The 144,179-nt window shown below is 32.8% G+C and overlaps 3 protein-coding genes and 1 long non-coding RNA gene across 14 annotated transcripts in view; 1 reads left to right on the top strand and 3 right to left on the bottom strand.

Annotated features, from left to right (window-relative positions):
• LOC134722045 (dynein axonemal heavy chain 5-like) overlaps positions 1-24,126 on the top strand; it is a 112,564-nt gene extending 88,438 nt beyond the window's left edge. For all 11 annotated transcript variants that reach the window (XM_063585471.1, XM_063585468.1, XM_063585469.1 and 8 more), the window contains 23 exons: positions 405-474; positions 876-1,129; positions 1,495-1,648; positions 2,414-2,578; positions 4,680-4,906; positions 5,632-6,199; positions 6,525-6,740; positions 7,342-7,479; positions 7,808-7,935; positions 9,879-10,047; positions 10,855-11,010; positions 11,479-11,817; positions 12,130-12,234; positions 16,662-16,915; positions 17,207-17,397; positions 17,923-18,044; positions 18,356-18,677; positions 19,224-19,450; positions 20,053-20,325; positions 20,864-21,126; positions 21,382-21,751; positions 22,080-22,232; positions 22,705-24,126. In XM_063585471.1, coding sequence (XP_063441541.1) covers positions 405-474; positions 876-1,129; positions 1,495-1,648; positions 2,414-2,578; positions 4,680-4,906; positions 5,632-6,199; positions 6,525-6,740; positions 7,342-7,479; positions 7,808-7,935; positions 9,879-10,047; positions 10,855-11,010; positions 11,479-11,817; positions 12,130-12,234; positions 16,662-16,915; positions 17,207-17,397; positions 17,923-18,044; positions 18,356-18,677; positions 19,224-19,450; positions 20,053-20,325; positions 20,864-21,126; positions 21,382-21,751; positions 22,080-22,232; positions 22,705-23,091 — 5,251 coding nt within the window. In that variant the 3' untranslated portion in view covers positions 23,092-24,126. The remainder of the gene's footprint in view (positions 1-404; positions 475-875; positions 1,130-1,494; positions 1,649-2,413; positions 2,579-4,679; positions 4,907-5,631; positions 6,200-6,524; positions 6,741-7,341; positions 7,480-7,807; positions 7,936-9,878; positions 10,048-10,854; positions 11,011-11,478; positions 11,818-12,129; positions 12,235-16,661; positions 16,916-17,206; positions 17,398-17,922; positions 18,045-18,355; positions 18,678-19,223; positions 19,451-20,052; positions 20,326-20,863; positions 21,127-21,381; positions 21,752-22,079; positions 22,233-22,704) is intronic.
• A 25,783-nt stretch (positions 24,127-49,909) lies between these two features.
• LOC134723067 (fibrocystin-L-like) lies at positions 49,910-115,166 on the bottom strand. The gene is made up of 40 exons (XM_063586705.1): positions 114,950-115,166; positions 112,973-113,100; positions 112,569-112,735; positions 111,501-111,755; positions 110,133-110,287; positions 109,317-109,436; positions 108,458-108,563; positions 107,778-108,041; positions 107,365-107,489; positions 106,350-106,476; positions 102,422-102,605; positions 101,675-101,928; positions 100,841-101,029; positions 99,961-100,137; positions 97,907-99,379; positions 96,067-96,216; positions 95,327-95,504; positions 94,630-94,786; positions 94,223-94,379; positions 91,149-91,228; positions 90,452-90,581; positions 89,541-89,909; positions 86,458-87,932; positions 84,470-84,638; positions 81,715-81,963; positions 79,190-79,459; positions 78,532-78,786; positions 76,707-76,850; positions 75,821-76,060; positions 73,938-74,564; positions 73,293-73,455; positions 72,013-72,254; positions 58,161-58,421; positions 57,288-57,839; positions 56,622-56,923; positions 55,274-55,648; positions 52,514-52,901; positions 51,934-52,121; positions 51,480-51,606; positions 49,910-50,291 (listed from the first exon to the last, which is right to left on the bottom strand). The coding sequence occupies exons 1-40, from the start codon at positions 115,157-115,159 to the stop codon at positions 50,089-50,091; spliced, it is 11,385 nt and encodes a 3,794-aa protein (XP_063442775.1). The 5' UTR covers positions 115,160-115,166; the 3' UTR covers positions 49,910-50,088.
• Positions 115,167-115,267: 101 nt separating this feature from the next.
• On the bottom strand, positions 115,268-121,512 carry LOC134723066 (uncharacterized). The gene is made up of 7 exons (XM_063586703.1): positions 121,501-121,512; positions 119,852-119,922; positions 119,439-119,578; positions 118,343-118,486; positions 117,263-117,418; positions 116,103-116,269; positions 115,268-115,285 (listed from the first exon to the last, which is right to left on the bottom strand). The coding sequence occupies exons 1-7, from the start codon at positions 121,510-121,512 to the stop codon at positions 115,268-115,270; spliced, it is 708 nt and encodes a 235-aa protein (XP_063442773.1).
• Positions 121,513-134,497: 12,985 nt separating this feature from the next.
• On the bottom strand, positions 134,498-136,376 carry LOC134723821 (uncharacterized). The gene is made up of 3 exons (XR_010108185.1): positions 136,271-136,376; positions 135,896-135,946; positions 134,498-134,570 (listed from the first exon to the last, which is right to left on the bottom strand). It is a non-coding gene; the product is annotated as an uncharacterized LOC134723821 (long non-coding RNA).
• Between the last annotated feature and the right edge of the window lie 7,803 nt (positions 136,377-144,179).

The following is a 144,179-nucleotide window of genomic DNA, read 5'->3' as shown; positions in this document are numbered from 1 at the left end:
ATTCCTATGTTGTCTTTTCCCAGTCACAAACTTATGCTAACATCTATATTTCAGTTACCATCATTTAATTTTTATTTTTGTGATTTTTCGAAAAATACTGATTGAATATTTTTCTCTAACATACAAACTTCAACATAATATTTTTTTTCTCTAGAAATGGCAATTTGAAATTTTAAAGTCAAATAGATTTTTTTTCTACATAAAATTAATATGACATCATAAATTTTTGTTTTAACTAATGAATATTTAGTAGAAGTAATACTTAGATTATAATTAAAATATATTATCATCAAATCAGCTTAATATATAGATATTTGTTAAAAAATAATGTTAAAAAAAAATGTATCAAAAAAATATATTTGATGATACAATGTATATGTAATTGTATATGTTTTAAAACACAGGGACGCACCAGAACCAACAGGTGATGAACCAGATGATTGTGATTTTGAAATGCCAAAGATCTATGAGCCAGTAAGTAGTTTGTCAACTGGTTAACAATAAATAAAAAAAATATTTTAGATTCCTTTATTATTTTTTCATGGGTCAAAATTTTGTGAAATAAGGAAAATAATATTTACATTGATATTTGATTCCATGGTTCTGCAAAAGCTAATACAAAACTTGTACGTCAATGACAATTTGATTTTAGTGAACCTGGAATTCCATGAAAATGTTCTGTCATATTGTCAGTAAATTCATGAAAGAAAAAAAGAATTTATTTCAATACATGTACGACAACAGTACTAGAATAATTTTTACAGTCAGGCTATGAGTAATCGCCTGGAGCTGTTAATTTTGTTTTTTGCCATTAGATACTTTTTATTTGTGTTAGCTTTTACGCATGTAGATTGACATTTTAAACTTTTCTTCAGATTGAGTCGTTTGAAGTTCTAGAAGAGCGGTTACATGGTTTCCTACAGCAGTACAATGAAGGCATCAGAGGATCAGGTATGGACCTTGTCTTCTTCAAGGATGCAATGATACATTTGGTGAAGATTTCTCGTATCATCAGAACACCTCGTGGTAATGCCTTACTGGTCGGTGTTGGTGGATCCGGTAAACAATCGTTGACACGGTTGGCATCATTCATTGCAGGATACAAGACGTTCCAGGTCACACTTTCAAGGTTGGTACAATTAAATTTCTAAAAAAGTAAGAATTTTATTTCACAGTCTTAATTGATAGTATACAATAAAATAAAATCATATTGCATAAATATATCAAATAGAATATTTTCAATTGAGAGAAAAAAAATATTCATTACCTTTTAAGTTTTCTAAACTTGCTCAGTGAAAAACTATCCTAGGTTATTCAAGGTCATTTATAATTCTTAATCTGTCAAGTCTATATACAGCTTTGTTTGTTGTTAGACTGCTTGTGCCAAAATACGATTAAATTGAAATAAAATGTACTGCTTTTGGTGAACAATTAGTCACTTATCAATTATTTCAATGTATTATGACTATTCTAATCTTACTTTATACATTTTAGATCCTACAATGTATCTAACTTCCTTGACGACTTGAAGTTTCTGTACAGGACATCAGGACAACAGGGAAAAGGAATCACTTTCCTGTTTACTGATCAGGAAATTAAAGATGAAGGTTTCCTGGAATATCTCAACAATGTGCTGTCCTCTGGTGTGGTAAGTTAGTGGAATAAATAGATTGATTTATTGTTGTTTAATGTCACTATAGTGTTAAAAAGTAAAATCACAAAAATACTGAACTCAGAGGAAAATCAATTTGGAAAGTCCATAATCACATGGCAAAATCAAAAAACAAAACGCATCAAAAACGAATGGACAAGAACTGTCATATTCCTGACTTGGTACAGGCATTCTCAAATGTAGAAAATGGTGGATTAAACCTGGTTCTATAGCGCTAACCCTCTCACTTTAATAACAGTCTCATCAAATTCCGCTACATTTACATGATGCGTTAAATAAACAGTCACAATTAATAAAATAGTCAAAATATGGGTACATCAGTCATCATCGTATAACAATTTAACAGGACACAAAAACATCTACTAATTAGGTGTAGGAAGATATGGTGTGAGTTTAGATGGTGTTATCAAAAATATTAGAAGAAAATTTGGCATGGTAACATATAACAAACAAAAAGAAACCTACTTATAATGAGTCAAAGGCCATTTTATTTCTACAGAACAGAGTAAATTAATTATTACTGTACATAAAACCCAACATCCATCCAGCAATTTTAATTTATAGTCATTAAAGCAATGAATATGGGAGAATATATCAGTGAGACAGCATCCATCAACATAGTGGGCCAAAATATTCTTCTTAATAGTTTTGTTTAGAGAAACTGACATATTTTTTAAACCCTCTGAAATGTTGCATGTTTCAAATAAGGATTTATGTTTTATTAAAATCTTTGAATTGTAGGTAGCTAACTTGTTTGCCAGAGATGAAATGGATGAAATTCTTGGTGAACTGATCCCAGTGATGAAGAAGGAGTTCCCTCGACGACCACCGTCCAATGAGAACTTGTATGAGTACTATATGTCACGAGTCCGTAACAACCTTCATGTTGTTCTTTGTTTCTCACCTGTAAGTTCACACACAAACATATTTATTGCCAGTCACCTTTTTCTAGATGTGTTTTATATCTGAAATAACTATATGTTATCTTTAAAAAATAAAATTTATTTGTACAAGGCTTAAAAACAGGTAGAGTACGAGACTTTGCTGTGCAATTCTATCCTGTTTTGAACAGAGTACGAATAAAATTTATTTTTCTAAATAATTAATGGTTATTCTTTTATACTGCAACTCTTACAACTGTTCGAAATGAAATATTTTATATAAAACCTATCACTTTTGACTTTGAAGTGGCTAATGTGAAATTTATATGAATCTGTATTCTTTATTGATCTCACAGATAAAACCATGAAACTGCATTGTCAATGTCATAAACAAAACATTATGTGGTCAGTGGTTGTTTATCATGATTGAATGAATACATGGTCAATGCATTTTACTACGCAAATAACCACAGTTGCAGTATAAAAGACGTTTAAGCCTTTTTTTTCATAGATGTGTTTACTTAGATGTGTTTCATATATATTGTCCTTAAATTCAGAGTGATAAATATCTCTAATTAGGTTTTACAATCACAAATTCCTAATTACACTGGTTGATAAATGAACATTTTCTGATGTTTTAGAAAGTAAATACAAGAACTTTACTTATAATTATTTAAAATTTAACTTCTTTTTACAGTTTCTGATTAGTGTTAAAAAAAAGTTGTTGCATTAAGATACAATTCAATTTGTCGTTAGACTGTTTTGATATATTTTCAACCTAGAACATTTCACTTTTACTTCATAAGATCTTTTAAATCTTGATTTTTATGATACTGTGGATTCATTATTTTCGTGGGTATCAATTTTCGTGGATTGCTGAAAAGTTGCATATTTGTGGATATTGGATTACTTGGTTTTGTCAATCTTTGTATACAAAGCCTAATATAAGATGATATTCGTTGAACATTTGATTTCGTGGTTCCACTTTACCCACGAAATCCACAAAAATTGGTATCCAACGAATAATAATGAATCCACAGTATATAACTTTAGTAACAAAAAGTTGAGTTTCTACAACTTTTTATGAAAATTTCAAGTGTGACTTAACATTTTTTTATTTTAATTCATGTTCACACAAAAAAAACCTACAGATTTTGCATAGTATTTCATAATAGAAACTGTTAGTTTTGGTTGTCATTGGTAACTGTTTATTGAACAGATAGCTACTGATGCTGTAAGTCTTAGTTAGGTCATAATCAATATTATTATTGAATGCAAGCATGTCAAGGGCAGTCATTAAAGTGCATTTATGATACAGATGTAATAAAGCTTGCAGGATATTATCATTATAATGATAACTATAGCAGGGTTTCCAAGATCTGTTCAAGTATATTGATAGTACACAATAAACATATTTTGTAAAAATATATTCAGCATCCTGTCAGATATAGATGTCTGCTCGTCTCTTATTTTTTTATTGCTAACAATTTAATGATCAGAAGAATATAAAATGTTAGTAAAGCAAATAAGAAGACACTCACTTTTATTGATAAATTACAGACCAAAACCAGCCATATGTGGACCGATAAAATACATTAAGATTTGATTTAAATATATATGAGCCCCATTCTATCTTTTAAGGGTAGATCACCAAGGCTTTCACACATTGGTTGACAGTAGTTGAAACTTGATTTCAATTACAATACAAATGGACACACCACTTATGTTTAGACTAGATACATGTATATGTAATGTACATTAATGATGAGTGTACTTATGTATATTCATGTTCATGTAAACAAAATAAGCATGTGATAGTATTCATGTAGATAGTTCATTTAAGGAGAAAGCATGAATGTTATGTTCGTTTCCATATTTATGACATGTTTTAAAGGAGAATACTATAGTTTAAAATGTGAGAATCTATAGAAATAGAATTATAATGATTTTGATTCAACTACTTTTCAAATGGTGACATCATGGAAACTTTATTCTTTTATAAGTTTTCTGTAATGATAACATTACCATAATGAGCCATATTAAGCTAAAATTTGAAACTGTTCTGTAAATGTTTAGCCGAATTAACATAAGAATTTCTATTTAATTTCGATTAATATTTTACGCAGGTTGGAGAGAAATTCCGAGCCAGATCATTGAAGTTCCCTGGACTGATTTCCGGTTGTACTATGGACTGGTTCCAGCGATGGCCTAGAGATGCTTTGATTGCTGTAGCTGATCATTTCCTATCTAAGTTTGATATTGAGTGTACAGCAGAAATCAAGAAACAGGTTATTCATACCATGGGTATCATACATGATGGAGTAGCAGAAAGTTGTATCGATTATTTCCAAAGGTAAGTTAACACTTTTCACCATGTGATTTTTGTATTGGTTTATGTTAATTGTCATGAATCAGTATTGAAGCATTATAGTTTTTACAATCATTTTGAAAGCAGGAGTCTTGAAAGTAAACATATATGTACAAACAGGAAAGAAGATTGTAATTTTCTTCATTATGAATGTACCGGTATTGTTGAAGCCAGCATCCTCATTTTGAGTTATTTGTCATCATCTTCAATCTGACCCCATTAATACCAGAAGGACAATTTAATATAAAAGAAATATGAACCCTTTATTTATTTAAGGCCAAAATATGACACTGACTTTCAAGTCCTGATTAGTTGACCAAAATTGCATGAACAAATTCCAGAACCCTTGGTTTAAGGCCATCAATTAAATATCAAATATGAACCCTGTGGTGGGCTTAAAGTCAGATTGAGAAAAATAGTTGGGATTTATTATTATTGGTGGGGTACCAGTTTTCAACAATTTCTGGGGTGTAGGTAAAACACATTTTTGTTAATGAAGACAAAATTTCTTTACGATTGTAAAAGTTTTTCTTGTTTCACAAAAAAGTATTATAAACAAAAATATCTATAGTAAAATATACGTTATCTGATGACATGCTTGAATGAAAGTGAGAGGTTTAGCTAGCTATTAAACCAGGTATAAGCTTTTGATCCATTATGATTTTCCCTTGAAGTTGGTATTTTTGTTATTTTGATTTTTACATTACTAGGTACCGACGTTCAACCCATGTGACACCTAAATCATACTTGTCTTTCATCAATGGCTACAAAACTATCTATGCTGATAAGAAGAAAGAAATTGGAGACCTAGCTCAAAGAATGAACACTGGATTAGAAAAACTGATTGAAGCTTCTCAACAAGTGTCTGTTCTAGCCGAGGAACTGGCTGAAAAAGAAAAAGAACTGGCTGTTGCATCAGAAAAGGCTGATCAAGTACTAAAGGAAGTGACCACTAAAGCTCAGGCAGCTGAAAAGGTCAAAGAACAAGTTCAAAAGGTCAAGGATAAGGCTCAGGCCATCGTAGATGTGATTGAAAAGGACAAAGCTATTGCCTATGCTAAATTAGAACTTGCTCGTCCTGCTCTAGAGGAGGCAGAGGCTGCCCTCAACACCATTAAACCAGCTGATATTGCCACTGTCAGGAAACTTGGCAAGCCTCCACATTTAATTATGAGAATTATGGATGCTGTGTTACTGTTATTCCAAAAGAGGCTGAATATTGTTGAGGCAGACCCAGAAAGACCATGTGTAAAACCATCATGGGGTGAATCACTTAAGGTGGGTAAAATTGAAAAACTTATTGAAAATTACTGTTAAAAGTTCTAGAACTACATGTTTTTAAATAAGTTTTGTTGAATGTCTTATATTAACTTTCTATAAAAGCACCAGATCCATACCATACTTACTAAAAGAAGCTAATAAATAGATTTTTTTTTTTTAATCATCTGCTATTTAACACATAGACATTATCATTATTGCAAAACGGCACATCATATGCCAAAAAATACGTTGAAAGGGAGACAAATCACAAGTCTTTATATGAGTGTTTCATATTCTATCTCTATATAACTGTTAGTTATGTATTCTGATTTTATATATTCAGATTTTGGCTGGTACAAATTTCCTGTCAATTTTGATTGCCTTCCCTAAAGACTCCATTAATGACGAGACAGTAGAACTGTTAGACCCATACTTGTCCATGGAGGATTACAACTTTGATAATGCAAAGAAGGTCTGTGGTAATGTGGCTGGTCTCTGCTCATGGACCAAAGCTATGGTGGCTTTCTTCTCAATCAACAAAGAAGTCTTGCCATTGAAGGTCAGTATACATTATAATCAACTTATAGCCAGCAAACAAAGGGCTTCCATTGTTATTTTTACTACCCTACTTGTATAAAAATAATTGTGTTTCTTATCCACTTACAGAGAAAATTCAAAATATTTATCTACAAATGATGTTAGTTAAGTACAAAAATGTTACAAAGCTAAAAAAGAAGACAATATGAAGATAAACAGAATGTTGGGAAAACAATTAAATACATAAAATATCCTTTTCTTGATAATTTGTTCGTCCACTAACTTTGAAATTTTAATGCCCAATCTAGAGAGGCATTATGTTTTCTTAAACTAGTTGACTGCAGATTGTACAACAGTCTTACCGTTTAGAGGGTTATTTTCTTGGGTGTAAAATATCATGAATTTCATTGAATAAGGTATACAAAATATTTGGCAGATTCAAAACTTTTATCAATAAGTTTGTACGACACTTTTAATATTGCAGAATTTATTTTGACAATTTTGTTTTATCGGCGAAAATTTACACCCACGAAAAAATCCTGTTATACAAAATTATGTAGGGGGAGATAACTAAACTATAGAATCTGAATAACATAAACAGTAATTTGTTTTTTTATTGGCAGGCTAATTTAGCTGTACAAGAAGCCAGACTGAACATTGCCATGGGAGATTTACAGACGGCACAGGCTCAATTAGATGAGAAAGAAGCTGAATTGGCTAAAGTCAGGGCTTTATATGACCAAGCTATGGCAGAAAAACAGGTATGGACCCTTTTCAACTCACCAATGTATGTTCAGTATATTAGAACTGAAAAGATCAATATATGAGCTTTGTTTAACAGACAAATGAACACATCAGCCTTCAACATTGAGCATTACATGTATATGTAAGAGTTAACATAGGCTATACATTATACTTTTAAGAAGTTACATAAAGATATAACTTATGTAAGCTGAGTTGTCTTTATTCTTTTTAAAAAGTCTGATAAAACTGGTGACTCAGAATCATATTGTATATAAAAATTCTGTATTACCAGTGCTAATGTTTTTCACTATAATGAAATTAATTTGATTTTGTTTTTGTTAACAGAGGTTGATAGATGATGCTGATACCTGTAGGAGAAAGATGAATGCAGCTTCTACTCTTATTAGTGGTCTGGGTGGTGAGAGAGAAAGATGGACAGAACAAAGTAAAGAATTCAGAGCACAAATTGGCAGGTAGGTCAAGCAATTAGTGGATTTATAAATATATATTCATGATGAAAAGAAAAAAGTCATTGGTATAGGGATTAATACATGTTTATTCATATTCAAATTTATTTCAGTACCAAATTACTTAATTTTCAATCAGAACTTAGCCACAAGTATAAATAGCATATATCAGTTGTTCAAATGAAATATCAGGGAAATATTATTTATGCAGTCTGATTTTTCTTAAAACCGGTTTCTTTTTGTTTTTTGAAGCAAACTCAGTATCTAAAAAAAACTTCAGCATATCTATATTGGAAAGTAACATTATTTGTAAATCATTATTAACTGAAATATGATATAGCTTAAGGACACAACTTTCTCCAATACAACAATCAAGTAAAGAAGTCAGAGATTAAAATGGCTTCTCAATTTCTTTATTAATATTTTCTTTATAATATTTAACGTTTATATCTAAAATAATTTCCTATCTATTGCTTTGAATATGATAAGAATATCTAATGCTGGGTCAAGGTAAGTTGGAAGCATTGAAACAAAAAGAGATTTTTTATATTTGAAAAATATAAATGTTGTTGAAATTTAAATATTTTTTATATATTTTTTTTTTTATCTATGTAGATTTAGCAGGATACACACACAAATTTAAAAACTACTTACTACATTTATAAAAAAAAAAGAAAACTGTTTTTGTATGACACTTGAATTTGTCTTTTTGTATAAACAGCAGGTTTATAATACTCATAGTAAAAAACTGCATTTAATTTCATGACTGACATACCACAAACATTTGACCTTCATTTTGATCTGACTTAGAGAAACTCTACATGTGACTCTCTTAAAATAATGTACCTGTATTGTAGTATGAAAAATAAGAAATTTTTATTTTCATATATTTGTGCAACATTCTCCTTGAAAAAAACTAGTTAATAGTCTATCATATGATGTATCTTTGAAACAGAGGTGGGAGTCAGTATCGTAGGCATTTTTAATTGTTTTAGTCAGAAGCATGAAAGAAATAAAGTTATTAAATTGACTTGAGGAAATTTAAGGAAAAAATATTGTTTTATTTTATATGGACATCAGTCATATTAGGGAATATAGATTCAATATTGAGAGACAGTTAGCAAAAAATCATAGACATCTCAATGTTAACCTACAGTCTCCCAAAAATTGGAAAACTGTTATCTTTTATACGTCTTAATAAGTTGGTAAACAATTCAACTTCTTTAGCAACTCCTTAAAAGTACAAGGCATATAATTTTTTGACAAAAATCTGCGAACCGAAACAAAAACACTTACAAAATTCCTGACTTTCAAACAGGCACAAAAAAATTATTTAGAATAAGCAGAATGCTAGCTTAGAAGACAACAGAGTATATATGTGCAAAAACAGAATGTAAATTTATTAATCAATTATGATTGTTTTCAAATACTTTGTGTACTGTCACTGGAAATTTTGAGAACAATTTTCTAAACAGATATTTTTTTTTTTTTTTATTTTGAAATTCAATTACACACATAATCTAGATTACAATCATTTACATCAAAACCACAAATTTTAAATACTATATCTATGAATATTTAAAATGGACTATTAAAAAACTGTTTACAAATCACAACAGCACTAGATAGTATAGTCTTTTTTTTTCAATTTCTTACACCAAAAATGAATTTATTATGATGCAAAACATGAATTTTATTTTTTGAGGTTTTTAACTGCAAAATTAATTTTATTAGGTTGTCTTACTTAAAATGAATGATAGGTATTTATAAAAATGTATATTTTTTTCCTTTGTATGTACAATGTATATCAATATTAAACCAAATTCTTATATGCATTATTCTTGTTATAACTGTGTTTAGGATTTACTGATGTGGCATAAATAGACAAGCACTTATCAGACCATCTAAATAAACTATTATTTTAAAAACTGGGTTTATTTTATTTTTAGATTGGTTGGTGACATTCTGATCAGTACGGCTTTCCTCTCTTATTCTGGACCTTTTAACCAGGACTTCAGAAGTGTGCTGAATAAAAACTGGTTCAAGGAACTCAAGACTAGGAAAATACCACATACACCTAATCTTAACGTGATAGATATGTTGACAGACCCAACAACGGTTAGTATATATGAGATGTTAATGTCGGTAATAAATTGTTTTTGCTAAGATTCATTAATTATACTCCTGCTTTAAAAAAGTGGGGGTTTACTGTTTAACCTTTGTCTGTCTGTCTGTCAGTCCAACCAACTGTCCCACAAATATTTTTCAACGCATCTACATAAGGATTTATAAAGTTTGGTTTCAGGGTTTAGATAAGTCAGCTATACTGTGTGATGTGTTTCTAGATTCATCACTGAACAACTTCCTGGGCGGGCTATAGTATCATTAGTGAGCAGTAGCTGAGGGTTTAACTTGTTTCAACATGTATATGACTACACATTAACTGACAACTAATATTTACAATAAGACCAAAATCAACCTGTTCATTTATAAATAAAAAGAATTGAAGAATTTATTGCATGCCTTTATTATTGCTATTTTGTCATTTTAGACTAAATTGCGAAATTTTATCTTTGCTATATTGAAAAAAAATCCTGTTTAATACAGAAAAAAAACAGAAAACATAATGCCCCTCTACTATTGTAGGTGGGGCATAATAAATCCAAATTGAATTTCAATTATTGAATTTTAACCCTGTCTCATTTTTTGCAATAATAAAAACTTTTTATTATTTCTGAATTTACAGTATTTTTGTAATTTCAGAGTCCAGATAAGGTCTTTTATCATGGATCCTCCTTTATCTTATTATCACTATGTGTAAAAGGAACACTTTAAACAGTCAAGTGGATTTGCATACTTTTATGATTTCATGTACAATAAGCAATTTATTTTTTATATTTATTTTTCTGTTATATACAAATGTAGATAGCAGAGTGGAATTTGGAAGGATTACCAAATGATGATTTGTCAACACAGAATGGTATCATTGTTGTTAAAGCAGCAAGATACCCATTATTGATAGATCCTCAGGGACAGGGTAAAAACTGGATCAAAAACAGAGAAGCAAAGAAAGAATTACAGGCAAGTGTCATACACGATTACATAAGAAAATATTATATAAAAAAAACATAAATGTTGCATCATAAATGGTTTTCACAACATATAATTCAAGTATTCTTAATAAGAAGCTGTGGTATGATTCCCAATGGAGCAACTCTCCACAAGAGACAAAATGACACAGAAATTAACAACAATAGGTCACTCTACAGCCTTCAACAAGTGCATTTTTCAATGTATATTTGTTGATTGGATGTCTCAACAAGATTTAACTTGAAAAAATGAGAAGTAGCTGAACTAACATTTTACCAGGAAATATCTTTGATATAAATTACATTTCATTATAATGAAAAAAAGAAAAGTTGATTTTTTTTTAATTTCTGTAATGTGTATGTTATTTTCTGGATTACAATATCTCTTTTAATCGAAACAAAAGATGTAAATTCCTTTTCAAATTACCTCCCTTAACCACAAATACTAATACTTTTTCAGATTACCTCCCTTAATCACAAATACTTCAGGAATCATTTGGAAGATAGTATGTCTCTAGGTAGACCTCTGATTATTGAAGATGTCGGAGAAGATTTAGATCCTGCTCTAGATAACGTATTAGAAAAGAACTTTATCAAAGTCGGGTCAACATTGAAGGTTAAGGTCGGGGACAAAGAATGTGATATCATGAAAGGTTTTACACTGTACGTCACAACGAAACTTGGAAATCCAGCATACACCCCAGAAATCTCCGCTAGGACATCTATTATTGATTTCACTGTAACTATGAAAGGATTGGAAGATCAGTTACTTGGACGTGTCATCTTGGCAGAAAAAGCTGTAAGTTTAGATCATTAATTATTTATCCTGATTGTTTACATTTAAAATGACTTGTATTTTGAAAATATTTCTTTCTAGCTTTTGAAAATCGTGGCAAATTTTCCTTTACTGCTTTAGTGAGGTTGAATTGATACATGATGCCTCTGTCTTAATTTATTTATAAACACATCAGGTAAAGTACTTTTAATTGTTGTCATCAAAACTAAATATAGTTGGGTAAAGAAAGTAACAAATTTAACTTGTGGAAATGAGTTGGAAAGATGTATTTATGTAAAAACATTGATATAATAATTGACTTTGTCTTGTTGACAGGAACTGGAGTCTGAGAGAGTTAAGTTATTGGAGGATGTAACAGCTAACAAGAGAAAGATGAAGGAGTTAGAAGACAATCTATTGTACAGATTGACCAGTGTACAGGTCAGTGGTCAAAATACTTGTAGACAATCAATGTTTTCAAGCCAGAAAGCTAGATATAATTCTTGCAGTGCTTTTATGAATTTTACTAATAAATTGTCAAACACAAAAAAAGGACATATTGTGATTCCTTTAACCCTTAGACTGCTACGCGCGACTATTGTCGTTCCGATTTAGCAGTCCGCCACTGCTACGCGCGACTATTGTCGTTTACGTAACTTGTTTATTTATGCGGTTACCATGGACAGGGAGGTTTCTGTAATCATAAAAGGACAGCACTAACGACTTTAACGGGTTTTGATTGGTTAATAATCAATGGCGTTTGAGTTTCTCTTGACTTTACAACAGTAAGCATCAATAAAAACAAAAATATTTTGTTGTTGAAAAATGAGTCGTAATGGCGGATATTGACTGGAGTCTAACAAAGTCATGATTTTTTTAATGATGGCGATCGTGAAGATGATTTTGAGGGATTTGGTCCTGAAGATTTAGAAGATATAAATCATGATATACTTGCTAACTTGCCAATATTTGACTTTTCACCTGATAATGACTGAGATTTCCCAGACGATCTCGGAAATGGATGGTCACGTCAGGACACTGATGTTTTAAATGCCCCGTTTACCGGAGAATCAAAACTTAACCATGTCATGCAAAGTAATGAACCGTTGGATTTCTTAAAATTATTTATAACTGATGACTTTATATGAACTTGTTTTTCAAACTAATAAATATGCCGAGGTAAAAGCCAATGATGATGAAAGTTTGAAAGAAAATAGCCGGATAAAAAAATGGCAAGTTGTTACGCTAGATGAGATGAAGGTGTTTTTGTCATTAATAATAGCCATGGGACTTGTTAAAAAAAGTGATATCCAACAATATTGGTCAAACACAGAAGTCATGGACACTCCTTTCTTCCGTAATTATATGAGTAGAGATATATTTCTTGCTATCCACAGTAACTTGCACCTGGTGGATAACGAGAGACAGGTACAAAGGGGACATGTAGGGTTTGACCCCTTTATTCAAAATTCGTCCGTTTATAACATTGATAATGGAGAGGTTTCCCCAAGTTTATACCCCTGAAAAGGAACTAAGATTTGATGAGGGTACTGGTGGCTGGAAAGGCAATTTGAGATTCAAAGTTTACAATCCAGCAAAGCCGACAAAATTTGGTATAAAACTCTATGAAGTGTGCGAGGCTAGTAGCGGTTATTGTATTGGGTTTGATGTGTATACTGGTTGTTCTGAAATTGGTGAACAGGCTGACCTTGTTCTTGGTGAGAATAACTGCAATACAACTACTAAAGTGGTTATTGGTTTGATGAGCCGCTGTGGACTTTTGGACAATGGTCACCATGTGTACATGGACAATTACTATGTGTCACCAGAACTTTTTACAGAACTTGAAGTATTAAATACTTATGCCTGTGGCACATTAGGAAAAAAACGCTTGGGGGTACCCGACGCCCTTAAAAAAACAAATCTGAAGCTGAAACGTGGTGAGGTTATATTTAGACGGAAGGAAGGTCTTCTTGCTGTGAAATTTCACGATAAGCGAGATGTACACATGCTTTCAACTATTCATCCTGCTACAGTCAGTTTTCTAAACAAAAATGAAAGAAGGACAAACAATCCAATTGTCAAACCAACATGTATAGTAGACTACTGCTTTTACATGGGAGGAGTAGATCTATCTGATCAGATCAATCAATACGCAAAACCTAGACTACTGCTCTTACATGGGAGGAGTAGATCTATCTGATCAGATCAATCAATACGCAAAACCTAGACTACTGCTTTTACATGGGAGGAGTAGATCTATCTGATCAGATCAATCAATACGCAAAACCTAGACTACTGCTTTTACATGGGAGGAGTAGATCTATCTGATCAGATCAATCAATACGCAAAACCTAGACTACTGCTTTTACATGGGAGGAGTAGATCTATCTGATCAGATCAATCAATACGCAAAACCTAGACTACTGCTTTTACATGGGAGGAGTAGATCTATCTGATCAGATCAATCAATACGCAAAACCTAGACTACTGCTCTTACATGGGAGGAGTAGATCTATCTGATCAGATCAATCAATACGCAAAACCTAGACTACTGCTTTTACATGGGAGGAGTAGATCTATCTGATCAGATCAATCAATACGCAAAACCTAGACTACTGCTCTTACATGGGAGGAGTAGATCTATCTGATCAGATCAATCAATACGCAAAACCTAGACTACTGCTCTTACATGGGAGGAGTAGATCTATCTGATCAGATCAATCAATACGCAAAACCTAGACTACTGCTCTTACATGGGAGGAGTAGATCTATCTGATCAGATCAATCAATACGCAAAACCTAGACTACTGCTCTTACATGGGAGGAGTAGATCTATCTGATCAGATCAATCAATACGCAAAACCTAGACTGCTGCTCTTACATGGGAGGAGTAGATCTATCTGATCAGATCAATCAATACGCAAAACCTAGACTACTGATTTTACATGGGAGGAGTAGATCTATCTGATCAGATCAATCAATACGCAAAACCTAGACTACTGATTTTACATGGGAGGAGTAGATCTATCTGATCAGATCAATCAATACGCAAAACCTAGACTACTGCTTTTACATGGGAGGAGTAGATCTATCTGATCAGATCAATCAATACGCAAAACCTAGACTACTGCTTTTACATGGGAGGAGTAGATCTATCTGATCAGATCAATCAATACGCAAAACCTAGACTACTGCTTTTACATGGGAGGAGTAGATCTATCTGATCAGATCAATCAATACGCAAAACCTAGACTACTGCTTTTACATGGGAGGAGTAGATCTATCTGATCAGATCAATCAATACGCAAAACCTAGACTACTGCTTTTACATGGGAGGAGTAGATCTATCTGATCAGATCAATCAATACGCAAAACCTAGACTACTGCTTTTACATGGGAGGAGTAGATCTATCTGATCAGATCAATCAATACGCAAAACCTAGACTACTGCTTTTACATGGGAGGAGTAGATCTATCTGATCAGATCAATCAATACGCAGATCAATCAATACGCAAAACCTAGACTACTGCTCTTACATGGGAGGAGTAGATCTATCTGATCAGATCAATCAATACGTAAAACCAGCAAGTGGTATAAAAAACTCTTCTTTTACCTGTTGAACTTGTGCGTCATAAATTCATACATCTTGTACAAGAAATATGTACCAGTAAACAAAACAAAGAAAGAGCATAACACTTTTAGAACATTAATAGTTACTGCTCTTATTCAGGAGGCTGTGACTGCTCCCCGACCACAAATTGAGATGGGTAGAAAAATCTTGGGAGAAAAACCAACGTGATTACTTGATCGTCATTTTCCTAATCATATACCTGCAAAGGTTGGAGCGAAACGCGCACATCCCGCTAGAGACTGTGTAGCTTGTAACTATAAAAAGTCTTTGAGACAAGCATGCATAAGAAAGCAAACAATATTCTGGTGTCCTACATGCAAAGTTGCATTGTGTGTGCCTAATTGTTTCCAGGTGTACCACACGCGACAGAACTATCGCGCAATCCTCTTACCTGCAGGAGAAAATTCCACGGACTCTGAATAAACAGTTAACTTACCTAGTATTACTGTTCTTGATCAGTAATTTTGATCATTAGTAACATAAATTAATTTTACAAAGTATTGTGTTATATTTCTACTGTTTTATTTACATTTTAAAGTGTTATTTGTCCTTAACAAGTTTTTTTGACTTACCTGTGCCATACCTGCAGTATTACCTGTGACGTTTACGAGTTTTTTTGCAAAATATTTTTTGCCAAATATCTATACTTACAAATGTTCTTGTTTTACAAAGTTTAATGTTTATTGAATTGTTAAATTATATTAAATTATAAAACTTTACCTTTGTAAACCTTTATTTGCACCTGCACAGGTAAAAAATAACCGAAAACACAAACAAACACAAGAAATGCAAAATTCAGAACCTAACAATGTTTTTTCATATAAGTTTTATTTATGTACAGTCAATATTCACAGAGATATACCAATTTAAAGTAAACAAGACAATATCATAAAAATATCATTTTTTATTCAGCATTGCACAATAACACAATAGAAATCAATGCACCAGTATAAGGGTTAATGATTGCAAACTTAAAAAACTCAATTTCAGAATATTTTAGGAAAAAAAATTGACATATTCTCTATATTTTGTTACATGCCATCTTGTAAATGGTGTTTTCACATCTTGGGTATTAAGAAAAAAAAATGCTTTGTATCAGTAACAATTTAGAGCAAACTGCGTTTAATATGAATTGCTGTATTAAAAAGAATAAAATTAAAATAATTCATGTTTGAAATTACATTTCTGCAATTTTTAAAGGCTATGTGAAATTCAATTTTCATTTGATTTTAGGGTTCATTGGTTGATGATGAAGATTTGATTAATGTGTTGAGAGATACAAAAATAACAGCACAAGATGTCAGCCAGAAACTTCAAACAGCTGCAGAGACTGAAATCAAAATCACAACGGCTAGAGAGGAGTTCAGACCGTGTGCCTCTCGTGGTAGTATCCTATACTTCTTGATTGTGGAGATGAGTCTTGTCAACTGCATGTACCAGACAGCTCTCAAACAGTTCTTACATCTCTTTGATTTGTCCATGTCCAGGTAAGAGTTCTAAGGATTCCAAAAGTATTTATTACAAAGTGTGAAGTTTTAATTATGGGAATATGACACAGTTCATACATACTGCTGATTTTTCCTGTTGACATTGATTCAATTTTAATATTTACTATTCAAATATACTTGAAAAATGTACTTTCATGACTACTTTTCACGTCACTTCATTTTCTTCTTTCAGGATAAATACTAGAATTTTCAGACTTTCAATATTCAAGAAAATAGAACTTTTAGACTAAAAATAGACTTTATTTATAAATGTAATTATTTTTTGTACAGGTCTCAGAAATCACCAATCACACAGAAGAGAATAACAAACATCATAGAGTTCATGACATTTGAAGTGTTCAAGTATTCCGTCAGAGGACTGTATGAGTGTGACAAAATGACCTTCACCTTATTGTTGGCCTTGAAGATTGACCTTGCTTTGGGAAAGATCAAGCACGATGAGTTTATGACCTTGATCAAGGGTAAATTTATATTTTTATCATAAAATAACTTAACAAATTAAAGTTTTCCTTTCATATCTGTATATATATTTAGACAATAAAAAACAAATGATAGATATACATAAAAAACTTGCTGGTAAACTTATTACAGTAATGACTTCTTTTTTTCTGATTGTTTTTATAATTTGAAAATATTGATATTAAAATAAGGATATTTAGATAAATACTAGAGATATCAAATGTTGTGGGAACACATTCAAGAACAGACTTTATTTTTCTTTCACATTCTTTGTGTGTAATGTTCAATCTCTGTGAACAGAAGATGAAAGTGTATCTTTTCTTCGCTTAAACATTCTCAGTGAATAATCATATATTTGAATAGCCATGCACAAATTATCTATAATTTTAAAGCAAGATCCATATGATTGTATAATACTTCATTTCATTGACCAAATCAGGACTTTAATGTTCTTATTTCTCTCCTGTTTATTAGTTGATGATATAATGAATAAATAAGTTCTGTAATGATGTTTGTATATGTTTAAGGTGGTGCCTCCTTGGATTTGAATGTAGTACAACCCAAACCACATAAATGGATTGTAGACCTGACCTGGTTAAACTTGGTAGAGCTCAGCAATTTACATCAGTTTTCTGGTATTACTGAACAAGTAGGTTTTGTTTTATATGAATTGAAGGAGATGTTGGTATTTGACAGTGAGACAGCAATCTAATTACAAAAAAAACACAATAGCAATCAAATGTCAGCATGTGACAATTGACAAATATAAAAAAGATCGATATTTTTAACATTGATTGATTAAAGATGAATTTGATGGGTTGTATGTTCAACCTTTATTGTACGTTAAGTTTGTCAAATCTTTAATCAAAGTTGTAAAAAAAAAAGTATCCATGACTTATGAAAGAGATTACATAGCCTATCATGACCATCAAGATAATATTTTGTATATTTTTGTAACAGGTAACAAGAAATGAGAAGCAATGGAAACAGTGGTTTGACAAAGAGGCTCCTGAGGATGAGATCATTCCCGATGGCTACAACAACTCCCTGGACGTGTTCAGACGTCTGTTGTTAGTACGAAGTTGGTGTCCAGATCGTGTCATGGCCCAGGCCAGGAAGTATATTGCTGACACTCTTGGTGATAAGTATGCTGAAGGTGTGATTTTAGATTTGGAGAAGATGTGGTATGAGAGTACACCTAGAACAGCAATGGTCTGTTTGCTATCCATGGGATCAGATCCTACCAATAACATTGAAGGCTTGGCAAAGAAACATAAACTTGGTAAGCTGGTTTTATTTCTTGGATCAATAAGTGTACTAAGACATTGCTATTTTACTAGGGTTTATTTTGTAATTTTGTGACTTGGACAGTTTATGTTGAAAAATGGATATGGCGTAAATTCAATAAGACAGACCTAGTGGAAATTAAAAAAAAAGTGGTGCATTTTGGCTGAGTTTGTTGATTTTTTTATTATTTTTATACAACAAAGTACTGTTTGTGTCATTAAAACAATTGTTTTCTTGCACACATAAAACTTTTTAAAAGTCCAAGTTTCCAAGTTATATTGATATTTGCTATTTGTCATACCACACAAGTTTAAATACTAAGAAAATTTTAATTTTATTTTTCAAAAGTGAGTTCTACAATGAAAAATATGAATATAACTGGAAGTGGTAGACTATTATTTATCCCAATTATTAAAGTGTATATTTGGATATATTTTAGGTTTTTTAGGGACATCAATATTAATGTATTTTTTAGTTTAGCTTGTTATGTGTGAAATCTGTAATGAAGGCAATGGATATTAATGTTTTATATTCTTTCCAGACTACCATTACATATCTATGGGTCAAGGTCAGGAGGTACATGCACGTCGTCTGATGCAACAGATGATAGCAAATGGAGGCTGGTTATTGCTGCAGAATTGTCATTTGTCATTAGACTATATCTACGAAATCTTCGACCAGATTGTTGAAACAGAACACATGCATGAAGATTTCCGTCTTTGGGTGACAACAGAAGTCCATCTTAAATTCCCAATCAATTTCTTACAGGTAATATTAAACAAACATTCTAGCTGATAGTTCTTATAAAAAAAAATAGTTTTTTCATATTTATAAAAGTCCTATAACTTGACTTAAGCATTTAAGTGGTAAGAATCAAAATATTTATACATAATGCAATTAGTACAAGTTAAATATCTTTGAATTTTAAAGGTCTAAACCAAATTATAATCTTTTAATACTTTGAAAGCCAGACATGTCCATTTCCACTTGAAAACTTAGGAAGATTTTTTCAAGAGATTTTTTTATACATTGTTATGAACAGTTGCATGCATTATAAGCGTAGCAGAATTTGAAATATAAATTTAGGACAGAGTAGTGAAATTATCTCCCTTAATAAAAAATCACAATCGTTAAGTTTCAGGTTGTATCATCATTCAGTTGATTTATGATAATTTTAATGTTTCTATCATCAAAGTAATCACAATATATCAGTATGAAGATAATGATGTTTTACTGCTAATTAAATCCCTCAAATTGAAAACACACAATAAATTGAAGGTGTCTTGAAAATATGAGTTTGAATAGTTCACCAATGAAAAGTCAGATCTGCCTGCATGTATGTTGAATTTGCATTTTTTTTTTTATTTAAGATATCAATCAAATTCACCAATGAACCTCCACAAGGTGTGAAAGCTGGATTAAAACGAACCTATGCAGCAGTTACTCAGGATTTCCTTGATATTTCTAACATGACACAATGGAAACCTATGTTGTATGGAGTGTCCTTTATGCACACTATAGTCCAGGAACGTAGGAAGTTTGGACCCCTTGGTTGGAACATTCCCTATGAGTTTAATGCTTCAGATTTCAATGCTAGTGTACAGTTTGTACAGAATCATTTGGATGACATGGATATCAAAAAGGTCAGTATAGTGTAAATTCAGAAATTATGACCAGTTTTTTATTAATGCAAGTAATGTGAATGGATAAAGATCCCAATAAGAAGAACTATGATATCTGCTGCTTTATTTTTAATACAGATTTTCCTGAAATCGCAACAATTAATCACACATCTTCAAAAATGGTGATAATAATTGCAGGCAATAATTTCTGAGCTTGGTTAAATTTATACTTTAAACTGAAACTGCTTTGTTGGTATTCTATGAGAAATATAATTTTATGACACAGCTGTGGAATCCAGACTGAATGTTTTTCCCCAGAGGAATACAGTTTTGACAGGTTTCAGCCATGTTTCATAAGGAACAAAATTTTGACATTCCCCTATTCTCAGGTTATAGGCTTTAAACATTTTAATTGTAGTCCTTTTGATAGTTGCATAGAATAGGGTGTTTAAAATAAGTAGCAAAAAATAAAGGGATTTATAATCAAACAAAAACAGGTTTAAATAGTTGATAGATATGTTCTATGATACTAATAGACTATTATTTCTTATTATTTTAGGGAGTAAACTGGAGTTGTGTACGATACATGTTTGGTGAAATCCAATATGGTGGTCGTGTAACTGATGACTTTGACAAACGCCTTCTGAACACGTTCTGTAAAGTTTGGTTTGGAGAGAACATGTTTAGTCCAGCTTTTGTCTTCTACAAGGGATATAACATTCCTAAATGTAATAAGATAGCTGAGTGGCATGAATACATTAACGCACTAGCTCCATCAGATACACCAGAGGTCTTTGGTCTTCATCCTAATGCTGATATTACGTAAGTTTATACATACTTGACCTCAGATTTTAGATCAGTTTATGCATGACATTTTGTTTTAGGTGGGAAAAGAAAAAAAACAAGAAAAAAACAATGGAGTCTTATTTGATAACTGAGTTGATGTTAGAGACTGTGTTATAGGTATAATGTATGTATTTCATTAAAGTTAGCTATATACTGCTAATTCTGCTGCTTACATACTTTTGCTAAAAATAAAGAAAAAAATTAATGATGTTGGTTTTGATTGTTTGACAGATACCAGAGTAAGACAGCTAAAGGTATCTTAGACACCATCTTAGAGATCCAACCTAAAGACAGTAGTTCTGGTGGTGGTGAGACACGTGAGGCTATCGTAAACAGACTTTGTGATGACATGTTAGAGAAACTTCCCAATGATTATATTCCCCATGAAGTCAAGGCACGTCTTGTCAAGATGGGAATCTTACAGCCAATGAATATCTTCCTTCGTCAAGAAATAGACAGAATGCAGAAAGTTATCTCCCTTGTCCGTAACACGCTTCACGATTTGAAACTAGCCATTGACGGAACCATTATCATGAGTGAGAATCTGAGAGATGCTTTAGATTCTATGTATGACGCTAGGATACCAAAAGCATGGGCAAAGGTGAGACAATTAATTTATTTGTAAAATTCAACATGTATTTCTACACTCTTATGTAAAAGCATGATAACAATATTGGTAAAAAATAATTATCTTTTTTCAATGGTATAAAGAAATCTTCAATCGAAGTTTGGGTATCACTTGTGTAAATATTTTTTTTTCAAGGCTTAACATTTATTGAAATTGTGATTGAATTTAGCATTGAACAGTTTTGTTTAAGATATATTTCCAACTATCCTGCATTTTAATGAACATGTTTTTTTAAGGAACTGAATGATAGACTATAATGTATTGAAATATTTGTAATACAATCTATTACTTTCTTTTTTAGATATCTTGGGATTCTAGTACTCTAGGATTTTGGTTTACAGAAATGATAGACCGTAACACACAGTTCCATTCCTGGTGTTTTGACGGTCGCCCCAACTGTTTCTGGATGACTGGTTTCTTCAATGCACAAGGATTCCTCACAGCTATGAGACAGGTTAGTTCATCTTTTTCATTTCTTTTAATCTTGTATATAATCTACCAACTTCATTAGTAAAAGTTTAATAACAAATTTTGAAAAAAAAATGAGAATGGAAATAAGGAATATGTCAAAGAGACAACAACCGGACCAAAGAGCAAACAACAACCGAAGGCCACCAATGCATTGTTACAATTTGGCTGTTACATATACTTTATTAATGTGAAGAAATGTTAATACCCATATATCAGAACCTCATATTATTCTCATAATAATAATATAAGAAATAGTAAAGAGCAATACCACACGACAGAGCTGATGGCTAGTTTAATTACCATTTATATAAAAATATATTTCATAAACAGAATACTAAATATCTTTATAATGTCCTCAAAAATGAAAATAATTTCATTCTAGATCTCAAAATCAACCAATTGAAATTATATTAAACTTGTTTTACAAGATAACTTTTTATTATTTCTTTTTACAGGAAGTGACTCGAGCACATAAAGGTTGGGCTTTGGATACTGTCATCATCCACAATGATGTCACACGCAACATGAAAGACGATATCAATACACCACCAAACGAAGGTGTATTTGTGTATGGATTGTACCTAGAGGGCGCAGGATGGGATAGACGAGGATGCAAATTAATTGAACCCAAACCAAAGATTCTGTTTGAGTCGATGCCGGTCATTCATATTTATGCCATTAACAGTACCGGTGGAGGAGACAGTAGAATGTACCAGTGTCCGATCTACAAGAAGCCAAGACGTACTGATCTGACTTACATTGCAACCGTAGTTTTGAAGACCACACAAAACCCTGATCACTGGGTTCTACGTGGGGTTGCTTTACTCTGTGACATTAAGTAGACTATGGGACTACAAAATAGACATTTTTTTTATCATATATTTATATTTCTATATTAACTGTAGATTGCTATCATAATGTATTTCATATTTGTTTTTAAATTGATTGATTGTTTGGAAAGATTATTTTTAAATTGATACATATTTCCAATTTAAAGAAGAGTATATTGATATGTGCTGCATGTGTACAACTTCACTGAACGAACTTGTTTGTGATAATAATATCATATTATGTTGAAATTTAAAAAAAAATCAATATCTATTCTGATTTTCTTTAAAACAATTACTTAAAAATTATCAGATGAAAAGTACCCTTATTATGTTATGATAAACTTTATAGTTGAATTTTAGGGTTAAAGGTGACAAAATGTCAAGTGGCTGATAGAGTTAGAACACTTTTGAAAGGGAGGTAATTACCAGGTGTGGAAATACAAAATCAAATATTTTTGCCTTGCTTATATTAGTATTGACTGTGATAGATGCTATTTTTAGATATCCGTCCTTTATATATTAAAAATTTCTATTTATATACATGTATCTTTCTTACGAGAGATTTGTCCTTAATCCGTCTGTTTTAAGTATTCATCCAATATTCTGATTGCATGATTGAAGAAGGTATTTTTACATTTATGTTTACTCAATATTTATTTCTCTATTTTTTGAGAAATACTTTATACATTGCTTTTTTCGGCTAATGTGATAAATGATTAAGATACTCCTGATATACCATTTAAATATATTGATAAAAGAAATTTTTCTTTATGATTTTTTTTTGAAATATTATTTGAAACACCATTGTCCAGTTGAAAGATTATTTATACACAAAAATATATAAAGATTTTCTTTTTGAATATGTAGTTCTCCTTGAAATGATAGGGTTGTGATATGAAAACTTTATTCATTATTTCTTCATTTATAAATACCCAGGTGATTTTTGCTTGTGGTAAACATTTTTCTTCCTTTTACATTATGCTGTTATTCTATTTATCTTTAGTTGTTCATAGAAACAAGTTGTTAGAGAATAAAATATTAAATTTATTGTATAGTTATTTTATTTGCAGACGGTGCAGAAAACATCCTCCCCCCCCCCCCCCAAAAAAAAAAACAACAAACAAAACAAAACAAAAACAAACAAACAAACAACCCACAACAATATAAATTTGATAAAAATGTAACAAAAAATAAATTGATGGATTGTTGATGTTCAATGCCACTTTCCACACTATTTGCTATATCATGGTGGACACTGTTTATTGATGGAGGAAGCTTGAGTGCCCCTAGATAACCACCAGCCATAGTAAGAAAACTGACCTCAATGTCAATTAAGATTGGAGTTGATAACAAGTGCAGTTTTTGTACTCACAACCTCAGTGTTGACAGGATAGTGGTTCAGTAGATTAACTTCTTAAACAACTTAACCACCATGGCCCAACAAAATACAAAAACAATATTAGGCACAAACCTATTACTATATGTAAAATCTCCCCAGCCATGAACTTCTTCAGTCGTAATATACTCAAGGTTATTGTCAATAAGGATTTTGGTGTTAAATGCAGATTTTTGATAGGCCTATTGAAGGATAAGATACATCTAAGGGTTATTTTGTCCCTGTAAATTCACAAAAAACATGCATTGTCTGATCTCATTTTTAATCACACTTTTTAGCAACAGAGACGCGGCTTTTCAGAAATGGGAATATTAGGACAGATTTGATGACACAATTTGTCTATGTCATCTTTTAAGCTAAATTTATCAGTCCCAAAAGCTGAAATGGCTCCAGTGAGACTTGCTTCTGTAATATTCCAATTTGGTTGACATGGTCATAAATAAAAAAAATAACTATAAAAAATCTATAAGAATCCATTTTCAAAATGGGTGTAAGTGATGTCTGGATTTTGTCTCTAATTGAAACCTGGTACCAAAATATGCTGGACTCGGGTCCTAATATATATTTTCAATTTTATCTTATGGAACATAATGTCTTGACAATCAGTAGAGCTGAATGTGAGAGTTATCTCTATAAACTGACTCATCAGGTAACCAACAGCACCAATTAACCCTTTCAATGTGAGTGCAAACCCAGTAATAAGTCTAATTCTGAGGGAAGTATTAGGTCAATAAAAAGAAGATATCTAGAGTCTTAAACATGAGCAATATATAAACACAACAGCTTAATCATATAAAACACATATCAGCAATAAAAACAGACGATATCTACAGACACAACACATGCAATATAGAAAACAAAGCAACATAATCATATAATGAAAACACATACAAGCAATAAAAACAGACGATATCTACAGACAAAACACATGCAATATAGAAAACAAAGCAACATAATCCTATAAAACACATACAAGCAATAAAAACAGACGATATCTACAGACACAACACATGCAATATAGAAAACAAAGCAACATAATCATATAATGAAAACACATACAAGCAATAAAAAACAGACACAACACATGCAATATAGAAAACAAAGCAACATAATCATATAAAACACATACAAGCAATAAAAACAGACGATATCTACAGACAAAACACATGCAATATAGAAAACAAAGCAACTTAATCATATAATGAAAACACATACAAGCAATAAAAACAGACGATATCTACAGACAAAACACATGCAATATAGAAAACAAAGCAACATAATCATATAAAACACATACAAGCAATAAAAACAGACGATATCTACAGACACAACACATGCAATATAGAAAACAAAGCAACATAATCATATAATGAAAACACATACAAGCAATAAAAACAGACGATATCTACAGACAAAACACATGCAATATAGAAAACAAAGCATCATATAAAACACATACAAGCAATAAAAACAGACGATATCTACAGACACAACACATGCAATATAGAAAACAAAGCAACATAATCATATAATGAAAACACATACAAGCAATAAAAAACAGACACAACACATGCAATATAGAAAACAAAGCAACATAATCATATAAAACACATACAAGCAATAAAAACAGACGATATCTACAGACAAAACACATGCAATATAGAAAACAAAGCAACTTAATCATATAATGAAAACACATACAAGCAATAAAAACAGACGATATCTACAGACAAAACACATGCAATATAGAAAACAAAGCAACATAATCATATAAAACACATACAAGCAATAAAAACAGACGATATCTACAGACACAACACATGCAATATAGAAAACAAAGCAACATAATCATATAATGAAAACACATACAAGCAATAAAAACAGACGATATCTACAGACAAAACACATGCAATATAGAAAACAAAGCAACATAATCATATAAAACACATACAAGCAATAAAAACAGACGATATCTACAGACACAACACATGCAATATAGAAAACAAAGCAACATAATCATATAATGAAAACACATACAAGCAATAAAAACAGACGATATCTACAGACAAAACACATGCAATATAGAAAACAAAGCAACATAATCATATAAAACACATACAAGCAATAAAAACAGACGATATCTACAGACACAACACATGCAATATAGAAAACAAAGCAACATAATCATATAATGAAAACACATACAAGCAATAAAAAACAGACACAACACATGCAATATAGAAAACAAAGCAACATAATAATATAATGAAAACACATACAAGCAATAAAAACAGACGATATCTACAGACACAACACATGCAATATAGAAAACAAAGCAACATAATCATATAATGAAAACACATACAAGCAATAAAAAACAGACACAACACATGCAATATAGAAAACAAAGCAACATAATCATATAAAACATATACAAGCAATAAAAACAGACGATATCTACAGACAAAACACATGCAATATAGAAAACAAAGCAACATAATCATATAATGAAAACACATACAAGCAATAAAAACAGACGATATCTACAGACAAAACACATGCAATATAGAAATCAAAGCAACATAATCATATAAAACACATACAAGCAATAAAAACAGACGATATATACAGACACAACACATGCAATATAGAAAACAAAGCAACATAATCATATAATGAAAACACATACAAGCAATAAAAAACAGACACAACACATGCAATATAGAAAACAAAGCAACATAATCATATAAAACACATACAAGCAATAAAAACAGACGATATCTACAGACAAAACACATGCAATATAGAAAACAAAGCAACTTAATCATATAATGAAAACACATACAAGCAATAAAAACAGACGATATCTACAGACAAAACACATGCAATATAGAAAACAAAGCAACATAATCATATAAAACACATACAAGCAATAAAAACAGACGATATCTACAGACACAACACATGCAATATAGAAAACAAAGCAACATAATCATATAATGAAAACACATACAAGCAATAAAAACAGACGATATCTACAGACAAAACACATGCAATATAGAAAACAAAGCAACATAATCATATAAAACGCATACAAGCAATAAAAACAGACGATATCTACAGACACAACACATGCAATATAGAAAACAAAGCAACATAATCATATAATGAAAACACATACAAGCAATAAAAAACAGACACAACACATGCAATATAGAAAACAAAGCAACATAATCATATAATGAAAACACATACAAGCAATAAAAACAGACGATATCTACAGACACAACACATGCAATATAGAAAACAAAGCAACATAATCATATAATGAAAACACATACAAGCAATAAAAAACAGACACAACACATGCAATATAGAAAACAAAGCAACATAATCATATAAAACATATACAAGCAATAAAAACAGACGATATCTACAGACAAAACACATGCAATATAGAAAACAAAGCAACATAATCATATAATGAAAACACATACAAGCAATAAAAACAGACGATATCTACAGACAAAACACATGCAATATAGAAATCAAAGCAAGTTAATCATAAAAAAAAACACATACGAGAAATACAGAGCAGACATTGTCAATACAGACAAAAGCTCATGCAATATAGAAATCAAAGCAACTTAATCATATAAAACACACACGAGAAATACAAAGCAGACGACGTCAATACAGACAACAGCTTATGCAATATAGAAAACAAAGCAATATAATCGTATAAAACACATACAAGCAAAACAATAGAAGAAGATATCAGTACAAACAATGGAAATGCAATATAGTGAGCAAAGCAAAATTATCATATAAAACACATGCAAGAAAAATAAACAGCAGAAATTATCAATTCGGACAATGAATATGAGATATATATAAAGACGTGCAACATAATCATATAAAACACATACAAGCAAAACAATGCAAGAAGATAACAGACAAAACACATCAAATATATAAAGCAAAGCAACATAAATTCACAATCATAGAAAACACATACAAGCAATTAAAAGTAGAATATATCTATAAAAACAAAGCACAAACATTATTGAAAGCAAAGCAACAAATTCCTATAAAAAACATACAAGCAAAACAATAGAAAAAGATATTAATACAAACAAAGCACATGCAATATAGAAAGCAAATCATCGATATCATATAAATACAAGAAATTTCATTTAAAAATTTTCCTTGGAACAATTTTATTTTAATCTATGCTGATTGATCCATTCAAAGAGCCATTTGATGTCGGTAATACTTGTCCAAACGATGATTTCAACACTTATCCAGACGATGATCTCAACACTTGTCCAGACGATGATCTCAACACTTACCCAGACGATGATCTCAACACTTATCCAGACGATGATTTCAACACTTGTCCAAACGATGATCTCAACACTTGTCCAGACGATGATCTCAACACTTGTCCAGACGATGATCTCAAAACTTGTCCAAACGATGATCTCAACACTTGTCCAGACGATGATTTCAACACTTGTCCAAACGATGATCTCAACACTTATCCAGACGATGAAATAAACACTTACCCAGACGATGATCTCAACACTGACCCAGACGATGATCTCTACACTTATCCAGACGATGAAATAAACACTTACCCAGACGATGATCTCAACACTTGTCCAAACGATGATCTCAACACTTATCCAGACGATGATTTCAACACTTGTCCAGACGATGATTTCAACACTTGTCCAGACGATAATCTCAACACTTGACCAGACGATGAACTCAACACTTATCCAGACGATGATTTTAACACTTGTTCAGACGATGAAATAAACACTTACCAAGACAATGAGATTAACACTTACCCAGACGATGATCTCAACACTGACCCAGACGATGATCTCAACACTTGGCCAGACGATGAAATAAACACTTACCCAGACGATGATCTCAACACTTGTCCAAACGATGATCTCAACACTTATCCAGACGATAATTTCAACACTTGTCCAGACGATGATTTCAACACTTCTCCAGACGATAATCTCAACACTTGACCAGACGATGATCTCAACACTTATCCAGACGATGATTTTAACACTTGTCCAAACGATGATTTCAACACTTCTCCAGACGATAATCTCAACACTTGACCAGACGATGATCTCAACACTTATCCAGACGATGATTTTAACACTTGTCCAGACGATGAAATAAACACTTACACAGGCAATTAGATTAACACTCACCCAGACGATTATCTCAACACTTGTCTAGACGATGATCTCAACACTTGGCCAGACGATGATCTCAACACTTATCAAGACGATGAAATAAACACTTACCCAGACGATGATCTCAACACTTACCCAGACGATGATCTCAACACTTGTCGAGACGATGATATCAACACTTATCAAGACGATGAAATAAACACTTACCAAGACGATGATATCATTACTTACCCAGACCATGATCTAAACACTTACCCAGACGATGATCTCAACACTTACCCAGACGATGATCTAAACACTTACCCAGACGATGATATCTCAACACTTACTCAGACGATGATCTCAACACTTACCCAGACGATGATCTAAACACTTACCCAAACGATGATCTCAACACTTATCCAGACGATGATCTCAACACTTGACCAGACGATTATCTCAACACTTACCCAGACCATGATCTAAACACTTATCCAGACGATGATCTCAACACTTGTCCAGACGATGACCTCAATACTTGACCAGACGATTATCTCAACACTTACCCAGACCATGATCTAAACACTTGTCCAGACGATGATCTCAACACTTGTCCAGACGATTATCTCAACACTTATCCAGACGATGATCTCTACACTTGTCCATATGATTATCTCAACACTTGTCCAGACGATGAAATAAACACTTACCCAGACGATGATCTCAATACTTATCCAGACGATGATCTCAACACTTACCCAGACGATGATCTCAACACTTGTCCAGACGATGATCTCAACACTTACCCAGACGATGAAATAAACACTTACCCAGATGATGATCTCAACACTGACCCAGACGATTATCTCTACACTTGTCCAGACGATGATCTCAACACTTGTCAAGACGATGAAATAAACACTTACCCAGACGATGATCTCAACACTGACCCAGACGATTATCTCTACACTTGTCCAGACGATTATCTCAACACTTATCAAGACGATGAAATAAACACTTACCCAGACGATAATCTCAACACTTACCCAGACGATGATCTCTACACTTATCCAGACGATGATCTCTAGACTTGTCCAGACGATGATCTCTACACTTATCCAGACGATGATCTCAATACTTATCCAGACGATGATCTCAACACTTATCCAGACGATGACCTCTACACTTATCCAGACGATGATCTCAACACTTATCCAGACGATGATCTCAACACTTATCCAGACGATGATCTCTACACTTATCCAGACGATGATCTCAACACTTATCCAGACGATGATCTCAACACTTATCCAGACGATGATCTCAACACTTATCCAGACGATGATCTCAACACTTACCCAGACGATGATCTCAACACTTGTCCAGACGATTATCTCAACACTTACCCAGATGATGATCTCAACACTGACCCAGACGATTATCTCTACACTTGTCCAGACGATGATCTCAACACTTGTCAAGACGATGAAATAAACACTTACCCAGACGATGATCTCAACACTTGTCCAGACGATTATCTCAACACTTACCCAGACGATGAAATAAACACTTACCCAGATGATGATCTCAACACTGACCCAGACGATTATCTCTACACTTGTCCAGACGATGATCTCAACACTTGTCAAGACGATGAAATAAACACTTACCCAGACGATGATCTCAACACTGACCCAGACGATTATCTCTTCACTTGTCCAGACGAATATCTCAACACTTATCAAGACGATGAAATAAACACTTACCCAGACGATGATCTCATCACTTACCCAGACGATGATCTCTACACTTACCCAGACGATTATATCAACACTTGTCCAGACGATTATCTCAACACTTATCCAGATGATGATCTCAACACTTACCCAGACGATGATCTCAACACTTGTCCAGACGATTATCTCAACACTTACCCAGACGATGAAATAAACACTGACCCAGACGATTATCTCTACACTTGTCCAGACGATTATCTCAACACTTATCAAGACGATGAAATAAACACTTACCCAGACGATAATCTCAACACTTACCCAGACGATGATCTCTACACTTACCCAGACGATTATATCAACACTTGTCCAGACGATTATCTCAACACTTACCCAGACGATGATCTCAACACTTATCCAGACGATGATCTCAACACTTGTCCAGACGATGATTTCAACACCAGTCCAGACGATGATCTCAACGCTTGTCCAGACGATGAAATAAATACTTACCCAGACAATGATCTCAACACTTATCCAGACGATTTTCTCAACACTTGTCCAGACGATGATCTCAACACTTGTCCAGACGATGAAATAAACACTTACCCAGACGATGATCTCAACACTTATCCAGACGATGATCTCTACACTTATCCAGACGATGATCTCAACACTTATCCAGACGATGATCTCTACACTTATCCAGACGATGATCTCAACACTTATCCAGACGATGATCTCTAGACTTGTCCAGACGATGATCTCTACACTTATCCAGACGATGATCTCAATACTTATCCAGACGATGATCTCAACACTTATCCAGACGATGATCTCTACACTTATCCAGACGATGATCTCAACACTTATCCAGACGATGATCTCAACACTTATCCAGACGATGATCTCTACACTTATCCAGACGATGATCTCAACACTTATCCAGACGATGATCTCAACACTTATCCAGACGATGATCTCTACACTTATCCAGACGATGATCTCAACACTTATCCAGACGATGATCTCTAGACTTGTCCAGACGATGATCTCTACACTTATCCAGACGATGATCTCAATACTTATCCAGACGATGATCTCAACACTTATCCAGACGATGATCTCTACACTTATCCAGACGATGATCTCAACACTTATCCAGACGATGATCTCAACACTTATCCAGACGATGATCTCTACACTTATCCAGACGATGATCTCAACACTTATCCAGACGATGATCTCAACACTTATCCAGACGATGATCTCAACACTTACCCAGACGATGATCTCAACACTTGTCCAGACGATTATCTCAACACTTACCCAGACGATGAAATAAACACTTACCCAGATGATGATCTCAACACTGACCCAGACGATTATCTCTACACTTGTCCAGACGATGATCTCAACACTTGTCAAGACGATGAAATAAACACTTACCCAGACGATGATCTCTACACTTATCCAGACGATGATCTCAACACTTATCCAGACGATGATCTCAACACTTATCCAGACGATGATCTCTACACTTATCCAGACGATGATCTCAACACTTATCCAGACGATGATCTCAACACTTATCCAGACGATGATCTCAACACTTACCCAGACGATGATTTCTACACTTGTCCAGACGATTATCTCAACACTTATCAAGACGATGAAATAAACACTTACCCAGACGATAATCTCAACACTTACCCAGACGATGATCTCTACACTTACCCAGACGATTATATCAACACTTGTCCAGACGATTATCTCAACACTTATCCAGATGATGATCTCAACACTTACCCAGACGATGATCTCAACACTTGTCCAGACGATTATCTCAACACTTACCCAGACGATGAAATAAACACTGACCCAGACGATTATCTCTACACTTGTCCAGACGATTATCTCAACACTTATCAAGACGATGAAATAAACACTTACCCAGACGATAATCTCAACACTTACCCAGACGATGATCTCTACACTTACCCAGACGATTATATCAACACTTGTCCAGACGATTATCTCAACACTTACCCAGACGATGATCTCAACACTTATCCAGACGATGATCTCAACACTTGTCCAGACGATGATTTCAACACTTGTCCAGACGATGATCTCAACGCTTGTCCAGACGATGAAATAAATACTTACCCAGACAATGATCTCAACACTTATCCAGACGATTTTCTCAACACTTGTCCAGACGATGATCTCAACACTTGTCCAGACGATGAAATAAACACTTACCCAGACGATGATCTCAACACTTATCCAGACGATGATCTCTACACTTATCCAGACGATGATCTCAACACTTGTCCAGACGATGATCTCAACACTTATCCAGACGATGATCTCAACACTTATCCAGACGATTATCTCAACACTTATCCAGACGATGATCTCAACACTTATCCATTATTTAAGGCCTCGTCATCGTCTACCTGGATATCTAGTGGAAATAATTGTCTCACTGGACGATCTTTCTCACGTCATATTGTTGTTATAAACTCACCAACACAAATAAAGAAAAAAAATGTGACAAAGACAATAGACAATATTTTTTTGGCACAAACGCATTTACAATAAATGGTAATGACCGAAATTGAATGGATAAACAATTTGCAATACATGGTAGTAAAATACAAACAATTATATATTCATGTATATGTGAATAAAGATTAAAGGTATAATGAACATCTATTGCTATAAGGGCGTTTTTCAGCGGCGTAACTTTCAGACCTAAAAAAATGGAAAATCAACTGGTCTAAAATTTAATTGCAAGAGTCATATTGAATACCTCTATAATAGACCTGTTTGTAAACAAAAAGTGCAATTTTAAATATTCTTTAAAATGATATTATTTTCATAATTTGTGTACTGTTTCGTAGGGGACTTTTATCCTTTACGAAACTTCTTCTAAACACACATATGTTTTGCAATTTTAAATGTTTCCGATAGACATTCCAGTTTGTTTACTTTAAATACTAGACAAATATCATTTTTTTCTGAATTGGAAAACCATTTTTATCGATAAAGATTAGACAGTACTTCGCACATGAAGGTTCAACTCATGTTACATAGTCGGGACATTTTGATGCGTTTCGTAGTGGACAACACCGTTTCGTAGTGGACAAAAAGTTTCGTAGTTGACATCAACCCTATTATATGTGAATAAAAACATAATAAACATAACATGAAACTTACCCTTGTTATTTGTTTTGCACGAATATAATTGAAAAAAAGATTTAAAAAAAAGACTGCATGGTAGTGGTAGTGTCCACCGTCGAAACGTTTTTCTCCCATGATTGTTTCGTAGGGGACCGTTTCGTAGGGGACGTATTCGCATGTTTTATTTTTTCCCCACAATCCCTATATTGCAATAGTAACAAGACTGATTGTCTTCATCAAAGCATTTATCAAGCTGTACACTGATATTTTTTTCATAATTCTTTAAAACCAGATACTGAAGGAGATTTGACCGTTGTGGACATAATAAAAAATACGGTATCACTCTGGTCCATTTGATGTGCTCAATTTTTCTTACCAACAATCTAATTGCCGTTATCTATAAAGCATCACTTCTTTTGTAAGAACCTAATGTTTATATCTCTTGCAAACAAAAATTACATTGATTTTATAAAACTGTTTATTTGCAAATTTTAATTACTTCGTTTCGTAGTGAACATTTTGTTAGGGACACACCTTCTGAAATTAAAAAAACCTATATTGAAAGCTGTTTATTAAAATATCTTGGCTCTGAACATACATGAGTAAAAAAAACATTTATTTTTTTCATTTTTTTTACGATATTTTAGAGAATGAATGTTGAACAAGCGGTCTAGGGACATGCCGTTTTGGACCATTCAGAAGTCAATATCTAATCAATCCCTCTAAAAATAAACTGTTTCTTTGCTTAAAAATGTTAAATCTAATGCAATGTACTGACTGCACACAAAAAATTACTTTCAAAGATCAAACACATTTTTTTAAAAGTGGCTGGGACAACTTGAGAAATTACGTTTTTATTGAAAAACGCCCATAAATTAATTCTTGCATTTTAAAAACAACTTGTTACGAAAGAGAAAGATAATTTTAGTGCCGTATAAGATGTATTATCAAGTATATGATTTATTTTATTTTTATCGCACAATGTGGTTATATTTTTTCCTGTAATTTTGAACATTTTTAATACAAAAGTCTCTCTAATACTGGAGTAACCTCTGCAATGTAGCAGCATATACAGAACTACAAAAACAAACAACAACAATACGGATGTGTTAAAACAGAGACAGATATATTTTAATTTATCTGGTTAATATGTTGCCAAACTACATAATTGTAACGTCAACAGACGTTTGGTTTAGATTGTTAGGAAATGCAAACATAAAGTCTTTAATTAAAATACTGTATCGTGTGAAATGGAAATGAAATATATGCCACTGCATCTTAAGCCACAAATCAAGGTAAGGTTAACATGTCAAATATGTCTCAGATATCATTATGCAAATTCAAAAAAACAAATTCGGTCAAAAGGGTATAAGCACGGGACTACCAAGACTTGTTTTATTGCATTTACAAATTGATTGGCGCCATATTTTGATCTGCCGGCAAGGTGCTGAACTTTGTTGATGTTTAAAGTATCCGAAGGAATGTAAACAAGGTAAAAAAAAAAGCAGTGGCCAAATACCTAGAGGTGTTGTCATTTTTTAGCGGCTCATGCATTTATCAAAACAAATAACAAAGAACAAAAGTAAGAAATAAAGAAAATAAAACAGAAATTATCATGTTTTATTATACCTTATTCCTAAATTTTTCTTTTTTCTACTTACAATATTAAAAAAAAAATTAAAAAAAAACAAATCGCAAAAGTTGGTGTGACCTTTACCTCTAACCAACTCTGGCTTGTAAAATAACCACAGACACAGGGCAATATTATGAATATAAATATAAGAAAAATGAGAATCATGGCCTTTTTTCGGGAAGAATTATATATGGAATAACTGAAGCATGACTGAAACTAGTCTAACATGTCTAAATAATTATGGGCTAAGTATTCAGTATAGTGTTGTTAGTGTGTGACAACATGTATGATTTTAAAAGTAGCTGTTTCAATCTTAATAACATGATTTTCTGAAAGGAGAATGATTCTAGTTTAGGGTTTTACATGTAAAAAGATAGTTATTTAGTCCGTAACATTAAATTAGACCTAAAAGGCTAAATAGCATGTTGGACAGAGGTTATGTTGGACGTAACAGGACATTGAAAATTGAATATTTTCTTTTATATGTCAGAAGGCCTAGTTAATAAATATATCAATTTTTCTCTGAAAGTTCATAAGATCTTCAATTATAAAGTATATCATTTTGTTAAATTTTTCAAAAACTAACTTTTTAAGTTTAAAACTTAAAATATGTCGGACAAACGGGGACATTTTTGGATGAGAATTTGTCCCATTTGCATCATTGAAAGTCAAAAACAAAATCAAAACTATGCTGTTTATACTAATATCTACAGCTGGTGTTCCTCAGCAAGAGGTAACATGGTTCATTATTAAATAAATGGATAAAACAAAATCTTAAAAAACTGTAGGACAAACATAGGACAGATTATATTCCCTGTCGGACAAACATAGGACAGAATTCATTATTTTACTGATCCTAATGGCAATTTAAAAATGGGCACCTTTTAAGAAGAGACTAGGAAGGGTCTGAGAACTATTTTTTAGTTTATGTGGACTTGTTAGTTGTTAACAAGGTTCTTTTTACTTTTAAAAAGCTGTTACATCCGACATTAGAAGATTTTGTCATACGGTTCGTCCAACAGAAAATTAATGGACTCTTGTTACGTCCTAATTTTCAAAATTATGTCAAATTTAGACTGTCAACAGTTTATAACCTCTTTATTTTTCATTTATATGGTAGTATTTAAGGTTAAGTAATTGTCAAAGTGGAAGCGAAATTGATTCTGTGACTTGCGGTAGCCATTTTAGAAAATATCTTGGATGTTGGACGTAACTTCCATCTCTTGGTTGGACAGAAAGAGCGTTCACCCCTTTAATGTCGTTGACCTCAAGTAAAAAGGAACAGTTGACAGCAATACCGTTTATAATTAGTTCCACTGAAACTTTTTTCACAGGAACAAATTTTGGCTCACATATGGACCATAATTTGCTATTGGGTTCCGTTTCCTATAACTATAGAAAAGTGATAAAATGTGAATTACTGTAAGAAAAGTTGCAACTACATCTAAAGATGCCATTATTTTTATCAACATACAAGTGTATGCTACTCTTCCCTAGAAAAAAAAATAAAATATACGAATTTCAAAGATTCTACAACCGTATTTTTGTGTCGTTTCTCGCGTTACTTATTGCTTCCGAAGAGCATAACGCTGACTGATTTATAGATAATCGTCACCGGCAAATTCGTAACTTTTGCTTTCAAATAACAAAGAACATCGACCAATAAGAATAGTGAGATGAAAATGCCGAGAACTATAAGTATTTATGTAGCAGATGTAAGAACAGTGGCGTGATTTTTGTGTCCGATTTCGTAACGCAATTTTTAGATGATGTAATCTGCTTTGTTGTAATAGAATTCTTAAAAACAATATGCAAATATGAACTCTCGCGAGATGTTCAAACAGGTAAATCCGAGATGATTTACATTCTTGTTTTGATCTTCGTAATAATTAAGTAAGAAAATTACGTTGTCATTATGCGTTACATTTCACACGAAACAGAAGTCCAGTTATTTATTAAAATTGTTTTTTGTCCTTAAGTTATTACCATTTCCGGTCATACGTGAAACACGTGACTAACATGTGATAACGCCATTACGGCCGGAGGTACGAATTACTAGGTCTAAACATTGTTTTTGTTTCCAACGGGATGTTAGCAAACATAATCTGTAGACTTGTTTCGTCTTGTTTAAAAGAGAAAAATACAATTGTCAAAGAGATTGCGCCGGTGGTCTGTTATTTTTCCTATGTGCATAATGTTACATACGATCCTGTGTGAAAATAAATGCCCAATGACTTGACAAAATCGATTTCATATTTGACAGACGTTAGAACACACTTCGTTTCCCGATAATGACGTGAAGAGTCCTTGGAAAAATCAATCGAAATTACGTCTCTTATCATTGTACCAATGCTCGTTGGATTGATTTAACTTCAGCAGTAAATATTACTGGATATTTTAGGTGAATAAATATAATTTAATAACAAATACATGTAAATATACCGTTACACTTAGATAAGTTAGAATGTACAAAGTTGGAATCCTGTCACAGTTTTTAATTAATATTTTTTATTCATGTTCTGCAAACACTTATCTGACAGACGCGCAATAAACTTGTCAAAGGAGAAGTAAACTTTTACCATGCATGACTTGAAAGGAAGTACTTTATTGATTTTAGCCCACTAAAGTAGGTTAAAATGTGGAAACCATGTAGATGGTGTACAGGTCACAAGTATCACATTGTGCCTATTTTAAAGATTTTAATTCCAAGTTAAAAGTTTTTTTCTTTACTGGATTTAAAGGATGTTACATTGCCAATGATTTGGAATAAATTGTATATAACTGGAATATCAAAACCAAATATAAATACATTTTTTTTGCTTAAACATCAAGATACAACGATTATGGTATCCTGTATCAATGGAGAAAATATGGAAAATTCTGAATAAATTGTACTAATTGTTTTCAAAACAAGCACATATTTAGGAGTTTTATAATACTGTTACATTTAAGATGGATTTTAAGAAAAAGTATACTGTTCAGATTATTTTAAGCAGTTTTTGCAATAAAATAAAACTAAAAAAATGCTTTCGGTTTCTTATGGTTTCCTGTCAGGTTTAAAAAAAACTTTAATATAACATTGAAAATAGATTTTAAATATTAACATGAAGCAAGTAACACTAGTAATGGTGTTTATTTATGCCTTTTGAATTATATTGTGCAAAATAAAGAAAATAAAGATTGGTTTCCTGTTTGGTTTCATGTCACGTAAACGGTGAATCAAAATGTATTATTTTTTTCTCGAAAAACTCAATTGTTCCATTCATACTATTCTAACACCAACACAACCCACAAAATAAAAGTTAAAATTTTAGAACTTATAAAAAAGGATACAAAAAGAAACCAAAGGCCGAATACCAAATTATGGTCCATATGCACATCGCGATTGTCGTAAAATTTGTTGTCTTAAACCTTAAAAAAAACTTAAACTGAGTTGGCAACTTGCAGATGAAATTTGAAATTTTCGCCCGTAACGGTTGGACAGATTTTTCAAGAGTAAACTTTAATGACAATTCCTGAAAAAAATAAAACTTTCTGCTGTAACTTCATGATGAATTATCACATTTTAGTTAATAAGCTCAAGCCTCAAGATATTTTGTGCATTTAATTGCCCTCTATTGTTACATAACTTATATTTCATTTTCACATAGGAAGAAGACAGAAAATGTTAGTCCAACAACATGACCATTTAAAATTGTTTTTAAACCTTATTTTTCGATGATTTTTCATGTTTTAGTGTCCTTAACCCTGCCAACCCTATTGTATTACCTGAAAATCCTTTTTACCTAGTTGCCATTCATACAAAAAGGTTAATAAAACAATTTTGATTTTGGGTCATTCGACCATGTCACAAAATAAGCATGCAAAAAATAGGGAATTCAACACTTCATTTATAAAATACTTTATTCAACAATAAACTTTTCATATGAGACTGTTTATATTATCTCTTCATCATGCAGTGAATTGATTAGCTACCTGCATTAAAACTCAAAATAATTAAAAATATGAAAAAAATGCATTTTTCTGGGACACCCATTGAAACAGCACTTTACTGAATACTTAGCCACTGATGTCTTGGAAGGCTATTTTAAATTTTTGCTTTGACGCCTTCCTCGGACTGCGTCAAAGAAAAAAAATAATATAATAGCCTATCAAGATATCATAATTATTTGGACGACTGAAACAGGCCCCATCAGGCAGTCACTTGACACCCCCTTTAATATAAAAAGTTCTGGATCTGATATTGATTAAAACAATGAAAAAGTTTAACCCATAACATGGAGTCTGCTATTAAAGGCACCTATGTGATAAAATGTGATAAATACAAAAAAATATGAAAACATCAAAAGATTTTACGTTTAAGCTTGTACTGCATTACATCATGTACATGTAATGTATTGGTTCATACCAATTTTAAACAAACTTTAACTAAGTTGTCCAGCAGGTCTCAAGATTTTTTGGAAACTTTAGTTTTCACCCCAAGAACTGGTTTGACCACAACATAACAATTTCAAGTTAATTTATAATTTACCCAGCATATATTTGTTAAGTATGTTTAAATGAACATATGTTCCAATAAAAATTTAACCACAAAGTGAATGTGTTGTTTCCTGGCAGAAAATCTATGTCCATTTACTTTACCGAAAAAATTGATTTTTTTTTTTTACAAAATTTACATCTGGATACTATCTTATGATCATAAACAAGCTTCCGTTCAAGTTTGGTACAAACTCAGGCATTTGTCAGGATAGTTTATTAAAGAAAGATATTAAAATTTTATAAACTTAAACCACAGAGTGAATGTAATGTTTCCCTGCAGAAAAACTAAGTCCATTTATAAGTAAAATACAGAAAAACTAAGTCCATTTATAAGTAAAATACAGAAAAACTAAGTCCATTTATAAGTAAAATACAGAAAAACTAAGTCCATTTATAAGTAAAATACAGAAAAAATGGAATTTTACTTTTGCAAACTTTACCTCTAGATACTATCTTATGATCATAAACAAGCTTCTGTCCAAGTTTGGTAGAAAAGCAGCAAAGGTTAAGAAGGTTATTAAAATTTCAAAAACGTTAACCACAGAGTGAATATTTGTGGACGTTGCCGATGACGACAGAATGTATGATGGCTTAGGCTTGCTTTTTCGATTTAAGTCAAAGGCTCAACAAAAAGGATCAAATTCTTCAATTGTTTTTTCCATGTTTATGTCCAATTTCAGATGATACAGTTCTGTGTGAAATACATTGCAATTAAAGTCATTATAAGTTGCTAGTTCCATACTAATGTTGTTTATATAGATGATATTTTGGCTCTCAATAATGACGACTTCAGTATGTATATTAAAGAAATTTATCCTGATGAGCTTACTTTAAATAAAGCTAATACTAACAATGACCACTGCTCTTTCCTCGATCTTGATATCTATATCACTAACGGAAAGCTGAATACTAAAATTTATGATAACAGAGATGATTTTTCATTTCCTATTGTTAATTATCCATTTTTAGATGGTGACGTTTCTCCTGTCACCATCTTACGGTGTTTATATATCTCAACTTGTATGATTCGCTTGTGTATGTAACCATGTTTTAGATTTTAACGAAAGAAATTTATGTATTACTAAAAAATTATAACACCAGGGTTTTCGATATCACAAACTAGTAAAAACATTTACTAAAATTTATCACCGGTATAAGGACATCATTCGTAAATATAGCTCAACATGCAGACTTCTTATACAATCAGGTATTTCACATCTTTTTTTTATGAAAATATTCTTTATAAAGCAAAAAGGTGTCAGTATTCACCTCAGAAACTAACCAAACCTTTGAATAGACTTATTAAGAAAAGATATAGTTACGATACTGTTGTCATGTCATTAAAGATTGCATATTTTGGCGTTAATATTGATTAACTTATAGGGTCTTTGCATCGGAACTAAACACATTTATTCAAACCAGTTGTTGGCATGACACAGGTTATGTTCTTCTCATATATGTTATGATGGTATGATACTAAACCCCTAACGGGAAGGATTGTGCCTGATATTGAAGTCTGGAGCTGGCATGTCAGTTAACTGCTAGTAGTCTGTTGTTATTTATGTATAATTGTCATTTTGTTTATTTTCTTTGGTTACATCTCCCGACATCAGACTCAGACTTCTCTTGAATTGAATTTTAAATGTACGTATTGTTATGCGTTTACTTTTCTACATTAGCTAGAGGTACACAAAAATGTATATGGGGAGGGTTGAGATCTCACAAGCATGTTTAACCCCACCGCATTTTTGCGCCTGTCCCAAGTCAGGAGCCTCTGGCCTTTGTTAGTCTTGTATTATTTCAATTTTAGTTTCTTGTGTACAATTTGGAAATTAGTATGGCGTTCATTATCACTGAACTAGTATATATTTGTTTAGAGGCCAGCTGAAGGTTGCCTCCGAGTATGGGAATTTCTCGCTACATTGAAGACCTGTTGGGGACCTTCTGCTGTTGTTTTTTTCTATGGTCGGGTTGTTGTCTCTTTGACACATTCCCCATTTCCATTCTCAATTTTATAATTTGATAGTTATTGTTATAGCTACTTTTTGCATAATTTTTTTACTGATATATTTATTTATTTTCAGAATTGAAGACATAGAAATGGATTGTGGAGATAATATAGACCAAAATGTAGAGAGCCTTATGGAAAAGCAGTTCCAGACAGAAAAATTTAACAGAAAATGTAGTTCAAGTTTGTCTGAGTTGACTAAATATGAACGGACTGATAACTGTGGAGAAGGTAGAGAATTTGACCAAGATGAGGGGAGTGACACAGATTCTGAAGATGAAACTTTCGATTATGGCGACGGAGTTGATTCAGTAACATTTGAAGCCATTAAACACATCATTCTTGATTCCATTTTAGCCACAAGAAAAATGAAGAGTAAGTCTAACGATGCAGAAACATTCTTAGCAGCATTATTGGGCATCTGCACTAAAGAACAAAGAAAAGAATTGATGAAAGTAAAAGATGACTATCATCATGATCATGTACCTTTGTCATTAGCTTGTAAGATGGGAAACCTAGAGGTTGTTAAGTTTTTAGTGGAATATTGTGAAGCAGATGTGGAAGGCTATGAGAGTAATGGGAGGCCATTGCTTTGGGCAGTAGCCAATCAGAATGAAGATATTGTCAGGTATCTACTGGACCAAAATGCTGATGCTGGAAAGAACATAGGAGCAAACTTTAATTTATTGATGTTTTCCATGAAGATCTTTACACAACCACCATTTCACACATTTGGTTATGGGGTTGATGGTTATGATGATGATGGGGATGAATCAAGTGAAGATGAAGAGGAAGATGAAAAGGAAAAAGACAAAGATGAAAACAAACATGGAGATGGACATGAAATTAAGGTGGATGAAAACTCAAATGAAATAAAATATGATGAAAATGTAAATGAAGTAAAACATAAAGAAAACCTTGAAAATAAACATCCTGGAGGTGACCTTGATAAGGAAAAACAGAAGGAAGACCATGATGATGAAAAAGAAGAAGACATAAGTGATGAAAAACTCAAGGAAAAGAATAAAGAATGTGAACAAATTCCAGTGCCATTTTTACCTAAACTTAAAATTGTTAAGATGTTGATAGATAAAGGAGCAGTAGAGAAATGTTCTGATGTTCAACTTTTTGACATATTTACAATTATGACAACATTAGAGAATAGAGATGTCATTAATTTAGGTGCACCAGAAGATCTTTACAAAGCTGTTCTTCCTTTGCTGTTAAGAAGAGTTCCTAACTTAGCAAATATAAGAAATGCACAGGGCTTGTCTTTGTTAGGTTATGAAATGTTACATAAAGAGATTCTTACAAAGTGTCCTGTTGCAAACTATATGAAGAAATATTTTAAGAAAGGAAATGGAACAGATATAAATAGTGCAAATGTACTTAAAAGTTATAGAATATCGAAATCAGAAAACCAACCAGAAACTATTGAAACGAATGTTGATACCATATTAAACTATTGCACTATTGATTCCACAACAAATGAAGTTATTTTGAGTGAGGATACAACAGTGGAATATCAGTACATACATCCAGTGGTCTATTTAGCTAGCGCTGGAAAGAGATTGATCTCAGCCTGTTTGAATAAATCACAAATCCCATTCCAAGCCAAATTTGATGCTTTAGAAGCGTCTGGGGCATACTTTGCTGCAAGGGAATATTTTAAGGATGCTATGAATTGTTGGGAGGTTGCTGACCTAATGAAGGAAGAAAAATTCAATCAAATTGGAAATGGAGGAAACAATCCAGTTATCTCACACTGGGAAAAAGATGTTATTTGTAAAGACATGAACCGTGTGGCTGTAAACTTACTCAACCCAATGGAAGGTATGCCTCATATACATATGGACTTAGTTTATGCTGATATGTCAGAAACTGCTCTGGCTGTTGCTATACAGGTGACTGCCAGCCATGAAAAGTGGGTCAAGTGTGGGTCAGTGCCAAAATTATCTGTCAGTCCACCTGAAACATCCTTCAAATTTCATCTGGATAACCTCCTTCGTCAAAAGGAAACAGCAAAATTAAAAGCAGAAACTGCTAAGCCAGATGGAAAAATTGAAGACATCAAAGAAGTCAAAACAGGAGACAAAGAGTCTGCTGCAGGAGATAAACAATTTGAATTAGAAGATAAACAATCTGTTACAGACACCAAAGAATCTGATACAAAGGATGATCGATCTGGTACAAATGTTGAAGATGAGCTCACTGATGATTATGATGAGGAAGATGAAGAATGGGAAACAGATGAAGACGATGAGGATGAGGATGATGATGATGAAGTATCTACAACATCTGAAGAAGAACGTGACACACGTATAGCATTACTGTTGAAGTCTGCATTAATTCATGAGAGACTGATGGGTTATGGTAGTTTTGAGACATTGAAGTCAATACAAGCATTAGCTAATGAATATGAAAATGAAGACTTTATTCAAGAGTGGGTAACTTTAGTGGTCTACAGCTTTCCATACTTTATTAAACATATTTCACAGGAGGAACGCTTTATGATGAGGCACATATTAAAAACAGATACGCTGAAGAAATTTATAAAAGATTTGACAAATTTGTTTTTTACGATATTGGTTGATGAAGAATACGATATGCTATCATTTGATTTGATGATGGCAGTTTTTAAATGTTTCTTCTTGAACTGCCTAGCTACACCAAAGAGACAAAGATATTTCAGTGATATGGCTCCACTGTTGTTGGCAATCAAAGTTTTAAACAGATATGAGAAGTCAGAGGAAGAGAAATGTAGGTTTTTGGGCTTCATGAAGAGAGTTATTACGGATGACCTTAGAAACTGCTATGGACAAGGTCTGCTTCATTATGCTTCACCAGTTATACCTGAAAACATCAGAGAAGGAAAGATAGGTGAAGATTTGGAGGATGTACTCATAGGATCAACAGAATTAGTGGAGATTTTGTTATCTGTGGGATCTGACCCAAACTCTGTTGATGATTTTGGAATGACACCACTTCATACCTGTTTCCGTGTTATTTCTTTCGAAGCAACTAAATTAAAGAGTAGCAGATTAGACGATCGGTTTGCAATTATCAATTCTCTTATAAAGTCAGGGGCTCATCCAGATTGTTTGGATGCTAGAGATAAAACACCAATCTTCTATTCAGAATCATCCTCTACTCCTATGTGTCCTGTGGGAAACCGATCTCTACAGTGCTTAGCTTCTGCTGTCATTTTGGACAATTGTATACCATATGAAGGACATCTGCCATCAGATTTGTTTCCATTTTTGGATTTACACAGGAAAAAGGGCAAGTCTAAATCCAAATCGAAATTTCTACAGGAGCTTAAACGACCAACTCCCTCAAGAAATTACTGGGTTATATAACTTCTACGGGTCAATGCTTTTTTGACATATGGCAGCTGAAAATTTATCTTCATACATATTTAAAGATTTAATGTTTTGCTCATTGTAGCAGGAATAATCTTAAAAGACTTTAATACATTTTAACAACTGTGGTGATTTTTGTGAAAATTCTATATGATGTCATATAATTAAATACCTGAAATATGCATGTAGAAGTACCCCAACAGCTCAAACATGCAGGCTAACAATCATAAAGGGGATTAACTCTTGAAAATCTTCTTCATCTTTTATTGAACATTAATAGAAAAAAGACATACAGGATAAAAAATTTCAGATCAGATTATTTTATTCAAAATGTTCAAATATTTTCATTGAACAGGTTGATATCAATTTTAAGTGTTCAATAAATACGAGACAAGAATTCAAGTGTCAATATTAGAATGACATTATATTTTTTTGCCATGAAGTAAAAAGTTATGTTACAATTTGAACAATTAAATCACATATTTATATTAATTATTGAAATGGTAGTGAATAATCAAACAATTAACTATATAGTAAATATTGATCATGTTGAAATTGACCTATTTGAACTTATTTTTTTAATTAATAATCACCTGAACATGGCCATATTATTTTTTCATCAGTCTCAGAATATAAAATCACTTGAACAAATGACTTCTTTCGATTTCAAGGTTGAAAGGCAACCATATCTCTGTAACAACATATTAGACTGATCTGCTTGATCAGGCTTTATGAAACTAAGTATAAATAATCACAATAGAGAAAGGGGACACAATAGGTATAGATTTTAAAAATTCAAACTAATGTTATGAATTTAAGACACAATATATAAAGTGATCATGTTTTAAAACTATTGCTTATGAATTAATCAGCTACACAATTAACAGTTTTGTTTCAGTTGAATTTGTTAAATATGTTTGTTGTTTTGTTACAAAGTTTAAAGACATTTCTCTTTATTGTTGGTTGATATTCCTTCCATAAAAAAATTATGGATATTTACAATGTGATTTAAAAAAAACCCATCTTGCATTAAATGGCGTTGATACATGTACATGTAGCTCTACAATTTTCTGCTTTGAAAAATAGATTTCCTATAGTTGACATTTGTCATAATTTTATTTTGAAAAGGAAGAAATTTGGAATTTTTCTTTAATAGAGAAATTTATAAACCTCACGCAGAGGTAAACAAAATTAGATAGAAAAATTGATCGTATGGGAAAATTTTATAAATCATCAGGTACAGTAATTAGGGGTACAGGGTGAGCAGACTTTTTACCCAATCTTATTGTTAAAATCAAATTTTTTATTCAGGTTTAAGCAGTGAATAGCTTAATTTTTCCAACAAAGTGTATAAAAAAGGCGAGATAATTCATCAATGTTTAATATTGATAATATTGGAGAGAAAATAAAACAATCTGCTATAAATATATTGTGTGTAATTAACTACCTCACCTGAAACAATCTACATGTTAATAAAATATTTATAATGATGATTTATATTATTGTTTAAATTGTTTTTTTTTCATTTGTATAGAATTTATTGAAATTGATGGAAAGAAATTCTACAATATTTTTTTTAATCATTATATCTGTATGAAATATCATGAAGTGAAAACTGTGAAAATCTTTAATTGTTGATAATTAAATGGTTGGCAAAAGAATAAACTTACAATTTCAAGCCTCATCTTTAAATTTGACATTTTGAAGTTGGTTATAACAGTTGCTGTAGACAGGGGACTATTGGAGAATTAATTATGAGTGTGAGGTTTTTGTTTTGCCTGTGACAGAGTAAACCCAATAAAGCTTCATATTTCAGAAGATGTAGACCTGTATGCTTGATACCTTGAATGCAAATGCCTTATGTTACTAAGTTTAGTCTGTCATATGACCTTTGCCTTTGACCTCATTTTCATGGTTCAGCAACTGTTTGAAACAAATGTTATTTATTTGGTATATGGCATTATTACAAGGTCTAGAATTCCATCCGACTATGTACACCTGACCTTGATCTCATTTCATTGATCAGTTATCCAGGATATTTTTTTGTGGTTGGGTTCATATTTCAGAAACTACAAGTAACAGATCAACTACATTTGATCTATGTAATTATTGTAAAGTGTTCATTGTCAGATTGGTAGGTCTTTGAGTGAACCTCATGTTCTTGGTTCATTTGTCAGTGTTAAGTTTTTGTAGTTTGGTCTATTTCTCAGATACTATAAACTGTAGACTTTATTTGGTTTATGGAATGGTTGTAAGGGTGTACATGTTTAGTAGGTTTTATCAAACCTTGGCTTGACCTCATTTTCATGATTTTAGTCAATATTAAAATGTTCATTGTCACTGACTCACTCTGATATTGTAAACCATAGGTCAAACTATATTTGGTGTTTGGAATGGTTGCTTGGTGAACATGTTGTCTGGCAGGGTACATCTGACCTTGACATCATTTTAACGATTCGTTGATCAATGTAATGTGTACATGTTGTCTAGCAGGGTTCATCTAAACCTTCACCTAATTTACATGGATCATTAATAGTATTAAGTGTATGTGATACTTGTACTGTAAAACCTAAATATTACACACTATGAGATTCAATTAAATCATAAGTAAAGCAGGTGAGACATTTCAGCTTATGTACTCTTGTCGACCACTTTCCACTTAGTGAGCAGAGCAAATAGTTCACTCATGTCTGCCATTCAGCCGGGAACACCAATGGTCTTACAATAGTCATTTTTTGCGAGCCTTTATAACTTGCTGTTTGTTGTGAGCCAATTCTTCCTATTGAAGACAGCCTTGGTTGCCTAAGTCTAAGAAGTTACTACTGTAATTGCCAGTCAACACAGGTTGTGAGTTTGAAACTTGTTCTCAAGCAGGTGCACTTGACTCCAATCTTACTTGACTAGGATTGTCAGTTTTCCTATCACAGGTCGGTGGTTTTCTCCGTCACTACCACTTCCTCCACCAATAAAAGCTGGCAGCCACGAAATAGCGTAAATGTTGTGCTTAAAAGTGGTGTTAAAGACACAAAAAAAAGTACAAAATCGAATAGTGTGGAAGAATACTTTGACCTATAATGGTTTAATTTTACAAATTGTTTGACTTGGATGGAGAGTTGTTTCATTGGCACTCATACAACATCTTCTTGTACATGTATATAAAAAAAAAATAGAAAATCATTTTATAAATTAACCATGTTTGTTTGAGGAAGACTTGAACAAAAAATATGAAAAGCAGGTTGAACATTAGTAAATTTATTAAATATTTCATACATAAAATGTAAAATAAATACATTGGTCAGATATAACAGATAGAACATCACAACATTTCGTGAAAATGGACGGATTAAAGTAAAACTGAAAATACTGTTAGTTCAATCTATTTCTTACAAATTAGCAAGTGGACTTTTTTAAGTCTAGGGTCTTAGAAGATAAGATCAGAATTCGTTTTTATTAAGTTTTTCAAACATCAAAATCTGAATTGCATAATGTTAAGATGATAATTGCACGAAAAAAAACAAAAAAAAACAAAACAAAAACTTTTTTTTTATTTGTTAATAATGAATTTAAAAGAAGAAACTTTTCTAAGTCATAAAAAGATGAATTACAATTAACAGGTATTAACTTAAAGTAAAAGAAAAGACATTTTTAATTTATAAAAGTATATATATATATTCATTTCAATGTTCATAGATAAAAAATATATAATTTGATATTGGTTTAAATTTTAGAAACCATTACTATTGTAACGAAAAAAAAACCACCATAGCAGATGTCTACCACAGTAAAATAAATTATGTGGTGGGTAAATAATGTTTTTTTCAATGAAAATTTATTTGATTTAACATTTTGTAATATTTTCACACTGAATATAAAAAGCAAATAATATGTTAATAGTATAAGTAATGTTTAAATACAATACAAACAAAGTGTTCGCTCTCTGTTCCATTAAAAATTGCTGTTCCATGCTTGTGATAGTCTTGGTGGTTTGACTTCATGTGCACTAGGTGCATTACTGAGAAATGACTGGTCCCTGGAAGATAACCCTTTCGTTGGTGATGAAGGGACACTCATAAAAGACTTTTCTCTGTATAAGATTTCATCTGTATCTTTTTCATTTACTCCTGATCCACAACCACAACCAAGTAATCCTAGAATTAAGGGTAGAATTATTACAATACCTTCAGAATTACATTGATATAAACATAAGATAAGATAAAATAATTCCAAAATTTGAGCTTTACAATAAAAAAAAAACCGAATAAAGCACAGTAAATGATTGGAATGATCAAAGTATATTTAACTAAATCATGAATACACATTTACACAAAGAAATATAATTATAAACCATATTATTGATAAAACAAGTTATTTCAAAAGCTACTGTGACATGGAGATCATAGATATAAGAAGATGTGTTATGAGTGCTAATGAGAAAACCTTCCATCAAAGTCACTATTTGTAAAAGTAAACCATTATAGGTCAGTCAAAGTACGATCTTCCACACAGACTGGCTCACATTGAACAGCAAGCTATGCAGTGCCCCAAAAAATAACTAGTGTAAAACCATTCAAACAATATGCATATAAATCAGATGACATTTGTTATATTCACATTTGCTTCTTCAAGAGGATCAGAAATATATCATTTTTTTCCCCAGAATTTGGTAGTAATTGGACATTTACTAATGTCTCATAATTTTTTTCAACGTTCAATAAATAGACCACTTTCGAGTTCATCCGTCACAGGAAAAAACTCATCAATTATATGCACCTTTATGACGTCATTTACCAGATAGAGGGGGTGGCCTGTATCCCTGCACTATTTACGTTCATCAAGCGTCTTAGTGATCGTCATTGTGTAGGATAAACTAAAAATAATGGTTGTTCTGTAGGTACTTAATGACAATTCCCTAATGACAGCAGTGCTCAGGTTGTCAATTTTGAGAATTCAATTTGCCGAATAATTCGTACAATATAGAATTATAGTTTTCCAACCACTCGCTCAACATTGGAACGGAAGTGACGACGCCCCTAAACGCACAAATGACGGTGATAAAGGTGCATATAATTGACGAGTTTTTTCCAGTGATGGATGAACTGGAAAGTGGTCTATTAGGTTTTTATGCTTGATATTGATTAAGATCATCACACATATATATATATAGAATAATGATGCTTTTGTTTTTTTGTTGAAATCTGATCAGAAATTTACACATAGAATTTTTTAAAATGCCTAAAAAAATATAACAGAGTTTCAATATCTTACTTTTCTGAATATTTAATTTATTTCTTTTATTTATTTATCTTAAAAATAACTCTAAAAGAAACTATATTTACCTGCGACCTGTATTTTGTTTTTGGATTGTGACTTCATTCTCCACACAACCATTATAATAACAATCAGCAGTACACCTCCAACAACTGAGCCAACAATAAGAGCCATTGGAACTTCAGAACCCTCATCCTGTAACATATATACATACATTAAACAATTACAGTATACAATGACACGATTTTTTACCAGCAGTTTTATTTCGAACTTTCTAAAACTTGGTCATTGAGAGCATTCTTAAATGTGGTATGATATACAATTACTGTCTTTTGTTGAGGTAGATAAACTTATATGCTATCATTTCAAATTGACATATATTGAAATCTTTCAAGTCCATAAAACCAAAGATAAGTTATTAAAATGATAAATAAAATATGTAAAATAATGAATCACAGCACACAAAATTCTTATAAACACCTGAAGTTATGAATGGAGTGAAATTCCTCTATGTAAACTTACATCTGGGGTTACTTCACATGCCTCTCCATAAAATACACTGCCATTATAATGCATGTATTTAGACAATTCTAGGGCCTGTCCATTATAGTTTATTGTCTGTCCATCTGTCAGCATAGAACAGGTTGAATACAAGGTACTGTTAATACTATCATGGCTTCCTGATACATTCAGGGTAACCAGTATACTCCCTGTGATTAACACAAATATATAGTTACAATTATTGATAATTGAGAATAAACATACACAGGAGCTAACCAAAATGATTTCAAATTTATCCCATCATGAATGCAGCCTAAATGTTAAATGCATACCTGTCAACTTTTGAAAATCTCCTAGGATGGAAATGTTTTAATAAAAGTTTCAAAACATGTTTTTTTTCTATTACGAATGATTTTTATTGTAACTATAATAGGATAATTTTATACTCATTACGTCACCTACATATACAGTAACTGAACCTAATGATATTGTTACTGGTCTAAGTTTTATCTATTGAAATTTATTTTATCTTTCATACAAGGGTCTTTAAATGAGTATTGTATTGCTATAGTCACAATGTAAGATTTCTATATAAACATACCTGGTTGTAAAGAAACTGAATTGATCTGTAAATCTGCATACATAACAGCAAACCAGTTTCCAAACATTGCTTTTGCGTAACGATCATCTGTTCCGACCACTGTGTTATAATCCCCATTTATCTTTAGAACTATTTCATTGGTCTCGTTGTGGATCATATTCTTATGCTGTTTTTGCTTGACGTTGACATAATGTGGAATAGTAAAATTGTATTCTGGTGGATTGGTGGTCACATGGAAATTTATTATCGCCATTCCAAAGGATGACAATTTCAAATCTAAGAATGTTGCCTTACTGGTAGAACCCCAGAATTTCTGGTTATTTCCTTGTATAGAGCCGTTATAATATTCTGGGCTACCAATTTTTGCTTCAACATTCCATTCATGGGACTACAAAAGAATATATTAGTTTAAAGCACAAGTAAAATATTACAATACTTTAATGCTTGCACTAAGTCAGGAATATGATAATTGTTATCCATTCTTTTGATTTTGTAAATGTGGTCACTTTGTTTACTTGGTTTATTCTATTTATTTGTGGAAATTGGTTAACTTTAGTATTACTTATAGTTCTGTAACTCTTTCTCCCGAGACCGGCCATGCAATTATTCTTGTCAGGACTTCCTGTTCTGGCACGTCCCCGGCCGGGCTTGTTGTCCCTAGGAACTATAAGTATGACGTCACTCACCGGGTTCGGGACAATCTACACTTAGGATTTGAAATGAGCAGACCCTTATACAATTTGACTTTCAAATATGGAACCTTTGTTTATATGACAAGTAGACTAGCAACCACCATATATTTCATTATTTTTGTATGTAACTTGTATTCAACGATAATGTATGTCTTTTGAAATAAACATCTTGTTTATATTTACATAGTTTGTCCAATACCCAAGAACTTGGGTAGATGGGAAAGCGAAGCCAGTGGAAACTCCACTCCTTTTACAATGTGTTTGAGCTTAAGATTTTGCCATTTGATAAGGAACTTTCCAATTAGAATTTTGCTCTGACAGAGTTTAGTTTTTTTTATATTACTTTTTAAAGGATTTATTGATATTTATAGGAAACCTATAGTTTATAGCAGGAGAAAAAAAATCACTATTTAAGAAATGAACTACACAGTTTTACCAAAGCTTCCTACAAAAGTACAGTAGCTCTAGATTTGCATTTCAACACATCAAATCCATCAAAATTTAACATCAGGTTTAACACCACCAAAACATAGTACTTCACATCTGGTCTTATGCGAAACTAGAGGCTCTAAAGAGCCTGTGTCGCTCACCTTGGTATATATGTGAATTAAACAAAGGAAGCAGACAGTTCATGACAAAATTGTGTTTAGGTGATTGTGATGTGTTTGTACATCTTACTTTACTGAACATTCTTGCTGCTTACAATTATCTCTATCTATAATGAACTTGTCCGTGTAGTTTCAGTGGAAAATGTTAGTAAAAATTTACAAATTTTATGAAAATTGTTAAAAATTGATTATAAAGGACAATACCTTCTTAGGGGGTCAATTGACCATTTTGGTCATTTGACTTATTTTTGAGTCTTAAATTGCTGTACATTATTGCTGTTTACAGTTTATCTCTATCTATAATAATATTCAAGATAATAACCCAAAACAGCAAAATTACCTTAAAATTACCAATTTAGGGGCAGCAACGTAACAAAGAGTTGTCCTATTCATCTAAAAGTTTCAGGGCCGATAGATCTTGACCAGGTGTAAAATTTTACCCCTTGTCAGTTTTGCTCTAAACGCTTTGGTTTTTGAGTTATAAGCCAAAAACTGCATTTTACCCCTATGTTCTATTTTCAGCCGTTGCAGCCATCTTGGTTGGTTTGCCCGGTCACAAAACACCCTTTTAAACTAGATAGCATAATAATGATTCTGGCTTTATTTGGTAAAATTTGGCCCAGTGGTTTCAGAGGAGAAGATTTTTGTAAAAGTTAACTAAGATTGACGAAAAATGGTTAAAAATTGACTATAAAGGGCAATAACTCCTAAAGGGGTCAACTGACCATTTTGTTTATGTTGACTTATTTGTAAATCTTACTCTGCTGAACATTATTGCTGTTTACAGTTTATCTCCATCTATAATAATATTCAAGATAATAACCAAAAACAGTAAAATTTCCTGAAATTACCAATTTAGGGGCAGCAACCCAACAATGGGTTGTCTGATTCATCTGAAAATTTCAGGGCAGATAGATCTTGACCTGATAAACAATTGCATCTCGTCAGATTTGCTCTAAATGCTTTGGTTTTTGAATTATAAGCCAAAAACTGCATTTGACCCCTATGTTCTATTTTTAGCCATTGCGGCCATCTTGGTTGGTTGGCTGGGTCACGCCACACATTATTAAACTAGATACCCCAATGATGATTGTGGCAAAGTTTGGTTTGATTTGGCCCAGTAGTTTCAGAAAAAAATATTTTTGTAAAAGTTAACGACGACGGACGACGACAGACGACGATGGACGCCAAGTGATGAGAAAAGCTCACCTAAAAAGGGTAGAAAAAAATATTTCCTGAATTGGTTATTGCACTGACTTTTTACAAATCCCACTTCTAAAAACAACTTTCAAAGTCTTCAATACATATATTTTCATGGTAATCTGACAATGAGAGAATATCTGACTACAGCTGGAAAACTGACATTCCTAGTCAAAAATATGTATATGAAAATCCCTGTTAAACTGCTTTCTTTATAAAATATAATTGAATGATCAATCTATGCTATTTAAATATATTACCCTCCATGCAATATTGTCAAGTCTATTCCCCGTCAGTTCTTCTCTTAGTTCCATCTCAATCGTTATACTTTCTGTAGTATAGACATCCTCAGTGGCAGATATAATTACTGCTGTAATAGGTATTTTCTGTACATCCAGTGACATAGAGGCTAAGGTTAAGTTTTCAGCTTCTACTGGTTCTGACATGTTAAAGTCTATGATATAGCCCATACCAGGATGGCTGATCTCCAGATTAGTGAAGTTGGCCTCCCCATTAATAAAAGGTATGGTAAGGTTCCCTGACAATACACCATCAGGATTACCAGTGCCTTGTCGTAGGGTTGCTGTTATATTCCATGGATATAAATCTGTTCCAAGGTCAGTTATCTTAACTCCCTGAAAAAAAACACCATTAAAAGATGTATGTAGAGGAAGGTCTAAATTTCACTTGCAGTTGCACTAAAATGAAATCAAGGAAAGCCTAATTTATATGTACCTAAAGCTATATATATAATTTAACATCTTTATTATGATAAGTATTCTGGAATATCAGTACACAAACTGGTAAAAGAAACTGGTAAAAGTTTTTTTTTATAATATAAGAATAAGAGGATGTGGAAGAATACATGTCTTTATCAAAAAATCATTTTCAAGATTTTGTTATTTTTTTTATCTGCTACAATCTTCATTAACCAATATATAGACTGATCAGTATGTATCATCATATCATGTGTATTATTGTATACAATTAAGACTGTCAACTTTCATATAACCTAATGTAAATATATTTCCCGTTTGAATGGTTTTATACTTGTAATTTTTGGGGTCCTTTATAGCTTGACTTTGGGTGTGAGCCAAGGCTCTTTGTTTAAAGCTGTACATTGACCTATAATGGTTCACTTTTATAAATTGCTATTTGGATTGAGAGTTGTCTCATTTGGACTCATACCACATCTTCCTATATCTATATAGATCAAGTTCAATTTGATTTTTTTTAATTAGGATCATTTGATTTCATATTGTAGGTTAAAAAGTATTTTTATCCTACTTTTTACCATTAAAAGAACGATTTTTTGTGTGGATCAAATTTGTCAACCAAATGGTTCATCCTTGCTTTACTTTGTATGTTGACATTCTCTTCCTTTTTATAGCTGAAAACATACATAACCCATCTCCAGCTAAGGGGTTAAATTGAAGGTCACATGAATACATATTCAATGAGGTCAAATTATTCACTTGCTTATTTTGACAAAAACAAACCAAACTGTCAGTTAAAAGTGAATTATTATTTGAATATTTCCATTACATTAATGATTCAACAAACAAAAAAATCAAATCTATCTTCATATTGTCTTATCATAATACATACCACTATGTCATATGCACATATCTTTGGTTGCCTGGGGAATATTGTTCCTTCATATTGTGGAAGAGTGTTGATTTCAAAGTCTAGATGATCAACTTGTATAAGGATTCTGTATTTGTCATCAGTGGTCACTCTTGCCCACTTTGGGTCAGAGGGATCAAGGGTAGGTTCTGCCACACCCAGACCCAATACCGTGGCATTAACAACTAGACTGATATTTCCAACCTCTCCTTCAGTAACTATCTTAGCATACATCTGTTGTAACTGATCATCTGCAATAGCATCATCAGCAGTGGTGTTGAAATCTACAAAAACATACAAAATATTTATTACTTTACAAGTTATCTCCCTTTGGGTTTCTTGATAACTGAAATGATACCAGCAATATGACATTGGAACTGATGGCTTAATAAAATATTTAAAATCCAAAGTGTAAACAGCTTTCAAAATTAGGATCAGAATTATTTGCTAATGTATAACTTTCTGTTATTTCAGTTATTTTATACATTCTCAGGATGTGAACATACTACCAAATGTACTGAAATGGAATAATGTGACAATATTTGAATAGGGCAGGAATTTTGCCTAGCAACAGGCCTCCTATCAGTATGAACTCCCAGGGAGCTGTATTTATCTATTATCTATATGTATTTATTGGTAGATACTTACCATTATTAGGAACATCACCAATCTCAACAACAATCTGATCTCTTTCTGTTGATCTTTTTCTTCGTCTACGTTTATTTTGTTGTGCACTCACAATATTAACTACTCGAACTTTTGATGGAGGAAGATCGAAAAATGCAGCAAGTAGTTCAACAATTCGTTTACCATAGAAATCATTTGCTGTCATTGCTGGGTACATAAAACTGACAATGATCTGTTTAGTGGTAACAATATTGATTGGATCTGACCCGTTTATAACAAAATAAAGAAGTCCAGAATCACGATCAAACCAGTTCGTTCCCACTGGATCCTTTGTAGCATTTGGATGGTATGCAAATGGCTCGCCAACTGGTGGAGGACTTAATATGTAAGCATTGTCTATTCCAAATCTACCATTGACAGGCAAAATAAGTTTCTCTCGGTAATACACATCCATTCTATAAGGTTGGGAGTACCACACTGCTATACGGACAGCTTGTGAGTCATCTGCGTTCAACAAGAAGTAGCGAGAAGATTGTGGAGATGTACTGGTAAAATACAATTCATAATTTTTGCCTGCAAAAATAGAAACAAAATAAATACAGACATAATTGTCGTAAAAGAACACTGTGCAAAATTTATTAAACTTTCACAGTCATATTAAACCTATAATCATTACTGTTTTACCCTTATTTTTTATGCATAGTAACTGTAGACATTTTGATTGCTTGGCACCTTAATAAATATTGAAACTAACCACCAAAATAATAATTATACCCAAGTTTGGTTTAATCTTTAGGTTCAGAGAGGAAAAGATATTTAAAAAAAATAAATCATACTGGATAATGGGATAGAACAATATGTTTTAAAAAATTAAAGCAGTGTTAAAATTCTAACCTGTGGCAACAACGGCTTGAAATGTTGACAATCTTGATTTACAGGCATATCCTGAACACCATCCATGATCTTGTGGTCCATTCATCAAGTCAATAACCCCGTCACCATCACTATTATGTCCTAATAAGGCCACAGGAGAGAGTCTTCTGCTAGTGGAGTCACTATCCATGCTTTCTATAACCATCATTAGATAATCGAACTCACGACATACATAGGCATTCCAATCATTTTCAAATACACAGTCGTCTTCACGAATTATACCTGAAATTGAACATGGTCACACTTGATTTGTAATTCTTATTGGTATAGTTATGCATAGACATTATTTTAAATTATTTGATCCCATGATTTGTATGTTTTCTATTTGAGGATATTAAATAACTTAGGGAGAAATTTGCATCATTTAGACATCAATCAGACACACAATAAACAGAAAGAGAGTCTACACAGAATAGTCCTTGTCAAAGTAATTCTGGCCAATAAAGTTTTATTCTGTAAATATTTGTGTCATAAGTTAATTACACATTTTAATATATAGAGAATAATAAATACACATCAGTCCCAAAAGCTATTGAAAGAATTGTCACAATCTATTTGTAGAACTAATAAAGTACAATTCAGGAGTAACAATCCTGTATTTGAAGAATTTCCAAGGTCAAATCCAAAATTGACTGAGAAATCTTCAAATGCATTGCTCTTATCCCTTCTCCAATGCAATACTCTTAAGGTCAAGTTACAGTAAATGGGCTATATCACAGATTTCAGTAAAATTTGGCATACAACTCTGGCTCGATAAACTTCAACTGAAAATCAAAAAAATAATGCATTTATCTCATTTATCATTTGAAATATTACTGATTGATTTCTTACAAAATGGGTGAACATTTGTATAAAAAGCACATAAAATCGGCGAAGATCCTACTAAAATTTGTCTTAAATTCGCCAAATCTCTAATTCTACTCCATAGATTTTTCTTTAAAAACTATATGTTGTTGATTCATAAATTTTCGTTATAATGATGCAAAATAAAGAAAGGGTCACCAACTTCGTTTGTTCGGTAAACTTCATTTAAAGTTGCGTTCTTTGTGAAAAAATCCAACAAAACGTTGAAATAATCATAACGTTAACATTATCACTTTGCAGGCCGTAAAACGTTGATTTTTGACGTTTTTCACATCTACAAGGTAACAAATTGATTATAAGACAAAAAACGAAGTCTGTGACCCTATAATTATTTAAGATCATCAAAACAGAAATTTATGTGTAATATATAGTTTTTTAAGAAAAATCTATGGAGTGGAATTAGAGATTTGGCGATTTTAAGACAAATTTAAAAAGGTTTTTCACCAATTTTATGTGTTTTCTATACAAATATTAACCTATATTAAAAGAAATCAATCTGCAATTTTTTAGATAAGAAAAGTGTTGATAACTTAAATCACTGTATCAAGAAAGATAACTCTTACTCTCTGTAATAAGCTCTTTTGTCTTAAAGATGCTAATTGTCTCTTGGATGAATAAAATTGTGTAACTAACATGTGTTAACAATGGTAGCAGAGCGTGGTTAAATATTTGAGATAGTGTGTCCAGTGTAATTGTCAAGAGTGTTATAAAAGTTGAAATTAACAATACTGGAAGAGTATCTGACCTCCTGAGAGCTTAATATTTGTATGCATAGAAATTCTAGACAAAAAAGAAAAAAAGGGGGAAAAGTAAAAACAATCATGTCAACCAGAATTAACCTCCCATCATTCAACAAATCTAAATCTTATGAACTATATAAACAAGAACTATTAGCATGGAGTGAAATAACAGACCTAGATAAAAAGAAAAGAGGAATTGCAGTAGCACTCTCCTTACCTGAAGATGATGAAACTAAGATTAGGGAAAAAGTTTTTGACCAAATTGTTCTTGATGATTTGAAGAAAGATACAGGTTTAAATACCTTAGTAGATTTTCTTGACAAGCATCTGGCTAAGGATGACCTTGCAGATAGCTTAGAAAAATTTGAGGATTTCGAAGATTATACAAGGCCAGAAGGTCAATCAATCAATGAATATGTTGCCTATTTCGACAGCAAGTACAGAAAAATTGAAAAGAAAAACATGAAATTGCCCTCGGAAATCTTGGCTTTCAAATTGTTAAGGAAAGCTAACATATCAAAAGAAGAAAAGATGTTAGTCTTGACTGGGATGAATTATGAAAATAAAATGACACTTTATGAAGAAGCAAAACGGTCTTTGAAAAAGTTCAAGGGAGAAGGAGGTCAAGTGAATGGTGTAGCTCAAAGTATAAAACTTGAACCAACTTTTTTGGCTGAAAACGAGGAAGCATTGTGGGCTGCAGGTTATGTGAAAAGGGGTAACAGCTATGGCTATAAACGTGGAGGCCGCTATAGCAGAGGTGGAGGACGTGGACAAGGATTTCAGTCATCTCAAAGAGGGGCAAAGAATTTAAACCCATCAGGACCAGATGGGAAACTTTTAACATGCAGATCATGTGGATCCTACAGACATCTTGTTGCAAAATGTCCAGACAGCTGGGAAAATCTGTCAAAAGTCCATATTACAGAAGAGGAAGAACATGCTGTTTTATTCACTGGATACCAAAAACAAGACATTAAACAGCTAGGAAATGATGCTCGTAATTGTGCAGTATTGGACAGTGCATGTAGTAGTACAGTATGTGGAAAAACATGGCTCAACAGTTATCTTTATTCATTGAATGAAGAGGATCGTGAAAAGGTTGTCAATCGCAGCGGACATAAAGTATTCAAGTTTGGAGGAGGAACCAGGCTCAAATCAGTTGGAGAGTATGATTTGCCTATTTGTATGGTTGGTGAGCAAGTGAAACTAAAAACTGATGTGGTTGATTCAGATATCCCTCTCTTGCTTTCAAGGTCTGCTATGAAAAAGGCCGGAGTAAAAATGGATTTAGAGAATGACACAGCAATAATTATGGGAAAGGAAGTATCACTGAATCTTACATCATCAGGGCACTATTGTATACCCATAGATAAGACAGAAACATTGAAAGTAGAAGAAGTAAATGCTGTCAGGTTAGATGAATTGAATGTAGAGAAAAGAAAAACAGCTTTACTCAAACTTCATCGTCAATTTGCACATCCACCTAAAAAACGCCTTGTGGCATTGCTAAAAGATGCTGGGACTTGGAAAGAGGAATATGATGAGGACCTATCAGAAATTCAATCTAAATGTGATCTATGTAAAATGTATGCTGTGACACCACCAAGGCCAGTAGTCTCAATGCCTATGGCAAAACAATTTAACGAAAAAGTTACAATAGATTTGAAACAGTATAAAGACCGTTGGATTCTCCATATGATAGACATGTGGTCAAGATATACAGTGTCAGTCTTTATAAATAGAAAGAAACCTACTAATGTAATAGAGGCATTAATGAAAAACTGGGTAGGAATTTTCGGAGTCATGGGAGCTCTCATGTCTGACAATGGAGGTGAATTTAGTTCTGATGAGATGAGGGAGGTAGCATCTATTTTAAATGTTAAAGTATGTACAACAGCTGGAATGAGCCCATATCAGAATGGACTTTGTGAACGTGTACATGCTATTACTGATATTATGCTGATGAAACTTGAGGCTGAAAATAAAAATGTAGAATCAGGAACACTTTTATCATGGGCAAATATGGCACGGAATTCACTGCAAATGTGGAATGGTTTCAGCAGTCACCAATTAGTTTTTGGTAAAAATCCTAATTTGCCAAACTTAATGCATGCACAGCTACCAGCATTAGAGGGAACAACTGGTAGTGAGGCATTTGCTAAACATTTAAATACTTTACATGAGACACGAAAAGCTTATATTCAAACTGAAGCAGACGAAAGAATCCGCAGAGCTTTGCGCTCAAAAGTAAGAGCAGCTGAACAAGTATATGAGAATGGTGACATGGTGTTTTACAAAAGGGAAGGGAAAGAACGTTGGCTCGGACCAGGGAAAGTAGTATTTCAAGATGGAAAAGTTGTTTTTGTCAGACACGGTGGAGTATTTGTTAGAGTATCCCCAAACAGATTATGCAAAATAAATACTGATTTGGGAGAAAATAAAGAACAAGATAACATAGCGTTGAAGAAAAGTGACATTATTATTAGTAATGAAATTAAAGAACAAACTAATGAAGAAAAGAAATCCTTTGACATTATTTCAGAAACTATAACAAGTGCACCTCAAGAAGATCCATCTCATGAAGCAACAGCTGTTAGTCATAATTTACAGCTTATAAAGAAAGATGATAACATTCGATATAAACTACAAGGCTCAGATGAATGGATCAGTGCAACTGTGCTTGGAAGAGCGGGCAAAGCAACAGGAGGGAACAAAAGTTGGTATAATGTGAAAGATCATGTAAGCGATGAACAAAAAAGTGTAGACTTGGGTAATCTAGAATGGAATATTTTAGAAGACCAGACCAATGACATTGAAGTTCAAACAACTGATGAAGTGGATCAAAATGATAGTGACATTGCAAAGCAACTAGAACTAGATTTGCCATTGCAAGCAATAGCGGATGGCACCCTTCCCTTATTGCCAGGTGAGCGGCAGCCATCTTGAAAATTTAAAAGTCAAAAAGCACATTACAGATGTCTGTTAACATTCTTGTAAATTTTCATCAATTTTGGAGCATTTTGAAATTTTTGAAATTTTTGCTATTTCCATGGTAACGGGAACTGTTTCCAAAATTCCAAAGACAGGTGCCACTTTTGGACATGCCATGTTACATTTCCACTAAGTTGTAGAAGGTTTGATCTAATATTCTTGCAGGAAATGCAGCTTCAATGTGTTTTCCCATAGCTAGGGCCAATGTTAAACTTTCGCCCTGTTTCATTGACAATGGCGGCCATTTTGGAATTTCTAAATATAGTCGGTACATCAGGGCATACCAAGGAACATTTCCATAAAGTTTCATCCAGTTGGGTCTTACAATGAAAGACTTGGAATTTTGATTTTTTTTTATAATTTTTTAGTTTCCATGGTAACGGTAGCCATCATGCACATGCCAAAGTCCACTGCACAACTTATCATGGTGGTCCTTATTATAGTAGAGTTTAACCAACATTGGTCCATTGGATTCCGAGAAATAAGCTGGACAAAATCGGTGGAAGAAAAATAATAAGAAAAAAAAAAGAAACGTAGAATAACAATACGTCACCCCAACTCCGTTGAGGGTGCCATAATAAGAAAAAAAAGAAACGTAGAATAACAATATGTCACCCCAACTCCGTTGAGGGTGCCATAATAACAAGTAATCCTGTGTTAGGATGCTAACACAAAAGTCACCAAAACGGACCCCAAATCATTGTTTTACGGTATCCATGATGCCACATAACCTGTGTGTAAAGTTTCATTAAATTTAAAGGATTTTGATTTTTTTCACATTTTTGCCGTTTCCATGGTTACGGCGGCCATTTTAGAAATTTTAAAGTCAAAAATAATGTCTACATATGGTAGGCAACATTTGTTTAAAGTTTCATCAATTTTGAAGCATTTTGAAAATTTTCACATTTTTGGAGTTTCCATGGCAACGGCGGCCATTTTGGAAATTCCAAACTAAAAAGTCAAGTCTACATTAGCTTCACAACATATGTTATAAGTTTCATTTAATTTGAAGCATTTTGATGTTTTTCTTATTTTTGCTGTTTCCATGGTTACGGCAGCCATTTTGAAAATTCCAAAGTGTCACTTCTGCTGCAAATTGTTAACTCCATAATTATATACCATCATATACCATGAAATGTCTCTAGAACAAATTTAACATTGATGTTCTAGAATATTCCATGAAAATTCACCCCCCTAAAATTATGCCATGGAGACCCCCTACTGAAATAAAATGAGTGCCAAGTTGAAGCAGACATATGTCTCTAAATATTCATAAGAGAATATATAATTCCATCTACTCTACATACAGCAGAAAATTTAGGAAATGTAAAAAAAATTTGACCCCACCCATCTTTGAGCCCCCCTAATTATGCCAAGATGACACCCTGGTATCATGGACATTGGGTTCTGCATCCCCCATGATGCAGACCCTTACCCAGAAAAAATATAAAATTTCCATCCTCTACTCCTTCCAAAAAAATGGTAGGACCGTTTAAGGGGTTAGAAAAAGAAAAATAAGAATAATAATAATAATAAGAAACCGAACAAAAACATAAAGTCCCCAAAACTCCGTTTTGGTGACTTAATAACTAGAATTGCCATTGCAAGCAATAGCGGATGTCACCCTGGTCCACCAATTGCCACTAAACAGTAGCCATGGTAACGGCAGCCATTTTGGAAATTCCAAAATTGAAAGCCGCATCTAGATTAATATGCTGTAACGTTTTATACATTTTTGAAGAATTTTCAAAATTTAGCTTTTTTTGAACAGTTTCCATGGCAACATTTGAAATTCCAAAGTCATACTGCTGCTTCATATTGTGCTCCTTATAATATTATACCATTATATAACATTTAATGGCCGTAGATTTACCGTAACACTAATGTTCTAGAATGTTCCATTACATTTTTACATTCTTTCTGTTACCATGACAACGGCAGTCATGTTGGATATGCCAACCCTCGACTGCACTTCTGCATATGGCCATTAATATTTTGGTATAGTTCCATAACAATTGGTCCATCCTATTGTCAGAAATAGTCTGGACAAAAAAGTGTGGAATAATAATAATAAAAAAAAGAATCGTACAATAACAATATGTCACCCGACCTCAGTCAGGGTGACATAACTAGAATTGCCATTGCAAGCAATAGCGGATGTCACCCTTCCCCCAATTGCCCCTAAGCAGCAGCCATTTTAAAATTGCTGAACAGTGAAGGCACATATATTCATGGCAATACCTTTTTCTGAAAATTTTCAGTACATTCAGTGCGTTTTGAAAAATTTCACATTTCTGCTGTTTCCATGGCAACGGCAGCCATTTTGGAAATTCCACAGTCAAACGTCTCATCTGTACATGCCAGTTAACAATAATACTAAATTTCATTAAGTTTTGAGCATTTTGAAAATATTTGACATTTCTGCAGTTTCCATGGCAACGGTAGCCATTTTGGAAATTCCAACTTCAAAAGTCTCATGCAGACTTGAAAGTCAACAATCCTATTAAGTTTCATTACTTTTTGAGCATTTTGAAATTTTGGAAATTTTTGACATTTTGGCTGGTTTCTATGGTAACAGATACCATTCCAAATTTCTAATGGCAGATACCACATTGGTACATGGGAGGGAACATTCCATCAGAGTTTCAATGGATTTGACCTACCATTTTAAGGGAGTAAATGCCACTTTTAATGGTTTTTAAAGCGTTTTTACCATTTTTGCCCTGTTTCCATGGTAACGGTAGACATTTTGGAAATTCCAACGCCAAATTTCACATCTTCCCATGTTGCTCATCATTACTGTGAAGTTTCATAACATTTGGAGCATTTTGATATTTTGGAAATTTTTGGTGTGGTTTCCATGGCAACATAGTAGTTCCAATGAGTGCCAAAAATCATCCAAAAGAAGTATATAGTGGGCACCTACAATGTATCAAAATATAATGATTCTAAGTATAAGCATCTCCAAATAATTAACCAAAACCAAAAAGTGGAATTTTTCACATTTGTTCCGTTTCCATGGTAACGGCAGCCATTTTTAATGTCTTCAGACCCACTGCAACCCGAAATTTTTTGTTCCTCATTATAGTTTACTATAATCAAGAGTCAGGTTTCATTGTCTCCAAAAAAGCTGCTGGACAAAAATCATTGGAAGAATAAGAATAACTAGAATTGCCATTGCAAGCAATAGCGGATGTCACCCTTCCCCCATTGCCACTAAGCGATAGCCATTTCAAAATAAAAAAACAGTGAATACAGATCTATGAATTGCGATATATCTTTTTGTAAATTTTAAGTTCATTTAGAGGATTGTCAAAAGTTTCACATTTCTTCTGTTTCCATGGCAACGGCAGCCATTTTGGAAATTCCAAAGTCAAAAGTCTCATCTGTACATGCCAGTTAACAATAATACTAAATTTCATTAAGTTTGGAGCATTTTGAAAATATTTGACATTTCTGCAGTTTCCATGGCAACGGTAGCCATTTTGGAAATTCCAACTTAGTACATTACTATTCTTTTTAGAGGGGACCTTGGACAGACAACATGTGTATATATTGACGGAGCGGCATACTAACTGTTCATTTTATTCTTCAATATCTCGCGTATCACACGATACATGTATTTTATCTTGTACAATTTAATTACACGCTTATCGATTGATTTCAGCTAATGTGTATATTTTTGCAGGTGTTCAATTAACGGATGTGTACTTTAATGCAAGTGCAGAAATGTCAAGTATGTGTACTCTTCGTGTTTCTCTCTCTCTCAGTGGCGATTTTCTCTCTTAAGCACGATTTTCGTATAGAATAGAAGCACTTTGAATTATGAATTAGTTTTCTTCTAGCATATTCTAGAAGACGTTTTGCACATAGTCTTAATCACAGAATTTTGTCTCACATTTTCGAGTTTGTTTTTTTTTTGGTTTTTTTTTAGCTGTTTCCATGGCAACGGCGGCCATTTTGAAAATTTTAAAGACAGATGACAATACAATATAATTTTAACGGGAATGAGGTTAAAATCTGTACAAAAATGTTACTTTGACGTTTTTTACCATATGGGTCCAATGTGCACTTTAAGCGTTATCTCCATGGTAACAGCAGCTATCTTAAAAATTCCAACGGCAATGAATTCTACAGTTTATACTACTGTTTTCTACTTACGGTTTTTTTGGTCGTATCTGTAGCGGTTTATTTTCTATGAATTAATTAAGGATTTATTTTCGTTTTTTTCACGTTTGGACAGTTTCCATGACAACGGTAGCCATTTTGAAAGTTCTCAAGATGGATGTCACGCCTTCTGTCGATGAGTTATTAGTTCTGAAAGTTTTATGTAAGATACATGTATTTTATCTTGTACAATTTAATTACACGCTTATCGATTGATTTCAGCTAATGTGTATATTTTTGCAGGTGTTCAATTAACGGATGTGTACTTTAATGCAAGTGCAGAAATGTCAAGTATGTGTACTCTTCGTGTTTCTCTCTCTCTCAGTGGCGATTTTCTCTCTTAAGCACGATTTTCGTATAGAATAGAAGCACTTTGAATTATGAATTAGTTTTCTTCTAGCATATTCTAGAAGACGTTTTGCACATAGTCTTAATCACAGAATTTTGTCTCACATTTTCGAGTTTGTTTTTTGTTTGTTTTTTTTTTAGCTGTTTCCATGGCAACGGCGGCCATTTTGAAAATTTTAAAGACAGATGACAATACAATATAATTTTAACGGGAATGAGGTTAAAATCTGTACAAAAATGTTACTTTGACGTTTTTTACCATATGGGTCCAATGTGCACTTTAAGCGTTATCTCCATGGTAACAGCAGCTATCTTAAAAATTCCAACGGCAATGAATTCTACAGTTTATACTACTGTTTTCTACTTACGGTTTTTTTGGTCGTATCTGTAGCGGTTTATTTTCTATGAATTAATTAAGGATTTATTTTCGTTTTTTTCACGTTTGGACAGTTTCCATGACAACGGTAGCCATTTTGAAAGTTCTCAAGATGGATGTCACGCCTTCTGTCGATGAGTTATTAGTTCTGAAAGTTTTATGTAATTTGGACCATTTTTCGGTTTTTCACATTTTTGTCGTTTCCATGGTAACAGCGGCCATCTTGGAAATTCCAAACACAAGGTGCACATCTGCACATGGGGATTGTCATTATGGTGCAGTTTTATAAATGTATGTCAAGGCATCTCCGAGAACTCGGCTGGACAAAAAGTGTGGAAGAAAAAATTCGTAGAATAACAATATATCCCCCCTTTTTCAAAGGGGTGACATAATAACAAAGAAACGGAGGAATAACAATATGTCACCCGACATTGTCGATCGGGTGACATAATAACAAAGAAACGGAGGAATAACAATATGTCACCCGACATTGTCGATCGGGTGACATAACTAGAATTGCCATTGCAAGCAATAGCGGATGTCACCCTTCCCCCCATTGCCACTAAGTGGCAGCCATTTTGAAACATCTAAACAGTGAATGCAGATCTATGAATTGCGATATATCTTTCTGTAAATTTTCAGTACAATAAGTGCGTTGACAAAAGTGTCACATTTCTGCTGTTTCCATGGCAACGGCAGCCATTTTGAAAATTCTAAAGTCTAAAGTCTCCTCTATACATATCAGTTGACAATAATATTAAGTTTCATTAAGTTTGGAGCATTTTGAACATTTTTGACATTTCTGCAGTTTCCATGGCAACGGTGGCCATTTTGGAAATTCCAACTTCAAAAGTGTCATGCAGACTTGAAAGTCAACAATCCTTTTAAGTTTCATTACTTTTTGAACATTTTGAAATTTTTAAAATTTTTGACATTTTGGCTGGTTTCTATGGTAACAGATACCATTCCAAATTTCTAATGGCAGATACCACATTGGTACATGGGAGGGAACATACCATCAGAGTTTCAATGGATTTGACCTACCATTTTAAGTAAGTAAATGCAACTTTGAATGGTTTTTAAAGCGTTTTTACCATTTTTGCCCTGTTTCCATGGAAACGGCAGACATTTTTGAAATTCCAACGCCAATTTCCACATCTACTAAAGTTGCTCATCGTTATGCTAAAGTTTCAAATGAATTGGAGCATTTTCATATTTTTGAAATTTTTGGTGTAGTTTCCATGGCAACATAGTAGTTCCAATAATGACCAAAATCACCCAAAACCAGTATATGCCTGGCACCTTCATTGTATCAAAATATAATGATTCTGAGTTTAAGCATCTCCAAAATATTCACCAAAAACAAAAACTGGAATTTTTCACAATTGTTCCGTTTCCATGGTAACGGCAGCCATTTTTTTTGGTCTTGAGACCCACTGCAACCCGAATTTTTTTGTTCCTCATTATAGTTCACTATCATCAAGAGTCAGGTTCCATTGTCTCCAAAAAAGCTGCCGGACAAAAATCATTGGAAGAATAAGAATAATAATAACAAAGAAACGGAGGAATAACAATATGTCACCCGACATTGTCGATCGGGTGACATAATAACTAGATTTGCGATTGCAAGCAATAGCGGATGGCACCCTTCCCCTATAGCCAGGTGAGCGGTAGCCATGGTAACAGCGGCCATTTTGGAAATTCCAAACTCAAAACTCAAGTCTACATTAGCTGAGCAACATTTGTTATAAGTTTCAATAAATTTGAAGCATTTTGATTTTTTTTGTATTTTTGCTGTTTCCATGGTAACGGCGGCCATTTTGAATATTCCAAAGTCAAACCCCCGCTGCAATTTTTTCCCTCCACAATCATATACCATTTGATGTCTCTAGAATAAATTAAACATTGATGTTCTAGAATGTTCTGTGAAAATTCAAAGTTTTGACCTTTTTGCATTGTTTCCATGGTAACAACAGCGATTTTGGAAATTCCAACGCCAAATTTCACATCTTCCAATGTTGCTCATCGTTACTGTGAAGTTTCATTAAGTTTGGAACATTTTGAGATTTTTGACTTTTTTGGAGTAGTTTCCATGGCAACATAGTAGTTCCAATGAGTGCCAAAATCATCCAACACCTGTATATAGTGGGCACCTACATTGTATCAAAATATAATGATTCTAAGTTAAAGCATATCCAAGCAGTTCACCAAAACAAAAAACTGGATTTTTTCACATTTGTTCTGTTTCCATGGTAACGGCGGACATCTTGAAAGTGCCAACCCCAAAAAGCAAATCTTCACATGGTGGTTAACAGTATGGTATAGTTCCATCAACTTGGGTTCATTCAATTCCGAGATCCAGAGTGGACAAAAAAGTGTGGAAGAAAAATAAAAATAAAAACAAAAAGAAACGTAGAATAACAATACGTCACCCCAACTCCGTTGAGGGTGCCATAATTACAAAAGCTGAGACAATTTAACACTTATGAGGAAGTTGAAGATGGTGGTCAAAAGACAATTTCTACTAGATGGGTAATAACTAATAAAAATGGAGAAACTAGAGCTAGATTAGTAGCTCGGGGTTTTGAAGAACACTCTTTCATTCCTAAAGATAGTCCTACTATAGGAAAAGGATCTATTAGAATATTCCTTACATTTGCTGCAAGCAAGAAATGGTCAATAAAAACTACCGACATTAAATCAGCATTTCTACAAGGAAAGAAATTAGATCGTGATGTCCATATTAAACCTTTAGTTGAAAGTGATACACCAAAAGGACTCATTTGGAAACTTAAACATGGATTGTATGGACTAAAGGATGGCGCTAGGCAGTTTTATATAAGTGTTAAGGATGAACTCTTAAATTTAGGATGCAGACAATCAAAACTTGACCCTGCTTTGTTTATTCTGACAGTAAAGGGATCTCTTCAAGGTATTTTCTGTTGTCATGTAGATGACTTTCTCCATGCAGGAAATGAAGAATTTTAGAAACTGATGGAAAAATTGAGGAAGAGATTTATAGCAGGAAAAATTGAAGAAGAGAATTTTCGTTATATAGGTTTTATGATAAAGCAAAACAATGAAGGTATACAACTTGATCATTCAATTTACATGGAAAAACTAGATCACCAACATATAGAGCCACAGCGTGCATTTCAGAAATTGAAACAACTTACCCAAGAAGAGCAGAAAGATTATCGCAGAATGGTTGGGCAACTGAACTGGGCAGTGCAAGGATCAAGACCAGATATGGCTTTTGAACTTGTTGATTTAAGTACTAAATTGAAAAGTGCATTAGTTTGTGATCTTTTACGTGCTATTAAAAACATTGGAAAGTTAAAGGACATAAGGCCTATTCAGCTTTTCCCATCATTAAAAGGAAAGGAAACAGAAGACTGGGAAATTTTTGTATTTAGTGATGCAGCATTAGGAAATATAAATGATGGTAAAGGGAGTACAGGAGCTCACATTGTTTGGATAAAAGATAGAATAGGAAAATGTTGTCCAATTTCATGGCAAGCCAATAAGATCAAAAGGGTTGTTCGTTCTACTATAGCTGCAGAAGCTTTAAGTCTGCAGGATGGATTAGAAACAGCATTATATTTTCGGAGTATTATTGAGGACATTTGTGGAGTTGCACAAAGAACTATACCTATTACAGCTTTTATTGACAACAAAAGTGTTACCGAGGCATTAAAATCAACCAAGTTGGTAGAGGACAAAAGATTAAGAATAGACATTGCATCTATATCTGAAATGATTGAAAACAGCTGTGTTGAAGTAAAATGGTGTCCAGGAAAAGTCCAATTAGCAAATTCTATGACCAAAAGAGGAGCTTCTGGAATTGAACTCTTAAATGTGCTACAGAAAGGACAAATGCCTGAAGAATTTGTGTGAATCAATAGCATTAACATTTACATTTACTTTTACATTTGTTTTTCGGAAAAGGGGCAGAATAATCCCCGTGACCTGAGGATAGTCCAATCCCATGAAGGTTACATCAAAATTAATTTTTTCATTCTTTGTTTTCGGAAAAAGGGGCAGAATAATCCCCGTGACTTGAGGACAGTCTATCATATGACAGTCACATCAAAAATTAGTTAATCACCATATCTTGTTCATTGAGCTAAAGAATTGTGTTATCTCATAAAGACTTATTAACGTTACAAAAGAAGACATTTTAATTAATGTTGATAACTTAAATCACTGTATCAAGAAAGATAACTCTTACTCTCTGTAATAAGCTCTTTTGTCTTAAAGATGCTAATTGTCTCTTGGATGAATAAAATGGTGTAACTAACATGTGTTAACAAAAAGATGTTACCTTTCATAGGAGCTAGAGTACTCATTGGAATTCTAGTACCATTTAACATAGTCTGCATTGTTTTAGGAACTCTGTAATCACCAAGACCTCTTTGTGGATCACCACCCCACTGCCATTCAGACTGTGGCAAGATTGTTCCAGGTGTCCCTGGTGTTCCTAAAAATGTCCCATCTAAATCTTTCAGAAAACCTTTCTTCAAACCATCACAGTCCATGTCTACACAGTCAGCTGGGTTAATCAATCTGAAAATTATGGAACAAAACTGCATTTAAATTTTTTATTGCATAAAACTTTCATTGTAAAAATATTCCCATTTTCTACCAAGTTTTTTTTAATAATAAATGCTTGACAAGATCCACAACTAACTCAGTACATGAGGAAAGAAGTAATAAATTTGTTTTCCAATTCAATTCAAACATTTACGTAATTTTTTATCTGTGATAGAAATAGATAGTTGTATGATTTGTTAAAGGATTTATCCCCATAAAGAGAGGAACAATTATTATTGTTGACGGCTGATTAAAACTAAAATACAGGTAAATCATTAATGAGCTTTTTGTTTGATTTGCATTAGCTTTAGTTTTTTGACAAAGAATAACAGAAATTTTCTAGAAAACAGTTTTTGTGTCTATGCTCAACACAGTCCATGATCTAAGCCCAGGAATTTGCATCAAAATGATGTTGAATAAAAAGTGAACTTATCTCCTGCTCCACTTAGAAAACACCATATTTTCGAATTAAACTGTCACATCAATTATATTATGTTTGTTCACAGACACCACATGGTTTTTCTTTCAATCTATAGGTGACAATTGTTGCAAGAAGGTATACAAATGAAATACACAATACCAATCAAGAAAAGTATCTTTTTTTTTCATTATATCTGTTATTTTGATTTTTTTTACACAATTTTTTCAATGAATTGCAAGATTAAAATAATTTAAAAACCATAAATAAAAATAAGTAGTTTTCAAATAAATCTTGAAAGGCAGGATACATCAAAAAACATTTCCAATTTTTTTTTTTTTTTTTAAATTTAAAAAAAAGGGGCAGGGTCAACCCTAAATGTGCCTGTGCATTTTCCTAAACTTTCAAAGGTTTACAATTTTGTGTTTAAAACATCTGTTAGTTAAGTAATATAATTGGTGGCCTTATCAGTATGAAATGACAGATTTATAGCACTACTTAACCATTTTATAATTGAGAGAAGATATGAAATTTTTACTTTGCATGGATCTAGGACTGAACACTCTGTATTTTGCATTCTAAGTTTCACCTACCCTAGATTAGGTCTGTGGAGATATATTTTGTGTTTCGGTTCGACATTCTGGAATTTGATGTTTGATGTCTCTACAGGATGTGCTCCATCATCATTGGAAGGATTGGTTGTAATGGCGTTATCTCTACTGGAACAAGCTGTTGTAAAGTTCCTAAACTCAACATCTACAATAATATATCACGTTTGTACTTTCATAAGAAATGTTCGTTTGTAACAACTTTCTGATAATCAATTGCTTTATTGTTGTATGGACCATTTGTTTATACATGTTTTTGAATATAAATTTAAGTGCCAATTCCATAAAAAAAAAATTGACTTATTTGTACACTTTTATAAATATACATACCAGATTCATTTATTTTTGTGGGTATCAATTTTCATTGATTAAGGAAAACTTGCATGTTCGTGGATATTTTAATTTTGTGGTTTTGTTGACATCTGCATACAAGTCAATAGAAAATATGTTTTTTTCGTTTAATATTTAATTTCGTGGTTTTCCTGTTCCCACAAAAACTGATATCCAATGATAATGAATCCACAGTACCTCAATTTCTAAATTGAAAGTCTTTGAAATTGCTGCCATCTTAGCACATCTAGGCTTTAATTTGGTGATAAAAAATGAAATTCAATATAATATTATACTAACTCTCTATGGTAAGTAATCCTTGAATTGCCATAGGTGACTTAGATCCAGAGCTGAAAGTGGCAAAGGGAATTCCAATTCTTTGTCCAAAAGGACCTTTTTTCAGAAGTGGTTCAATACCTTTCTCTGATTTATTAACTCTATCAATAGTACAATCAAACACTGGTGATGTCCCTACGATGACAGAATTATTAACAATGGCAGTTTTATCTGCATACTGATGTGCTGTTGCAGAGGGTCCTGTAATTGTTATAGATATACTGATTGGATTGTCTGCTAAAACAAGGTTCTCAAATACTGCTGATGAACCACCATCGTAATACACGCCATAATATCCACACTTTACCAGGATAAAGCCACAGATTCTATTACAGTATTGAGCCTCTGTTGTTATTAACCCATATAAAGAGGAGCGTCCTATATTACCAGAGTACCATTCTGAAGATGAGGCATTACAAGGTTGTGAAATGTCATAAGCAGCTCTTTCTGACCCAGAGACACGGTTGTTTTCTAACACTAAATCTGTAGCCAATGCAGCAGAAATGGCGCCTAATAGATCAGCTTCAAGGTTTTGTGTCAATGTTACAACATTTCTTCTTATAATGGTTCCATAAGAGTCAGTTATAATGGCTGAAAGAAACAATTGCACAATAATGAAAAAATACAAGGACCTTTAGGTCAACATTTACTAAAAGTAACAATGTTTCAAAATACAAAACAATCCCTGTTATTGATCTGAGAATTTTGTCCAAATACAAAGCCTAGCATAATTGGTTAAAGGGGTCAAAGATACATACATTATATCTAATTTAAAACTCTTCATCACACAATACAGACTCCTAAGATGAAAAAAAAGATCCATAATTACTCTCCTGACTTCAAACATAGAATGAAAGATCATTGGTTTTAGTATTTAATTTATTTTATAAAGATATATCTGTCAGTTATTCAATAAACTGTCATCTCTTTAAAGGGGCCACATTAATGGAGTAAATACATGTTATATATCAAAACATTAACGTCAGGCAGTTTTAATTGCATTTTAATTAGGTTGAACCTGTATTAAAAACCAAATGTCTTATGAAACCACTTTTTTACTCTCCCTTTAGTGGTCTCCTTAAAGAGGTGTCACTGTATCGGTATCCAGAAACACTTATTGCATTATCTTAATTTACTACATATTATTATATAGGGTTCTTGCATGAATATTGGGGATTATTCCATATTTATAAACTTTTAGTAGGTTTTTCTATATGAATTGGATTTTGAATAAATAAGCATATTCACCTGCGGAAAAAGGATATTCACCGCGCAAAACGTCGCGTGCTTTTTCGTGTACAATTTTGGTAAAAAAACGTTTGATTTACAATTGCTTTTGGTAAATATTTTCTATTACATTCATTTCTTTCAGAATATGGAATAAAACATTTACTGTCTTTTGTTTCGGTAAATATGTGGTTTTATTGACTTTTGAAAAACTGATATTCACTTCGGCTGTTGGCCTCAGTGAATATCAGTTTTTCAAAAGTCAATAAAACCACACATTTACCTCATCAAAAGACAGTAATTGTATAATATTGTCCCGAGTAGAATTTTATATTGCACGAGCTTGCGAGTGCAATATATGTTCTACGAGGGACAATATTCCCCAATATTCATGCAATAACCCTTTTATTGTATAGCAATATAATATTTAAAAGTAAAAATTGGTTTAACCTAAGATTTAAACGTTGATGACGTCATGAATTTTTAAGATTTATTGTACTAGTGCAATATTAGAATTTATTGCACGCTAACTTTTGGTTATGTTCTGTGGGAAATATTATATTGCTATACAATAATATAAATTATTGTAAGTGACCTGCAATAATAAGATCCTTCCTTACCATAAAAATGACTTCCATGGATAACATTGTCCTCAATTGGCAAATACAAGGCATTAAATATTCCTATAGCTGGTGAAAATCCATTATGGAATGCACAGCTACGTATATAGGATGGTCTTATATAATTGACCGGTCCAGAGTCAACAAAAGATACAGCAAATCTTGGATCATATGCTTTTCTGTAATTTTTTCCATCTTGTCCCATATGATAAAACTCTGTGTTTGAGATTCTTGCATAACCTACAAATCACAATATTTCATATAATCTATGAAACTTATTTCAAAAATACTGTTCACATAATAATGTTTTTATTATTATGATCATTTTTTTAAAATTGTAAATAAAATCAATTTTCATAAATAATTGACTTTTATCTTTAATCTTAGTCTTCCTTGCATTTTGTTATTTTTACTATACAAATAAAATTTAAGTAATGTATTCAAAGTTGAATCTAAATTACAAACTTTTAAAGCACTACTGATGGAGGATGTTTAGTTATTTATAATTTTACAAGATGGAATAGCTTGGATGGTTTAAATGAGGAACACATGTTTTAGGTTAGTATGCTGACTTTGGCATAACTTCATAACAAAGTATCCCAAAAAAATATAATCATTCCTCAATCCTTGATTAATGGTACCGGCATAGACATATGAATCCACAGAACATAAAATATAGCTGAGGAGCTCCTTTTTAGACAGAATATATGGTAATATGTTTCTTAAATGTAGTACCTTATCAAGTTAGATATGAAATTCTAACGCGTCACCAGTAAACTTAATTTGCGACCATCAAATCCCATTTGATGCCGTCGGAGCTTAAAATACAACACAGTTATCTCTTAACTGTATTGTTTAATTTTAAGTGACCATTTTAGTTTTATACCTGTGCTAAACTCTGATTGTCCTACAATTAAACGTCCACCATATTTCTCTTCATATAAGTCAGGATAATCTTCAGACTGTACTTTAACATTCCGTGTTAACAGGCCAACCTCAGCTGTAATATCCACACCATTTTCATTGTAGGCTGTAAAATATCAACAATACTTTTAAAACACATGATTCCCAATGTTATTATTCTATCAATTTTTTTGGTTTATGAAGATGTTATTTTATGTCAACTGGGTGTTTTTTAAGACAATCAATCTTTGTCACTACATTTTGAGATAATTTTCTATACAACAGCTTATCTGAGTTAAATATGTTTAAAACATCAGTATAAATAATTAAAAAAGAAGGTATAGCAATTATCTCCCTTGAAACAAGAATGTGTCCATAGTACACAAAGGCACCACTCCCACTATGATCCACTATCATTTTCTATGTTCAGTTGACCATAAACTTGGGGTCAAAGGTCTAATTTGGCATTAACATCAGAAGGAAACATGTGAACTAAGTTTCAAGTGATTACATTAAAAACTACTCTCACAAAAAAATTCAACCTGAAGCAGGACCGCCAGACTGATGAGAAAACAGACGAACAAACAAATAGATACACAGACCCCAAAAAAATAATGCCCAATGGTGGGGCATAAAAAGTATGAATTAAATAATAGGTGCTTATAGTGTAATAGGAAATATTTAAATTCATGTAGAGTGGGGTGCTCATTTTCGCCACATCTTTCCATGTTTTCTACCGTTTATGTTCAGGTCTATATGTTTTTGAAGTATACTGATATTTCTATATGAAGATAACTTCAAATGCAAATCATTCCTAAGCTTGAAAACATGTTTGTTTGAAAATAATCATCTGTAAAGTTAGATTAAAGGTTGCTTGAAATTTCCTGAAGTTTTGTCAATGGGGGGCACATATTCGCCGTTTTTACATATCTATTTAAAACCAAATAACTGCAGCTTTATATGATATTTATCAAATGAATTTCATTATAGACGAACAGCAGACATTTCAAAGGTGTAAAAAACAGAAAATTAGGCCAATCAGTCAAAAAAATAACTAGGAAAAAAATCTTTGAAAATCCCGTTTTTCATTCAGGTAATTGACCGAAAATTGTTGTCCGTTTTTCGATCTTTTGCAGTTAGTGCTGTTATTTTGTTTTAAGTTTAAAAAATAATCATATTTGTTATAAAATTATAATTCATCGGCATATTTCTTCCATTTCAGACATCCTTTGAAGTGTTTACACCTCAATATCACAAAACGGCGAAATTGTGTCCCCGGCGAATATGGGCCCCCACTCTAAAATTTGATTACTTTTATAAAATGTACAATAGATGCATCTTTCAACTCTGACAGTAAAACATATACAAACCTAAATGTCTATACTGTATGGTATCATTCAAGGTCAAATCTGTGATAACCTTGACAGGAAGACACATAAAAACCTAAATGTCTATACTGTATGGTATCATTCAAGGTCAAATCTGTGATAACCTTGACAAGAAGACACATACAAACCTAAATGTCTATACTGTATGGTATCATTCAAGGTCAAATCTGTGATAACCTTGACAGGAAGACACATACAAACCTAAATGTCTATACTGTATGGTATCATTCAATGTCAAATCTGTGATAACCTTGACAAGAAGACACATACAAACCTAAATGTCTATACTGTATGGTGTCATTCAAGGTCAAATCTGTGATAACCTTGACAGGAAGACACATACAAACCTAAATGTCTATACTGTATGGTATCATTCAAGGTCAAATCTGTGATAACCTTGACAGGAAGACACATACAAACCTAAATGTCTATACTGTATGGTATCATTCAAGGTCAATACTGTCATTCCATCTGACTCTTCAACATTGGTTATTTGGAAGGTTTCTGTCTCCCAGGCACTATACCCTGTTGGTGTGACAACTATTTCCTGTCCAACTTCCCAATCCACAACTGTATTTAACTTGATAGTGCTGTCATCTGGGTAAGCTGTTGTGTTGAGGGTTGTCCACGGCACATCTATTGGCTTCCCATGTAAATCTAATCCACCGTAGACACCTATATGTACAAATTAAAATTCAATAAGAAGATAGTGCTTATAGTTAGAAATTCACCATTCAGACCAACAAATTATCTTTTATCTAAAATGAAATCATTTATTTACTTAATTTATAAAGGCACACATCCTTACCTTTTAAGGAAGTTACATTCATCCATGGCTGGGTTGAACAAACATCAATTACTGTTAATAGATCTTTAAATTTTAAGTGTTTAATTCTTTTTCAATAAATTATTAACAAAAACAGATTTTACTATTCAAACAATTGTTCTATTTATTTTAAATCAGCTAACTTTTATAGAAGTGCATTCTATTCCACAGACTTTTCATTTGAATGGAGAGATTAATATTCAATTTATAAAAACTTTAAAAAACTTACTTCATTAACTATTAAATACATACCAATGACCTTTGACCCGATATTATCTCCTCCTTCAGGAAGCTCGTATGTTTCATCTGAAGCATTTCCTCTCAGTGTTATAAGAAAATCACCCATGAATGGATTCTTTTCCCAACCAACAATAAGTCTTCCACCATATATAATGATACGAGTCACGTTTACCGTGAAATTCTTATAACCTTCAGTATAATTGGCATTGTCGAATTCCAGCACTCCACAGATAAACAATTCTCCCAGTGGCGGTATCTCAATATCCGCTAGCACCCATGTACCTTAAGAATATTTCATCTATTGTAAATATTTTAACATTTAAACAAACTAATTCACTATTAAATCAGCTTTTTCTAAATACAGTCATTTTCTTAAATATGATATAACAAGAGTGCACACACTGAAATGTCTCGCCTTCTTTTCTTATCATTGATATTATGTTGATAGTCCTAATAATAAAGCTTTATTACAACTGTCACATAAACTTAACATAAACCAAGAAAACTAAACATTGACCTTTGAACCATGAAAATGAGGTCAAGGTCAGATGAACCATGCCAGGTAGGCATGTACAGCTAACAATTCTTCCATACAACAAATAAAATTGACTTATTGCTTATAGTTTAAGAAAAACAGACCAAAACACAAAAGCTTATTAATACTGAGCAATGAACCGTAAAAAATGAGGTCAAGGTCAAATAAAACCTGCCCGACGACATGTAGATCATGAAATATTTCTATACACCAAATATAGTTGACTTATTGCATATAGTATTAGAAAAAAAAGGCCAAAACTAAAAAACTTAACTTTGACCACTGAACCATGAAAATGAGGTCAAAGTCATACGACACCTGCCAGGTAGACCTGTACACCTTACAACCATTCCATACACAAAATATAGAAGACCTATTGCATACAGTATAAGAAAAACAGACCAAAACACAAAAACTCAACTATAACCACTGAACCATGAAAATGAGGTCAAGGTCAGATGACACCTGTCAGTTGGACATGTTCACCTGACAGAGAGCCGTGGTGTAGTGGTTAGTGCATCGGACTACTAACACAAAGGTTCCTGGTTCGATTCCCGTTTGGGATGAAAATTTCAGGAACCCAATTTTCGGTTCTCCCTTGACACCATTTGCGAGTATGGTCTTGAGAAAACGATGATAGTCCGTCGGACGGGGACGATAAATGGCTGACCCGTGTTAAGAGAGAGCCATATCTCTTGCACGTTAAAGACACCCTTGTAGATTTCGAAAAAGAGTAGGCTAATGCCGCTACAAGGCAGCACTCGCACCTGCAAAGTGGAGAGGGATTAATATAAGTTGCAAAACTTGTTTCCCAATCCACTATAAATAAATATGTTTAAACTAAGTGCTTCTATACACCGAATATACTAGACTTATTGCTTATAGTATCTCAGATATAAAACTTAACCTTGTTCACTGATCCATGAAAACTGTCTGACGGACAAGAGGACCTTGCAAGGTACGCACATACCAAATATAGTTATCCTATTACATATAATAAGAGAGAATTTAACATTACAAAAAATCTTAACTTTTTTTTCAAGTAGTCACTGAACCATGAAAATGAGGCCAAGGACATTGGACATGTGACTGACGGAAACTTCGTAACATGAGGCATCCATGTACAAAGTATGAAGCATTCAGGTCTCCCACCTTCTAAAATATAATGCTTTTAAGAAGTGAGCTAACACAGCTGCCGCCGCCACCGCCATAGCCGCCACATCACTATCCCTATGTTGAGCTTTCTGCGACAAAAATCGCAGGCTCGACAAAAATAAGATGTGACATGATTGCCATTGAGACAACTCTACACAAGAGACCAAATGACTCAGAAATTAACAACTTTAGGTCACTGTACAGCTTTCAACAATGAGTAAAACCCATACTGTATACTCAGTTGTAAAAGGCCCGAAATGACAAATGTAGAACAACTAAAACAAGTAAAATGACAGCCTGATTTATATACAAAATAATGAAAGGAAAAAAACATGATATACAGTAACAATGACAACCACTGAATGACAGGAACTTGACTTGGGACAGGCAAGTACAGAATGTGGCGGTGTTATAAAACAATTGGTGCCAATACCTTCCCTGACCCAGGACAGACTTTGTGTATGGTTACAACACAAGAACAATATTCACAGCAAAGTTTTATGAAATAACACAAATTGAACATCTATTGGTATAATTTTGTTATTTGATAACATTTCACAACCAAATACACAAATTAAAGTAGAATATTTCTCTGAAACTCCTTTAAATTCACAAATTTTACTGCAGCACCTGAGATCATCCCAAGATTTTGGTGAGGTTTGTGTTTGTTGCTTAGTCTCTAGTTTTCTATATTGTGTCTTGTATACTATCATTTGTCTATTTGTATCTTTCTTTTTAGCCATGGCATTGTCAGTTTGTTTTTGATCTTTTAATCTAAATGTCCCTCTGGTCTCTATTGCCCCTCTTTTTTTCACATGAACGTCTGTTTTTACAAACATTCACTTACCACATTCAATGGCCACATCTTCACCCTCCTGTGGAATGGTGTTATTAGGCCATATTGTTGGATCAGACCATCTTTTAAGGCCTAGTCCCCACCATGTCATGGCATCGTCCACACCCCCAAGTGTGGTATCTACTGGTGCCACTGTTTCTGGTTTAGGTGGCACAATACAATCCTTGAAGTAACATTTGAAACACTGGAAGTTCAGATTATAATATGCTCCAGATGATGCTCCCCTTCCTTTCCGGGAAACTAAAAAATGTATAATAAATATTAATATTACTGCCATTTTGATTTTTAAAATCATAAAATCAAAAAAGAAATATATGATCTCACATAAACTGAGATGAGATGAACCTAATTTAGTTTCAAAATAAAAAATCATCCTTTACGATGCAATTTTAAGAAACATAATCAGTTTGTTCGTGAAATAAACAAATCTATGATTTTTAAAAGACTTGACTTACAATGTGACCTTGTAGTGGTTATCACATCTGACTACAAACACAAAGGTTCCTGGTTTAATCCCTGTTCCAGGGAGAAAATTTCAGGAATATAATTTATGGCTCGCCCTTGACAGCATCAATGATCATGGTCTTGAGAAACAATGATAGTCCTTCAGAAGGGAACGATAAATGACGGATCCCTGTTAAGAGAAAGAGAGAGCAATATCTCTTGCACATAAAAGACACCCTTGTAGATTTTGAAAAAGAGCAGGCTAATGCCACTACATTGAAGCACTCAAATCAGCAAAGTGGAGAAATAGAAATATAAGTTGCAATAACTTGTTTTTCAATCCACTAACCAAATGCTCCGCAGGGCGCAGCTTTATACAACCGCAGAGGTTGAACCCTGAACGGTTGGGGCAAGTATGGACACAACATTCAAGCTGGATTCAGCTCTAAATTTGCATTTTGATTTAATAGTTGACACAGCATAGGTTTCTGACACAGAATGAATGTGGTCTAATGAACTTAAAATTTTTGTTTTGCCTTGGAGCAATTCACTATGCTGTTGAATATTAATCCTCTGAAAAAAATGTTTGAAGAAATTTCTTTTTATTTATTAAATTTCAAATGAGAAAAATTGAACAACCCCAATTTTTTTTTCACACCCCCCATTCCTTTATTCCAAAACCGATCTCAATTCAAATTTCTAATGGAGTTTGCAACAATAATTACTCATTTAAATACATCATAAAATGTTAAAATGGAAAAAAAGTGCTTGTTATCACTGAATGGTAAAGATTGTTTTAATTTATCATTTGGTTTTAAAAGTCAGTAAACATTGTATATTGTATAAAACAATGATTTAAGTTGATTCAATTTCTATTCTGGACAAAGAAAGATAACTCCGATTGAAATTTCTTGCTAGATATTACCTGCTATTGTGCAATACTGTGCAATTGAAGATTTCTTGCTATTGTGCAATACTGTACAATTGAAAATTTCTTGCTATTGCACATTACTGTGCAATTGAAGATGTCTTGTTTTTGCTGAGTACTGTGCAATTGAAAATTTCTTGCTATTGCACAATACTTAATATAATAATTTTGGATCCTGATTTGGACCAACTTGAAAACTGGCCCCATAATCAAAAATCTAAGTACATGTTTGGATACAGCATATCAAAGAACCCCAAGAATTCAATTTTTGTTCAATCAAACTAAGTTTAATTTTGGACCCTTTGGACTTTAATGAAGACCAATTTGAAAACAGGACCAAAAATTAAGAATTTACATACACAGTTAGATTTGGCAAACCAAGGAACCCCATTTTTTCAATTTTTGATGAAATCAAACAAAGTTAAATTTTGGACCCCGATTTAGACCAACTTGAAAACTGGGCCAATAATAAAAAATCTAAGTACATTTTTAGATTTAGCATATCAAAGATCCCCAAGAATTCAATTTTTGTCAAAATCAAACCAATTTGAAAACGGGACCAAAAACTAAGAATCTACATACACAGTTAGATTCGGCATATCAAAGAACCCCAATTATTCAATTTTTGATGAAATCCAACAAAATTTAATTTTGGACCCTTTGGGCACCTTATTCCTAAACTGTTGGGACCAAAACTTCCAAAATCAATACCAACCTTCTTTTTAAGGTCATAAACCTTGTGTTTAAATTTCATATATTTCTATTTACTTATACATGTACTAAAGTTATGGTGCAAACACCAAGAAGATGCTTATTTGGGCTCCTTTTTGGCCCCTAATTCCTTAACTGTTGGGCCCTCAACTCCCAAAATCAATACCAACCTTCCTTTTGTGGTCATAAACCTTGTGATTAAATTTCATTGATTTCTATTCACTTAAACTAAAGTTATTGTGCAAAAACCAAGAATAATGCTTATTTGGGCCCTTTTTTGGCCCCTAATTCCTAAACTGTTGGAACCAAAACTCTCAAAATCAATACCAACCTTCCTTTAGTGGTCATAAACCTTGTGTCAAAATTTCATAGATTTCTATTTACTTCAACTAAAGTTATTGTGCGAAAACCAAGAAAATGCTTATTTTGGCCCTTTTTGGCCCCTAATTCCTAAACTGTTGGGATAAAAACTCCAAAAATCAATCCCAACCTTCCTTTTGTGGTTATAAACCTTGTGTTAAAATTTCATAGATTTCTATTCACTTTTACTAAAGTTAGAGTGTGATGACAACCATGCCAACGTGATAGCAATATACGACGAATTTTTTTTCAAATTTTGCAGTTGTATAAATATATTTAAACTGTAAACACAAAATACTGTACCTAGGAAGCTGACAGCTCCAGTAGACTTGTCATAGTACCAGTCACCGTTTAAATGCTCCTCTGGGTCGAGTGGCGTCTCTGTGCCGTTCTTCCTACATACTCTATCAAATACATACACACAGTCAGGTGTTCCACCAAGCTCAATGGTAAATATCAACCAATCATCAGCCTACAAAATAATCAAGATAAACACTTAATCAGTCAGGTGTTCCACCAAGCTCAATGGTAAATATCAACCAATCATCAGCCTACAAATAATCAACATAAACACTCAATCAGTCAGGTGTTCCACCAAGCTCAATGGTAAATATCAACCAATCATCAGCCTACAAAATAATCAACATAAACACTCAATCAGTCAGGTGTTCCACCAAGCTCAATGGTAAATATCAACCAATCATCAGCCTACAAAATAATCAAGATAAACACTTAATCAGTCAGGTGTCCCACCAAGCTCAATGGTAAATATCAACCAATCATCAGCCTACAAAATAATCAAGATAAACACTTAATCAGTCAGGTGTTCCACCAAGCTCAATGGTAAATATCAACCAATCATCAGCCTACAAAATAATCAAGATAAACACTTAATCAGTCAGGTGTTCCACCAAGCTCAATGGTAAATATCAACCAATCATCAGCCTACAAATAATCAACATAAACACTCAATCAGTCAGGTGTTCCACCAAGCTCAATGGTAAATATCAACCAATCATCAGCCTACAAAATAATCAACATAAACACTCAATCAGTCAGGTGTACCACCAAGCTCAATGGTAAATATCAACCAATCATCAGCCTACAAAATAATCAACATAAACACTCAATCAGTCAGGTGTTCCACCAAGCTCAATGGTAAATATCTACCAATCATCAGCCTACAAATAATCAACATAAACACTCAATCAGTCAGGTGTTCCACCAAGCTCAATGGTAAATATCAACCAATCATCAGCCTACAAAATAATCAACATAAACACTCAATCAGTCAGGTGTACCACCAAGCTCAATGGTAAATATCAACCAATCATCAGCCTACAAAATAATCAACATAAACACTCAATCAGTCAGGTGTTCCACCAAGCTCAATGGTAAATATCAACCAATCATCAGCCTACAAAATAATCAACATAAACACTCAATCAGTCAGGTGTACCACCAAGCTCAATGGTAAATATCAACCAATCATCAGCCTACAAAATAATCAACATGAACACTCAATCAGTCAGGTGTTCCACCAAGCTCAATGGTAAATATCAACCAATCATCAGCCTACAAAATAATCACTTCATCCAGATGATTTTTATAAATGAAGTCCTACGGCAATATAAATCGAGGTAGAAAGCAGGTTTAAATTTAAATCCCTTATAATTTTTAGTTATTTGTCAAAATGTAGTTTACATCATGCTTTTTCTAAAAATACAATATATAGGTCACCATGCTTTTTTTTATGCTACAGCTAGGTTGTTCAAAATTGTCAGTTTTTGTATGGGTTATGCATGGAAAAACCAAATTGGTGTGATAAAAAGAAAAGAATACCATAGAATTCAGAGATAAATTATAAGAAGAAAGCGCTACATATACACTTCCAAAAAAAAATGGGGTCACCAGACTCTTTTTCTTGGTACACAATAAAATAGGTGAATTCACAACACATTATATTATAAAAATTATTTCATTTGAGTTATCTCCCCTTAAATCTAAGTTACCTCCACTTTTCTGGAATATTTTTCACAAGTACATTTGCAATTAAGTATTAGATACTATAGAAATATATTTACACTCATATTAAATTTATCTTATAACTAATCACGATTCTAGTCAAATTTTATAGCGTAAAAATGAAAAAAGTTCAGCATAATTTGATTGCTGTTGACATATATATAGGAAGAGTGAATCAAGCCCTGTCTAAATGTGCAGAAAGAAATCTTCCAATCATTACAATTGAATCTTAAATTGAAACCTTTAATAATTATAGTTAAACTTACGTTGAACAATGTCAAGGTTCCACTAAAGCTAACATTGGTATTTAGTTTGGTGTTGTCAAAGTGCATGGTATACTCCTCACGTGTAGAGATCATTATCATATAGCCTAATGGATGAGTCACATACATTCTTTCCCAGTTAATTGTTCTATTCCCATACTGGTTTTCAAACCTAATTGGTCCCCTGTATTCTCCCCCACGTTCCAATTTATTAAAAGATAATCTTAAAACATTAACAGTGCATAGGCTCATTGGTACACCAGCTGAAAAAAAATCAAAATCTGTACAGTTTGGAGGATGCATATCAGTAGTCGGTGCTATAATAGATCCTGGAATGTCTGTTCTGGCTGTCCCATCAATGTCCATAAATGAAGCCTCAAATTCAGCTATTGAAGCTCCATTCGTAGGGCCAACATTTGTAAATTTAAGGTTTTGAGTGCAGTAATGAAAACCTGCAGGTGCATTATGATCAGTTGGATGTTTTACTGATAAAGCCGTACAGCCACCATTAAAGTTTATAAATTCTGTCCCGTCCACCATAAATCCAAAGTTGTCTGGTAATGAAATACCGCTGACTGTACATCCACCAAGAATCGGTGAATTTCCAACAATCACTCCATTTTTAAATAAGGCACCATTTTGTGAATACCATTCTCCTTCAAGGTGTGTAATTTCTTCATAACCAGCCTCACTGTTGCCAACCAGTGTAAAGTTATGGAACTGTAGTGCCCCTGCCTTTACCGATTCAGCTCCTTTTCTATTGTTCCAAGCATAGAAATTATCAAATACAGTTGGTTGTGGTGTTCCAGAGCCACAACTGCCACCTGTACGAGGTGTATACGTTGTAAATATCCAAAAGCCATACCATCCAAAGGAGTGAGCAGTATTGTGGGAGAAACTTCCTAATTTCTCATTTTGTGGACAAATAGAATTAGTACTAGAGGGACCGTCAGGGTGTGTGTGCATACGATACCATATCCCAAAGTGGGATCCACCTACTACTGTGTTATGTTCAACAAAATTATTAGGGTGAGTTACCCAGATTGCAGCTGGAGTTATATCATCATTTACCAAGCTAGAACTCTCACGAACAAATACCACTAAGTTATGTAGTAGTTTATTGCCAGTTTCTATTCCATCTTCTAAAAATACAGTTCCACCCTTTGTATTATAGATGACATTGTTTTCTACAAGGGCATTGTGACTTCCATGAATATTGACACCACGATTAAATGATTCATGAATGGAACATCCTTTTATATATGTTGAAGACATGTCGCCTGCCAAATGCAGATGGAATGGATATCTGCCTAGTCGGAAAGCTTGCCCAACATAAGTAAACTCTACATATGAAACTCTCCCTATAGTTAGGTTTTTGTTTGGTTCTGGTGGATGAAACATAACTTGCAAACCAAATTCATCACTTCCAATTTCTTCCCCAAAACGTCCTTGAAAACATGTCTGAGTGGCAAATTCTCCTATGAAAGTAAAACATATTGCAAATTTAAAGGCAAACTTCTGAAAAATAAAAACTCTTTTAGACTACAAGTATGTAAATTCACTCTTCTACAATCTATCAACAACTATATGTACATCTTAACACTAGATGTTATTGGCTTTGAACTAGCTTTCAGTTACTACAAGTATTCTAATATATATACTTTGTATTTTTTGAGTTTTTATGCCCTTTGTACAAAGCTATTAAGCCCTTTTCAACTGATTTTTATAGTTCATTCTTGTGTTGTACTATTACACCACTGTCCAGGTTAGGGGAAATTTTTAAAATAGATTATGTGTCCATGCTTTACTAATGATAATATCTAACAAAACTCCAACATAGCATCCTACTTTCTGTTCAGATAAATTTTGAATCATAACAAAACCTAAGGATCATGAAATGTTGTTCAACAGAAAGTAGAATGGATTATTATACCTCAGTATGTTTTTTTCTATATAAAACTACAGACTATTTGCCAGTCAATAGTTTAAAAGACTATTACCCCGGTTAATAGTTTCATAATCATGTTTCCCGTACTTTTTCTTGCTTATTTTTCATTGGACAATAATGATGTCATTGACTATTTTGCTTGGCAACATCAAACTCTAATATTGTAAACGGTATATCTGTTTGTGTCGATTGTAATTTCACTTTCAAGGACCAATTATAAAAGAGAGAAAATGTTCACGCATATTTTTTAAAGGTTTAAAATAGATTACCTTTATATTCATTATATGGGTTCGGTCGTCGTATTCTAAAAGTTAATTTGCGTTTGGTTGACTTTAGCATATGCACCGAAAATTGGACACAAGTATTTCTAGTCTTGATTGCAATTAATGAAATATTTACAAATACAAGAAGAACTATAAAAAAAAATGTTTAGATTATCTTGTGCAGGTAAGTTATGTGACATTTTTTCTTTTCTTTCAGATAATATATGTACACTTTTAGAAAATTAGTTAATTTAGTATGTAAAAACACTTAATGACTGTGTTGTTCAGTATAATAAAACACCTAATGACTGGTTGTGCGGGTAATAGCAAGTTTGTTGTCCCTTCGCATACCAACTATTGCTCTCAGCTTTGCCTCAAGCAATAGTTGGTATCTCAGGGACAACAAACTTGATATTACCCTCACACCCAGTCAATAGGTGTATCCTATTATCAGATCTTCAGAAGCAAGACATGAACACATGAGCTGTATGGTAATAAGATTGTAAAAGAGTAAAAAGTAATAAAAATAAAAACTCCCATGAAAATTAGAAACAGAAGTCAGTTGTAAATGGCAAAATCAAAAGCTCAATGACATCAAACCAATGGATAACAACTTCATATTCTTAACTTGGTACAGGCATTTTCTTATGTAGAAATAGTGGATTAAACCTGGTTTATAGCTAACTTAACCTTACGCTTAAATGACCCTTGCATAAACATCCATCATATTGACAATAATATGTAGCAAAGCAAGCAGACATAATAGGTAAAATATCAAAATTAGGGATACAGCAGTCAACATTTTGTTATAATTTGTGGTAAAAGGGAACTAAAAACACAGCTAAAATAAACTTGAAAAATTGATAGTGTATTACCTGTACTGAAACCTCTGGGACATGCTGGTATAATTTCTGTCCACTGACGATCTCTCTCACCACGTAAAACAATATTACGAGTCAGTAATCCAACCTCGGCTCTGTATTCGAAAGTATGGCTTCCAATCGTTTCACTTTCTCCTAAATGTTTGTATACTAAAGGTTTCTCTAAAGTTAATGTTTTACTGTCAGCTGAAACTGCCTTTATTGTGTGCTTTTCACTCTGACGTTGAGAACTAGGACCACCTGTTGTTGCTATGATGATTTCCTCCCCTGCTTGCCATATCACTTCCTCTTCTAATGTAATAGAATCTGAAAGAGCGTCAGCTGTTGATGCTAAGTGAGTCCATACAACTGGTACAGGTTTTCCTAAAAAGTGACAAATTATCATTAGGTGGACAAATAGCAACTTTTTTTTTATTTGTCAATATTTGTTTTACTCATTTACTGACTCCATTGATGGAGTAAAGAACACCTAAGGGTCTAACTTTCAAGAAATCAGCTGAACATTTTAATAATAAGTAAAGAAATATCAAGCTTTTCAATGATCAAAATTAGTTGTTTGTCAAACTGCTATACATCCAATGAAATGGTTTCCTTAAATTATGTGGTTCAAATTACCTGTATTTTTGTCAACAGGTCAAAGCTATGTAGTTTATAGAATATCGACTCTAAATAAAACTTTGAATCTTGAAAAAACAGGTCAAAGTAAATAAATTGTCAAAATTTTAAGAAAATTTCACATGCCTAATCTATTCTTGTCAAAGTTTTGGGTACTTCTTCATTTAAATTTTCCCTTGTTATATGCCTGTCCAATTCTCTTTGCTAAATACCATTAAATAATAAAGACAAAACTATAAAACTTATTAATGGGAAATAAATTATGCAATTATAAGACAAAGTAAATTTACCATGTAGATCCAATACTCCTTCTCTAATACCCAGTGAATTAGTACCATAAATGGGTAATTCCTTGGTTCGTAGGTGGGCTGTTCCTGTGATATATGCTTTGTGTTGGAATGGCTCACTCTCAGTACCAATCTTGTAAACAAAAATACAAAGGAATCAATATGCTTAGCTTTCCCTATCGCACAGAAAATTGGAATAAGTTAACGACTCTAATTCGACATTAAAATTAGAAAGAGCATACCAAAGAGAACACTTGTACTGTCAACATATATTTGTTTCACCTAACAGAAGTTCCAATGGAAACTTTGTTATAAACATTGTCATAATACCTATTCCTGTTGGAACAAATAATCTATACCATTTATTCCGTTCGGAACATTTACTGTAATATTTATTCCTGTGGAAATAATGTTCCAGATTTTTTTTTCCTTTTTGAACTTTTATTATGAAGGAACTTCTATTACGTGACAGTTGATTCGACTACAACTTCATCAAATACTACCTTCTTGACCAAAAACTTCATGAAGCAGAACAGAATGATGGTCAAACAGAAAGACAGATGCAGACTGAAATACGTAATGCCCCTAGGTGGGGCATAAAAAAAAAGCTCTGTAATAAGTACTTAAACATATGCTTATTTTGTCATTTTAATATAATTCACTTGTTACCAAAAATATCTTGTCAGTAACTGAAACTTACCTGTAATCTTCCTCCTTCAACAATTAAAATATTATCTGCAAACAGTTCTATGTCCTTCTCATCAAATACTAGTTCACCCCCTACAAAACAACAATTAAAATGTTATCTGCAAACAGTTTTATATATAAACAAGAGGCTCTCAAGAGCCTGAATCGCTCACCTTAATTTTTTTGGTTAAATCCCTCATCAATGATTATTTTGGCTTTTCAATTTATTTAAATGTTCTTTGAATCGTCCTATTTTCTTCAAAATCATTTTCTCCTATGTTCTATTTTAGCCATAGGAGCTATGTTTCTTGACATACAAAGAAATGAAATATAAAATTTATACTAGATACTCTGAAACTCATTTAGCCTAAGTTTGGCTAAAATTGATACAACAGTTTCAAAGGAGAAGATTTTTTAAAGTAAGTCAACATGATGAACAAATTGTGAAAAAAGTCTTTAAAGGGCAATAACCTCTTAAGGGGTCAATTGACAATTTTGGTCAAATTGACTTATTTGTAGATCTTACTTTGCTTAACATTTTTGCTATAAACAGTTTATCTGTATCTATAATAATATTCAAGATAATAACCAAAAACTGCAAAATTTCTTTAAAATCATCAATTCAGGGGCATTATACCTGAAAAACCAGTTACCCAATTCGGCTGAAAATTTCAGGACAGGTAGACCTTGACCTAATAAATACTTTAACTTCTTGTCTTATTTGCTTTAAATGCTGGAGTTTTTGAGATATAAGCCAAAAACTTCATTTTACCCTGTGTTCTATTTTTAGCCATGACGGCCATGTGTTTTGACAAAATAAAAAATAAAGCACAAACTTTATTTTATACACCCTACTGATCATTCAGTTGAAGTTTGGTTGAATTTGGTTGAGTAGTTTTAGAGGAGAAGATTTTTTAAAGTTAGCAAATATGATGAACAAATTGTGAAAAATTGTCATTAAAGGACAATTACCCTTTAAGGGGTCAATTGACAATTTTGGTCATATTAACTTATTTGTAGATCTTACTTTGCTGATCATTTTTGCTGTTTACAGTTTATCTTTATCTATAATAATATTCAAGATAATGACCAAAAACTGCAAAATTTCCTTAAAATTACCAATTAAGTGGCAGCAACCCAACAATGGGTTGTTTGATTCATCTGAAAATTTCAGGGCTGATAGATATTGACCTAATGAACATTTTTACCCCCATGTTAGATTTGCTCTTAATGCTTTCATTTTTGAGATATAAGCCAAAAACTGTGTTTGACCCCTATGTTCTATTTTAAGTAACAGCGGCAAATATTTTTTGACGGATCAAAAATCGAAAGCACACACTTTGTCCAGGATAATCTAAGGAACAATCATGCCAAGTTTCATCCAAATCCATTCAGTAGTTTCAGAGGAGAAGATTTTTTAAAGTTAGCAAATATGATGAACAAATTGTGAAAAATTGTCATTAAAGGACAATAACCCCTTAAGGGGTCAATTGACAATTTTGGTCATATTAACTTATTTGTAGTTCTTACTTTGCTGATCATTTTTGCTGTTTACAGTTTATCTTTATCTATAATAATATTCAAGATAATGACCAAAAACTGCAAAATTTCCTTAAAATTACCAATTAAGTGGGAGCAACCCAACAATGGGTTGTTTGATTCATCTGAAATTGTCAGGGCTGATAGATCTTGACCTAATGAACAAATTTACCCCATGCCAGATTTGCCCTAAATGCTTTAGTTTTTGAGATATAAGCCAAAAACTGCATTTGACCCCTATGTTCTATTTTAAGTAACGGCGGCCATGCTTTTTGACGGTTCAATCATGCTAAGTTTCATTCAAATCCATTCAGTAGTTTCAGAGGAGAAGATGTTTGAAAAATTGTAAACGACGACAGACGACGATGACGACGGACGCCAAGTGATGAGAAAAGCTCACATGGCCTTATAGGCCAGGTGAGCTAAAAAGAAGATTTGGTACAATTGCCAACGAGACAATTGTCCACAAGGGACCAAAATGACACAGACATTAACAATTATAGGTCACCATACAGCCTTCAACAATGAGCAAAGCCCATACCTCATAGTCAGCTATAAAAGGCAATGATATAACAATGTAAAACAATTCAAACGAGAAAACATACTACCTTATTTATATAAAAAAAAAAAGAACAAAACACAAATTTGTAACACATAAACAAACGTCCTGCTCATCAAAGACAAGTTCACCCCCTACAAAAACAAATATAAAATGATCAGTACACAACACATTGTGCATTGGGATTCCCAATTTGTGAACTTAATTATTTTACATCTTTTAGTGATTCTTGGACATTTTGATTTTATACCCTAGTTAATGTTTGTTCAATTTCCAATCATTGGAGAAGAATCATTGGAATAAACACATTTTTTGTAGACGTTATTGGTCTATAAACTTGGCTTCTGACTCACAAACTTGAAATTTAAGTCCTTTAGACTTTATACACAATAATAGGCTATGTTTACAGTACACTAATTACTGTAAACCATCTTATTTTTTCGCGAGAGATTTAATTTGCTACTTTCATGAGTAAAAAAAATAACGTGAATATAAACTGTTGTGAACATTTAAAACTTGGATCGCTCCTTATTATATTTCATCAAGTAAGTCAGAAAATCACAAAATTAAATAGCCGTGAAGTGGTCTACAAAGGGTAAAACATGAAATAAAGAATCTGCCAAAATAAGTTGGTTTACAGTACCTAAAAAAAATTGTTTATTTGAAGATGCAAATACACACCATGGTTTATAAAAGTCACAAAATTGAAGAATAACCCTGTTTATAAAATGCATGTACAAAGCTATAAACATATTATTTTAAAGTGCTTATATTTAAAAAGCCATTGTGAAAGGTTTTGGGATTTTTTTTTTTTTTTTTTTCATATGGTCAAAGTTAACATTTTGTCAAAATTTTATGAAAATCAAATAAGCCAAATTAATTTTAGTGAAGGTGTTTGGAACCACCTTAAAGACCATTCAATATTGGATGAAATGTCAAATATAACATAGACTATTATAAACTATGCAACAAACTGCAATAAGACAAACCTTTAATAAGTAACATCTTCAAACGAGCTGTGCTGATATCAAGGAGTATGATGTTTCCAGCTGGTATAACCACGAGGGTACCATCTTCTGGAGGATCAAGACCTCCCCAGGTATACGGAGAGGACCAGACATCTATGTAGTAAAACTCAGCATTGGTCTAAAATACAAGTAAATATTTCCGACTATTAAATTCTCATTCTAATAGAAATGAATGTTGAGCTTATTGGTTTATGAAATAAACTATGCATTTTTATTAAGTGATAGTTACAAAACTTTATAGAAAATAATCATTTATAATTTTACACCCTCATAAACAACCCGTTATACTGTATATGTTTTATCCAATCAAAAAGATTCTAGTTTACTGTAACAAAATTGAGTTGTACTCTGAGATAAAATATACCAACCTGTGTTGCCATGCCGTTGCCATTAATTTCCACCGAGACTTTTGTCTTTTGAGATGGACTATGCTGTCCTGTTATACAGACTATTTCTGTATCTGTTACTGTCGTGACATTACAGCGTGTTCCAGCTATTTTAACAACAACCACTGATTTATCTGTGCTGTAATATCAAATATAAAATATAATTATAATTACAGCAGTGAAAATGATGCTCACAAAATTATATTTTTTATTTCTTGCAAGTTGAAATATTTGGCATACTGATGTTTAATTGATGTCGTAGGTGTTCAGCACCTTTGCTTACTTTCTGCCTGGTTTGTCATTTGGCACCCTTATAAAGTGAAAAATATTTTTTTTCCCAAATTTAAAAAAACATAGCAAAATTACATTATGAAGGAGAGTGAGAAATATGTCATTTATCATATTTCCATTCTGTCAGATACTGGGAAAAGATTTAGAAACATAATAGCCACTCTGGTAGAATTTCCATTAATGGTCATAATGAGGTGGCATTAAATCAAAACTAAAAACAAAACAATAATGAAAAGTCCTCAAAAAATGAACTTGCAAATCAGAAATTGCGTCCTTTTGTTGAAGTTGCTCTTAGACAGCTTTAAATGCTCTTTTTTTGTGTGTCCATTTTGAAATTGAGGCTAACTTCATATGTTTATACAGTAACTTGTTAAATGAAGGAACTTACCCAAATCCTGTTCCTCCTATTGTTAGGGACACTCCACCCCCAGTACCTCCTCTAGCAGGGGATACACTTGTTATATCTGGTGTTAGGGCTTGGCTGTAAGTGTAACCACCACTCATGGTTTTCGTCACACCGTCCACTGTTGTTATAACATCACATATTTTTGTGCCAGTAACTACATCTGTGAAAAAAAGTTATCAAAATTAAGTGACCGTCTGCTTGTTACTGGAAAACAATTTACAATTCACTTACTGTAAATTCAGAAATTATTGCAAAAATACTACAGGGTTATAATCGCAATAATTTAAACTCGCATTTTGAAATATTTTATATGAATAAAAAAGGACTTTTCTCAATATCGCAAAGATTTAAATCGCATTTGAGTCATATATGACAAAATCACAATAATAAGTGCATGCAATAATTTCTGAATTTACAGTATAAGGAGCTGAATAACCTAATCAAGATAGAAAAAATCATTTCTTAATTATCAAACCCTGCTTTTCCCACCATCCAGTCAAATAAATCATTTCAATTTTGCATATTTTGTCAAAATAAAAGTGTTATAGTTTGTTTTTTTTTATTTCAAAAAGAAGAGATTCCCACAATACACAAAACAAATAGTGTCCTATCTGTATAGGTACACTGAAATTAATAGTTTTCATACTGTTCCTAAGTTTGCCAAAAAGAACTATTTTTAAGTGCTTGTTTTTTTTTTGTATACAAAGTTTTTGGATACAAACCTGCAGCTGGAGGTGTGACACAAATGAACTGAGAAGCTGATTGGTTGGCTTTGTCGTCTGCTGTACATGGCTGTCCACATATGGTCACATTTGTTGTATTGTCAAAGCCTGATCCTATTACAGTAATGGTCTGCCCTCCAGAAACACTTCCTTAAATGTAAGAGAAAGACAAATTGGAAATTATGTATGCACATATGATGGAATTAAGTTGGTGTAATTTTATGAAATGCAGTGCACATAAAATGCTTTCAAGATTAAATATGTTTTAATTTTGTGAAACCTATCCAGACGCAACAGGAAAAAAAATGTGCAAAAATTTTAAGAAAAAAAATCATAAAAACATCTCCTCTTATCTTCATCACTATAGGTCAATCTTTTATTTAAAGTATAATTTTACATAGTGTTGCTTTCTATGCATATTTTCCTTCTTTTTTTCTAATTTTGAATGAGCAAGATTTTGTTGAGTTGTCAATTATTTTTATGTTATGAAATATTAATAGAATAACTAATCGAAGAATTCAAATAGAGAAAAATATACAACGAGTGACCAAACAACACATTAATTCATGAATGAAAGTTGCACATGAGTTAATTATCAGTGTTGTTTTGTCAGGAGTCAAAATATTTTTTGATATTTGAATTCTTTAATTAGTTATTCTTTTCATTACATTGGTAAATGGCTTTTTTTTTAAAGAAATAAATGTAAAACATGTAAGGAACTATATCTTTTTTCTACACATTCACAATTTGTTTTGATTTGCTGTATCAAAATCTTGACAACACCTATTATTATACCTTACATATATTTTAAACAATTCTATTGGGTGAAACGTTGTCATGTGACAAGGAATAATTCAGTTGTTTTTCATTCAATTGCATGGAAGGACGAATAACCCTTAAAATATCCACCAGCGGTGAATAACCCTATTATTCACCGGCAAATAACCTTTTGAGATTGATTTGTACTTGAGTTATCTCCCATGATTATGACGTCACAGACGTACATGTAAATAAACAAAATGGCAGCGTTCACATTACAGTTAAAGCTCACCGAGAGACGAAGAAGAAAAAGAGACGAGGAAATAAGGCATTAGACATGAATAGAGTGACAGCAGCTGATGATAGCTCTTATAGAGTAACGGTCCTTTTCAGGGCCATCAATATTTTACAAAAAGATTCTACTTTTGTTGTACAATCTAGAAATTCTAGAACACAAATGACTGAAATGTATTTTCATCTGACGTCAACTTGTCTTTGACTTTGTTATGTAAAACATATATATAGAAAGTGTTTGAAAGGCCTTTCCACTGTTAGTTCGGTATAATAAATCAATTGTGGCCCCTTAGAATCGATGAATATCCAAAATTGTCAACCCTTGAAAGTTATTGCACTTCGGGCTGCGCCCTCATTGAAATAACCTTCTCGTGTTGACAATTTTGGATATTCACCTCTACAACGGGCCATAATTGTATATTGTTAAATGAATTCAGAGAGAGAAATAACTATGTTTATTTCACATGTGAAATTATAGATTTTTATTTAACTGGGAAATTAATTGTAACAAATGTAATAATTTCGTTTGTTATAAATGTAATAATTGTTTTTATTTAACAAAAATAATTTTTATTTCAATTAAACAAACAATTTGTTTCTAATATGGATGTAGTCATGTGAACCTGTATTTTTTTTTATAAATTAAGATGTGAGAGACTTGTGTGTTATTAGGTTCTCTTGTGAAGAGTTGTTTAATTGGTAATCAAACCACGTCTTCTTTTTTAAATCATAAATTAAACAATTAAATAAATGCTCATATTGTAACAATTCAATTATTATAACATACCACTATTTTTCTGGATACCAGTAACTGCAAATTCAAATTCAAACTGCACATCACTATTAGACATTCCTAAGCCTTCAACAATGACCAAAACTGTTGCTGTTCCAATGTATCCTTCACTAATAGTACATTCAATCATGGTCATGTTGTAAAAGGTAATCTCACAAGGAGCATTTCCAACTGTAACCCTATTTTCACCATCTGTTGAACCAAACTTGGAACCAATTATAACTAGACTGGTTCCTTTTGTACCTTTCAGTGGAGAAAGATCAAGTATAATTGGAGTTACTGCAGATGAATATTCAAATATCCACTCAGCATATGCAACAGAGTTAGAAACAACAGCAACACTTGCATTACCCTCACTACCACTTCCTGTTACGCAGACTATTCTGGACAAGTTAGTTTCTTTAATATCACATGGTGACCCATCGATACTGACATCCGTCTTTTCGTCAATGAAGCCATTTCCTGTGATTACAATTTTTGTACCACCATGAATGCTCCCCATGGTTGGTGAAATGTTACTTATTACAGCTTGACTGGTCACAAAGAAAGTCTTGCTTTTAGTTGCCCTGCCTTTGTCATTGATAACAACATCAACTCCCAAGTCCCCGACTGGAGCATGTGTTATAGTACAGGTTATCTGTGAGTCTTTTACAGCATCCACAGAACAAGGCTCATCTCCAATATTTACCACAGCATTACTAACAACAGTGGAAAACCCTGAGCCTGTGATTGTTAAGGTGGTCACATCTCCATTAAGAGAGGTTGGAGTTATACCCGATATTTCTGGTGATATTGCTGATTCATAGACCAGCTGGCATTCAACGTCGCATACAGCAGGAATGGTCATATCATTTACACCTATCTTAACAACTAAAGACTTTGTTCCAAATCCAGAAGGAGGGGCTATACAGTTTATTTCAGTGTAAGAAACAGACTTGACTGGGCACTCATACCCATTAATTATCACAGTAATGTCAGATGCATTTCCCTGAAAACCAGCACCCGTGATGATAACAACTGCACCACCATTGGTCGAAACCATTTCTGGAGAAATGCCTGTTACCACTGGCAACACAACTAATGTCCGAGCAGTCTGACCTTCAATTGCTAACAATGCATATCCAAGGTTACTCACACGGACCGCAACATCTTGCCTAACAGCAATCATTGGTGAATTACTGGAATCAATCATACACTCAATTGAAGATTCAGTGGCTTTCTTAACGATACAATTTGCATCCCCAAATGTGACCTCATTATTGCATTTAGTTGTGGAAAACCCTGATCCAAATATAGTAACAGTATCTACAGCTGTAGCATTGTCTCTCCCAAGGGAGGTAACAGTTGGACTATGACACATGTCAAAAGAAAATTGGAAAACAGAACTTGATGATAAATCTGGCAGGTCTTGGCATGATAAACTGTTTAGTCCTGGACAATTACTAGTATCAACTGGGTCTGATGTACCTGTTAGATAAAATATAGGTCTTTAATATAATAATTTGGTCTAGTCTAATATAATGTCCTAAACTTTAGTTTTATACATTGTGCATGTGTTCTTAATTTTACAGATTCAACAATATAAATAAAGATACCATAAGTGATCCTAAAAAACTATGTAGTATTATAACTGTAATAAAAGTGAACTTTAACTGCAGGAGAATATGATTAACTGTCATAAAGGCCATAGTTAGAAGTTAATTTATTTGTGAAAATTAATACATTGTTGACTGTCAAAGAAAAAAATATCAATGTCTAGTAAGTATAGATAATAGTCTGTGACGTTAAGAGTAACATTATCTCCCCTTTGTTTTTATTAAAGAACCTAATGTTCTCACCTGAGTTGGTATTATAAAGAGCTTACTGTTCTCACCTGAATTGGTATTATAAAGAGCTTACTGTTCTTACCTGAGTTGGTATTATAAAGAGCTTACTGTTCTCACATGAGTTGGTATTATAAAGAGCTTACTGTTCTCACCTGAGTTGGTATTATAAAGAGCTTACTGTTCTCACCTGAGTTGGTATTATAAAGAGCTTACTGTTCTTACCTGAGTTAGTATTATAATCAGCCTCATGTCCTCCTATTTTCACTGATACATTCCCAATAAACGGTTGTTTATCTGTAACCATCAGCGTTCCTCTGTAGTATACTATCTCATAATAATCTGTGTATCCACTCCAATACTGGTACTCTCCTGGTGTCGTCACTTGGTATCGGAACATTCCTAACATATAAATCATACATACAAACTTGTCCAGTATGTTAAAATACAAGACTGACTGTAAATTCTCATTCTAACAGTGAGAAAATCCAACACCCAGAGTTAGGCTTTAGCTTAAATTAAACATCAATTCCAACTATTATTCAATATTTGATATAATTCGTTTACATTTATTGCCTATTTCAACAATTTCAGATGTGATTTTATCGGTGCATGTATTTCATGTAAAAACACATATTTATCAAACATAATTTTTTTCGATAATAATGATAATTATACCATTTGTTTTCAATTAATTACATCTGAAAACAAGTATTCAACATGGACTCACTGAAAAAACCCATCTCAATCATTGTTACTATATTAGAATGGCTCCTAATGTAAACAAGATATAAGAACAGATTTTAAGGATTTTTACAAGATTAAAATCATGTAACAAAATTATTTGATGCTGAACTAAGTATTTCTCCATCCTTAATTTTTATATAAATTAGATCCTTGGTTTTCCTGTAAGAATGGTTTTAAACTAGTCATTTTGGGGCCCTATAAAGCTCACTGCTCAGTGTGACCCAAGGCTTCGTGTTAAAGGCCATACTTTGACCTACAATGTTGTTTTTTTGACACATTGTGACTTGGATGGAGAGTTGTTTCATTGGCATTCATACCACATCTTCTTATTTCTAAGATACATAGATGACAAACTAACCATTGTATGTTCCTTTTGTGCTGCTGATAAATCCATCTGTAGCTCTATCTGTTGATGACTCACTCTTTGTCTGCTCTATACGATGGGTGAAGGTAAGAATCCAGGGTTGGCTTGTCCATGTCCATTCAACAATGTCACCTGCCTCTACATACGATGTCAGAGGATTCCACTGGTATCCAATACCCCAATCTAAAGTTAAATTTAAAAAAAGATACCGTATATATATGAAAAAGTATACAAACTTTTGCTAATACAAATCAAAATGTTCTTAATAAATTGTAATCTGGCTCCTTCGGTTTTACTTTCTTGGCAACAGGCAAAAGCAATTTACATGTAGCTAAAAATAAAGTGATTGCTTAAAGCTTTGCTTTTTAAGAAAAAATAAAGAATGGCAACCACACAGGTTTCAGATGAGTGGAGGGGGTAAACTAATGGTTAATGTACAGTGACGTATATTACTTGCACATTAGAACAATAAGATGTAAATATGAATCCTACTTTGAACTGCACAATTAGTTTGACTTTTGTAATACTAATTCACAAGGTATCAATATGCAGGAAGATACTACACCCTTCCCAGACACATCAATTTGACCCCAAGTTATCCAGTCTATGACTTAACTTTTATCATAAGCAGAGAAACAATAATAACCAATAGTCATGACTTTGATTTGACTCAGCATGGAAAGAACCAACAACAAACCCACAATGGAGATTAACATGCAACAATAAGACTACAAAAGGAATATATTATATATTATTTTCAAATGATAGGTCTGCAATATATTTACCTTTTTTTATAAAATAAAACCATCATTCAGAGAGTATACTTACGTGGATGAACTCCTTGGTTATCAATCTTTACAACAGCAGCTGTTTCATCAATCAGACATACAATCTTTGTACTGCTAACAGACTCTACACCACAGTTATGATTTCCAATGGACACTGATATTTTGTCTTTAGGAGTTTCAGCACTAAACCCTTGTCCAGTTAAGGTCAGTCTTGCTCCACCATACATTGACCCATGCTTAGGGAACACATTGGTTATAGACAGTTGGTACTGTATAGTGGGGCGAGAACCATCACTGAAAGAAGGGAATAGTGCAAATATTTTATTAAGTGAATTATTTAGTTGTTCCTATAAAACAGATGTTTTTAAATATAATTGTTCTACAGTGAAATAGATTTTTGTAATGTAAGATATATATTTTCTTTATTTAAGAAGTTTATCAAAATAATTTTAGTCAAATAAAACTTCAACATAAAAAAAGTGTTTTGAATAAATTCTAAGAAAGCTCCTTGGACTGACACATGTATAAATAATAGCTATACTTTTAAGAAAACAATAATTTGTTTTAATAGCATACAACAATGCCATACAATAAAAAAAAAATCATCAGTCTTGGTGGGCTACTTCAATACTTATATTATAGGGGGTTTCACTTAGGTCTGTTATTCATATATTTATTTTCAAGATTAACAAAGTGACCTATTCCAGCGGAATGTCCTATAGCCTTGTATATATATATAGGAAGTGGCACCCTTATGCCTTAATTAGGTTGTGAATATCAATGTTACCTGTAAACTCCTGCTCCATTACTTTCATTAAACACCAGAACTTCATATGTCCCAGGAGGAAGGGACGGCATCACAGCGGTGATATGGGTTTCATTCATAGTTGCTATGGGAACATTTGTTGATCCTATTTTCAATGTCCCATTGGAAGCAAAGTGTGTAACAGATATAGTAAGAATACCACCACCTAAAAAAAAATTAAAAAATTTACAAATGCTTAAACAGATTTTGCATTCTCACTTTGTCATGGTATTATGTAGTACAGTGTATTTTGAATAGGAAATACTTGTTTACAAGTCATTAGGCAGGAAAAATTAATTGTGTACAACAAAAATTGTAATTATGAAGTAATGTATCTTATATTGATATAATCTCACTTTATGGTGTATATGTGAACTGTTTGTAAAAACATTTGAAATCACTGCATTTGCATATATTTCATCAACATATAGTACTGCAACTGACATCGAAAAAGACGCTTAGTTAACGAGTTTAATGGTCTGAAATAACACACGGCTGCAAATTGTTTTAAATGATAGAATAATGTCTATATTTTAATTTTCCTTGGGTCGTAAAAAGTTTCCATGGTCACATTTTTGTATTTTATCCATTTAATGGGGGTACCCCTCAATTTACGTTTTTGAGTAGTTACCTTAAAATCCAAAAATATATTTTTTGGTTAAATTTCCCGCTATTTTAGTAAATATTTTCTATGCACATATCATCAAGGATCATCGGAATGATAAAGACATAAATATAATACTAAAACTTTCAGAATTAAAGTTGGCTGTTTTTTAGATAGAAATTTAACGCTTTTTTCTTTGAAAACGAGAAAACATATGATTCAAAAACAGTATTTGACATTTGAGAGGACAAACCATATTATTGCGATACTGCATGCCAATTTTGTTGGACAAATTCCAAACAAATTTGTCAAATACTCAAAAATACATTTTTTAATTACGGAAATTGTCTATCCGTCAATCAGCTCCACCATTTATTTTTGCCTTCACAATCAATTTGATAGTTTCAATGTGATTATGAAGATTTTGTAGGAGAAGTTAATTTATTTTTGAGTGATTTGAATATATATAGTAGTTATTTCGTGTATTTTCTGTAAATAAGTTATATTTTTGTTAATAAAATTTTGACTTTTCATAAAAGTTAACCAAATCCTTCAGATAAGAGGTTTTTCCGGATAATGACTATAGTTGATATTGTATGAAAATACATTGTATGTCAATGTTTAACCTCAGAGCAATAAATATGCATGCAAGTGGTCGGGGGAAAAGTACTATTGAAGTTTCGCAGAGATTTGGTGTGTGACAAGGTGATGCTAAAACCAACTTCTCTAGATATTCTGCTTTCCTTGGGCGAATCATCAGTGGTGTTATGAGACTTGCACAAGAAAGCAAAATTGGTGCGTCTTTAAATTAGATTGATTGATTGATTGTTGGTTGCTTAACGTCCAGTGGCAAATATTTCATGCATCTTCAGGACGAGAACAAGTTAATAATATAAACAAAAGGTAGGTTTTGTCATAATAGAGGTCATTCGGGATGATGGTCAGGAAAATTTAGACTGCCACTGGAAAATGATGGTATATTGGATTGGGACAGAATTTGCCGTTGCAACAAGCCACCTATGGACCCCTCAAAGAGTTGTTGCAAGGGTTTTCAACGTGCAGAGATCAAACTGATCGACATGCATCCTCAAAACCTGAAACTTTTATACGATCTAACGCTCAGTTTCTTCCTTGTAGTTTGGATAGGAAAACAGGGTTTTTGTGTAAAAGAAAAACCTAAAAAAAAAACCAGAAAATTACACAAAACTGAGTCCTCTAAACGTGTAGACAGTCTTTTAAGGTGTGCTTATTAATGTTAGTAATTATTTATCCATGCACAACCAAGTACTTATTGAAGTCAACAACTGTGCAATTAAGTAAAACAGTTACTGAAAAGTTGAACTTGCTGTCAGTTCATTAATAACGATTATTAGTGATGTGATTTGTTCTTCCTTAAGAAAAAGCCTTTCTCATGTAGCACAACCCAATACATATGCCGATCACGTTTACACAAGATTGTCTCTGATGCTAACCAAACTGCCAAACTCCAGAACTAACTAGATATTTTGACACCTTACAATTCAGACACAGTGGGGCTAAGGGATATGCAATATAGAGTTTAGCTCTGAACTCAATATAGGGGATGCCATATCTGCTGCAGGAAAATCAAAGTCTATGTAAAGACTTTCAGAATTACACCAAGTTGTGTCTGAAAATATCAAGGGTATATTAAAAGAAGAACAACTACTTCACCCTGCCACCAATGCTCTTATGAGCTATGTCCTCAGTTTGGTATTTCTATGGAAATGATGCCCGCATAGCTTCTCAATTGATATAAGAAGATGTGGAATGAGTGCAAATGATACAACACACCATCCAAGTCACAATTTATAAAAGTAAACCATTATAGGTCATGGTCCGGTTTTCAACACGGAGCCTATGCTCAAAAGTTCAATTTTGTTACTTAATTTGTAAAAAATAACACAAAGGCGCTTCTGAATCGTATAGTGTCCCTAAAAATTTATTTAACAAAAATTCTTAAATGTATGGCTATTACAAATTTAATCGTTTCTGTAGCAACATTCGCCCAATTACATTTGGGATTGGCAGTGCAGATATATCATGCATATGCATATGGGAATATGGGTCACGAACATTGATCGAAACTTTGTACTCACATTGCTTTAATGTTGCATATGCAAAGGTATGACTATATCTGACGAGTTTGACAGATAGCATTTGTACTAAAAAACTGTGCTATAAACAAACTCTGTCCTGCGCCTAACTTGTTCTTATAAAAAAGGGAAGTGTCTTGTTATGCTTATACGTGTACTGAATCCGCATATGATGACTCAGAGATTGATTCATCTCCCCATTTAATGAATACTTGAGCTATTGTGTGTCGATCGCTTTTAAAAGTTATATAAGGATCATGACTGATTTTGAATTAAAACATTAGAAAATTGGCATTGCATTGTATAATTTTCTATCCTTCCCTTAAAAAAATAATGAGTTAACTTTTTTTACCAGGATTAATCCACTAAAAAAATGTTCATTCGCCAAACTGACTTCGTTTTACACCCATTTTTTTTAAACCTCGCATTCGCCTCGGGTGACTATAGTATATTTTGTGTTACAACTGCTCTTTTTAGACTTTACAAATACACAATATGTATTTATCTATTACTAGATACTAATTTTTACAAAATACACAACCTTTAAAATGCAAAATTAAAAACACTGTTTCAGCGCTTGAATTTTGTTTTTTTCAAAGATAGAAAAATATTGAAATAATTTGATAAACTGGTGTTTTATAGTTTAGAAAATAATTTTGTAATATACTTTAGTGAAACATATACACAATATAAAAGTTTATGGATGTGAAAAGGACAAGGCCACCGTCTTCTTTTGCTATGTTTGAAATGGAAAAAATCAGAAGGTTCCAAATCAACGCCATTTTGTAATGGCAGCTCTTCATATAAGTTGTCAAATTTGTCATTTTAACATCGTTTATAGCATATGCTTATAATCGAAATGTTTTTGTAGCATTCTATTGAATAAATATCAGAATATATTTCTCCTTTTTGTCCTTGTGTTTGAAATATTGATATTTTTAGGTCTGACTTTTGACCTCAATTTCACAAAATTGTGACCACTCTGGATTTTTACGACCTAACTTTTCGTAATGTACATGTTTTCCTCTTTCTGTCGATATATAATTTAGGTGTGTGTTCTTCCGGACTATTAAAGTTTTAAAAAATGACCTCTGGTTGCAGTACTAATAGAATAATGGCATATTTTTGTTTTTGATACTGACTTTATCAGCCAGAATAACAAGCAAGCCTGCTAGGGTAAAAAGTGACACACCTAAAACCTCAAATATTGTTGGTGATATAGTGCCAATAATTGGTGCTTCTGCGAGGTAGGCAAACTTAGTTGGACATGATACTTCATGGCCATCAACTGTCACTTTTACATCTACATTTCCTGCTGGCTAGAAAAAAGATAATGTTTGGTTAATTACACAAAAAAGAATAAATAAGCAATCATTAACACTGATCTGCAATATAATGTGTTCAGGGTGGTAAAGTGACAATTCTTAAGAGTAGTATATATACATTGATTTTGGAATAATACATATCTGGGTCTTCCCTATATTGAAGACCCAATGGTGGCCTTTGACTGTTTTCTGCTCCTTGGTCAGATTGTTGTCTCTTATACACATTTCCCATTTCCATTCTCAATTTATATAAAAATAAGGAGATGTTGTATGATTGCCAATGAGACAGTTATCTTTCAGAGTTTATGACAATGGATGTAAACAATTTAAAGATACTGTAGGGTCTTCAGGTCTGAGATACCCTTGACCTTCACCACTGCCAAATATAAGTAAACAGTATCAACATGATGAAGGATAATGAATACTCATAACATATAAAGCCATATATCTAGTTATATGTTGGGTTTTAAAAACTAAATAATGTAGTGTTTCTCATTTTTTCAAGACTTTACAAACAGAAACATACTTTTGCTCTATTTTTTATGTTACCCATGCAAGTATTAAACTCAGACTTCTTTACAACTGAGTTTGCCTGTGTATATTGTTATGTGTTTGTTTATTCAACATTTACTAGAAGTATAGAGGGAGAGTTAAGAACTTACAAAACATTTTTGCTCCTGTCCCAAGACAAGAAACTCTGTCCTTAAGATAACCATATATAATTCATTCTGTGGTTTTATTGTCTGTTTTTTTGTTCTTTTGTATGTTTTGTAGTTTAGTGTGGTGTCAATTTTGCTGAACTAGTATGCATTATTGTTAAGAGGCCAGCTGAAGCCTGATTCCTCATTTTGTATTGATCATGGAAGGAGAAGAGGTACTCACATGTTCAGGTATAATACAATCAATTTCTACTGGACCTGTACTGGTTACTTCACAGGCCTTGCTCCCTATTGTGACTGCAGCACTGGGACTAAATCCATAGCCACTTAATGTTAAGGGGATTCCACCTGAAAAATTTATGTCATGTGTCAGAAAAAAAATCTGGAAAAAAATGTGGCAAAGTCGATGTTTTCATATATTGAGTTATAAAATTATCTGGAGTCATGGGTTTTATCATACAAATTCACATTAGAGAAATTAAACAAAGGAACAGATTTCCAATAACTTCTGTAGAACCACATATCTAATCTTTCCAAGGGAAACAAGGAACATTTCTGTACAAATATGGTGATAAAAAACAATTAAAGAATAAGTTTCTTTAAAAAAGCATGATATAAAAACAAAACTTTTCTTACCACCAATAGTTCCAGAGGTTGGATTGATTTCACTTATTGCCATTGAATATGTGAAAGTTAAAGTTCCACCATCATGTTGAGCCTTCCCTTTTACACCATCAATAACCTCCACTTCATAGGTTCCATAAGATCCCTCACCAACAGTACAAGTGATTGAGGTGGTTGTAGTGGCTGTTATAACACATGGTACTCCACCTATAGTCACTGTACTATTGACTGATCCAAGTTTAGTACCAGTGATTTGTACTTCTGTCCCATGTGAACCTAATTTGATTTTAAATTAATATATTAGTTATTTATAAACTATCATGAATCATTGTAGAATTATTTCAAATTAAAAAAAAATTCTTTATTTGCAGATGAAGACATTTTGTATAACCAAAGAAATAAAAGTTTGCTTTATCAAACAAAGAAATAATACAAATAGGTACACAAGGAATAGTCAATCTTTCAGTCTATCTACACATTGAATATACCAAGTCTCCTCTCTATGTAAATAAAGAGGGTGTGTCTTCTCTCTTCCTTCCTGTTGAGAGTACATCTAAAATGCATTGGCACAATGTGTCTTTTGAGGTAGGATATTTTCGGAAGTGTATCATGTTTCTCTTGAATATCATTTCATATTCCTTTAGATAATGACTATAGTTTATTATGGTACACTTACAAAAGTATATACATACCTGTTACAGGACTTATTGCAGTTACTGTTGGTGTAGTTTCAGTTAGCCATTCATAACTACAGTCACCTGTACACAGTGTAGGTACATCGTTAACATATGCTAGTACCTATCAAATAATATTGACAGGTTAAAATCTATGCTGGGACTTATCATTTCATGCTTACTGTTGTTTGTTTAATCTTTTACATACGTCTATGGATTCATTGGGTACTGATTTTCATGGATCTCTAGGGTATAAATTAACTAGGATTGATCTCAAAATTTTATTATTTCATTACATGTAATAGATGAATAAATAGTCTATCGGCCATTTCCATATACAGCATAGATAGATAAATAGTCTATCGGCCCTTTCCATATACAGCATAGATAAATAAATAGTCTATCGGCCCTTTCCATATACAGCATAGATAAATAAATAGTCTATCGGCCCTTTCCATATACAGCATAGATAAATAAATAGTCTATCGGCCCTTTCCATATACAGCATAGATAAATAAATAGTCTATCGGCCCTTTCCATATACAGCATAGATAAATAAATAGTCTATTGGCCCTTTCCATATACAGCATGGTGAAAGATCTGCAATATAATACTACCTTTTCTACTCAAAGGTAATCATGATATTTTTTGGTGATTTTTTTTATGTGTTTTGTGATTTTTGCATAAAATTTTGATGATATTTTTTTTCTTTTAAGAATTTACTGTCTTTTGACATAGCATGTTGCTACCACAAGCAAATTTATACAAAGACTGTTAATGTTTGTGTCATTTTGGTTTTTGTGGATAGTTATCTCATTGGCAATCATACCACATCTTCTTTTTTACATTAATCAATACATGTATAAGTTTGACAAACCTGAGGTTTACTATGATCTGTATATAACATATCTCCTGGGATAGGATTGTACCATAATCCACCATTAGTTAGGGTGGATACATCAGCTACCACTTTCATGCCTGCCAAAGACGAGTTAACCTGACAAATGTGGACAAAGAAATATTATACAAACATTCAGTCAAAAGAATATGGATACCTGTAATGGATTTTTCAATTCCTTCTACAACTATATTTGTAATATGAATTTTGTCACAAGACCACCCCTTATAATATTGCTGCATTCCATTTATAATTTACTAACTTAACTTCTTAATTATCATCCTTTTTAATGTAATTTGTGTTTACAGCACTTTCAACACTGTTGTGTTATTTCCTGACAATCAGTTTTTATTTGTAGAGGTAGCTGGAGTGCTTGGAGAGAACCACAGACCTGTGATTGGAAAACTGACTATCCAAGTCAATTAAGATTAGAGTTAAGCACACCTGCCAAATGCAGGACTCAAAAACTCACTACTAAGTTGATTTGAAAAGCTCACCAGAGCTTGTGTTTTATGAAGTTTATTGAATATCAACTCACTGATAATGTATATACAATATTCACTGAGGCCCGCATCATTTATAGATCCTACTGGCATAATGTTGATTCAGTACATATTCTAGACAAGTATTACTCATGGAAGGTGTAAAAAAAAAATGCAGAAAAGATTCATGTTTTCTGAAATTTTAGACTTCAAACAATTATTTTCAGTGCAATTATATCAACTAATTTCCAACAATATTATTTATATTGCTTTGAATAGTTTCAATATACCCTTTTTGTCAGAATAGCAGTACCTGTATTTGAGGCTGGTCCCCAGCTAATGTTGTAAATGTAATATGGTAGTCAAAGTTTGAACAGGAACCATATCTATAGACAGAAATAGCTCCAATACCATCTATTGATTCCAAAATATCAGTCAATACTGCAGAGCTTGTATCATGTGAAATACCTAAAATATCAAAACAAAAAAAGATAGTTCTTATGTTGTGCTTTAACACCGCTATCCAAGGTTAGAAGAGGGTTGAGCATTCACAAGCATGTTTAACACTGCCACCTTCTTTATATGCTTGTCCCAAGACAGTAGCCAGTAGTTCTGTTGGTTCATGTCTTTCATACTTGTTTTTTGTAAATTGTTTTGTTATAAATTAGACCTTTAGTTTTCACAATTGAATTGTTTCATATTTTTCATGTCAGAGCCTTTTATAGCTGACTATATAGAAAGCTTTGTTCTCAACCATTTACACATAATGGAATGATTCACAGCTGGCAAACTTATGAAGCATGTCTCAATGTGCCCTATGTGGAGCAGGATCTACGTACCCTTCCAGAGCACCTGAGATCAACACCAGTTTTTGGTGGGGTTTGTGTTGCTTTGTCTTTAGTTTTCTATGTTGTGTCATGTGTACTATTGTTTGTCTGTTTGTCTGTTTTTCTTTTTTAGCCATTGTTATGTCAGTTTATTTTGGATCTATGACTTTAAATGTTCATATGGTATCTTTCGCCCCTTTTTTTAATTACAAAATGGAGTAAGTCGGGGACTTCTATATCAATTATATTGTACAAACTTGTCTTATTGTTGTATGGTGTTGTATTCTAGTTCAACATATCTTAGATTACCTCATTAAATAAATTAGGATAGACAGTTCAGTATAACCATTTTATTTCAAATTTTTCATTTTATTTTTTGTGACATGATTATGAGTTGTGAAATCACTTTTGCTGTGGTTTGAGTTGTTCAAGGGGCAGATGTAGTAATATTTCTAATGATTGGATTATTTCCCTTGGTTATATTTTAGAGAAGAATTGTGACAAAGTGCTTATTTCATCCCATAAGTTGTGGGTTTCTTAGCTGTCATATTCATTATTATGAACATTTGGAAGTATCTTGTAATGGGATTTATTAATTGACTACTCTTAATTTGCTTTTGACACAAGCTCAGTTACTTCTTTCAATTCACAACGGGAATAAAAATGACTCAAAAATAGGGTTGGTTGGGTAACGTAAACAGACTTATATTATTTTTAGGCCTACTTGTTCACCACAAGCTCGACAGTGTTGTAACTTTCATTTAAGATATTACCAAATTTTTTTTATCTATAATTAAACATATAAAATGTACTCCGTTTTCTGTTACGGGGGTATACACTGCATGTAATCTTACCTGATTTGGTTTTATTTTTGAAGATAATGCTGAATGTTCCACTGATTGGAGGTGAAGCTGCTTGTAATCTTTTGATATCTATTTGTACACCTGATCCAACCTGTCCAGGTTCTACTGTAAGAAGTGGTATTTTATGACCACATAGATATGGTACAAATGTGACCTCCAAAAGACCTTGACCTGTAGATCTCACATCTACTCTGTCAATCCGTGTACTGCCCAAACTAACAGGTAGCATTCTGTAACTATTTACAACTATAACAAAAAATAATGATATTTTAGAAATTGTCGTGTTTGAATGATACTCTGATATAAATAATAAATGAAACTAAAATAAAAGAGAAAGAAATCTCTCTATTCAGTCAAACTTATTGTGTCTAACTCAGTTGTGTTGAAAACTCAGATGAGTCAAAGTAATTTCTCCGTCCTGATAAAATTCATGTTTGTTCAATGCATATGTATCTCTGATGAGTCAAACTACTGTTGATTCAAATACATGGTTAAGTCTAGACTTGTAAACTTTTAAAGTCATGTCAATGATTAATTAATATTAATTGACCCCAATGTCTCAAAGTTTGAAAGTTCAAAATATTTCTAAAGATGCAAACTTATCGATAATAATTCAAATTAGATGTATTTCTCATGCAACTTAATCATTTTCAATAGAGATTAAAGCTGTGTAAACATACCTGTTGGTAAATCAATAAAAATGACATGACAAATTTGTGACAACACACTCGACCTCAGATGACTTGAACTTCAGATAAGTGGAATACTTTTGTTTGATTCCTTTTACTAAACACAACTAGATTTAACTGTATATCAGTTCAATTTTGTTGGTGACCTTCTGCTGTTTGTTTTTTTATTTGGTCGGGTTGTTGTCTCTTTGACACATTCCCCATTTCCATTCTCAATTTTATTACAATCTATGAATTGTGGATCAAAATAAACAATTGAATTCACCACCATATGAATTAATTTCAAAAGTAGACATCAAATGTAAAAAAACAAATACCTTAAAAATGTACAATATGGTATCATTACAGACAAAACTAAATATAAAAGCACCTTCCACATTCTCTGTGGGTTGTTCTAGGCCTATAAAGATGTCATCAATGTAAAAGTTCCAGGTATAACTATTCTTGCTAACATATATCCTTTGGATGTAAAAGGATGACCCTTGTGGTTGAAATCCTTTGACTGCACTGTATAATTCTACACAAACATAATGCCATCTAAAAATAAAACAATAACAAACTAGAGAAATATACAGAATACAGAATGGAAGATTTTTATTATTATAATTTTATTTTTCATGAATTATATAATTTTCTGGATGTTTTATATAAAAAGGAGACCCAAGTTTGACACAGACATGATTTTTTTCTACTTGCAAAAGGCATGAAAGAATATGGCACTCAATAAAAAATATTTTGTGTAAAAAGATGATCATAATTAATTCCACTATTTACCCTGATTTTCTTTCAAATGTCAAAGGAATACTGTAAGTAGCATTGTGTAGTGTCCCATTAAAATCTTCATAGGAGTAAGTAATTCCTACTCCATTCTGAAGCTGGTTTCCAAGATATGCAAAGCATAGCTACAAAAAAATATATAATGCAAAAATTAGTTTATTGACAGATTTGTAAATAATGCTCTTAATTTTTTTCTTATAACATCTATTTCACATTTCAATATAAATTTGTCTTTTATAAAATATTAATATTAATATATTTGATTCTTTTCTAAAAACTTTGTCCACAAAAACATTTGCTAAATATATATGACATAGGTTGTCATTGGTTCATATCTGACATATTTTTTTTTTTTGCGAATTGCTTTGTCCAAAGTTAGGCCATTATTTTTCTCAAGTGAATACTAGTATTTATCAATGCTTCATTGCCAATTGTACAGTATAGATTATTCTCATTCTTGAATTTGAACATTGGTGGAAGTTATTTCATTGGTAATCATGCCAAATCTTCTTATTTTAATACAAAAGCTTCAATATAGGTTATAGAAAATCATTGTTCATGAAAGTTATAACAACCATTACAATATAAAATCAAAGGAATTGCAATTAAAGCTGAAATGATAAGTTGCTAATGCTTCAAGAAAAACTAAAGTTTCTTAAGAGCCTGTATTGCTCACCTTGGTCTATGTGCATATTAAACAAAGGACACAGATGGATTAATGACAAAATTGGGTTTTGATGATGGTGAAATGTGTGTAGATCTTTCTTTACTGAACATTCTTGCTTCTTACAATTATCTCTTTTTATAATGAACTTGGCCCATTAGTTAGAGGAAAATATTTTGTTAAAATTTACAAAAATTTACAAAATTTATGAAAATTATTAAAAATTGACTATAAAGGGCAATAACTCCTTAAGGGGTCAACTGACCATTTTGGTAATGTTGGTTGACCTTTTTGTGGATCTTATTTTGCTGAACATTCATTGCTGTTTACAGTTTATCTCTATCTATATTAATATTCAAGATAATGACCAAAAAACAGCAAAATTGCCTTAAAATTCCCAATTGAGGGGCAGCAACCCAACAACTTGTTGTCTGATTCATCTGAAAATTTCAGGGCAGATAGATCTTGACTTGCAAAACAATTTAACCCATTGTCTGAATTGCTCTTAATGCTTTGGTTTCAGAGTTATAAGCCAAAATCTACTTTTACCCCTATGTTCTTTTTTAGCCATGGTGGCCATCTTGGTTGATTGGCTAAGTCACCGGACACATCTTTTAAACTAGATACCTCAATAATAATTGTGGCCAAGTAGAATTAAATTTGGCCCAATAGTGGCAGAGGAGAAGTTTTTTTCAAAAGTAAACAACAATGACAAGGACAGACGACGGAGGCCAAGCGATGAGAAAAGCTCACTTGGTCCTTTGGGCCAGGTAAGCTAAAACTAACAGCGGCATGGTATTAGTACAAATATTTACATTTATATAATCAGACAACTAAACATTTCAACATTATAATAGTTATAGAGGCACCAGGGGTCTAAAGGCAGGATTGCCATCTTTTAGAATTTGTAGTAGAAAACACAATTTCCTTGTGCAAATATATATTTTGGTGGTAAATAATATTACCGTAGCTTCCTGAAAAATCTATGTGAATTGAATGTATGACTAGGTTTATAGACATGCAACATCTTGAATTTGATTTCTTCTTGTGACTCTGACTTTTGACCTACAGGATCCCAAATCAAATATCTGTGATCAAATTGAGGGAAAATGTCATATAACACTAAAACCATGGATTATCTCCTCTTAGTATCAACCTACAACATTGACTTAAGAGGTCATACGAAGACATATCACACTAACACCATGGGTTATCTCCTCTTAGTAACAACTTACAACATTGACTTTAGAGGTCATACGAAGACATATAACACTAACACCATGGGTTATCTCCTCTTAATAACAACTTACAACATTGACTTTAGAGGTCATACGAAGACCTTTAGAACTGCTGTCTGTTACTGCATATAATGATGACGGATTTTTACCAACATATTGTCCACAAAAAGGTTCAATTTCCATCGTTATATAAACACCAGATTGCGATTTGGCTTCATGGTCAAAGAATATTTTGTCAGCAGGAGGATCTTTTAAGAAACTTGGACAGCGAGTTCCAAACATCAGGTCCAAAGCAGTTTTTACCTATAACATATGATATTGAAATATCAAAAATATAGAAGCATTTTATTAATAGCATTACTATCTAATTAATAAGCATATCATTCTATTCTACATCATTTCTTTATTCTAATATAGTGGTATATAAAATGATGACCACTTAAAATAAATCCATTTTAAATGTCTTGTTCTATCTTTTATCCTAAAAGATTTCTGAATTTACAGTATTGAGATTTCAGTTTTCTATAGGGAACTACAATAAACTATTTGATTATTTTCTCCTTACTGTTTATTTTTTTTTTTTTATTGAGATGCTACTGATCAAATTTGTCAAGTCCTTCCCAATTCATTTTTACTCTTCTTTAAGTGTTGTGATATAAAACCACTCTTCATGTTAGGGGAAGGTTGTGTGCTCACAGTCATGCTAAACCCAGACTCATTCGTTAATTGCTTGTCCCAAGTAAGGAGCCTTTAATCTAGTGGTTGTCATGGTTAATGCCTGCAATTTCTGATTTTTATTCATTTCTGTAGAATAATCATTTGGTTGGTGTTCTCTTTTAAATTGTTTAAAAATTTCTCATACCAGGACAATTTATGGCTTCCTAAACAGTATGTGTTTTGTTCATTGTTGAAGGCCATATTGTGAACTACAGTTGGTCACATTGCTATCATTTTATATAGAGTTGTTTCATTGGCATTCATAACACATCTCATTATCATTATATAATTGATACCCAAGATAAAAAAGAAGATATGGTATGATTGCCAATGAGACAACTATCCACAAAAGACCAAAATGACACAAACATTAACAACTATAGGTAACAGTACTGCCTTCAACAATGAGCAAAGCCCATACCGCATACTCAGCTATAAAAGGCCCAAGTATTGTTTATAAGATAACCATTTGTTTGTTTGTTTTAAATGTGTTTTGTTTATAACATACCTGCCCAGCGTCTGCCTCTACTGGGAGCAATGGAGATGGTTTAGAAGCTAAATATAGAACATAGTATTTCCCACTAGGTACACCTTTAACTAATTCTGTTACTGTTGTAGAAAGGGTTTCACCATTTGTGCCATTGATGACCTTGACATCAATGTCAGGAAAGTCTCCTGTTAAATCAAGTCAGTAGATATGTGATTAAAATGAATCTGTTTTAAGAAATGTTTACTGTAGATTCTTTATTATTTGATGATACCATATTTGTTGATTTCAATGGTAAAGGTAAACCACAAATTGAGATATTTACCAGAGTTCAAATCTTTGTATTGATTAGTATACAGACTTTGGCAAAACTGTTACAATGAAACAAATAGCCACAGAAAATATAACTTTACTGCAATTAATGAAAATTGGCTTATAAAAATAAATGAATCCACATTAATATACGTTTTACAAAATTATAATATATAACAAATAAAGAGCTGTTGCTGCTAGCACTAGAAATAAATGGATGATTCTAAATTTGCATAAAAATGTCATCTAGACTAGACCATTATGGAATGTCTTATATCTTACAAGAGTGAAAACAAATCAAATGTTCGGATTGATCGGATCGCAATTTTAAAAATTCCATTCAAATTTTAAAAAATAATTGAAACAATACAATGGAAAAGTTAGGGTTTGTGTTGCTCATATCAGAATTTAGTTTTCTATGTAATGTTGTGTTGACTGTTGTTTGCCTTTTATTGCTTTTTTTTTTGTCATGCTTGGTTTTTTTTTCTTATGAATTCAGTGGCAGATCCAGAACTTTTCCTAAGGGGGGCCCTGCTGACTGACCTAAAAGGGGGGGGGGGGGGCACTAGTACTCCAGTCATTCTTCAATGACTCCCTATATAATCAACCAAATTTTTCCTACAAAAGGGGGGAGGGAGCCTGGATCCCCCTATGTGAATTTGCTTGTCCCTTTTGTTTATTCTGCCTCCTTTTGTTAAATATTTGAATGTGTTTAAAATATTTAAAACTTAATGTTAAGAGTCTGACAAGCATTTTCAACAAATGTTTTGCAGTTTTGACATTTTTGGCAATATATTTGTTTATCTTTTTTGGCAATATATTTGTTTATCTTAGTATGAATAATAATGAAAGTACAAATTTTAATTTACCTCTTTCTGACACCATAGTAATATCTATGACAATGCCTGGTGGTCCCTCCATTAGTTGTGAGGTTGTAATTGTCACTGATTCTTTGCTATCCAAGAAAGGGAGACTACTCAGGGCATAGGCCATTACCTCCCCTTCTGTGATCACATTAAAAGGTTCTAAAAATAAATAATCAAATATAAGCTTTAATTATATATCACTAAACATGCTAGTTATGTATTCATTTATTTTTTCGGAGAACCTAATTTTCGAGTCTTAAAACATGACCTAATTTTGGACTGACTATGCCACGTCTACTTGTGTTTTTGTCCATCTGATGAGTTAAGCCTTTTCTTATGTTGTACTGTTATATTACTGTCCCAGGTTAGGGGAGGGTTGGGATCCCGCTAACATGTTTAACCCCGCCACATTATTTATGTATGTGCCTGTCCCAAGTCGGGAGCCTGTAAATCCAGTGGTTGTCGTTTGTTTATGTGTTATATATTTGTTTTTCATTTCTTTTATTTACATAAATAAGGCCGTTAGTTTTCTCTTTTGAATTGTTTTACATTGTCTTATTGGGGCCTTTTATGGCTGACTTTGGGGTATGGGTTTTGCTCATTGTTGAAGGCCATACAGTGACCTATAGTTGTTAATGTCTGTGTCATTTTGGTCTTTTGTGGATAGTTGTCTCATTGGCAATCATACCACATCTTCTTTTTTATATGGCCTTTTTTTGTTTACATGCTCATGCGTTGTTCTATGATGGAGAGCTTACCTCGTTGGCAAACATACCAAATCTCCTTAACAAGCCTATTATTATATAAAGTTCCAAGGGACTCATGGATACACGGTAATGAGTACATGTCCTTTTCCTTCACAGAATTATTTTTTCTGTAATAAGCAGAATTTAGTAAAGTCAATAGACTTTTTCACCAAGAAAATGACTATTATAGATGTTGAACATCACAACATAATATGTGTGTTATAGTGAACCAGATGTTTCATTTGTCCAGCTATTTTGATGTTAATCTTCTGACATCTTAAAGAGTATCTAAAATAACATCATATCAACTGCTTAATATACAAAAATATAACGCTACCTGTGAAAACACCATAGAAACCGAGCTGAAACTTAGCATCACTGAGCACTCCTGCATCCTCTTCAATGGTCACTTGTTGTTGTTCATAAACCTCTGCTCCTGTACTGGTCATCTGAACCTCCACTGACTGGATCTCTCTTTCAACTTTGAAAAAAAAAACATATCTATAATGACTCTTGAACTGGTCATTTGAACTAAAAATGATATCTCTTTCAACTTTGAAAAAAAAACAATCGTTAAAACTCTTGTACTAATCAATTGAACTTAAATTGATATCTCTTTTAACTTACATATATATATCTGTTATCACAAATATTTAACATTTTCATTCTAATGTTATATTTGGTGATGTTGTACCCTTTAAGACTTGTTATATATTATATTTTGTAGTGTTATGTATTCTAATTATATGATCCATCACCCTGTAAAATTTATCATTGGCTTTTATTCAGTCATTTTATATATATATAAAAAACGGATAGGAAAATATGGCTTAATTTATCTAGATGTGATATATTCCTCTGAACCTAGAATGTAAGGGGTCTTATCTGGATGGTCTTTTAAAAGATGTCCATGTCTATCAGTAGATTTTGAAACCTCTATCAATTAATATACCTCTGCAAAAACTTCTATGCAATGTCTAAGTGTTTACTCTTTAAACTACACACTATTTATGAACTGAATGATAAGTTTATTAAAATTCAACTGAAGGGCAATATCTACTGATTGTATGATTGCACCAATGTGTACTGTTAGGTTTGATGGAATTGTTTACAAGGAAATATTAAAAAATATTGCTGAACTCAAGGATTTCTTTTTTTCCTATTATATCTGTAAGAATTATTAATTTTTTTTCTGAAGATAACCATAACAATATTTGATAAAAAGTGTTAATAATGGGTTCAGGTTAGATTTTTAAAGAAACTCAAGTGGTAAAACAGAAAGAGTGGTCTCCCATATTGAAACTCAAGTGGTAAAACAGAAAGAGTGGTCTCCCATATTCAAATTCAAACTTATTGAAAATACCTAACTGCAAGCAATGAAGTCAAAGAAACTACAAAGGTTCAATTATCTTTGTAACGGTAATTTAAAATACCTGAAGATGTGACACTGATTCTTTGTTTTTCCTGATCAGCATTTCCAGTCATCCTATCGTTGAATTTCGTGTCCAGATGAAGAGCTTTAACTTTGATTGTGCTTGATCCGGATCCGGATTGTAAAACTTCTATATAATAACTGAAACAATAGTAAGGGTTTCATATGTTTTTTTTAGATGCATCTTATATCAATTTTCTAATAAAAAGTCACAAAAACTCAAGAATTTAAATTCAATATCATGAAGTCAGAAATTCAATAGTTTACTCAATAAAAAGGGTACATTGATTTGAGACCTATTAACGAATATCAATAAGGATAATTTGACGCCTATAATGAGCGTTTAACAATTGATGTTAAATGGCATTTCTTCACTCTTTTATCCATACATTAATCATTTGATTTACCACTTACTGTTTATCTTTCTCAAGATCTATAACATCAGAACTAGAAAGTCCATAGGATGATGAAGATGCTAACTCAACCTAAAATGAAAGAACAACATTTACAGTCAAACCTGATTAAACCTGACCCTGAATAAACTGGTTTCCTGTCCATTCCAGCTGAAAATGAAAGTCCCATAATTTTACATTCACAGTCTTTGCTAAAATACCCTTTGTAAACCGGACCCTGTGTATTCCAAATTCCGGTCTTATTATGAAGTCCCAAATACTCTTAATCACATTAATTATTACCTGTCAATACCGGGTTGTCTAATAAATTTCAATGATCGATATGCAATCAAAACATATTTGATAATCAATTAGTCAGGTGCCAAACTGTGATTCTACAATCGTCCGGTAGTGAGCTGTATTATTTATTAAAACATTATAAACGTGTCAATTAAACAAAAAGACACACCGAATATATCTCGGATTAAACTTAGGTTTTAACTTTAATAGATAAACAAATTAAAATCACGGAGTAAGAAATTCACCTCGTGATTTCAAAATCCTGGATTCCCTGTTGTGAACCCCTAAACAAATGACCTTGAAAATGAAAACACCTGGATGACAACAATCAATGGATATTGTACACTGTACGACAACGTTTTGAAAGGGATGAAATTACGTTTGATAAAATTCTGGCTTTTTAAACATTCCAACATTTCAAATTATTGGTCATGGGAGTAAATCAAAAATCTCATCTTACAATTCAAACAACGCAAGCATTATGATGCAAATGCAAACAATGGAAAACGAAGTGAAAGTTTTTCAATTTATCAGATATAATTTACTTTACAATCAGAGAGAAATTTTACATGCAAAATGTCGGATGTCACCAGTCATTAACTACTGGTCAAAACAGAAACCTGAATAAACCGGTTCACTGTCCAAACCGGCCCTTTTTCATAGTCCCGTAGCCGGCTGGTTTATTCAGGTTTTACTGTATATTAGAAAGAAGTGGTGTAGTGGTTCGTGCGTGAAACTACTAACACAAAGGTTCCTGGTTTGATTCAAGTTCCAGATGAAAATTTCAGGAACTCAATTTTCAGCTCTCCCTTGACACCATTTGAGTATGGTCTTGAGGAACGATGATAGTCCATCAGAAGGGGATGATAAATGGCTGACCCATGTTAAGAGAGAGCCATCTCTCTTGCATGTTAAAGACACCCTTGTAGATTTAACAAAGAGCAGGCTAATACCACTACAAGCAGGCACTCACACCCGCAAGGTGGAAAGGGATTAACATAAGTTGCAAAACATGCTTCCCAATCCACTATAAATAAATATGTTTAAACTTAACTTAACTATTAGAAAGAAGAATGATAACATCATCCTCATGCTTCATTGATAATTAACTTATCCTTAAATGATTGTTTGTTGGTGTTTAAACACATTGGCTATGTCTGTTGTGTCTAGTTTTGATTGGTGAAGGCAGCTAGAGTACACGGAGAAAACCTTCAACAGGAAACATAACAATCCTAGTCACTTCAAATTTGAGTAATCACACCCACACAAGCTGAATTCAGAACCTTAGTGTTTATTGGCAATAGTGATAAGAGTAGTTGAACTACTTAGAACAATCATTCACTGAGGCCATCTCTTATCTGTTTCTCTTACTTTTGTATTCATAATACCGTAAATTGGGAAATTTTGGTGTCAGGATATTATGGCGATTTTCACTCAAAAGGCATATGTATTATTTTGGTATGTGTAATTTTGGTGCTTCTCCCAATTGATGTGTATAATTTTGGTACAATAGAAATGTTCAAGATTATTTGTATTTGCCCTTATTTACCCGTTCACGTTTATGAGGGGGGATAGGAGGGGTCCTGATCCTGAAATCCTGGACTTAAAAAAACGAAATCCCGAGGTCCCGAATTTAAATAAAGTAAATCCCGACGTCCCGAAATCCGAAAAAAAGGATTCCCGGATCACAAAAGGGTCAATCCCGAAATCCCGAGCTTAAAAAGACCCGATCCCAGAGTCCGGATAAAGGTCCTATCCCCCCTCATATATTGACACATTATCCATGACCCCACAAACTAGAAACATGACAAAGTAAACTAAATGAAGGAATAGGATACAAATGCAACTGCAAATAAGTATGTATCTCTGGGGTTGAACTAAAAAAGAAAGTGATTTTAAATAGATTATTTATTTTTTACAAAAATCGTATGAAATAAATTTTAATCTCTATTAATCTCTATTGCAACTACATGTTAATGCTAAACAATCAAGGATTTAAAAATTTTAATTCATATGGCTTTGGCAGTACATTTCAATTAATAGGTCATTAAAAGATAAGATATTTTCCATAACAATTAACATAATGATATTGCCGTATCCGTCCTAGATTTTAATGTTTCAATATTAAGTGTTTGCTTTATTTTCATGTGTTTAATTTTGGCACTTTCATTTGAGTCACCAAATAAACCAAAATTTAACTACATCCAAATAAACCCAATTTACAGTAAGCACCATACTCTGGTAGAAACAGGTCTAGAAACAAGCGAGCCTCCTCATGGAGTTTTTGATTATGTGATTACTTGGTTATTTTCATTGTAATTTTTGTTGTAATTATTATTGTAATTTTTGTTGTAATTTTTGTTGTAATTATTATTGTAATTTTTGTTGTAATTTTTATTGTAATTTTTATTGTAATTTTTGTTGTAATTTTTATTGTAATTATTATTGTAATTATTATTGTAATTTTTATGTAATTTTTATTGTAATTTTTATTGTAATTTTTATTGTAACTTTTATTGTGATCATGTGATTACTTGGAAACCCCAATGAGAGCCTAGCATGTTGCCTACCAGACTTTATATGAAAATTTTCAACAGTTTTGATAAACTATCATAGAGGTATGATAATCAATAGGATTTATACGTTATTGTCATAGAGATATGATAATCAATAGCTTATAGTCTCTAACCTTATTTGCTGGATTTTGATCAGTGCTTAGATACAGCTTCCCCACAGAATAACACTGTAAATAAAATCTCCATCGGCCTGAATGGGGAGGGACGTAGAATCCATGTATCCTGGTCACATGATCCCCTCCAATATTTGAATCAGAAAAATAGAAATGGTCAATGACTTTAGTTGTTGTTGTATTATCCTCTATAGTCAAGTCTAAAATCTTTGTTAAGTCATTCAAACTGTAATAGTGGTTGCTATATCGTTCATATATCAAGCCTCTGTTTCCTAAAGTAAATAAAATTTTGTCATTTTACATGATAGTTATACCTGTTGTAATTTCTTTACCTTTTATGCTCTAATGGAAGCAAGTTTGGTACTACAGGGTGTTAGAAATATTACTTAATGCATTCATAATTATTGCAGAGAATGAATTTGATACCGAGTTAATCTTAAGTGCAATTGAATCCATGCAATGATAAGGAGTTGTAAGTAGAGTGTCATTCTAATTTTAGACCCCAAAAAAATCAACACAAAATGTTAATAGTTTGACATTAATATATACATACTTTAAATACAAAGGATTATCAAAATGTGATACAAATTACTGTCATTTATTAAAACGTTTTTGTTGATAGAAAAGTTAACAGTCTTACTATTTGAATGGACCTTTTATTATTCAAATGCTTTCACTAACAGTATCTCTATTTCCTTGCTACTAATTTCTTAATCATATAAATTCCAAAATTAAGGCTGTTCAATATCTGTGAATTTTGGATTCCAATTAATAATTATTATAAAAATGTTTCTAAAAACATCACATTTAATTTGAATATGCCAATATTTTCCTTGACATGACAAGGGGAACATGATGCTATGGACCAAGCAGTGGAATTCTAAAGGTTTAGGAGTTCAACATTATAGGATAACTTTGGTGTGAAAACTTGACACCTGTATTTGAATATGTTTCGACTAATATTTGAATCTTCACATTTTTCATGAACATTGTGATCTTTACCAGAATATCTGGGAGCTGTCACTTGTTCATCTGTTTCACATACAATCAATCCATCTGTCACCTTCTCTGTTACCTTGCATTCAGCTCCTACAAATATAATTTAATATATAAAGAGAAATTCATTCAATAAAACATTAAGTGTTGATAAATTAATCATATATTTCTATTAATGTGCTATTATACAACAATAATTAGTAATACAACACAGAAATTAATGTATCAGCGAGTTTTATCATCTTAAAAAATATTTCTGCACTGCAAGTAGATCAACTATGTTCATCTCCTTTTTTCTATATATCCATATCAATATAAATCTGTTGATTAATCAAGGCTACGATTCAGACAGGGGCACACCAAGCAAGAGTTCACTTTTAAAATAAGAAAAAGAAATTTAATTTACAGGTATTAAAACTACAATCAACTTTTATCGAAGCAATCTTCTAACTTCTTATTCTCAGGAGCACATACAGTCCAAACATCAAATTCTGGAGCCCTGCCAGACTAAGCCTTCAATCATTATGCATATATACTGTGAATTCATTTATATTCGTTGGATATCAATTTTCGTGGATTTCGTGGGTACAGAAGAACCACGAATTCAAATGTTCAACGAATTACAAATTTTCTAAAGGAATGAGTGGAGACTTTGCCAAAACCACGAAATTAAATATTCACGAATATGCAAGATTTTCCCAAACCACGAAAATTGGTACCAACGAAAATAAATGAATCCACAGTATACCAAGAAAAGTACATACCTCCCACAACAACTTGGACAGGTTTTTCTGTTTCATCAAAATATTGTCCAGTAATAGACAACCTGGTTCTGCCTTCTGTACTTCCACTTGATGGTAATACACCATTGATAACAGCATAGGTCTGATACATGTAGATGTCATCATTTCTAGCAACTCTTATCACTTCTTTCTGAGGCAAAGATCTAAAATTGAAATAAGTAGGATGAGTTAAATATACTGATTTTGTATTGCAAGAGATGCTCTACTTAATTATATACAGCCAGCAATGGAACTTAATTTGTAAAAACATAAACAGTTTTAATTTTAATTTTCTGCGATTTTGAGAAAAATTCTGTTTTAATTCGTATAAAAAAGTCAAAATGCCAGTTTAAATTATTGCAATAACCCTGTCTCATTATTAGCAATAATAAAAACATTGCAATAATTTCTGAATTTACAGTATTTAGTTTATGGTCGGGAATGAAAGAGTTTTTATTACCTCTTTAAATTTATGGTATGAGGTGGTAGGGCATGCCTCGATCCCTTCCAATCAGGGTTGAAGGATATATAAAACAAAAGTTATGAAGTTAGACATGAAAATCTCTAAAAAAATATACTGGTAAACTAATCTGATCTATTGTTTGCACTAACTTCCATGGTATGTAACTTGAATATATCCATGTAAGTATATATTTCATATCTTAAAATGTTTCTGGATAGGGTGTGACACAAATGTTGTCTTTAGTGCATATTTTTTTTATATCTCAAAAGTAGTTATAAATTCTGAAAATTTGAGAAATAATAAACAAGCTCTATTAAGAGTTTTAATTATATGAATTCAAGATTTTATACATCAAAAATTCAATTCAAAATGTTGATTTTCAGTTTCAATGGTTTTACAATTTGTCATGTTGGGGCTTTTACTTTAGGATATATATGAATATGAGTTTCCCTTTCGCTTCAGGATTGGAATATAAATTTGAAATGAGGAAACACTTTTTTTTGTAAGAATATGGAAGAATTGAAGCCAGAGTAGTTTACTTTTTTGACATTTTTTATGTACAAAAACACTTGGAATGTTTAGTTTAATCAAATCTATTTATAGTGGATCAGGAAACAAGTTTTGCAACTTATATATTAATCCCTTTCCACTTTAAAGGTGTAAGTGCTGCCTTGTAGCAGCATAAGCCTGCTCTTTTTCGAAATCTAAAAGGGTGTCTTTAAGGTGCAAGAGATATGGCTCTCTATTAACACTGGTCAAACATTTATTGTCCCCTTTGGATGGACTATCATCGCTTCCTCAAGACCATACTCGCAAATGTTGTCAAGGGAGAACCGAAAAAATTCAGTCCCTGAAATTTTCATGAATGGACATTGTTCACTTTTAGGAATTCTAACAACCTCGTTAAATTTTAAAACTTTTGCAGTATTTTGTGTTAAAAATTAATGATTTTGGGTCAAAAAGTCATATTTTTAGAATTTCATCAAAATAATGGTTTTTTATGACTAAAACATTATCAAAACATGAACAAAACTGTGAACATCATTATGAACATTGTAAAGGTACATAAAATAAAGACAAAAATAGCTACAGGCAAGTTTTTATTGACATTTAATATGAAGATCTCCATCTTGTGTCATAATAGCCTGGGAAGCCATCGTCTCAAGAGTATCTTCTGTTGGGAAAAGAGTTTAATATAATAAGGTTGTAATATTACCTATAATTGCTAACATGTACCATATATGTAGACATATCTTCATCATGCAGTAACTTTTTCAACTTAGTTACAATGCTATTGTAAGTTATATAGTTTGCTACTGACCCCCTACGGATCCATAGAGGGTTAGTAAAATCCATACGGGGTGAGGCCAGAGTCCCCTAGGCCCTATGGATTTTATTCACCCTCTATGGATTGAAGGGGGTCAGTAGTTAACCTTATAACAAAGGAGTAGGTCCGGTAAGGACCGATTTTGGCCTCAAATTTCAGGTTCATCTGACGGACGATTTTTATCACTTTTTAAACACTTAAGTGTCTATTTTATTTGATTCTATTAGTTAATGTTAAAGATTTTAACTGATTTTGTCATTAAAAACAATCCGATTCAAGCTCAAATATGAAAAATCTACAAAATATGCCGAAAAATATCACTTTTCAGATGGTTTTTGTCAAAAATGAAAGTGGCCGCATCCGTGTTCATCCTCAACCTTTAAATATGTTATGTATTATCAACAAATACAACTTACATTCTAATATTAAGGATGAACACGAATGCGGCCACTTTCGTTTTACACGAAAACCTTCTAAAATATAACTAAAATGCTAAAATTGTGAAGATTTCTGTGATTTAGCATGACTTAATGGTGCTTGTACCCCATATATGTGCACTGTATTGTCAAAAACTGTCCATATTTATGTAGCGGAAGCATTCTACTGTCCAATAAATAACTAAAAGTTTACTTTTTAACAGTTTTGTAAAACTGCTATATTTTGGGGCCAAAAAGGGGTCTTACCGGACCTACTCCTTTATCGCATGCTAGACTTTTTCTGCTGCGTTTTGTTGAACAATAAAATTAAAGCGTCATGAGCCCCCTAAGAAATTTATTAAACCCCTACATTCTCATAGGGGGTCACCATGTGACCTCTTTAAACCAATCACAACGCAGTGCAATAAGAAAACTAAAGGTTTACCAACTTTTTAACAACAATATTGTTCTAAAGGAATAGCTAGCCTCTGATTTTCTATGAAAAAACGTCATGAAAAACTACCCATCAGATCTAAAAATTAGGACCTATCAGATGTAGAGTTTCTGTTGAGATTGGGTGATAGGCTTGTTTAACCTCGCCGCATTTTTGCGCCTGTCCCAAGTCAGGAGCCTCTGGCCTTTGTTAGTCTTGTATTATTTTTATATTAGTATCTTGTGTACAATTTGGAAATTAGTATGGCGTTCATTATCACTGAACTAGTATATATTTGTTTAGGGGCCAGCTGAAGGACGCCTCCGGGTGCGGGAATTTCTCGCTACATTGAAGACCTGTTGGTGACCTTCTGCTGTTGTTTTTTATTTGGTCGGGTTGTTGTCTCTTTGACACATTCCCCATTTCCATTCTCAATTTTATTTCATAGGAAAACATGACCTATCAGAATTTTTTACTGCAGGATTGTACCCATCAGAACTTTAAATACAATACCAGATAATTCATGATGCAAAACTGTTTACATTCCAAAGCACCCTTAAGATCTGATAATTGGCATTTCTGTAACCCCTAAGATGTAATTATTTTTAATAATTTACTGCTGCAAGACACTCAGAAGTTTTAGGGGTACAAGTGTACATGTCAGAAGAAAAAAAACAAAATTTCACCCCTAAGATGTGAGTGAAAGGCCCCTTCCTACACAGAAAAATATATATCCTCAAAAATGGCAAAAAATGCAGGGAAAGGTCCGGTAAGGACCATTTTCGCCTCAAATTTCAGGTTCATCTGACGAAAGATTTTGACCACTTTTTTTAAAAACACTTTTTAAAGTGTCTATTTTATTTCATTCAATTAGTTTTTTGAGAAAGATTTTAACTGATTTAGTAATTAAAAAGTCCCGATTCAAGCTCATGCAAATTTGAAAAATCTACCAAATATGCCGGAAAATGTCACTTTTTAGATGTTTTTTTGTCAAAAATGAAAGTGGCCGCATCCGTGTTCATCCTCAACCTTTACATATGTTATGTGTTATCATCAAATACAACTTAAATTTCAATATCAAGGATGAACACGAATGTGACCACTTTCGTTTTACACGGAAACTGTCTAAAATTTAACTAAAATGCTAGAATTGTGAAGATTTCAGTAATTTAGCATGACTTAATGGTGCTAGTTCTCGATATATGTGCACTGTATTATAAAATCAGCCCATATTTATGTAGCAGAAGCATTCTACTGTCCAATAAATAACTAATAGTTTACATTTGAACAACTTTGTAAAACTGCTATATTTTTGGGCCAAAAAGGTGTCTTACTGAACCTACTCCTTTTACACCCCTCAGAAAGGGCCATCCATCCTCTTTAGCAGACAATTAAAAACTGGAATGACCCATTAGCTGTAACTAATAGTAATATGTCAATATATATATATAATATATGTATGTTCCTGGTTTACCAACTCAAGTTTTATAAAATGTGCTGAGTCCATAAGAAAGGCTGAAGTGTTAGTTTTTGACTTATAAAAAATGCTGTACTATGTATAAAGAGATGCTTTTCTTTCATGCAACATTCGATCTTTCTAAAACCTAGTCTTTTTCGCAGATAAAGTCGAACAGCAAATACATGAGAACTGTTGCTGGGACGTTCTAGTTTAGGGGAAAGAAACATAGAACTTGTGTATGAACTGATAAAGATCGACGCATCGGTGTTATCAGAGGCAGAAGAGGTTGTGAGTAAATTCAGTGAGTTCGAACCCCTCTCGTGCGGTCGAGTGACAGTCTAACTAAGATTGTCAGTTTTTCTAACGAAGGCCTGGTGTCATAGCCCTCCGGCTAAGCCGCTTCTTCCATCAGTAAAACCTGGTCGCCACAAATATATATATAGCACTAAAGCGGTGTTTAAATCGCGTTAAAACACAGATAATCAAATAAAGTCCATGGTATTTGCTCCAGCAAATGAAAATCCATAATGAAAATTTCACCGACAGAGAAAAGAAAATCTCAATAAAGATCAATTCTTTACTTGCGTAGTGAAATTAAAAGTTTTGATAGAACCAATTTCAGAAAAAAAGTCATAAATTTATAATTATCCAGAAGTTCTTTATAGTTTTTAACTTAAGAATCTACATGTGGTTAATGTCAAAACTCTGTTTTAACTGCAGGTTTTAATACCACCATTCCCCATGTGAAATTGAAAAATTGTCTAATAGAAATAATCCCCAATGCTTTACAACACGAAAATGGTAGCATACGATATGAATTTATTACTTTGTGGTACCATAAGGCATGTTTCATTAATAGTGAACAAAGGTTATACCATGCCTACACAGAGGAACAATTAAGGGGTCAGTATGCTGGATCGAATTTCTTATTGAAAACATATTTGTTGATTTTGAAGGTAGACTTTTTCAACAACTAAATTGTCGACATTCCTATAGGAACGAACTGTGCGCCTCTCCCTATCGACTTCTGCTTATTTTCATATGAATCGGAGTTCCTTTAGACATTTGTCTAAAACAAAAAGATCAAAGAATCCAGGTTATTTAATTTCTCTTTCATATATATTGATGATGTTCTTTCCATTAACAATCCAAACTTTTCTGATTGGGTTCCATTAATATATACGCCAGAACTAAACATTCGGAAAACAGCAGACATGCTCCTCGGCCTCATTTAAGCCTTATATCTCGAATTTGACATACACAGTCATCTCAGTTCCAGAATCTATGTCAAACGAGACGGTTTTAATTTCGAAATTACAGTCAAACCTGCTTAAGAGACCACCTGTATTAAGCAAACACCTGTGTTAAAAGACCACCAATTTAAGATCCGTTTAGTACATTTAATATAAATTGAACCTGTATTAAAAGACAACCTGTCTTAAGATACAACATTTTGCTCCACCTAGGTGAGTTGTCTCTTAAAACAAGTTTGACCCACCCCCACCCCCACCTTAGAAGCAATGTACCAACCTCACCTGCATATGGGATATTCATTTCCCAACTTATTCGGTATTCAAGAGCTTGTAGCCCCTACTCAGACTTTGTAAAACGTTTACAGTAGCATGATGTTACAGGGGTATGTCAAAGAACGTCTCGTCTTTTTTCCAGAAAAGTTGATCGGAAAGTACCAAGACCTTGCTGATAAATATTCAATTTCAGCTTCACAAATAATACACGATGGTCTTGAAGTATAGATTCTGCGAACTGACTTTCTTAATCATCGTAATAACCCGTTATGATATTCTTTTGTCTTTGTTTATATTACTTTTACTGTTTCGTCTGTTTTGTGTGTATCCATTTGACGTGACTCTGTACTTATGCATCCATTAGTTCTGTTATTGTTAAATAGTTTTTGTATCTTTCATTTTTGTCGAGCCATCGACTTTTGTCGAAAAAGCGAGACATATAGCGATCCATCAGTCCGTCGGCGTCGTCGTCGTCATTGTCGTTGTCGTTTTCACAAATATTCACTATATGGTTAAATATTTTGAAATTTTGATAAATTTTTAAAGCTATCCTTGTTTATGGTCATAAGATAGTATCCAGAAGTAAATTTTGTAAAAAAAAATCCTGTTTTTCCGTAATGGACTTATTTTTTCTGCCAGGAAACAGTTTACATTAACTCTGTGGTTAAAGTTTATGAATCTAACAAATTTTTCAAAAACTTTTAACCTTAAGTTTTTGAAACATTTGTTAGATTCATAAACTATCCCGGCTTTTTAACAAACTTGCACAGAAGCTTCTTACAATCAAGAGATAGTATTGAGAGAAACATTTTTATTATAATTTCCCTTATTTTCGTTGAGCATGCAATTAACGGAAAAAGAAGGTGAGACACTGGGTTCCGCGGAACCCTTACGGATTGTTGTTGATGTAATCTGTCTATTTAACTTTTTGTGTTTCTTTGGTAAATTTGACGTGGCTCTGTACTTATACATTCTGCCATTGTGTTATTGTTCTATGGTAATTTTTGTAATCTTGTCTTTCATATTTGCTAATGCTTTGTCGATATGCATGCCTTTAAAAAAAAAAATAATTCACAATTAGCATACAGACGAGCGACAAGAAGGAAAGGGAAGCGTCTAATTTAGATTATGCAGAGGATATGCCTAACACAACTACATACTATATTCTATTCATACTTTAAACGACAAAATTATTTTATATCAGTGAGACGTCAACGTTCGATTCTACGTCAGAGCTAATGTTAATATAACACTGTGTCTGTCAAGGTAAGAACCCAGGTAATGATTCGGTCCCAGTACTTAAAATCTTTCAATCCTTTATGGGTGGATTTTATATAAAAAAATAAAATGGTACAAAACAAAAAACAATGAATGAGATTGTTAAATTTTATGTATGCCTTTTTGTGGTTCTTTGTTACATTTGTTTGTTTTTATAGTGATTAGGACGATAGCACAATGTTGACTGCTGTACCCTTATTTTTGACATGTTTACCCATTGTGTCGGTTTGTTTTGTTCACGAATCGTTGTCAATATAATGGAATTAGATGCGACTGTCATACAAGTGAGAGGTTTAGCTAGCAATTAGCTAGGTTCAATCCACCATTTTCTACATAAAAAATGCATGTAACAAGTCAGGAATTGGACAGTTGTTATCCATTCGTTTGAGATTTTGAGTTTGCTATTGGTATTGGACTTTCCTTTATGAATTTTCCTCGGAGTTCAGTATTTTTGTGATTTCACTTTTCTCTCATCTTATCATTATACAGCATCAGTGTATAAGGAGAAATTAATCTCAAAATAATTTCATTTTACTATTTGTAATGCCAACTGGTATTGTCTGCAACAGTTGTACCGTTACTAAATTGTACGATGTCAACGATAAAATTACATAAGATGTATGTTTCATTATAAAACGTTATTCCGCGCTTTATACGAAATGTACTTTAATCAAAGCTTTTACACCCCAATGAATTTATAAAAAGAAGCATTCAATTCTTAAAGTTAAAAATATATAAGAAATTTTATAATGTTAACATTGTGAACACGATGTCGTGTCGTGTCGACAATATTGCTTTTTCACTGTGCTCTGGACATTACTGGAATATATCGAAACTAATGGTCCACCATCAGCAGTCCCATTCCATACATAGAGGAAAACAAAACTGTCACAATGATTTCCATGCTCAACAGCGCGTGTTTTCCCCTGTCATCGAAATACTTAAGTTATGGAAACCAAAAGCTATATGAGGTATACGTAGTACTACAAAGCTTATCTATTTTCAGTACATAGTTTCACGATCTTATATAGGTTAGGGGACTCACATTTGATAGTCTGGTGGTTGTAGGCAGGATTTGTTTTACAAGAACATCTTTTTTTCAACCATTGCGAAAAAAGATATTTTCGGGACAATGTTGCATACTTTTTTTTTTTTTTCATTTCCCATGCAGAACAGCCTACTCCGTCATTATGCATGTGGATCATAGTATCTAGTTTCACTTTGGCTTTTGAAAAAATAGTATAATTTCTTTTTGTAAGATCCCCTTTCAGGTATTTTTTTTTCACAACCCAAGCCCTTTCCCCCTCTCATACATTCATGCAATATCAAATATTCATCTACCTTGTTTGGAAATTTATCATTCTAGTCATGCTAGTACCATATATAGTACTTTTGGTAAAAACCTTGTAACGGCGCAGTCTTCCTTCTATTTATGTTATTCTTTATCAAATGAAATAAACTCATCATAGATACCAGGATTAAAATTTTATATTTACGCCAGACGCGCGTTTCGTCTACAAAAGACCCATCAGTGACGCTCGAATAAAAAAAATGTTTAAAAGGCCAAATAAAGTACAAAGTTGAAGAGCATTGAAGACAAAAAATTCCTAAAAGTTTTGCCAAATGCAGCTAAGGTAGTCTATTCCTGAGGTAGAACAGCCTTAGTATTTCAAAAATTCAAAGTGTTGTTAACAGTTAATTTATTATTATGAACATATCAATGATAAATCAAGTCAACACACAAGTGCTGACTACTGGGCTTGTGATACCCTAGGGGAAATAAATCTCCACCAGCAGTGGCATCGACCCAGTGGTTGTAAATAAACTCATCATAGGAACCAGGATTAAAATCTAGACGCTCGTTTCGTCTACAAAAGACTAATCAGTGACGCTCGAATAAAAAAATATATAAAAGGCCAAATAAAGTACGAAGTTGAAGAGCATTGAATATAAAAAATTCCTAAAAGTTTCGCCAAATACAGCTAAGGTAATCTATTCCTGAGGTAGAAAAGCCTTAGTATTTCAAAAATTCTATGTTTTGTTAACAGTTTATTTATTATTATTAACATATCAGTGATAACTCAGCTCAACACACAAGTGCTGACTAAATAAATCTCAACCAGCAGTGGCATCGACCCAGTGGTTGTAAATAAACTCATCATAAATACCAGGATTAAAATTTTACATTCACGTCAGACGCGCGTTTCGTCTACAAAAGACTCATCAGTGACGCTCGAATAAAAAAATATATAAAAGGACAAATAAAGTACGAAGTTGAAGAGCATTGAATATAAAAAATTCCTAAAAGTTTTGCCAAATACAGCTAAGGTAATCTATTCCTGAGGTAGAAAAGCCTTAGTAATTCAAAAATTCTATGTTTTGTTAACAGTTTATTTATTATTATTAACATATCAGTGATAACTCAACTCAACACACAAGTGCTGACTAAATAAATCTCAACCAGCAGTGGCAGCGACCCAGTGGTTGTAAATAAACTCATCATAAATACCAGGATTACAATTTTACATTCACGTCAGACGCGCGTTTCGTCTACAAAAGACTCACCAGTGACGCTCTAATATAAAAATGTTTAAAAGGCCAAATAAAGTACGAAGTTGAAGAGCATTGAAGACCAAAAATTCTTAACAGTTTTGCCAAATACAGCTAAGGAAATCTTCTCCCGAGATAAACAAAAGCATTAGTATTTCAAAAGTAACATGTATACATACTTACCGACCGTAATGTCCTTCTATTATAAAACTGGCATTGAAGTTTCCTGTAATAAACATATACTCGTAGTAAGAAGATGGATATAATAAGATGTGGTATAAGTGCCAGTGTTTATATTTGCATATTTGAAAGCCAAGACTGTATTAGAAACAGTTGAATAGCTATATGACGAAGAGGAAACAAGAATAACAACAAAATATATCTTAGGTCAACTTTGTGTGAGGTCGTTGAAACCTTTTCGAATCTCTGGGAAATAAACACTCACCTATAAATGTTCCTTTCATTAAACATTTTATGTAACCATAGGTACTGTATCCTCCGTTGTTTAACTCGAATCCGTAGCTAGAAAAATATGATAATAAAATACAAAAATATAATATCATTTCTAATCGTGAATATTCAACCAAATTTGAAAATTTGAAATTGGAGCCTTACTCCCGATCTGTAGTTTCAGTAGACACTGTGATAAAATGCTCTCAAAATCCTAAACAGATTCTATACTTTTTATTTGAATTATCTTGTTTGAATTATTCTTCTTAAAAGAATCATGGTTTAAAAATATACAAAATTGCTAAAGAAATTAAACAAGAGGTTATGAACAATAAGTAAAATAACTATAAGCGATCTACAAGAATTGAAAACAGACAATGATTTTCCCCGTTTTTGTTAAGAACTTTATACACTATACACACATACTAGTATATATATGTTCTGGACCATATGAGTATTTGGACCATACGCGTATGGTCATGACCATATTGGTATATGCTCATATGGTCCGACCATACGCGTATGACCCGACCGTACTCGTATGGTCGGGGTAGTTAACACAATAAACAATTTTATACCGATGGTCATTACCGATGGTAATTACCGCTTTGTTATTACGAGTAAATGGCAATACGTCGACTTAACAAAAGAAATTCCAAAAACTTCTTAATGAACTGTTACACAAGAAGTCACAGGAAAAGAACATAGTTTATTTGAGTTGTCTTGTGAATATGGTGTATTGCAGTCATTTTACGATATTTGAAATCTTGAGCTTCTTAAAAACACCGTAGACATATCGGATTGGCCCAAGACCTCAGTATCACTGTACGCACCTGCAAAAATGCTAGCTTTTCACTCGCAAACAAAAGGTGAAAATGAAAAGGATCGTACACAACCAAAACTTGCAAGTGTAAATAAGCTATGATACCACGTGGAAGTAAATGTCACCCCAAGCCTACATGCAAGAACGTAATTAGCGATGAAAACTAACTATGGCATCAATATTTCATTTTTACTTAGTCTTAGAATTATAAAATTGATATTTTTGTCATGTAACCATCATTGTTTTTTTTAGATATTTTGTTTGTATTATTGAAACGTTTAAAATGTAATTTGAAAAGAAAATACTCATACGGTCCAAATACTCATATGATCCGGCCTGTTAATAACCAAACGAGTATTATACTCATATGGTCCGACCATACGCGTCCGGTCATGACCATATGCGTATGGTCCAAAAACTCATATGGTCTGGAACATATATACAAGTCTAAATTGAAAACAACGTTCAAACCTATGATTGCGTTGGATAAAAAACTCAATTTTTAAACGTGTGCATGTATAACAAATTTCGGTGTAGAGGGGTCTAAATAAAGCAGAAACAACATTTCACTTACAATGTATCATTTTCTGCCTTCAATTCACAAAGCTGTCCTGCAGCATACACCCTGTAATAAGAATTCGACATATTAAATCTAACATATATAGAAGATGTGATAGTAACGTCAATAATATGTTGCATTCAAACAGCACGAATTTTACAGATGAATCATATTCCAGAACCTTACATTTTATGCAGTTACTTTTTTATTTTGATTGTCACCTTACGTTCTCTTCTAGGTATATGTATAATATTTATGTATTAATAGTTTTTCATATTGCAACAAATTTAATCGTCATTTCGATTTTTATTTAAAAAAATGTCTCATATTTAATTTCAAAATTGATAAATTTTACTGAGGGTCTACGGATTTTGTTTTATATCATATTACCTCAACATACGTTCTGTAACTCCATTTTTTATTTCTTCTGGGAAGACATTGCTCCCGTAAACACCGGTAAATATTTTACCATTTAGGTGAAGAATGCCCCCTGAAATGAATAATTTATAATCCTGGTACCTTTGATAACTATTATTCACGAATCAAACAAAAGACAAACAATCTTTCACCATTTCGGTATTGCCTCGGAAACTTCAAATGCCGTAGATGTAGTTAATTAGAGAGACTCGAGTATTTTTGTATGTGGTATACATAATGAATTGCATTTAACTTTTCAGAAATTCCAGAAATTTGATTTTTTTTTATTTTCATCATCATTTACATGAGTTAGTTGTTTTTTATTTGCTGATTACAAAATAGGACTTATTCTGTAATACGAATGTCAGTAAACATTATTTGAACTACAGGCGCGGATCCAGCAATTTTTAAAACGAGGGGGTTCCAACACATACAAGTCATAGTGGAAGTTTCAAACCATATGTCCTTACACATAATCATTAGTTACCAAACAAAAGGGGTGATTCCAACTATTGGAACAACGTAAAATTGATAATCCATATTCAATATAATTTTTATGCTGATATTTTTTTCCGTATGTATATGATAAATGCCACATATATTTAATAATTATTGTTTGGTACTTCAGAAAACAGCTTACCCGAAGCTGTTCAGGAATACTGTGTCACACATCGTATAGTATTCAATAATTTGTCTGATTTGAAGCATTGTAGATTTATTTAAACATGCATATTACCTGGAAGTCCAGATTGGGACTGTGGTTCGAGGCTAGTGATTGTAGGCGTGTACCACATACTTGGCTAAAATTAAGTACACACATCGTAAATAAGTAATGACATATGAAGCAATGACTAAATAATATACAGTTTATTCTGCGTGTTAACCAACACATTTTGTTTTGATAACAATCACAAGGACTGAAATTCATTTTCATGTTCTTTTATACGCAATTAAATATACTAAAACATATCACATGACAAAAACAAAAAATAACACGGCCTAAATATAGAAGACGAAACTATAAATTTTGAAGAAGGTAATGCCAGTATAGAAGCAAAAATACAAACGAAGAAGCGAATAAGACGAATATATTAGAACTACGAAGAAAAGGTAAGGAACAAATAAAGGATTTATTTACACAAAATTATCTAGTTTCAAAGCTTTTATTTTTTGATTTGCTTTAGGCATTCTGTTTAGAATTTTGCTCGTAGTTCCCGTATTTTTATTATTTTACTCTTCAGCAGTATTTCAAAGGGAATACACATTCATAAATCAACCATAAACGGTACTACGTTTACCGTGCCAGATATCCATTTCAACAGAAAGGTAACTTCATTTAAGTTTTATAATAATACAGGTTTGATTTTCATCGTGCTCTTCGTCAAGTGAAAAACTCCGAAAAAAAACAAATAAAACCAAAATACATGCGTTTACAAGTACATTCATGACGTATTTAAGAAATTCAAGATTATAGCAAGGTAGCTTTAAATAAGATTTTAGGAGTACAATTTGTTTTTGATTTAAGAAATAATTCCTTCGTGTCGTGTTCTATGCTCATTTTAACATGGGTAGGCATTATATTTGTCGATATTTTACACTGAGCGTTAGCGAGGTGTAAAATGTGGTCAAATATAATGCCTACCCATGTTAAAATGAGCATAGATCATGACACGAAGGAATTATTTCGATTCTAATAGGACATAAACAGCAATTTTATAGGTCGAAGCGTACGAAAATACCGTTAAAATGTTCAAGGTTTTCCCGTTTTTTCCCGAGGAATCTGTACATTACATTTCATTTTTCGTTTAAAAACTACAAGCAGGGTAAATATATGTTGTTTTATAAAAAATATATAATAAAAGTTTATTCCTGCTGCTTAAATGTATACATTTTAAAGGATAACGATGGAAATAATGTGTATATACACAGTAAGCTCGTGCGCATGTGTCAAACATATTTTTATGCTCATTAGAACACGGCTTTGTTTACCAAGCGTAATAAGGACGTTATATTAGAATTTCTTTTAGCATATGAATTAATACAGTGTTTATTAATCGTTATGTGTAGTAGAGCAAACTAAAATACTTACTGTGAAAGCGCATCTGTAATCAGTTGAGTATCCACAGTGTCGATTTGCCAGAACAGCCTCGCCATCCACAGAAACTCTAATATAATAAGTGTCTCCAACCATGTTTCTATTGAAAATGATCTTAAGGTTAGCATGAAAACTTTTTGCACTTGCTCCGATTTTTTTTACTACCCTAACTATCTCTTTTGATGTTTTATTTAGTGTAATTTACTTAACCTCCCACTTTGAGTTTATTTTAAGTTTTGTAAATAAACTCATCATAGATACGACGCTCGTTTCGTCTACAATATTTAACAGACTCATCAATGACGCTCGAATTAAAAAAAGTTGAAAAGGCCAAATAAAAGAGGGACGAAAGATACCAAAGGGATAGTCAAACTCATAAATCTAAAACAAACTGACAACGCCATGGCTTAAAACGAAAAAAGACAAACAAACAATAGTACACATGTATTAAAAGTACGAAGTTGAAGAGCATTGAGGACCAAAATTCATAAAAGGTTTGCCAAATACAGCTAAGGTAATCCATGCCTAAAAGAGAGACAAAAGAACCTAAAGAAATATTCAAAATCGTAAATAGGAAAAACAAACTCACAATAATAATACAAAATAATGAATAACGACCAACAGACAATGATCAATAATCACACAGAAAGCTACAACAACACCAACCTACAAAACCGGTGGTGATTGTTCCTAAGTTAAAGTTCTCAACAGGGAATATATGACCTTACATTATTTTGTTTGTCCTGTTCAGAACTATATGGTGTTTAATACATGACATACTTTGATCCGTTATTGTTTAAATCGTTATCATCTCTGGTATACAGCGGTATACTACTGTTGCCTTTATGTATACAGTTGTTTTATTTGCAGGCATTCCGTTTTTCTTATATCTTTTTTTATATTGTATTGGACTTTTAAAATTAGGAGCAAGATGAAGTTATCATAATTATTATGTATTATCTCACAGAAATACTGTTTTATCAATTTCTATCACAAAATGGATTCATGATATTACATAATGGAATTTATTTTTAAGAAATAGAAAGTCAGTTTCGAACCAAAAACAACAAATACTTTTAGATAATATTTGACAAAATGATGAGTTCTTGCCATTGTTTAAATAATTTTTGTGTTAAATAGAAAACTTGAATATGTGTTGTTGACATTAACTTACTGTGGGGTATAACAGATGATTCTAGTTTCAGTTGTACCATCTTTCAGCACTGGGCAGTCATACTCCCTATACGATGATACTAGTTTAACCTGGTTACCAGCGTCATACTGGTTTACTGAAAACCCGTTCCCTACTATCGTTAATCTGGTCTCTCCATTTAAACTTCCATAATGTGGAGACACATAGCTTATATCGGCTTTAAAATTAAATAAGATATAATTTAACATTCAGTAAGTGTACATTTCTTTCTGAAATTTGATAACACGATATACTACGTAAGAGATGGGTACGCTATTGTGTTCCTGCTGGAGAGTTGTCTCATTGGCAATATACCCATATCTTCATGTTCTTATAGGTATTGTTTGAAAGAGATACCTACCAAACAATGCGTTATTGTCCACTTTGAATCCATGAATATCCCAGCTGAGGCCCAACTCTGGGTGCAGAATTTTCGCGCGGTATTGAAGACCCATTGGTGGCCATCAGCTGTTATTTGCTCTTTGGTAGGTTTGTCGTCTCTTTGACATATTCCCCATTTCAATTCCGAATTTTGATTTCCATTGATATATTTATCAATCTCATCATTGAAGATATTCAAACAAACGGCAGGAAGAAGAACCACAATGGCAGTATTGTAATATTGGACTAAATTCTCGTCTCCATTCACCCTTCATTCTAGAGCTTGCGTTTCTTTCCATGTTAACCTTGATAGAAAGCAGCTCATTTTATAAGAATCTATTGCACTAGAGGGTTCGTAACTGTAAAGCTATCTAGTATAACAATGACTAAACATGAGCAACAACACAATTGATTCTAATGAAACAGTGTAGGTTACTGTGTATTGAATTGATTTTTTCAGGGGGGGATGTTAAATTATATTTTGTTTTTTTGTTGTTTTGTCATGTTTGTTGTTCGGAAGGATGATGACATCATTGACAACATTTAGATATATGTATTACAAGTGTTTCTTTGTTTGTTATAATAATAATAATAATAAACGAAATGAGCTCTAAACAACAATAGAATATCTGTAAGATTATGTATACATAACCCTTTTGTTTTATAAGGATGTTACAGTAGTTGTTATAACCTATTTTTGATACGTGATTTGATGTAAATAAATACTGTTCATTTAAACTGTGCCAAAATATTAAAATTATTAATACACAATTAAGAAGAGATACAATAACATCTTAAATATCAAAATAAATACCAGCAAAACAGATACCATCCTATTAAATAATAAACAGTATAGCCAAAATAAATAAGACCACATATGCAGGTATTATTTACAATATTGCGCACTGTTTATTGTTTATAAATGATTAATATTATTTTGGAGATACAATTATGTAGTTTAATTAAATGATAGGCATCAAGACATATGTCGGTATAACCTTTGATTGGCACTGTTTGAAACTTCCTGTTTGATAAAAGTATTGATTGATATACCTAAGAATGAAGACAGGTTGTCAATCGCGTGTTTTGGCTATGAACTTTTATCTTTCTAACAGGACACCATATTGAAATTGGGTACATACAATTTTTCTTTGGTAAACAAGTAGGGCAAATTCAACAATGAATGTCCTACAAAAATCAAATAACAGAAACGGATGAAAAGTTCCATAACGCATAAGTCATCAAAAATATGAATCTTATTCGGTGAAGTCACAAGGTGGGATATGGGTAACACCAATTGAATCAGAAGCGTTGTCTTCTGAGATACTGATACGTCATTACGGTCAACCAACCCGATACTGATGTCACAAGACGGGATTGTGGTAACAACAATTGGAACATAACCGTGGTCAACTGATATTCCTTTACGACCAACCACCCCAATACTGATATTCCATTACAGTCAACCAACCTGACACTGAAATCCCATTACGATCAACCAATCCGATAATGATATTCCATTACGATCAACCAACCGGCCGATACTGATATTCCATTACGATCAACCAACCGGCCGATACTGATATTCCATTACGGTCAACCAACCCGATACTGATATTTCATTACGGTCAACCAACCCGATACTGATATCCCATTACGGTCAGCCAACCCGATACTGATATCCCATTACGGTCAGCCAACCCGATACTGTTATCCAATTAAGGTCAACCAACCCGATACTGATATCTCATTACGGTCAGCCAACCCTATACTGATATCCCATTACGGTTAACCAACCCGATACTTATATCCCATTACGGTCAGCCAACCCGATACTGATACTCCATTACGGTCAACCAACCCAATACTGATATCCCTCTACGGTCAACCAACCCAATACTGACATCACTCTACTGTCTACCAACCCAATACTGATATCCCGTTTCGGTCAACCAACCCGAAACTGATATCCCATTACGGTCAATCAACCCGATACTAAAATCCCATTACGTAAATATATAATAGGAAGATGTGGTGTGTGTGCCAATAAGCCAACTCTCCATCCAAAAAAACAATTAAAAAAAAGTAAACCATTATAGGTCAATGTACGGCCTTCAACACAGAGCCTTGACCAACAACGAAAAACAAGCTGTAAAGGGTCAAAATTACTAGTGTAAAACCATTAATACGGTAAACCAACACAATACTGATATCCCATTATGGTCAACAAACCCTATACTGACGTACCATTACGGTCAACCAACCCGATACTGATATCCCATTACGGTCAACCAACCCGATACTGTAATCCACTTAAGGTCAACCAACCCGATACTGATATTCTATTACAGTCAACCAATCGGATATTGATGTACCATTACGGTCAACAAACCCGATACTGATATCGAATTTTGGTCAACCAACCCGATACTCTTATCCCTTTACGGTCAACCAACCCGATACTGATATATCCTTACGATCAACCAACCAAATATTGATGTCCCATTACGGTCAACTTACAATACTGATATCCCATTACAGTCAACCAACTCACGATGACGTCCATAAAACACAGAAGTCTAAAATCGAGATCTTCAACATGTTCCTCAAAATGAAAAGAAAAAGTATTATATACAATTATTAAAAATTACGGCGTACGGGGGGAATTTTTGAAATACCATACACATAAATAAAGCAAGAGTCTAAACAATCAAACGATTCAAAGTACCAAAAAAAATATGATATTCTAAACATGAGCCATACATGTAGTTGTTTATGCCCTGTATCTTTCTGCCTATCTCCTTTACATACCTATGACACAACCAGGTTTTGACGGCCATTCACAATTATTAATACGCTAGTTCCAGTTTAATCCAGCGGGACATGCTTTACATACCTATGACACAACCAGCATTTGCGGGCCAGTCACAAACATTTATACGCCAATTCCAGTGTAATCCAGCGGGACAGGGCATTACATACCTATGACACAACCAGCATTTTAGGGCCAGTCACAAAGACTAATGCTAGTTCCAGTGTAATCCAGCGGGACATGCTTTACATACCTATGACACAACCAGCATTTGCGGGCCAGTCACAAACATTTATACGCCAGTTCCAGTGTAATCCAGCGGGACAGGGCATGGTATGAGATATTCCATGTCCACATTGTATATAAGACGAACAGTCGTTAGGATCTGGCAAATATCCGTCGATTATTGTACTGCAATCTGTAAAATATCATACAAACTGAAAAACTAAGAACTAAACAAAAGAAAATGCTCTTCAACTTCGTCATTTATTTGGCCTTTTTAACTGTTTCGGATTCGAGCGCAACTGATGAGTCTTTTGTAGACGAAACGCGCGTCTGGAGTATATACTAAATTTAGTCCTGGCATCTATGATGAGTTTATTTATAATGTAGTTCTATTATCTATAACAAACTAAAATAAATAAAAACTGTCTTTATTATACATTAGGGTTGTCGAAATTAGTATATTTTTAACATACAAATACAATCTATTGATTGCACTATTACATTAATATCTAACGAAAGCAATGGTTTAAAATATTAGATCTACCCTCAAAACGTTTTACGGTTATATCAGTTATCAGAGGATTCAATTGATAAAATTTTATAAATACGCTTAACATCAGTAAATCACTGTTTCCTTCAGGTACACGGTTATAGGTTATACATAGGTATAACCAATCAGGATATTAAATATTATACACGATATTGTCCTTTAATTATAAATAAAAACTCCAATGAAAACAAATTATAGGTTGAAGAGCATTGAAAACCGAATGATTTTTTTAATACGTCGTGTTAAATACGACATCATTCATATATGACTGTTATATGAAAATCTTTGCCTTTCAAATAATTCAACATATTCTATGATCAGTAATTATACAGAAAATGAAATTATCAATGGTATCTTAATACAAAGAAATGCTGACTATGTGGACTAGTGGTACCCTTGATGACGAAACTTCCATCATCAGTGACATTGAGCAAATGGATGTTAAATCTCCGTAGTTGGAGGCAACAATAGTCTACGACCAGTGTTCAAAAGTCATATATCGATTGAGAGAAACCTCTCTATGAATATCAGGTAGATAATTTGGTCTTCGATGTGGGATTAACAAAACCAATATTTTTTTTATCTTTTTTTTTATTATTGTTTTACCAAAAAACTTTTCTTATAAAA

Source organism: Mytilus trossulus, chromosome 6 (assembly GCF_036588685.1).
Source record: "Mytilus trossulus isolate FHL-02 chromosome 6, PNRI_Mtr1.1.1.hap1, whole genome shotgun sequence".
NCBI classification, from domain to species: domain Eukaryota; kingdom Metazoa; phylum Mollusca; class Bivalvia; order Mytilida; family Mytilidae; genus Mytilus; species Mytilus trossulus.
This window is presented reverse-complemented; position numbering and strand designations above follow the sequence as displayed.

Excerpts from the sequence above, each read along its gene's own strand:
- LOC134723067 (XM_063586705.1), bottom strand. The coding sequence starts at position 115,159 with ATGTTTGGAACTCGCTGTCCAAGTTTCTTAAAAGATCCTCCTGCTGAC. Across the intron at positions 109,437-110,132 it reads GGGACCAGCCTCAAATACAG|GTTAACTCGTCTTTGGCAGG; the intron begins GTACTGCTATTC and ends CACATTTGTCAG. Across the intron at positions 94,787-95,326 it reads ATAGGAGGAACAGGATTTGG|CACAGATAAATCAGTGGTTG; the intron begins GTAAGTTCCTTC and ends TTGATATTACAG.
- LOC134723066 (XM_063586703.1), bottom strand. Across the intron at positions 118,487-119,438 it reads AATCAGTGTCACATCTTCAG|TTGAAAGAGAGATCCAGTCA; the intron begins GTATTTTAAATT and ends TTTTTTTCAAAG. Across the intron at positions 116,270-117,262 it reads TACTATGGTGTCAGAAAGAG|GAGACTTTCCTGACATTGAT; the intron begins GTAAATTAAAAT and ends TTGATTTAACAG.